This window comes from Malus domestica, chromosome 10 (genome assembly GCF_042453785.1).
Source record: "Malus domestica chromosome 10, GDT2T_hap1".
Lineage (NCBI taxonomy): Eukaryota > Viridiplantae > Streptophyta > Magnoliopsida > Rosales > Rosaceae > Malus > Malus domestica.
The window spans coordinates 40,043,417-40,176,186 of record NC_091670.1 but is presented as its reverse complement, the minus strand read 5'-3'; the positions used below and the strand labels follow the sequence as shown (position 1 = coordinate 40,176,186).

Here is a 132,770-nt window from a genome sequence, read left to right as displayed (position 1 = left end):
TATGTTGCACCAACACTGGGAAACCCCAAAGTGTTCGGACACGGTTTTGACACGATCAAGACACGGCAGGGATCTTTTTGTAAATATAAAAACATTTTGGGACAATTCAATTTAAGAAAAAATAATGAAAATGGTTTGAAAACTTTGAGTTTTAACGATAAAGACAAAATAAATGATAAAGTGAATAGTACCAGTATTGACTTTTTAATGTAAAAATGTGATTTTTCGTTACAGTGAACAGTACTGGGAGCTTTTCGTTAAAGTTCCCTTCAATTATGAAAAACTTCATTATAATCCTTAATAAAGATGACCTTTTTACTAAAATCATAAGTAAGATTAAAATCTAATTTTAGTCTCTTGACATTAATCACCTCCTTATTAATTATATTTAGAAGTTTTAATTATTTCTCTTTTTCTTCCAAATTCTGATCTATTAATTATGTTACATTATCATTTTCATTTTCATTTTATTCAATATATTTTATTTTAAATATTTAGATAAATTAATTTTTATTGTACAATATATCGAGAAATACTTTGTCTTCTTCATTTAGGTATATTAAATTCAATATAATACATTTCAATGCATACATTTTGATACACACATTTCGGTACAAATACGTTGGTACATTAATTTAATATAATACATTTCGGTATTAACATTTATGTACATATATTTGGTATATACATTTAGGTACATTAATTTAGTATGATACAATTTAGTCATAACATTTCGGTGCACACATTTTGATACATTTGGGTGCATTAATTTAATATAATACATTTCAGTGCATACAATTCAGTATATACATTTCGATACAAATATTTCGGCACATACTCGGTACTAACATTTTAGGTACATTAATTGAGTCTTTCAAATTTAAAGAATGTTAAATCAAATGAATAATTAATGGGAAACATTAAATAAAATACACATTAATTAATTTGAATTAAGGACATATCAATGAACTATAATTAATATGTAGTATAACACCAGATTTTTATTAAATTTCAATATTTTTCAAAGATTAAAGTTAAAAAATCCTTTAATCTAAAATATTTTGGGGCATATTTGTAAATATCAAAAACTTATAACACCTAACATTTCGGGCAGTTATGTAAATATAAAAACTTATGTAATATTTATTATAAATTTATTAGAATTTACATGTCATGTCCTAGTTGTGTTCGTGTTCTTATCTTTTGAGATTTTTCGTGTAACCGTGTCCTGTTTCTGACATATCCATGCCCCTATCTGTGCAACATAAAATAAAATAAAGGAAAACCTTTCCCTTCTTCGGATCATGTTTATGCATACAACTGTGAATTCTTAGACCTCTCTTAATAAAATCGTACAATAAAGCTTAAGCTGTTAAGGCTACAGTAATCACGACAGGGAAGTCGCCGGCGAATGGCTGCGGAGGAAGGGGATGCTGGGTTTTGTTTGTTTGTGTTTCTTATTTAAATTTAAATTTAAATTTTAATTGATGTTTACTAAGTTTAAACAAAACATCGCACGAAAATTGTCTTATTAATAAATCTCTAGTCATAATAAATAATTTTGTGTATTAGTTCAATTTAGTCTTGTAGTTGTATAACAATCTTCGTTTTGCTTCTCAACTCGACTAATGCCAGGAATGAAGCAGCGCTTATCAGTAAGATTACTAGTGAAGTCGCTTTGAGGCTCAACAACACATACTTGGACGTAATGCCTACCAAGTCGGAATAGATTCTCGAGTGCTAGATATCAGTAAATATTTAGGTGTAGGAGATTCAAATAATGTTCGCATGAATGGAATTTCGGGCATGGGTGGAATAGGAAAAACAACGATTGCTAAAGCCTCATCTTCATCATCCTCCACCTCCTTGTCCTCCTCGTTGTCTTTCTCCTTCTCGAAAGGTTCGCTCTATGATGTGTTCATAAGCTTCAGAGGCGAAGACACACGTAAAAGCTTCACAAGCCACCTCTATAAAGCATTAACAAATGCTGGAGTCAACGCCTTTATTGACGACGTAGAACTAAAAAGAGGCGAAGATATAACCAATGAACTAGTGAGGGCAATCCAAGGTTCTAAGATCTCTCTCATCGTCTTCTCAAGTCGGTACGCGGACTCCAGATCGTGTCTCGAAGAGCTGGTTCATATCATGACGTGTAGACACACGCTGGGGCAAATAGTTTTGCCGATATTCTATCATGTTGACCCTTCTCATGTCAGGAAACAGACTGGTAGTTTTGCACAATCGTTTCTGAAACATACACATAAAAAGAAGGTCGAAAGGTGGAGAGTTGCTCTTACTAAAGCTTCATATTTGTTTGGCTGGGATCACAGAAACACTTTAGACGGGTATCTACTAATTTCTTCTTTTATGAATTCAGGCATTAACGTAACTCTATCAATATCTAGTTTGACACCATATTTTTATCAAATTTCAATCTTTTTCAAGGATTAAAGTTTTAAAATAAAAAGAAAAAGAAAAACAAACCTTTAATCTAAGATATTTTGGGGCATATATGTAAATATAAAAACTTATAACACCTAACATTTCGGGCGGTTTCGTAAATATAAAAACTTATGTAATATTTATTTTAAATTTTTTAGACTTTAATTGTCATGTCCTAGCTGTGTTTGTGTTCGTACCTGTTGAGATTTTTTGTGTTGGTGTGACGCATTTCGTCGTATCCGTGTGAGTATCTTTGCAACATAAAATAAAATAAAGGAAAACCTTTCCCTTCTTCGGATCATGTTTATACATACAACTGTGAATTCTTAGTCCTCTCTTAATAAAATCATACAATAAAGCTTAAAACTTTTAAGGCTACACTAATCACAGCAGGGAAGCCACGCCGGCGAATGGAAGGGGATGCTGGGTTTTGTTTGTTTGTGTTTCTTATTTAAATTTTAACTTAAATTTTACTTGATGTTTGCTGAGTTTAAACAAAACATCTCAAAGAAAATTGTCTTAAATAAAAATCTCTAGTCAGGATGAATAATTTTGTGTATTAGTTCAATTTAGTCTTATAGTTGTATAACAATCTTCGTTTTGCTCTCAACTCGACTAATGCCAGGTGGGATGACGCAAAGTTGATCAGTATGATTACTAGTGAAGTCACTAAGAAGCTGAACAACACATACTTAGATGTAGCGCCCTACCAAGTTGGAATAGATTCTCGAATGCTAGATATCAGTGAATATTTAGGCGTCGGAGACTCAAATGATGTTCGTGTGATTGGAATTTCGGGCATGGGTGGAATAGGAAAAACAACGATTGCCAAAGCTGTTTATAACGAATTTTATGACAAGTTTGAGCATAAAAGTTTCCTTGAAAAAGTGAGGGAAAAGGAAGTAGAAAAATTGCAAACCCAACTTCTTTCAGATATCTTACAAACGACCAAGACAAAGGTAAGCAATGTTGCTGCAGGGACCGCCTTGGTAGGGGAAAGATTTCGACGCTTAAAAGTACTTGTCATATTTGATGATGTAGACGATGTGAAGCAGCTGCGCGAATTAGCTGGAAATCGCCACTCTTTTGGCCCGGGGAGCAGAATTATCATCACAACAAGAAACGAACATATGCTACAAGAATTTGCAGTTGATAAGATATATCCGGCGAAAGGAATGGAACAAGAAGAAGCTCTTGAGCTCCTAAGTTGGTATGCTTTCGGAAGTAAGTGTTGTCCTAGTGAATATTTAGAGCTCGCAAGAGACGTTGTCGATTACTGTGGAGGATTGCCATTGGCTCTTCAAGTTTTAGGATCTACCCTGTTCAAAAGAAGCATAGGAGAGTGGAAAAGTACATTGGATAAACTGGAAAAAATTCCTCCTGGAAAAGTTCATGAACAGCTGAAAATAAGCTACGACGGGCTAAATGATGATTACGCGAGGGAGATATTCTGCGATATATCTTGTTTCTTTATTGGGATGGAAAAGAATGATGTCATGCAGATCTTGGATGGTTGTGGCTTTTCTGCAATGGCAGGAATCGAGGTCCTCCATGGACGGTGCCTTGTAACTGTTAATAGAAAAAACAAGCTAATGATGCACGATTTGCTTCGGGACATGGGTAGAGAAATCGTGCGTGCAGAAAATCCCAAGTATCCTGAAAAACGGAGTAGGTTGTGGCGTCCTGAAGATGTAAAAGCTTTATTGATAGACAATTCTGTAAGTACTTTACCAATTGAACTTTATGTTAAATGCGTAAGGAATAGAAGAGAATCATATATGTGTACGTAAGCAATCGAACTTTTTTGCATGCAAAACCTTCTCATATTTCGAGCCTGTTTTTGGTTAGCAGGGAACTGAAGAAATTGAAGGACTGTCTTTGAATTTGCCGAGTCTTGATGAGGAGGGTAGTTTCAGCACTGAGGCATTTACAAATATGAAGAGACTCAGATTGCTCCAACTCAAGTACATTCAGCTCACAGGAGGATATCAATGTCTTTCCAAAAGATTAAAATGGTTGTGCTGGCGTGGATTCCCTCTAAAGTTCATACCAAAAGACTTGTGTCAACCAAATATAGTTGCTATTGACATGAGATATAGCTGCCTCAGACAAGTTCTTTGTGAAGAATCCGGGGTAAGTACCAAGTTCTGTGCAAAACATCATTCTCTCTTTATCTTCTTTTTGGTTTTTGATTTTGATTTTTAATTTGGTTTTGTCTAACAGTTGCTTGACAAGTTGAAGATTCTAAATCTCAGCCATTCCCATGACCTAAGACGATCACCGGACTTTTCAAAACTCCCAAATCTTGAGAAATTAATACTCAAAGGTTGTAAGAGATTGTCTAATGTTCACGAATCGATTGGAGATCTGAAGAGTCTATTTTTAGTAAATTTGGAAGGCTGCAAAATGCTTAAGAATCTCCCTAATACTTTTTATAAGTTGGAATCTGCTAAATTTCTTGTTCTTCCCATGAGATTTCGAGGGAATTGAATCAAAATTTTATATGGAATCTCTACAAATCAATTAAACTCCATAAAAATCCATGGATTTATAAATCCATTAAAATCTCTCACATTCTCAATTGAATACACCCCCCTAAGCCTGAATGGTTGCGAAGACCTGGTTGAAATCACTGATGATTTACCACCAAATTTAAGTCTCCTGAGTATGAATGACTGCACTTCACTAGAAAGAATGCCAAATTTATCAGGATGGCCGAGAGTTGTGGCTCTAGATGGTTCCTCCAATCTCATTGAGTTTCAGGGCTTGGACAGGGCGTTAAACGCTGGTATGATACTTGGCATGCGAGCGCACAACAGAATCACTGAATTCCTATTCAAGGATAGCACACTACAGGTTCTCTCTCTCTCTCTCTCTCTCTCTCTCTCTCTCTCTCTCTCTCTCAATGTCATATACCTCATACAAATCTTGTTGAACATGCTATAGGGATGGACTGGTACTGGATATATTTATCTTCGAGCAAATCATATTCCGACTTGGTTCAATAATGTCAACAAGAAGGGTGACCGAGTCTGTTTTCAAGTGCCTCATGAAATCGGTTATAATTTAAAAGCGTTGGCTGTGTGCTTCTCTTGTCGTCCTTATCAGTTGAACTCTCCTTTGACATATTCCGTTTCTGTTGTTAATCATACCAAGTGCACTTGCATTCATGCCCATGTATCCGATATCTGCCCGCCTGCTCGCTTGGAAGAATACCTTTGGATGGGACATTTCTCAAACGACGACTTCAAACTGGAAGGCGGCGACTCCGCCCATGTTATTGTACAAGCCCGAGACACTGAGACTGGGTTCATCAGGGTGGAGAAAACAGGGGTACGTTTAGTATCTGACAAACGTATTAACTTCAGCTTTTCGTCTATTGATTACGGTTCCATCCGTTATGATGTGGCCATCAACAAATTTTATGATGATGATCATGATCATGCCGATCATGACAATGAAGATGATCATGCTGTTCATGACGATGATGATGATCATGCCATTCATGATTATGATGATGATCATGCCGATCATGATGATGATGACGACAAGGACGACGCTGACGATCATTTATCATAGACCATTAGAGATTGAGGTTTGATACCAGTATTTGACTGAGTACAGAGACGGATCAGCTTTCACTTAGTGTGGTTATATTATTTCTTTAAAAATGCGTTCACTTAGTGTGGTTAATACCTTTTTATTTTCAACTGTTGCGGTGGTGGTTAATTTCTCTTATCAATGCATTTTTTTTTTTTAATTTTTGGAGAAGGAAAAGCAATTTAAAAAAAATACTTGAGATATGCATTCAATGAGCAATCATTTAGAGACCGGGAGTGGTCGTATAACGCTCCGTTTTCAATTCACTTTTTGTACTCGAGATATGACAACAATGAACGAGCATTTTGTTGGAGAACAATTTAGAAACAGAAATAACAGAACTTGATATACTTATACTCTATTACCCAATAATACTTGCAATACAGAATGATACACAATAAATACAAAAAATTAAAATGATACTAACTTGAATGAATCAAAGGTAGAGGCTAGTGCAAAAGTTATGTCCTTCGAACAGTATTTCCGTCTCACTCTTGTGTTTGTAGTTCTACAACGTCTGCTCGACCAGGATACAACTACCTAATTCTACAACCCGCACTGGATTATAGAATTCTAGTGAAATGCTTTGTGTGTTTCGTGTTTACTCACTTTGGAAAGTTTGTACGAAAGAAAAGGAAGGCTAAAAGATGATTTTTGATGGAACTAAGGACTCCAGTTATATGGGCTCTTTCATACCTCTTCAAATACATTTTGGATGTATCTGAAGCTGTACAACTCTTTCCAAGGAGTTGTGTCTATTAATCAAAACGTTTTTAATTAATTTTAATTAAAAACTTAATTCGAAATTACAACTCTTTCCAAGGAGTTGTGTCTATTAATCAAAACGTTTTTAATTAATTTTAATTAAAAACTTAATTCGAAATTAAAACTAATTGATCAGATTAATTTATATTAACATTATGGTACAATCATCAAGCCTAATCCACACAATTAGTAGCCCAAGCCTCAATCATCATTCCAAATGGTCCAACACCTAACTAATATTGTAGAAGACAAAACATATATAAAGGTCATTGGGAATCTTGTTTCCCTGATGTGGGACAAGAGTCTCAAAACTTCAACACATTTATTGTTTCACCCAAGATCCTGTACCACCTCAAATATCGCTTGTATCAACAAAAACAATGCCGAGTTTCAATTTTATACGGCAGCGCTCGAGAAAACATACCGAATTCATCCATCCAGAAAATGACGAAAAGAAATTGTATATGAACTCATGACTTACTATTGAAACAACAGCAATCTTAAGGTTCTACATATCAAGTCCCACAAGCTGCATTTTGTGATTTCTCTTTAGACAAATAAAACACGCTATGTTTTATTCAAAATTGGGAATCAATGCTCGTTATAAAGACCTCAACATGCCATCACACTTACTGCTTAGCAACCTGTTCATTTTGTTGGTGAAGATGATGTCTATATTGCATCTGTGGCAGTTATTCGGGCTCGAGCGCATTTCAGAGAAGCCCTCTTCATCTCTTGTAGTCGCTAACTGAAAGTGTCAGTGCATGCCTCTGCCCGTCATTCTCTGGGACTCGACACTCAACCGTTGCTTCTATTCGCTGTTTTCTTGCCACGAACCCTTCCTGAGCTCCTTGCGGCACGCCAAACTTTTGAAGAGCGGCCAATGACATTGGGACCTCAAAATTGTGCTTTACATTTGACTTTGTTCCAAAATCAAGAGGAGCACTCGTATCAATCAGCTTCCCCGCACCAGCTGCAGCTTCCAGAGCCGCTGCAGTAGCTGCCATACCGGCCCTTACTGCTCCCACCACTGCTGTTCCGTATCTGCCAAGGCTCCATCAGCCTCGGCAATTGCATCTGCCTCCCCTTTTTGTTCACCGGTCTTTGACACAGTAATTCCTTGACCTAGTCCATCTTCTTGAAAAAGGATCATAACCGGCCTCCCCCGCTTTCAAACCTATATTCTTAGGTTTTAATTCTTTATGCAACCCTGTTTTTTTTCTGTTCATCTCAGCAAGCCTAATAGCCTTGCTATCTTTCCCCTGTGATTGCCGGCGTGCTTCTAATTGCTGCAATCTTGTATGGATCCTCTCCACCTCTGCATCGTCTTGCTTACTTTTTGCAACTTCTAACTCCCCCTCCTCAACCGGTCCTTCTCAAGTGCAATGTTTAATGGCCTTGACGAAGCAGACTTTTTCTCCTGTATCATCTGCTTCACGGTTGCGGCTGAGTAGACAAATGAGTTCCTTTTTTTTTTATGGCCTCCTTTTCCAACACATTCTCTTTGCTTAGCAACTGGCCACCACTTCTCTCCGCCTCTCTAACCCACTGTTTAAACTCCTCCTCCAGTGGCACAGAGTTGGAAATCATAGCCATCTGCCACCTGGCAGCAGAGTTCTCATTGCCCTAAACAACATTCAGATACTTAAGTGTGGTTTTGTTCTCTAGTTTGTACTGTCGATCAGTATCTGAAGCATCAACATTCCGGACCATGCAGATGTTGGAATTTATTAGGTTTATTTAGGAAATTAATTAGAGATTTGATTTGATTTTGTAGTAGGGTATTTTTGGCATATACGCATTAGGGTTTCTTTGGTTTATTGCTCTATAAATAGAGCTTGTAATTTAGTTAGAGAATAAGTTATTCACAATGTAGTCTCTTAGGATTTTGTAGCCGTTCTGCCATTTTTGTTAGTTTAATAATATTCTTATTATTTTGTAATCTTGGTCGTTGTGCACTCTGATATTCAACTTGGTATCAGAGCGGGTTCGATCCTTATGGTTCAATCCGTTCTTGTTGGTATCAATTTGTTTTGTTGCTTTTTGTTTTTTGGTTTAGTTTGGGTCTCGTTTAGGCTTTCGCTTCCGCTTTGGTCTGTGTCCTTTGTTCTTGGTCACTCTGTTTTTGTTCGTTTTGTCTTTGGATTTCTGTTTATGTTCTTTGTCTTTGGATTTCGGTATTGACCGTCAAATTGTGTTAGTCTTGTCCGTAGATTTTTTACGTTTTCTGGTTTGGTTTTCAGTTTGTCCTTGGTAGTCTTCAAGAAAGGGAAAAAAAATTCTGTTTTTTGAAAAAAGGAATTTGGTGAATCCATCGCACTAGGATTTCTGCATTCTCCAGCCCCACCCTGCATCTGGATCCGTCCACAACCGTACCCTCGTGGAAAAAAAAAAAAAAAAAAAAAAAAAGAGGCTGGTGATGTTGGTTCGCACAAAAGAAAAAAAGGAAGGAGGTTGGTGATGTTGGGTCGCACGTTGGTTCGCACAGAAGGTAAAAAAAAAGAGGAAGGAATCGCACAGAAGGAAAAAAAGGAAGAAAGAAGGAAGAAAAAAAATATTTGGTTGGATTTTTTGTTTGTTTGTTAGGCATCGGCATCGACATTTGCACTGATACTGGCATTGGAATCTTGCACTGGCATAGAAATCTTGCACTGGCATTGAAATCTTGCACTTGCACCGATGGAATTTCGTATTGAAATTGGCATCGGAAATCGGCATCGGCATCGGAATTTGGAGGCTTGCATCCACATCTGCTTGTTGGCAAACTCATGTCGTGTACCGCCATGAGTTTGATGGGGGGTGTTGGAATTTATTAGGTTTATTTAGGAAATTAATTAGAGATTTGATTTGATTTTGTAGTAGGGTATTTTTGGCATATACGCATTAGGATTTCTTTGGTTTATTGCTCTATAAATAGAGCTTGTAATTTAGTTAGAGAATAAGTTATTCACAATGTAGTCTCTTAGGATTTTGTAGCCGTTCTGCCATTTTTGTTAGTTTAATAATATTCTTATTATTTTGTAATCTTGGTCGTTGTGCACTCTGATATTCAACTGCAGAGCCTGTAGATAGCCCAGATTTTGACCTCCCAATTCCAACCCTCACAAAGCAACCCACAATTAACTCATAAAAAAACGGCTCCATAAACCAATTTGCAATTTTCAACTTTTGAATGGTAATCTCCTTTATATCATCTAAAGTTAGTCCCTCTGACCTTTCATCGTCACTGTCAATCATTGTGCCATCCCCTGATGATCCTTCATCTTCACTACGAGACCTACTATCACTGTCACTCTGACTAGATCTACTCCGACCCACTGCAGTGAAGGATTTCCTGTTCAGGTGTGAGAAATTTCGATTGCTTGAACTTCCTCCACTAGAAGCATCTTTCAACTTGCGGTGAGCCTCAGGGTCATGTTGCTTCAAACGTTTTGCTCGTAACTCATTCAATGCATCATCCTTGGCAGCTGCCCTGTCAGCAGATCTAGCTGATGAACGAACCTGAGAGTATGGAAGGAGAAATTCCAAAAAGGGGCCCCTTCGCCAACTTTGCAGCTGAATCTTTTATGATTAACAAAGCACTATGTGGCACTGCTAGATTGAATGTCCCGGCCTGCAATAGAAAACCTGCGAAAGCAAGGAGAGGTCAGTTGCACGTATTGAAGATTGTACTGCCAACAACTGTGTCAATAATGCTGCTACTACTTTGTGTACTTGCAAGGAAAAAATATCATAGAAAGAAAAGCAAAGTACTAAATCCAGAGGATGCATCATTCCCTTTACCTGCGCCAAAAAGGATTCCTACCACGAACTTCTGCTTGCCAGGAATGGTTTCGATGAGAGCAACTTGCTAGGCAGGAGGCTTCAGTTATGTGTTACAAAGCAATACTTTTCAATAATAACGTGGCCATCAAGGTATTCAACATGGACACAGACACCGAAGCAGCTTCCAAGACTTTTGATACTGAATGTAAAACACTGCAAAATGTCCGCCACAGAAATCCCATCAAAATCAGCACAAGTTGTTCCAGTTTTGATTTCAAAGCTTTGATACTCGAATACATGCCTAACGGAAGCCTCGAGAAATGGTTGCACTCTCGCAACTGTTTTTTTGGACATGCTGCAAAGACTGAACATAATTGTGGATGTTGCATTAGCATTGGAGTATCTGCATCATGGTTATTCAATGCCGATCGTTCATTGTGACATAAAGCCAAGCAATGTTCTTCTTGATGAAGATATGGTTGCGCATGTATCTGATTTTGGCATTTCCAAACTCTTGGGCGAAGGGGCATCTACAGCACGAACGAAGACCCTCGCGACAATCGGGTATACAGCACCAGGTGATCATGTCTATTCTGTTAGCTACAATATATCTGTCTAAGAGCAGCTCACATTACTCTTTTAACCGATATTCCCTTCTATATTTCTGTGCAAAAATCACCATCCTTGGTGCCTTCAATCCTTCCAAAATCATCATACAAAATACTAAATTTATAAAACAATATCAGTTGGGTATTTTTCCTTTTTTATATTTAGTTTTTTTTTTATAATTCTTTTTTAAAATTAATAAAGAGCAATTAACCAAAGTTAACTGGGATCAAGTAAGAGGACACTTGGTAGACCAAAGCTAATGTAAGTGAGTAAAAATACACCTTCAAATTATTGGTCTCCCTTTGCATTGCCTCTAAGTAAATATCTGATATCTTGGTTAAAGAAATTTATATCCAATGGTGATGGAGTCATGGGTCAACGGGTCATCCATCAACAAGTCTTGCCGTGAGATCAAATGTAGAAGGAAACTTCCACAAATGTCGGTTTGTATATGTTAAAATCCATATTGTTAAAATCGAACTTTATTGTTAAAATCGTCATTCGCCAACCAATCGAACTTAATATTAATATTGTTCAAATCGCCACTCGCCAAACAACCTTCCGACGAGCTAGCTGTGTATTATATATCCATTTCAATTATCCTAAAGAAAATCAAAGAAATGGATAACTGGCGGAAATTAGTGACGCTGTCAATCATGGTGCTGGTATGTGGTTGCTTAGAGTCCTACCACTTCGCTGTCCTCGTCTTCCTCCTCTTCTCCATCGGCCTTGTCTTTCGCCAAATGAACATCTCGGTCCCCGATGAAGCCTCCTCGTCATCATCCTCCACCTCCTTGTCCTCCTCCTCGTCCTTCTCCTTCTCGAAGGGTTCACTCTACGAAGTGTTCATAAGCTTCAGAGGCGAAGACACACGTAAAAACTTCACGGGCCACCTCCATGAAGCATTAACGAAGGCTGGAATCAACACCTTTATTGACGATGAAGAACTAAGAAGAGGAGAAGATATAACTACCGAACTTGTGCGGGCAATCCAGGGTTCTAGGATCTCTATCATTGTCTTCTCAAAACGGTACGTGGACTCCAGCTGGTGCCTCGAGGAGCTGGTTAAGATCATGGAGTGTAAAACAATGCTGGGGCAATTAGTTTTGCCGATATTCTATGACGTTGATCCTTCGCATGTCAGGAAACAGACTGGTAGTTTTGCACAATCGTTTCTGAAACATTCAGATGAAAAGAAGGCAGGAAGGTGGAGAACTGCTCTTACTGAAGCTTTGAATTTGTCTGGCTGGGATCTCAAAAACACTATGGACGGGTACTTACTAATTCTCTCTTTCATTTTATTTTACATAATTTATTCACCATCCTGTACTATTATGTACTGTTTTTCAATATGAGGCCTCTTTAATTATGAATGTTTTAGAAGTTTAACAAAATTAAGGGCAATGAAAGATTTGATTCAGCAAAACTTCATGAGCGCAGCTTAAATTAGTTAACATATATTTTGCCTTGAAAATCCATAGTACTCGTGATCAATAATATGCTTTAGTTTTATTATTTAGTCTTGTAGTTGTATAACAATCTTAGTTTTCCTTCTCAACTTGACTAATGCCAGGAATGAAGCAAAGTTTATCGGTATGATTACTAATGAAGTCAGTACGAAGCTGAACAACACATACTTAAACGTAGCGCAATACCAAGTAGGAATAGAATCTCGAGTTAAAGATATCAGTAATTATTTAGGTGTCGGAGATTCGAATGATGTTCGCATGATTGGAATTTCAGGTATGGGTGGAATAGGTAAAACAACGATTGCTAAAGCCATTTATAACCTATTTTATGACAGGTTTGAAGGTAAGAGTTTCCTTGAAAACATGAGGGGAAAGAACCTAGTTAACTTGCAAAACCAACTTCTTTCTGATATCTTGCAAACTAAGACAAAAGTAAGCAGTATTGCCAAAGGGACCGCCTTGGTAGGGAAAAGATTTCGATGCTTAAGAGTACTTGTCATCTTAGATGATGTAGATGATGTGAAGCAACTAGACGAATTAGTTGTAAATCGCCACTCTTTTGGTCCGGGGAGCAGAATTATCATAACAACAAGAAATGAACATGTGTTAAATGAATTTGCAGTTGATGTGATATATCGGTCACAAGGAATGGAACGAGAAGAAGCTCTTGAGCTTTTTAGTTGGCATGCTTTCAGAAGTAGTTGTTGTCCTAGAAAATATCTCAACCTCGCAAGAGAAGTCGTCGATTACTGTGGAGGACTGCCATTGGCTCTTCAAGTTTTAGGCTCTACCCTGTTCAAAGGAAGCATAGGAGAATGGAAAAGTACATTGGACAAATTGAAAAAAATTCCTCTTGGTAAAATTCAGGAACAACTAAAAATAAGCTACGACGGACTAAATGATGATTACGAGAGGGAGATATTCTGCGATATATCTTGTTTCTTCATTGGAATGGACAAGAACGATGTCATGTATATCTTGGATGGTTGTGGCTTTTCCGCAACGGCAGGAATCAAGGTCCTCCTTGAACGATGCCTTGTAACTGTTAATAGAAAAAACAAGCTAATGATGCATGATTTGCTTCGGGACATGGGAAGAGAAATCGTGCGTGCAGAAAATCCTAAGTATCCTGGAAAACAGAGTAGACTCTGGTGTCCTGAGGTTGTAAAAGATTTATTGATAGACAAATCTGTAAGTACTTTACCGATCGAACTTTATGTCAAATATGTAAGTAATAGAAATATAGAAGAGAAGCATATATACGCAAGTAATAGAACTTTTTTGCATGCAAAACCCTCTCTTATTTAGCAGGGAACTGAAGAAATTGAAGGACTGGCTTTGAATTTGCCGAGTCTTGATGAAGAGGCTAGTTTCAGTAGTGAGGCATTTACAAATATGAAGAGACTCAGATTGCTCCAACTCAAGTACGTTCGGCTCACAGGAGGATATCAATATCTTTCCAAAAAATTAAAATGGTTGTGCTGGCGTGGATTCCCTCTAGAGTTCATATCAAAAGACTTGTGTCAACCAAATATAGTCGCTATCGACATGCGATATAGCAGCCTTAGACAAGTTCTTTGTGAGGAGTCCGGGGTAAGTACTATGTAACCTCAACCAAATTAATAATTTTTTTCCTTCTGGTATTTTGCAATACATCATGCTCTCTTTATATTCTTTTTGGATTTTGATTTTGATTTTCAATTTGGTTTTGTCTAACAGATGCTTGACAAGTTGAAGATTCTAAATCTCAGCCATTCCCATGACCTAACACGATCGCCGGACTTCTCAAAACTCCCAAATCTTGAGAAATTGATACTCAAAGGTTGTAAGAGATTGTGTAATGTTCACGAATCGATTGGAGATCTGAAGAGTCTTGCTTTGGTAAATTTGGAAGGCTGCGAAATGCTTAACGACCTCCCGAGAAGTTTCTATAAGTTAAAAACTATTGAAATTCTTGTTCTTAAAGGATGTTCAAGATTCCAAATCTTGTCTGAGGACTTGGGAGAAATGGCATCCTTGAGAACACTTCTTGCAGATGAGACGGCCATACTAAAAGTACCATCTTCCATCGTACGACTGGAGAAGCTCGAGTACTTATCTCTGTGTAACTTGAGGTGGTCTTTGAAGTTACCTCCTTTGTTAATGGGCATGCACGCATTAAGAGAATTAGATCTTAGTGGCTGCAATTTAAAGGAAATTCCTAGCGATATCAGGAATCTATCTTCTTTAGAAGAAGTAAATCTGGACCGCAATGGTTTCCATAGCCTTCCAAGCTTCAGTGGCCTCTCCAAGCTTCAAGCACTAAGCTTGGATTTTTGCATCAACCTGGTTGAAATCACTGATGATTTACCACCAAATTTGGGTTACCTATCGATGAATATCTGCATTGCACTAGAAAGAATGCCAAACTTACCGGGAAGGCCAGAAGTGGTGTCTCTAGATGGTTGCCCCAAGCTCATTGAGTTTCGAGGCTTGGATAGCATGTTAAACACGGGCATGATACTTGGCATGCGAGCGCACAACAGAATCACTAAATTCCTACTCAAGGATAGCACGCTACAGGCTCGTTCTCTTTCTCTCTCTCTCTCTCTCTCTCTCTCTCTCTCTCTCTCTCTCTCTCTCTCTCTCTCAGATTACTTATACAAATCCTGTTGAACATCTACAGGGATGGACTGGTTGTGGATATATTTCTCTTCTAGGAAAGCATATTCCGACTTGGTTCAATCATGTCAACAACAATGGTGACCGAGTCTGTTTTCAAGTGCCTCAGGAAATCGGTTGTAATTTAAAAGCGTTGGCTGTGTGCATCGGTTCTCGTCATTACGAGTTGAACCCTTTTTTGAGAAATTACTTTTTTGTTGTTAATCATACCAAGTGCACTTGCATTTTTGCCTCTATAATCGATTTCTACACACCTGTTCGCTTTAAAGATTACCTTTGGATGGGACATTTACCAAACGTCATCTTCAATTTGGAGGGAGGCGACTGCGTCCATGTTATTGTACAAATCCAAGTACAAGACAGTGAGACTGAGCTCATCAGGGTGACGAAAACAGGCGTACGTCTAGTAGCTGACAAACTTATTAGCTTCGAATCTTCGCTTTTATTTACGGGTTCTATCCCTTATGATGAGGCCATCTACAAATTTTATTTCAATTATGATGATGATGATTCTGCTTCTGATGATGATGATTCTGGTGATTATATATGACGATGATGATTCTGATTCTGATGATGATGGTTATGGTGATTATGATGATGATGATGATTATGACGACGACACAATTCATAGACCTTCCAAAAGATTGACGTTTAACTGAGTGACACAGGCGAACAAGAATGGAGTTCCAAAAGTTAGCACGATTACCTTTGGATGACACAGATATCAAACGCCGTCTTCAATTTGAAGGGCGGCGACTCCGTTACTGTTATTGTACTAGTCAAAGATAATCCAATTGCGCCAGATAAAAGCAAGAGAGTCGAGGGATTAAAGGGCTTGTAAAATCTGAAAAGACTCGGTCCGCCGCGATCCATAGTTTTTCCGAAAATGCATTGAAGGACATGGCGTTTTGGGATTACCATTTGCAAGTCCAAACATTGTCTTGTTCGTACACCTTGTCTTGCCTGAAAAACGACCTGAAATGGAGAAAATCCAGCACAAGTACGTAACCGTACAAGGCCTCAAGCTCCACGTCGCCGACATCGGAACAGGTCAGATTATCTTCCTCCCCACTTTCTCGTCCGCACACCATTTATTATTCTTAATATAATCGAACACAAACACAACCGATCGATCCCGTCTTTTTTTATTTTTTTGTTTATCATAGGCTCCAATGTGGTCGTGTTCCTGCACGGTTTCCCGGAAATTTGGTACTCGTGGCGGCTCCAGATGATTGCGGCAGCCAACGTCGGATTCCGGGCCATCGCTCCCGACTACCACGGATACGGACTATCCGACCCGCCTTCCCAATCCGAGAAGACCTCGTACCGTGACCTCGCCAGTGACATCCTTGGAATTCTTGATTCCCTTGCTATCCCGAAGGTACTTGTTAGAAAGAAACCTTGTCTCCGGATTCTTCTCCTTAATTATTAATTCCGATTAATTTGCTTAATTACACAAGTCTTTCTCCCTTTTGTTTTGGTAGAAGTTGAGAGAAACTTACATACAACGAGATGTCATTGTAATGCTTGTCGGCGAATAATTAGTTTGGGATGCGATTGCAATGGCATCTCCAAAATCGCAGCGAATAATTAGTGGAATAAAACTTTGTTGTTGTTGTAATCGGAGTAGGATTCGAAGTATCACTACTCATAAAGCTAGTTGGTAATTGTATTCAAGATTTAAGGCTCTAAAAATTGTATTCAAATTTGCATAGGTTTTCCTAATTGCAAAAGATTTTGGAGTTGGGGTGACGACATTATTTTCCCTTCTGCACGCGGAGAGGGTCTTAGGCGTTGTAACAATGGGAGCGCCAATCATGTCACCAGGCCCTCGTAGAATCGATAAATCTCTCCGAGAAGGTCTCTACATTTCAAGATGGCAGGTGTGCATTTACCTTGTTATATGTCATATACCTTTGCAAGCATGATTTGCTTGCGAGTTTTGCAACTAACTGTTACCTCTGTTGCAGGAACCTGGACGAGCAGAGGCTGATTTTGGGCGCCTTGATGTGAAAACAGTTGTTCGTAATGTTTACATCCTTTTCTCCAGAAGCGAAATACCAATAGCTGCAGAAGACCAGGAGATTATGAACCTCGTGGATCCATCTATGACTCTTCCCCCTTGGTTCTTGCAGCATATGGAGCTTTGTATGAGAAATCAGGTTTCGGAACTGCGCTGCAAGTTCCATACAGGTAGTGCAATTGATCAAGTGGTTTATGCTGTCGCATACTCTTTAACTGTTGATGAAAACTAACTAATGTGAAACGATCGCACCTAGCATTCTACCAAGTTGTAACCACATTTAAGGAGTGTTGAACTCTTTTTTACACATTGATAGGGCAATTAGAGACGAGTTCGCTGTATCAGATCCAGTAGTTAAAGCTCCAGCACTTCTTATAAGGGGAGGCAAGGATTATTCGAGCAAATTTCCTGGGATAGAGGTTTACATAAGCAGTGGAAAGGTCAAAGAGTTTGCCCCCAATTTGGAGATTGTATTTCTTCCCGAAGGAACGCATTTTGTTCAAGAACAGTCGCCTGACGAGGTCAATCAGCTGATCCTCACCTTCCTAGTAAAGCACATTTGAAACGCTAATGCTTTGCTTGAAGATTGCCAGAGATGAGTGAGATTTGTCTTGGGAAAAAGATGCATGTGTTGTGAGACTGCCAGTAATGTAGCGACGACGAATCTTATGCAGAAGGCAAACTTTGTAATTCTGTTGTGGCATGTAACGTTTCTCGTTCCATCCTTGGCAATAAGCTAACCTTGTGTCTAATACTGAAACAGCAGCCATCCTCAACATTCATCTCCCAGATATGAACATCTTCGTCCCAACGGCAAAACACTACGAGGCATAACATGCCTCGACTCTCACATACAAACTTGTCAAGGTGTACAGGCAGCTTAACCTCATCAAGTTCTATGAAAAATTTCTCAAAAAATTCACAACCATCACAAGCACTACTAGATTGTTGCCGTTGTACGCCAACAGATCCAACGCCATAACGCCACCAATACGCCTGCCCAGTACAACTTTCCTTTGTAAGTAAAACCTTGACAACGAAAGGTGTCATTTCGGTAGACATCGAATTCTGGCAGGGAGGTAGAGCAACCCATTGCCTGGTGTATGGATTGCAAATGATGTAGTAATCTCTCAATGCTTGTTCATCACAAGGCGGAAATCCCCAGTGGTATAAAACTAGTCATTGTACAAGGTTAATACATCCTTCGTCAATCATGTTTTGGATCAATATTGGGGGCTCCAATTCGTCCAACAACGAGGATAATTACATTAAATTCATCTAAACTATGAAAAAAATGATTCAAAATTGGGTGCAAAGCATTGAAGCACACAACTCTGACCAATTTGGTGAAATCAAGGTCCACATAAAGTCACTGAATTTAAGTTCTTGTACAATTTGAGAAGTCCTGCTTATAAACCAAAGCGTTTCGGAATTAATGTTAATGATGCAAAGTGGAGCCCGATCTTAATCCAACTGCGAAAGAGAAAATACAATAATAAAAATTAAATGGTCACCTACAGTTAGATTGAGAAAACAAACAGTGTGTGACCATAATCTTGTAGACAGCAGGACCTTGAGAACACTACATTTATTATTGTGACAACAAAAAGAAAAGGCTTAAATGTCAAAATGGTCTCTATGTTTTACCCTATCGGCCAATTTAGTTCATGTGTTTTTAATTTGGCCAATTTGGTCCCTGTGTTTACATTTATTAGTCAATTCAAGATAATCTGTTAAAATTGACATGTCCTAAATCACATAGTACTCAGGTGAATCGAACGAAACACTAATTTCTAAAGATAGGCATCGTATTTGCTTAGTGGGTGTACATAAAATTATGTTTTGTCCTCTCACGTGCTTGACACATGTCAATTTTATCGGTCCTTTAATGGAATGTTTGAATTGGCTAACAGATGTAAACACAGGACCATTGGCCAAATTGAAAACACATTATTAACTTGGCTAATAGAGTAAAACACAGTGACCATTTTGACATTGAAGCCAAAAGAAAAATACTGGGGAAAACAAAAAGAACAAATGTTAATTACAAGGAAAGCAAGACGTTTTCAGTAAGCTATTATTCTTCGTATACAAGTGTATGGTCTCTGACCTGCTTAAAAATGGTGGGAAAAGAAAAAAGAAAGATACAAAAGAATAGAGTAACCGAGGGAAGGAAAAAAAAACCTAAAAAACAATACAAAGCAAATAGACTTGCAGTCAGCCCAACACGGCGTGCACCTGAATCCCGACTCCATAAGAGCAGTTCCACCTTGGGCAATAGCCCAGTGGACTGGCTCTCAAACAGGGTCAAAAAGCCCGAGCAACTTGGTCCAGCGTGTGCTGACGATGGAGCCCGAGCGGGTCAGAGGGAGAGGCCCGGCAGGAGTTGCCAGCTCGAGAGCCCCGAAGGGCATGTGACGTAAGGTTGACGTCTAGGCAACATCAGCCACGTGGTGGACGGGAATGGACAGCTCTTCGCGGATGTCGATCTCGACGCCAGTGACGCCGATATCCCGAAGACGGAGGGCAAGCTTCTTGCCGACGCAAGAGGCGACCTTAGCGTCTTAGAAGGTTTGGGAGCCAGGGAAGCGGTTAAGATTGGATCTGTAGCGAGCGACGAACTCTTGCTCGGAGGAGGAGGCCATGGCTATGATTGAGGAGCTGCTGGGGCTCGTCACCTGTGCTGTGATTTTGGGACATGAGAGCACTACGCGGAGGACATGGTGGTTTCCGGACATTGCAATTTGCAGAGAATGATAGAAACAGGGAGAGATGGAACTGGGAACTATTCAATTCTATTCTGTTCAATTCTATTGAGTCACCGCTGGGTGGTGTTTGGGTTTCTGTTTTACTTTTCTTAAAATAATTATTTGTGTTATTTTATAAATAAAAAATTATAATTATTTTATTGTCTATTTCAGGGCTATTCAGTGTAGAGGTAGAGATGCAAAAGATAATTTATGTTCATTAAAGGCAGTTATTATTCACTGGGTAGATTAAATAGTAAATAACCCTGGGGACCTTAGCAACGGTGAAGTTGCTCTAAGCGTCGTGGAGTTGGGTAAACAATCATTTTATATCCCCATCATTGTAATAACTACAAGTTGTGGTTTAATGAAGTCTGAGAAAAAAGAAACGGCAACGAAGTCATGGAAGATAAGGTCATGATGAATTTTTTTTCCTCAAATATAACTACAGATTAAGGTTACTCCAGTTAAAGAAATTTTTTGACTCCATGAAAGTGTTAGATTCTTTTTAATTAAGGTTTTTTCATGCCCCCTTTTCATTTCAATTTTATCTAACAAACATTGTTTTGTTTCCTTCAAATTTTTAATGAGCAATTCAATGGTGATGGAGTCATGGGTCAACGGGTCATCCATCAACAAGTCTTCCCGTGAAACTTCCACAAATGTATCAACAAGGAAACTTCCACCATATACTATGGTGATGGAGTCATGGATCAACGGACCCGTATGCATAAAAAATACATTTTAGGGGATAAGAAAACGGATTCTCAAAGTTACAATGGCTTTGTCATTTGGATAATGGGTTACGCATAGCAACAGAATAGTGTTAAAAAATTATATGGTCATCTCAAGATTTGTGAATTTTATTGTTTGGTTAACTTAAAAGAACAATGAAATTTAAACACACAATTTATTATTTTAAAACTCTCACTCATAAAAATTTAGAAATAACTCATATTTACATGGAATTTAAACTTGAAAATTGAGGTTCCAAATTCCAAGTTTTTTTTCAACGTGAAAAATGATAAATTTCTATGTTTATGAATTCAAATAAGGGAATTGATGTATGTTAATTTATAGATTATAAATTTTGTCAAAATTTCAAGTTCATTTTCCTTATCCAAACATAATGTTATTGTTTCATTCCAAATTGCTCTCCTTGTTACCTTGTGGCTGTGACCCACCCTTTGATTTTTAATTTAAACAACTAGACCCATTTGGGCCCAGCAGCATGTTTGCAGCAGCCCACGGCCCAAGGGTTTCCTCATGTTCTTTTGCATATTTTCCTTTGTTTTCAAAACCCTAGCCTTCTAACCGTGCCCCCTTCCTCCTCTTTTTCGTTTGTACTTTTTGCAGCCGCTGCTACTTTGGAGCCACAGAGACCACCGAGAGAGAGAGAGAACATCCATTGGAGACAACATCAAGTTTCTTCTGGTCCTCTCCTTGGATATTAACTGCACCCTGAACCCCAATCAAGTTGGAAATGCCGGCCCTCTGCGGCAGAGAGGCGATCCGTTTGCATTCCAACGAAATGCTAGAGAGCATGTGATCGTAGGTTCAATTGGGGTTGCAGCGGTGCTGATTCTGAGATTTCCCTCCCCCACGTGGTCAATTAGAGTTGAAAAAATGGAGAGGTGTAGTGGTAGCTGAAGCTCGGGTCTGCGAATCAATTAGAGCAAAACTTGAGGAGTGGATGAAGCTTCAGCGAAGTGGGTTGCTGCAGGAAGCTATTCTCAAATTGGCAGGCGTGGGTCTGCAGCTGCTCATCCTCTCTGTTTTGTAGCTGGAGTGGGTTGGCTAGCAGCTGAGCTGGTAAAAAAAAAAAAATCAAAGAAATGGATAACTGGCGGAAATTAGTGACGCTGTCAATCATGGTGCTGGTATGTGGTTGCTTAGAGTCCTACCACTTTGCTGTCCTCGTCTTCCTCCTCTTCTCTATCGGCCTTGTCTTTCGCCAAATGAACATCTCGGTCCCCGATGAAGCCTCCTCTTCATCATCCTCCACCTCCTCCTCCTCCTCCTCCTCGTCCATCTCGGTCCCCGATGAAACCTCCTCTTCATCATCCTCCACCTCCTTGTCCTCCTCGTCGTCTGTCTCCTTCTCGAAAGGTTCGCTCTACGATGTGTTCATAAGCTTCAGAGGCGAAGACACACGTAAAGTCTTCACAGGCCACCTCTATGAAGCATTAACAAAGGCCGGAGTCAACGCCTTTATTGACGACGAAGAACTAAAAAGAGGAGAAAATATAACTACCGCCCTAGGGCGGGCAATCCAAGGTTCTAAGATCTCTCTCATCGTCTTCTCAAGACGGTACGCGGACTCCAGCTGGTGCCTCGAGGAGCTGGTTCATATCATGGAGTGTAGAACAACGCTGGGGCAAATAGTTATACCGATATTTTATAAAGTTGATCCTTCGCATGTCAGGAAACAGACCGGTAGTTTTGCGCAATCGTTTCTAAAACATACAGATAAAAAGAAGGTAGCGAGGTGGCGAGCTGCTCTTACTGAAGCTGCAAGTTTGGCTGGTTTTGTTGCAACTTGGGCTGGTTTTGTTCACGATAGCGGGTATCTACTAATTTCTTCTTTTATGCATTCAGGCTTTAACGGACCTCTATTTACTTGGTTTATAGATTGAATAAAACCTATGTTTTTTAGACTAAAATCATGAGTACCGTCAAAATTTAATTTTAGTCCATTGACATTAATCTCATTTATTAATAATATTTAAAGTTTTAATTATTATTTTCATTTCCTTCATCATAATATATTTCGTTTGTAAACATTAGATAAACTAATTTTTGTTATACAATATATCTCGATTCGGTATATTAAATTTAATATAATACATTTTGTTGTATACATTTTAATACACACATTTCACTACAAACATATCGATACATTAATTCAATATAATACATTTCGCTACTACCATTTCTATGCATACATTTCAATGCACATATTTAAGAACATTAATTTAATATAATACATTTTGGTGTATACAATTTGGTTCATGCATTTTGGTACATACATTTTAGGTACATTAATTGAGTTTTTTAAGTTTAAAGAATGTTGAATAAAATTAATAAATTTAAAAACTTTTTTTTGATAAAAAATAAATTAAAATGTGTATATTAATAAAATCAAATATTTAATGGGATACGTTGAATAAAATAAAAAATAATTAATTTTAATTAAGGACATATCAATTGACTATAATTAATATGTAGTTTAACACTAGGTTTTTATTAAATTTCAATTTTTTTTCAAGGATTAAAGTTAAAAAAACCCCTTAAATCTAAAATATTTTGGGGCATATTTGTAAATATTAGACTTTAATTGCCGTGTCCTAGTTGTGTTCGTGTTTTTATCTTTTGAGATTTTTTATGTTGCTGTGTGGCGTTTCGCCGTATCCGTGTCCGTATCTTTGCAACATAAAATAAAATAAAGGAAAACATTTCCCTTCTTCGGACCATGTTATGATACAACTGTGAATTCTTAGACCTCTCTTAATAAAATCGTACAATAAAGCTTAAACTGTTAAGGCTACACTAATCACAGCAGGGAAGTCGCCGGCGAATGGCTGCGGAGGGAAGGGGATGCTGCGTTTTGTTTGTTTGTGTTTCTTATTTAAATTATAATTTTAATTGATGTTTACTAAGTTTAAACAAAACATCTTAAAGAAAGTTGTCTTAATTAAACATCTCTAGTCATGATAAATAATTTTGTGTATTAGTTCATTTTAGCCTTGTAGTTGCATAACAATCTTCGTTTTGCTTCTCAACTCGACTATTGCCAGGTCTGAAGCACGGTTTATCAGTGAGATTGCTAGTGAAGTCATTCGGGTGCTGAACAAAACATACTTAGACGTAGCACCTTACCAAGTCGGAATAGATTCTCGAGTGCAAGATATCAGTAAATATGTAGTCGTCGGAGATTCAAATGATGTTCGCGTAATTGGAATTTCGGGCATGGGTGGAATAGGAAAAACAACGATTGCTAAAGCTGTTTATAACAAATTTTATGACAAGTTTGAACGTAAAAGTTTCCTTGAAAAAGTGAGGGAAAAGGCAGTAGAAAAATTGCAAAAACAACTACTTTCAGATATCTTGCAAACGACCAAGACAAAGGTAAACAGTGTTGCTGCAGGGACCGCCTTGGTAGGGGAAAGATTTCGACGCTTAAAGGTACTCGTCATATTTGATGATGTAGACGATGTGAAGCAGCTACGGGAATTAGCTGGAAATCGCCACTCTTTTGGCCCGGGGAGCAGAATTATCATCACAACAAGAAACGAACATATGCTACAAGAATTTGCAGTTGATAAGACATATCCAGCGAAAGGAATGGAACAAGAAGAAGCTCTTGAGCTCCTAAGTTGGCATGCTTTCGAAAGTAAGCGTTGTCCTAGTGAATATCTTGAGCTCGCAAGAAAAGTTGTTGATTACTGTGGAGGACTGCCATTGGCTCTTCAAGTTTTAGGTTCTACCCTGTTCAAAAGAAGCATAGGAGTGTGGAAAAGTACATTGGATAAACTGGACAAAATTCCTCCTGAAAAAATTCATGAACAACTGAAAATAAGCTACGACGGACTAAATGATGATTACGAGAGGGAGATATTCCGTGATATATCTTGTTTCTTTATTGGGATGGACAAGACTGATGTCATGCAAATCTTGGATGGTTGTGGCTTTTCTGCAACGGCAGGAATCGAGGTCCTCCATGAACGGTGCCTTGTAACTGTTAATAGAAAAAACAAGCTAATGATGCATGATTTGCTTCGGGACATGGGCAGAGAAATCGTGCGTGCAGAAAATCCTAAGTATCCTGAAAAACGGAGTAGGGTGTGGCGTCCTGAAGATGTAAAAGCTTTATTGATAGACAATTCTGTAAGTACTTTACCGATCGAACTTTATGTTAAATGCGTAAGGAATAGAAGAGAAGCATATATGTGTAAGCAATCGAACTTTTTTGCATTCAAAACCTTCTCATATTAGAGCCTGTTTCGGTTAGCAGGGAACTCAAGAAATTGAAGGACTATCTTTGAATTTGCCGAGTCTTGATGAAGAGACTAGTTTCAGCACCGAGGCATTTACAAATATGAAGAGACTCAGATTGCTCCAACTCAAGTACATTCAGCTCATAGGAGGATATCAATGCCTTTCCAAAAAATTAAAATGGTTGTGCTGGCGTGGATTCCCTCTAAAGTTCATACCAAAAGACTTGTGTCAACCAAATATAGTTGCTATTGACATGAGATATAGCAGCCTCAGACAAGTTCTTTGTGAGGAATCCGGAGTAAGTACCAAGTAACCTCAACCAAATTAATATTTTTTTTCCTTCTGGTACTGTGCAAAACATCATGCTCTCTTTATCTTCTTTTTGGATTTTGATTTTTAATTTGGTTTTGTCTAACAGTTGCTTTACAAGTTGAAGATTCTAAATCTCAGCCATTCCCATGACCTAACACGATCGCCGGACTTTTCAAAACTCCCAAATCTTGAGAAATTGATACTCAAAGGTTGTAAGAGATTGTCTAATGTTCACGAATCGATTGGAGATCTGAAGAGTCTTGCTTTGGTAAATTTGGAAGGCTGCGAACTGCTTAAGGAACTCCCCAGGACTTTTTATAAGTTGAAATCTGCTAAAATTCTTGTTCTTAAAGGTTGTTCAAGATTCAAAAACTTGTCTGAGGACTTGGGAAAAATGTCATCCTTGACAACCCTTGTTGCAGATGAGACGGCCATAACAGAAGTACCATCTTCCATCGGACTACTGGAGAAGCTTGAGTCCTTATCTCTGCGTAACATGAGGTCGTCTTTGAAGTTACCACCTTCGTTAATGGGCATGCACGCATTAAGAGAATTAGATCTTAGTGGCGGCAATTTAAAGGAAATTCCTAACGATATCAGCAGTCTATCTTCTTTGGTATCATTACTTCTGGACCGCAATGGTTTCCATAGCCTTCCAAGCTTCAGTAGCCTCTCCAGGCTTCAAAGACTAAGCTTGAATGGTTGCGAAGACCTGGTTGAAATCACTGATGATTTACCACCAAATTTGAGTCTCTTGAGTATGAATGACTGCACAGCACTAGAAAGAATGGCAAATTTATCAGGATGGCCGAGAGTTGTGGCTCTGGATGGTTCCTCCAATCTCATTGAGTTTCAGGGCTTGGACAGGGCGTTAAACACGGGTATGATACTTGGCATGCGAGCGCACAATAGAATCTCTGAATTCCTATTCAAGGATAGCACACTACAGGTTCTCTCTCTCTCTCTCTCTCTCTCTCTCTCAATGCCATGTACCTTATACAAATCTTGTTGAACATGCTATAGGGATGGACTGGTACTGGATATATTTATCTTCGAGCAAATCATATTCCGACTTGGTTCAATAATGTCAACAAGAAGGGTGACCGAGTCTGTTTTCAATTGCCTCATGAAATCGGTTATAATTTAAAAGCGTTGGCTGTGTGCTTCTCTTGTCGTCCTTATGAGTTGAACTCTCCTTTGACATATTCCATTTCTGTTATCAATCATACCAAGTGCACTTGCATTCATGCCGATGTATCCGATTTCTACCCGCCTGCTCGTTTGGAAGAATACCTTTGGATGGGACATTTCTCAAACAAAGACTTCAAATTGGAGGGCGGCGACTCCGTCCATGTTATTGTACAAGCCCGAGACACTGAGACTGGGTTCATCGGGGTGGAGAAAACAGGGGTACGTCTAGTATCTGACAAACGTATTAACTTCAGCTTTTCGTCTATTGATTACGGTTCCATCCCTTATGGTGAGGCCATCAACAAATTTTCTATCAATGATGATGATGATCATGCCGATCATGCCGATCATGAAGATGACGATGTTGATGATCATGCCGATCATGATGATGGTGACGACAAGGACGAAGCTGACGATTATTTATCATAGAGCATTAGAGATTGAGGTTTGATGCCAGTATTTGACCGAGTACAGAGACGGATCAGCTTTCACTTAGTGTGGTTATATTATTTCTTTAAAAATGCACTCACTTAGTGTGGTTAATACCTTTTTATTTTCAACTGTTGCGGTGGTGGTCAATACATTTTTAAGTTTTGGTCGAATAGAAATTGTATAAACTTATGACTTATTATCGAAACAACTGGAATCTTATTAAGGTTCTGCATATCAAGTCCCACAAGCCGCATTTTGTGATTTCTCTTTGAACAAATCAAACACGCCATGTTTTATTCAAAATTAGGAATCAATGCTCGTTATACAGACGTCCGATAACGCAAAATACCCCAACATGCCATCACACTTGCTGCTCGAAGCAAGTGTAATTGTAGCTTTAACTTCCAAGTAATCTAAAGCTTTTACCTTTGAAGACCAGCACCACCTGTTCAGTTTGTTGGTGGAGATGGTGTCTATATTGCCTCTGTGGCTGTTCTTCGGGCTCGAGCGCATTTCAGAGAAGCCCTCTTCTTCTCTTGTAGTCGCTAACTGTAAGTGTCAGTGCATGCTTCCACCCGTCATTCTCTGGGACTCTGACGCCAGCTGCAGCTTCCAGAGCCGGCGCAGTAGCTGCCATACCAGCCCGTACTGCTCCCACCACTGCTGTCAAGGCTCCATCAGCCTCTTCAATTGCCTCTGCCTCCCCTTTTTGTCCACCGGACTTTGACACATAGTATCATCTGCTTCACAGTTGCGGCTGAGTAGACAAATGAGTTCGGTTTCCCTGATGAACTCGTTCTTCCTGCAGCCTCCAATAGCAAATTTTCTAACTCTGCCATTATCTGCTGTCCCTTCCTGTATGTCTTAATCTCTTCAAATTACAGCAAAACTTGCTCAAAACCCAAAAGGGTATTTAGTTTTCACCCGTTTTAATACTTAAATTTCCGGTACTCGAACAAAAGGATAATATTAAATCAAATTAATACGTCACCTGAAAATATTCAAAAATCTGAGGGTTTCGCTGGTTAGATATATTCGGATAACCAACTCGCCGGACAAAAGCAAGAGAGTCGAGGCATTTAAAGGGCTTGTAAAATTTGAAAAGATCCCGCCTTTTTCAGGCGATCGTAAACTCGCTGAGTCAATTCGGTCTGCCGCGCGCGAGATCAGGGTATGTCAGTCTTGTGCGAGAAAAGCAGCCGCTTTTTTTAGTTTTTCAGATACTGCGTGAAAGCGACATGTCGTTTTGGATAAACAGTCAACGTCAACTGACTGGTATTTTCTCTTTCATTAATTTGTCTTGTCTTTTTCGTACACACTGTCTTGTCTGAAAAACCACCTGAAATGGAGCAAATCCGGCACAAGTACATAACCGTACAAGGCCTCAAGCTCCACGTCGCCGACATCGGAACAGGTCAGATTATCTTCCTCCCCACTTCCTCTCGCGCACACCATTTATTATTTTTAATAAAATCGAACACAAACGCAATCGATCGATCGCCGTCTTCTTTTTTTTTTGTTTTTCATAGGCTCCAATGTGGTCGTGTTCCTGCACGGTTTCCCGGAAATTTGGTACTCGTGGCGGCACCAGATGATTGCGGTAGCCGACGCCGGCTTCCGGGCCATCGCTCCCGACTACCGCGGATACGGACTATCCGACCCGCCTCCCCAATCCGAGAAGACCTCGTACCGTGACCTCGCCAGTGACATCCTTGGAATTCTTGATTTCCTTGCTATTCCCAAGGTACTTGTTTGAAAGAATCCTTGTCTCCGGATTCTTCTCCCTAATTATTAATTCCGATTAATTTGCTTAATTACACAAGTCTTTCTCCCTTTTGTTTTGGTAGAAGTTAAAACAAACTTACGGACAACAAGATGTCATTGTTATGCATGTCGGCAAATAATTAGTTTCGAATGCGATTGCAGTGGCATCTCCAAAATATTTCTTGTCATTAGTACTAATTTGTTCAAAAGAAAGTTAATTCATTGTTAATGGATTCTTTTTTTTCTTTTTAAATTTAGTAATTGAAGGGAGCATATGTGAAAGAATAGGATTAAAAACGAGATTATCTAAGGTAAAATAGGAGTGGCTGTAATTGAAGATAAGATGTGAGAAAATCGGTTAAGGTGAATTTGACACGTGAAACAAAGACCTATAGGAGCATGGATGCTCTGATTAGAAGATGTGCTTATGAGACAAGGGTGAGGAAGACCTAGGAAGATTTGAAAAGAGACTCTAAAAAAAGATATGGAGAGTACAACTAACGGAAGACTTGATGCAAAACCAAGGGGAGTGGCGTACTAGGATTCATACAGCCAACTCCACTTAGTGGAATAAAGCTTTGTTGTTGTAATTGGAGTAGGGATCCGTAGTATCACTACACATAAGAGCTAGTTGGTAACTGTATTCAAGATTTAAGGCTCTAAAAATTGTATTCAAATATGCATAGGTTTTCCTAATTGCAAAAGATTTTGGAGTTGGGGTGGCGACATTATTTTCCCTTCTGCACGCGGAGAGGGTCTTAGGCGTTGTAACGATGGGAGCGCCAATCATGCCACCAGGCCCTCGTAGAATCGATAAATCTCTCCCAGAAGGTCTCTACATTTCAAGATGGCAGGTGTGCATTTACCTTGTTATATGTTCTATACTTTTGCAAGCATGATTTGCTTGCGAGTTTTGCAACTAACTGTTACCTCTGTTGCAGGAACCTGGACGGGCAGAGGCTGATTTTGGGCGCCTTGATGCAAAAACAGTTGTTCGTAATGTTTACATCCTGTTCTCCAGAAGCGAAATACCAATAGCTGCAGAAGACCAGGAGATTATGGACCTCGTGGATCCATCTACGCCTCTTCCCCCTTGGTTCAGTGAGCAAGATCTTGCAGCATATGGAGCTTTGTATGAGAAATCAGGTTTCGGAACAGCGCTGCAAGTTCCATACAGGTAATGCAGTTGATCAAGTGGTTTATGCTGTCACATACTCTTTAACTGTTGATGAAAACTAACTAATGTGAAACGAACGATCGCACCTAGCATTCTACCAAGCTGTATCAGATCCAGTAGTTAAAGCTCCGGCACTTCTTATACGGGGAGGCAAGGATTATTCGAACAAATTTCCAGGGATAGAGGATTACATAAACAGTGGAAAGGTCAAAGAGTTTGCCCCTAATTCAGAGATTGTATTTCTTCCCCAAGGAACGCATTTTGTTCAAGAACAGTTGCCTGACGAGGTCAATCAGCTGATCCTCACCTTCCTCCGAAAGCACATTTCGAACACTGATGCTTTGCTTGAAGATGGCCAGAGATGAAATCTTATGCAGAAGGCAAACTTTGTAATTCTCTTGCGGCTTGTAATGTTTCTCGTTCCATCCTTATAAACCCAACTCGGAGAATTGAAGCACACAACTCTAGCCAATTTGGTTAAATTAAGGTCCACATAAAGTCACTGAATTTAAGTTCTTGTACAATTTGAGAAGTCCTACTTATAAACCCAAGCGTTTCGGAATTAATGTTAACGATGCAAAGTGGAGCCGATCTTAATTCAGCTGCGAAAGCGAAAATACAATAATAAAAATTAAATGGCCACCTACAATTAGATTGAGACCACAAATGGTGAGTGACCACAATTTTCGTAGACCGCAGGATTTAGATAACATTATACTTATTATTGGGACGACAAAAAGAAAAGGCTTAAATATCAAAATGTTTTGTGTTCTACCTGTTGGCTAATTTGTCCTTGTATTTTCAATTTGGCCAATTTGGTCTCTGGGTTTACATCTGTTACCAAATTCAAGACAATCTATTAAAAGACAATTAAAATTGACATGTCGTAAATCACATAATACTCAAGTGAATCAAATGAAACATGAATTTCTAAAGATAGGCACCGTATTATGTTTTTGTCCTCTCACGTGCTTGACATATGTCAATTTTACCGGTCATTTAATGGAATGTCTTGAATTGGCTAACAGATATAAAAACAGGGACCAATTTGGCCAAATTGAAAACACGGGAACTAAATTGGTTGACAGAGTAAACCACAATGACCATTTTGACATTTAAGCCAAAAGAAAAAATAATGGGCAAAACAAAAGGAATAAATGTTAATTACAAGGAAAGCAAGACATTTTCATTAAGCTATTATTCTTCGTATACAAGTATGGTCTCTGACCTACTTAAAAATGGTGGGACAAGAAAAAAGGAGACAAAAGAATAGCGTGACAGAGGGAAGGAAGACCAAAACCTAAAAAAAATACAAAGCAAACAGGCCTGCCTGCAGTCAGCTAAACATGGCGTGCACCTGAATCCAGGCTCGGTGAGCGTCGTGGAGATGGGTAAGCAACCATTTTTCTAAAAGGAAAGCCAAATCTGTACAGGATTCTCGTCCATCTCTCAAGCTCTCACCGTATCCTACATGATTCAATTACTTCGCTCACAGCTTTATGCGTCTCGGGCGATATCATGTTTAGCGTCAAATGGAATGCCTGAGGAAGAAATCATAGATATATATAATCACATAAGAGCAACTATAACTTTCCGTCAGTTAACAAACTACGTGCACCAATTTTTTGATGTTTCAATTCTAGCATAACTTGGCATCGACAAATTTCGTTCTGTTAAGCTCTAACATCATATATATCATGGTTTAGAACTTAATACACATACCACAAATCTGTCCAACACAGGTACTAGGATAGCCAGGTTGCGGTCTGGGAGACAGTCAGAAATTGCATCACGTATGCTCTTACTGAGGACAGCAAACAAATTCAGATGAGAATACGCACAACGATGTGCTTGATAAACAGGAAAGAGAGCAAACAAACCTACCTCTCAGTTGAAAGAAACGCTAGAAGCAGGGCAGAATAAGCTTCTACTATCATTTTCTCTGCTTCCTGTTCTCCTTGTAAGACAGCTGCCTCATCAGTCTGAAGGCGAAGTGGTAAAATCATTAGGAGGCAGGCACTTGTGTTTTCAAGAAATCACAACTTAAACAACAAAACTGAAATTTCCATAGTCAACAAGAACATGTCACTCACTGGTAAAACCATTTCTTCTCCACCTCCCTCGCCTGCACCTTGGTTGGCTAGAAAGATAGAGCAGATTAGCAGAATTAGATCCTTGCGACTCTCCTCTTTAAACCCTTCCGAACTAGGTAAGTGAACACTAGCTGCTGCAAGACGCGATCTGGATGAAAAGCAAGTTTCTTAAATTTACGAGCATGACAGTCCTAATGCGGCAGAATGATTTATAAAGAATTGGAAACTAAGACTAGTTAATCCACAGCACAAGCACTACGATTACAATATAGCAACTTTCACTGACTAAATTTTTTTTGTATCTACAAGTTGTTTAATGGGAGCATTCCCTTCCATAACCCTGCCATTATTTCCACACAGATGTAAACAAAAATATTGGACAAATTCTTGTACAGACCCCTCACCCTATCTATACAATTATTCAAAACTGGCCTAACAGTAATGTATTCATGCATATTATTCCAGATACTTTAAAAGGAGCATCTCTGATACACCAAATTAAGAAGCAATTTGGACTCTATAAGAATAGAATGTGGAAGACATTTTCACTCTCTCAACGATACCACTTCATTGGAGCTAAAAAATTGAGCTAAAAAATTGAATGTGGTAACTTGTTCTCTTGATTGAACTATAAATTGAGCTAAAAAATGGAGGTCGGTTGTTAAAATGAGAATGTATAAACAGATGGACAAAAAATGAGATGGAAAGTAACCTGTTTTGGCCATTTTTCTCCACTAAGTTCACAAGCAGGCCTAAAATAGCAACAAGAAAGTCCAGCTCTTGATCAGTGAGACGTTTATCATTCTGATGGTCAAGTTCAATGCTGGAAGTATTCTCACTTCTCTCGCTGAAGGGAGACGATAATGAGTTGAAAGATGGAAAGTGGTTGGCAATCAAGGAAGACAAGGTTTCCAGTCCTCCATAGGCAGCAATTTGCTGACACCCAACAGGATTATCATTTGCTAAGTTCATCAGAACCTGCCAAGAAAAATTTTTATGAGTCCGCACAGTTTAATGGCTTTTTCTGTGTTCCAACACACTGCATGGATGATGGGATTTTGATTCATTGAAAAGGCGGTCTTCCATTAATATGAGTAGCCAAAATCATCAAACAGCTGATGAGTATTAATAAACACAAAAGTTACACTGGAAAAATCACTGAACAAGTCATAGTTGAGAGTTGATAGTAGACCATGATAACAGTAAACAGTAACTAATGAATCTAAAAATAAACCCTGCATCTGATCAAGAGAACAAAAAAGACTACATTGTACACCAGTAACACCACCGCCCCATCCTCAACTGCATAGATTTTGACAGGAAGAGCCACAAAAGTTCAATGTGATGTGAAAAAGGTTTAATATAGTGGACTGCCGAATTACCTTGACAGCAGTAAGAAGGCAGTCAGCTACAATACTGGAACCTTCTCTGCTAACAGCACCTGAACAGGTTGTCTCTTGTGTCTGATGGTTTTCTCCATTACTTGATGCTTCTTGGCTCATAATAAGCTGCAATTGACAAATGTCATCAATTTCTCTGTATGCTGTCGCATTCTCCTGCGAAAGAGAGAACTTTTTCTTGCCAGATAACTTGTCCCACTTAGAAGGTTTATAATCATTTTCATCAAATGCAAAAGGATCTTGACTCTCCTGTGAAAGATCAGTTTTGGAGTCTTGGGAAATATAGGATCTCTGACTGAGATCAGCATCCATCCTGGAATCTTCGCTAAATGCGAAAGGATCTTGACTCTCTTCTGAAAGATCAATTTTGGAGTTGTCAAAGTTAGAGGATCGCCGTCTGAGACCAGCATTCTTCGTGGTAAGATTGCTAAATTTACTGATTCCACTGCTTACATGGCTTGATACACCATTGGAAGAACCATTTCTAGAAGAATTGAGTCTTGTCTTCAATGAATAAGCATCAGCCATGGAGGTGCTGGTAGTTTCCGAACTGGATATAGTATACACTGAGCAAGGCGTTGACATTACCTGATTGCTCTGACATATATCAGATCTCTTCTTAGAAACATGTTCAACCCCATTAGAGAGACTATAAGACTTTTCGTCATTAGAGGCAGATGAGGAACTTTCCTGTAGATAAAGCCCTAGAAAACAATACCATTAATTATCAGAAAGCCAAAAAGATTAAGAATCAAACGTAACTCCAAAAACTAATAGTTACCTGATAGAATATTGATGGCACTTATAACAAGTTCTGTAAAAGACATAGGAATTGCCATGGGATCCAACTTCCTTTTCATTTCTAGCAAATGGCTCTGTTTAGAAAACATGGATGTGGAGATTTATTACCCCTTTCAATAGTTAACAATAATCCAACATCATAATGCAGTATGATTTTTACAAACTAAAAAGGAGAAGATAAGCGTGAGAGAGATACAGAGACAGACAGACCAACGGACAGAGGAGGGAGGGACAGAGAGGGAGTAAATCACAGTAAAATTACCTGATTCTCTTTACTTAGGAATGTCGCATTTTCCATGATCTTCAAACATTTCAAAAGAAGAACCAGGCTCCGCACCATGTCGATTTCCTTTTCCCAAATAGAATGTGAGCTATCTTTTAGCCAACCCTGCATATTAGTTTCTTCTGCTTAAAAAGGCAATTTCCCCAATAACAATTGAGTACCATATAGACCCCAGGTTTCAAATGAAAAACCAACAAAGTATATAAGGAAATAGTTATATTGTGAGTCGTGACTATGGTTCGTTACCAACTTATCACAACTCAACATTCATGATGTGCATGTAATAAAGAAATAAAACAAGTGTGGTTATATCCACATACCTCTTTTTATGTTCCACACACCTCTCAATTTCCGGCCATCAGATGGAATGAATTGAAGAATATCAAAGGACAGAATTTAACAAGGTTGTGTGGGAGGTAAAAAGGGATGTGTGGATAGCACCACCATAAACAAATTGTTCAAAAGCAGACATAAATTCCATAAATTCATGATTGAGAAGTGATATTGTTAGCATGCAAAACCACTCATGTTACTCCAAGAAGAAAATCAGGAACTACAATGAACAATAAAGAAGATGATGCTATCAAATAGATAACTGCCCAATTATTACTATAATGTGTAGTCAGTGTTGCTCATAAACTAAAGAAGCATATAGGTGAAGAAACAGAAGAAACTTGTGAACCTAATACAAGTAAGGCTGCTCACTATCATTTTGGTTCTTTACCATGGCATGCATTATTTTTTCACAGAATGTAAGTTCTGATATGATGAAACAGACAATGAGATCAAACAAACATACAGGTTCACACCTCCATATTGGAATGGCAACCCATGGTCACCTCAAATACAGCATCAAGACCTCCAAGCTCTCGTAATTTTTCCTTAAAGTTGCACCCCAACTTCCTTACTGCGCCAGTGGTTTCTGAAAGTGCAGGCGAAGACAAACAAAACAATCAGGAATAAATAAAAGGACGAAAATGAAAAATAATAAGGATGTAAAACAAAACAAAACATGATAGTTACCTACTCATCCCAACCCAGGATTAAAGAAGAATTATTTGAAAATCTATTGCATAGTCATCAGAACATAGTAAATTATAATGCACAGTTGATGTTTTAACACAAATGAAATAGTTCAAGCAACCATGTGGTGTTCTACATTGTGCATAATCTCATGCCTAAATTAAACATTAAATACAATCTTATGAATGCTTGAGATCCTGACTAAATTAAACATAGCAATGTGCATCATAACCAAAAAACCATCAGCTTCAACACAGAAACAGACCTTCAAGAGAAATAGTAGATAAGCAAGCTTTCTCAATAGTCAGCAAAGCTATCCATTTTGGGCATAACTCCGGCTTTTCCATTCCTCCATCATCCGCACAACTCGGCTTCAAGTCCTTGCAACCTACAAGAATTTCTTGAACTTTGGAAAAGATAGCGGCAGAGCTGGAGTCCAATCTTTTTGTCGTACACTGAGAGATGTCAGCACCGATACGCAATGCTAGAAGCTTACGTCCAATTTTTGGTACTTTATCTTCAGTGGTGTTTGAGACAATTGGTTTGCAAAACCTAATCAAAAAATTAATACAGTTTGGTGATTCCAGAAGATGATCATCCTGACCCTGCAAAAGTGAAAGATGACAATCCCTTAGGTTTACTACTAAGAAAAAAATAAACTTAATTGTATGTGCTCTTGAAAAATCACAGACTCACAGCAGACATGAGTCGTGCACAAGAAAACTTCATGAAAGGTACTGATAATGATAAAAACTTCAAGTTAGAATCATCACTTTTCGAATACTAAATGACTTACATCACTTGTCAAAACATAGAAAATAGTTGCAGCAGCCAGATTGCTGGGTGAATCATCAAAGCTGAGACCCATTATAGCCTCTATTATTGTTTTTGCCATCCTGAAACGAAGGGACTACCGATCAATTTATAACCCATAAAACAACACACAACAATTTTGATAGAAACAAGGAGTAAGCAAAAACTTGATAAACAACAATATCGTAGGCAATCATTACACAGTGTCACAATATTGGGAATAAATGGCCCCCAACGAAGATGCAAATACACTTGATAATTTGAAATGAAAAATTAGCAGTCAAATCAAATTTTCTATTGCACTATCATGTAACCTCGGATACATTCAACACAGCTAGGCATCCACATACCAGTAAACAAAATTCGAATAAAAACCATGCATCTCTAACCACAGATCTCCAAAACCTCAATGTAAAGTTGTAAACTCGAAATGCAATCAAGGTTTACTTAAAATACACACCACCACACTCTCCAAATCCACATACCTATCAAGAACTACTTATAATTCCAAACCCTCACATACCCAAAATTCAAATATCCATGAGAAAAAAAGGACTTAAAACTAACATTTCCAATTCCCCACCAAGAAATTCTTGATATTTCACAAAACCCCATTTCAAAAATTGGATTTTTATATCCAAGAACCAATGAAGAAGTAGTTTAAAGTCGGCCTAACTTACCCCTGAGTCCTGAGAAGCCGCCTCTGCTGCGCCGTCCCACAAATAGACAGCAATGAGAGCAAGCTAGCCCTTCTGATCCGAACCGGCTGACCCTTCCGGAGCCCATCCAAAGCGAAATTGACCTCGTCCACGTGCTCCATCATCTCTCCAAACTCCTGGGCCTCCATCAAAGTCGAAGTCGCAAGAATTGACGGCGGCAGTGGCGGCCTGCAGGAGTTCTTTCCCACCACCTCCTTCCGAGTCTTGGCTTTCTTGGAACGCCCCGCGACGACGCCGTCCAGCGGAAAGCGCTTCAAGGAGTCGTCCTTGGTGACGTAGGGGTCCGAATCGAAATGGGCCCACCCGGAAGACGAGTCCTCCTGAGACGAGAAATTGAAAGGGTCGCTGCTTTCTTGCGGCTGCGACAGGGAAAATCCGAAGGGATCGCTGCCGACATCGTCGTCGTCGTGAACGGCGTCGTTTAGCTCTGTGTCGGAATAAGTACTGGGAATGCCCCCTCCCTTGCGACGGCCGTACGTTCTCACGATCATCTTGGTAAACGGCGGCGTTTTGGGTTTGGGTGGGTTCCTTCCTCTGCGTTATCGGTTCGGGATGGGCATGTCTGAACAAAAATGGACAAGGGTTTTGTTCTGGGGGATTCAAGATTTGAAATTGAAGGGCAAAATTGGAAAATTGCAGGCCTGGAAGACTGTACTTCAGCTGCTGAAGAAGAAGAAGGAGGTCTTGTGCCAAAATTGAGGAGAGAGAAACTGGGTCGAGGAGGAGAGAGAAAGAGATAGAGAGATTGGGGTTTTAGGTTTGGCTGTCGATTTGATTTGGTTTTGGTTTTCAACTGCTTGGGCTGCCCTTGTTTGCAAAATTCTGTGCCCTTTTCCTCTCCTTTGTCCAATCACATTTTTCTTGATTATATATAACTAAGGGTACTTTCGTCATTTAACATATTTTGGGATTTAAATCAAATCATAACAATGGGATAGAAGTGATGGCTAAGAGGAAATCTAGCTTTGGGTTTAGCCTGTGGACAGGGAACTAAACCAACCCAATCCCCTCCCAAACTAGCTCCAGCCCATTCAGGCAATTGGGCTTAAAGGGGGAGCCTGTGGGAGAGGGCAGGAGTCCAAGCCTGAGCGTATGAGGGGGATTAATGCAAGGTTGACATTAGCCACGTTATAAAAATTTTTACATCAAACACGTGCATAACATGCGCGTGTCGGGGCACGTCTCCTACGTGTTTTCAGATGTTGGGACCCGCATGTCAACGCCATGCAGTTACCTTTGAATCTAGACCGTTGATTTCCATATCAACGGTCCAGGTTTTTAGGCTTTAAAAATTAAAAAGAAAAAAATGGAAACAAAAAAACAAAAATGTTATGGTGGGCCACGTGTCACATTATGGATTGTTGGATTTCAATTTTTTTTGTAATCCAACAATCCAGATTAATTAAGTTAATAAACTTTTAAAAAAAAATTAAAGATCCAAAAAGTTTTTTAAAAAATTAAAAAATTATAATTTTTTTCTATAAATACCTTATCATTTTCTCCCACTTTACACCACATTTCAATATTTTCAACGATTCTAAACAATTAAGAGTATGCCACGCGATGTAATTGGTTAAATTTTTTATCATAATCTATCTACAAAAATTTTACTTTCGGATAATGACACATGTCGTGACGAGATTGGTTAAAAATCTTATTTGAAATTTAAAATAAATTTTATTATTTTATAAAATAAAAAATACTAATATTTTATTGCCTATTATCATGGCTATTCAATTTAAGGGTGGAGATGCAAAAGGCAATTACTGTTCATTAAAGGCAGTCACTATTCAGTGGAGGGGATTCAATTGCCATGGGGGGCCTTCCTACACTGGAAATGCTCTTATTGAAAATATAATTTAAGATTTTTTTTTTTTTTAGTACGAGCGATATTTTATACTAAAAAATAGTTTGGATTCGACATGTAGTGGATTAAAGATAAATGTTTTAATCACCATAACGATTTACTACTTACTTTGGCAGCATGGTTATGTTTTATTTGGATAAAAAAAATTCGTAACTACTATAATTACATGTGTCAAACCGTGTCACAAGAAAGTGCTTAATTATGCTTTGTCACTTTCTAATTGCTTAGTTTGCTACTTGTTTTTCAAAGGAGGATATGATTCAAAACTTCCCTAATTTGCCTCAATCCCCTGCTTCTTCCATAATTGGGATTGGGAGTGGGAAGCATTGGAAACTCTAATTTCTTGTTCGAAGCCTTTTTTTTTTTTTTTTTTTTTTGTCTTAGCGGAGTGAGGTAAATTAGGGAAGCATTGGAAACTCTAATTTCCTTGTAAAATTAAAAATTTATTGAGTTGCTACTTGTTATAGCGCTTTGCTTCTAATTATTCAAAATAATCAAGTGACTTCTTTTACATTATGCCTCATAGAAACCTTTTCAAGACTCGAGATCCTTTTCGGATCTCTATGCCTGGAGTCACTGGACTTGAAATCTGATCTATTCAATTTAAATTATGCGACTCTCTTTAACTCATTTCACTACCCCACCTCACATAAATTAAACTCTTAAACAGCTCAAATCTCTCCTTCGAATTTTCGAATCTATCGCCTCCGAACACAAGAGAGCCGAAAAAAATATTAATTCCCTTTTTCTGGACATAACAAAGTAGTCATGTCATGTCTTAGAAACGACATCTCCAGCTGAAAGTTGCAAAAGCTTTAAACTTTTTTTTTGTTAAATTACAAAAGCTAAAGCTTTTGAGGACATTACCAGAAGCTAATTAAGTTCCTTTCGGTTGCAGGGCATATATTTTCGGAGCCGAAGGCCTTACAGATATGCCTGGGCCTATGTACAAGGAAATCAGGCCCAGCCCATATTAACCAACTCCCAAATATTTTATTTGTTTTATTTTATTCTTTATTTTAGTTTTGGGGGGTGGGGTGGGGGAATTGCTTGTTGATGATTACTTTAAGGTTTGTGTAATGTTGCCTAACTAATTTAACATTTATCATTTTTTAAAAGAAATACAATATTCATTAATTTCAACGAATTCGTATAAGAGGATAGAGTATGTGAAGAAAAAAAAAAGGTAGAGTAAAAAACTAGGCTCGTTACTCACGAATATACTACATTATATGGTACAATCATATCAGGATTTCCTTAGAGATTCAGATCAGGTTGAAGAATTAAATGAGATAAATGACATATAAAGTGTTGATCATCAGACTACTTTTGTAGACTTATTGTTTCTCAATTGGTATTGTGGTAGTCATAACGTATTTTGAAAGCTCTTTGTACATAACATATGTATGAAATAAAGGTTTCAAGAAATGGAATGAATTGTAGTTCAACCAAATAATTAAACAAACATCAATAAAAAGTGAGGGAAACCATCTCCTCTGGTATGAGAAATTATTTAGTGTGTCGAAAACACAGTCCGGTATACCAAATGTAATAATATAGTTGGTTGGAAACTTAAAGAAAAACTTCATCTAATTGTATTATGACACTTTATATACTAGGTCGTGTTTCCGTCAGAGTAATAAAAATCTATCTTCAAGTCGGTGGGAGTAGGTTGAGATTAGGTGGGCCATAATACGTTCATGTTTGCTTTGATTGCAAAATATCAGTGTGTATACGTATTTTTTTCAACCAAAATTAGTAAATTTCAAGGCTCAAAGTATTCAATTAGATGCCCAACAAAACCAACATGGCCATGAAGGCAAAACGAGAATATACAAAATACGTACAAACAACTAATTTTTCAATATAACAATCAATTTTATTAATAAAACGATACTTAATTGGTATCATTGTTTCGTTGTCTGATTTGAGCAAAATCCTTAACATAAAAATCTTATGGAGATTTATCACATCAACTTCATATTTATGAAACGTTTCAAGTGTAGTAAATACGCACATATAGAAAAAGAAATTTTAACAGAACTCTCTCAAAATTGAAATTTTTTGTGGATTCTCAGTTACCTTACCATTTAACGTCAAATGAGTCAAGTGGTATATATAGAAATGAAAGTTGTAATAAGAAAGCAAACGGTATATTTCATGAAAGTTGGCAGACAGAACGAGGGCAAAGTGTAATATTTCATCCGACAAGACTAAATTTGAGAATCTAAAAACCACAGCCGTACATAATGTCAACCAACATCCATTTGCCACAAATTACGACCCAAAATCTAACCCGTCACCCATAACTTTCCATATTGCTTATTCGCCCCAGCTTTATGAACTCACGTTTCACCTGAGCCCCTGCTTTTAAACACCGTCATATTTACGTTAACTTTGTGTAACAATTTAACACTCTGTTTGGATGAAGAAATTTAAGATTATTATGAAATTTTAAAATAATGGAAATTGAATACGGAATTTTATTTTATAGAATTTGTGAATTTTCTTGTTTAGTAAACCTAAAAGAACAATGAAATTTAGATATAAAATTTGTTATTTTTAAACTATCGCTTATAGAAATTGACAAATAACACATATTTACATGAAATTTAAACTTAGGAATTGGAGGTCCCAAATTCCAAAAGTTTTTTTTTTCACGCAAATTCTAAATTTCTATGTTTATAAATCCAAACAAAGAAATTGGTGCATGTCAATTTATAAATTCTAACTTTTGTCAAAATTCTAAGTTTATTTCCCTTATCCAAACATAATGTAAGAGTATGAGAAAATTTATGACGTTTTACTTAAAATGACTATCGACGTTATTTTGATCTACGACTTGTTTTGTCTTTATTAAGGTACGGTTAAGGCACAGTTATCATAATTATTTTTTTTATTCTAGTTCCTATGCGTTACTAACTTACATTGATTAAAAATTGCGCCGCTATCACAACTATATTAGGAATTCAAAACTTAAACAACTTGAAATTAGATCGATCACAGAAAAAGTGAATCTATCTCGTTCATTCTCTTTTTTTGTTTATGACTTTCTTGATTCATGAATATTTTATTTCAAAATAAGCAAGCATGTTAATAATTATACTATAAAATTTCACTTGAATCCAATTTGAAATCTATTTTCGTTGATTAGAGTAGTTTAAACATCGCAGTATACAATCTCGAGAAATAACAAATTACAGCAGAATTGGAAATTTATAAAAATAGCATGAAAGAAGTATAAATTAGGAAAATGGCCCAAGAGGCGAGGTGTCGTTTTAGTATTATATTAATATTAAAGTTTTGTTTTATAAATATTATTATCTGGCTTGTGAATTGCAGTGCTAATTTGACTTTTTGCTATCTGGATCTAGGGTTTCTCCTCACGAAGGCTCCTTCGTCCTTCATCGTCACCACCAAACCCTAGCTTTTAGCACCACAATTCTGAACAAAAATCCAATTCCATTTCGTAAATCAATCAAGGATCTAAGATCTTCACTCGAAAATAAAACCCTAATGTTTATTCTTTTTACTTTTGTTTTTTTTACTATGAATTTCAGTGATTTAAGACCAAAATTGGGATTCTTTGGGAGATGGCGACGATTTTGAAAGAAATCAACGAAATCGATGTTTTTATTGAATGAAACTTTGATGAGAGATCAAAGGAGGGAATAACATTTCTGTGGGTTTTTTTTTCTCTTCTTGGATGGTGTTCGGGCAGTGAGAAAATTGGTGTTTGGCAAGTGAGAAAATGTATAAGTCGGTGTATAAAGGCGAAGATTTACTTGGGGAAGTAGAGATATATCCAACAGAGAACGAGAACAAGAATATTCAGGATGAGTTGAAGGAAATCAGAATAAGCTATTTTTCTCAACCAAGTGAAAGATGTCCACCAGTGGCAGTGCTTCATACCATAAGCTCCAATGGAGTTTGCTTCAAAATGATGGAGTCAAAGACGTCACCGTCGTCGTCTCAGGACACGCCGCTCTTTCTTTTGCACTCCTCCATGACTCAGGAGAACAAGGTATATCAGCACAACCATTGAATTAAACTCCCACCTCCAAGAAAATATCAACTCTGCAGAATTTGAAACAAAATATAAGATAAAAATTGAAAACCCAGATTCTAAAAAACCCTTTTTTAACTTTAAAATGTTATTACAGAGGACTCTGAACAATTTTACAGGGACCCGTTTTTGAATTTCACTGTAAAGTTTGAAACTTTGAATGAACCCAGTAAAATTGTTGCCCCAAATTACATGAGCTGTTTGAACTTTTTAGCTGTTTTGGGAACTATCTGTTTTGAACTGAAGCTGTGGACTTACCTCGTAGAACTGTAAGATGAACTTTATTTCTCAATTTACTGAGTTTTGTACAATGACAGAATGCTTTGATGCTAAGAATATACCATGTGGTTTTTTGTGATTGATCTTACTGTCCATGGATGCTGTTCCACGTAGAGATGATGATAGCGTGAATATTTCATTTATGAAAATTTGATGATTTTACTTTTGTTGTTGCTGCAATTGGATGTTAGGGTGTTTAATGAAGAACTCTAGAGTTCTGCAGTGCAAGTTTTCAGTTTTGTTATTTGTTGGAATGCAGCATAGAGTCCTTTATAAAATGGAAACCTGCAGTTGCCTACTTCTTATTATGGTTTGATCTTTATGTGTTAATGTTGATTGGAATGTAAGTTTGTCTTTTCCTATGTTATCTGGAAGGAATGGTAGTAACTTTGTGCAAACCTTCCCGTCATGCTTATCTTCAGACTGCAGTAATGCCGCTAGGAGGGGAGGAGCTTCATTTGGTTGCCATGCAATCCAGGAATGGTGATAAACAGTGTCCATGTTTTTGGGGATTCTATGTTGCATCAGGACTATACAATTCTTGCCTTGTCATGCTGAATCTTAGATGTCTGGGCATTGTATTTGATCTTGATGAAACACTCATTGTTGCAAATACAATGCGCTCCTTTGAAGATCGAATTGAGGCCTTGCAGAGGAAGATAAGCACTGAGGTGGACCCACAACGCATTTCTGGTATGCTTGCAGAGATCAAACGGTATCAAGATGACAAGTTTATATTGAAACAATATGCTGAAAATGATCAAGTTCTTGATAATGGGAGGGTCATCAAAACTCAAGCTGAGGTTGTTCCAGCCTTGTCTGACAATCATCAACCTATTATTCGGCCCCTTATACGATTACACGAGAAAAATATTATACTGACTCGCATTAATCCGCAGGTATGTAATTACCTTGTTTATTATCTTCGTCATTCATTTATTTATCCCCATTTGGTCATTTTGTTCAACATCTGCTTGATCAGGTTGTGTGGATGGTTTTGTTCCGTAATATCAGTCTTTTGTTTGTATTAAGTTTCTGTACTCATCATTATAAGGTCCTAAGTAACATAGAATTTCTGTCTTAGATTCGTGATACAAGTGTTCTCGTGAGGTTGAGACCTGCATGGGAGGATCTTCGGAGCTACCTGACTGCAAGGGGGCGCAAGCGGTTTGAGGTTTATGTTTGCACAATGGCTGAAAGGGATTATGCATTAGAAATGTGGAGGCTTCTTGATCCTGATTCAAATTTGATAAACCCAACTAAACTACTGGATCGCATTGTCTGTGTGAAGTCTGGTAACTGTTATTATACTTCATTTATAAATTTTGTTTTGCAATTGCACTGAAAGTCTCATACATTTTTCCGTTTAACTGATGTCTTCCATATATTATGATAGGTTCAAGAAAGTCGTTGTTCAGTGTCTTCCAAGAAAGCTTATGTCATCCTAAGATGGCATTGGTAATTGATGATCGCTTGAAAGTGTGGGATGACAGAGATCAACCTCGGGTGCATGTTGTTCCTGCATTTGCCCCGTATTATGCTCCTCAAGCTGAAGTAAAATATTTGCTCTGTTTTATATGGCTATTAACTTTCTAAAACTGTTCTATTGTCAAAAATGCCCGTTTTGTATAATTGTTTTATTCCTCTTTAACTTGAACTCATTGTAACTCTTAATATTACAGGCAAATAATGCTGTCCCTGTCCTGTGTGTTGCAAGAAATGTTGCCTGCAATGTTAGAGGTGGATTTTTTAGGTAAAGGAATTAAATTAATGACTCTAAACTGTTTTCATGTAAAGCCATGCTCTGTCTATGAGCAAAATAATGGTGTTCTGTTAGCATGACATCACCTTTGGATGTGATAACAGAGAATTTGATGACAGTCTTCTACAAAAGATTCCTGAAATTTTTTATGAAGATGATATTAAAGATGTCCCTTCGCCTGATGTGAGCAATTATCTAGTTTCAGAGGTCAGTTGGAACAGTGTTATGACTCTTTAAATTTTTTATAACATTCTTCCTGAAAATTCTCCCCACTTCACGATTGCCATAATAGTTTTTTGTTGTTCAGGATGACGGTTCTGCTATAAATGGAAACAGAGACCCACTTACTTTTGATGGCATGGCAGACATTGAAGTTGAAAGAAGACTGAAGGTATTTAAAGATTCAATATTGATACATGTACCATTTGGCTTGTAAGCCCGGCTGACAGAAGTATTTTTATTGACATGCAATTTTTACACTTTGGATTAACTTATTTTTGCATCCGCATATGTGATTTTGTGAAAGTTAATTTGCTTGTTGACCTATTGCTGGTACATAGGAAGCAACCTCAGCTGCTTTAACGGCTTCTTCAGTAGTCACTAATGTAGATCCAAGGCTTGCTTCTCTTCAGTACTCAATGGCTCCTTCCTCTAGCATAATTTCACTGCCATCAAGTCAGCCATCAGCGATGCATTTTCCTAGTATACAGTTCCCTCAGGCAGCTTCAGTAGTTAAACCGTTGGGTCATCTTGGCGCTGCAGAACCAAGCTTGCATAGTTCTCCTGCTAGAGAGGAGGGAGAGGTACCTGAATCAGAGTTAGACCCTGATACAAGACGGAGGCTACTGATTTTGCAGCATGGCCAAGATACAAGAGAACCACCACCAAGTGAGCCTCCATTTCCTGTCAGATCTCCAGTACAGGCCTCTGTTCCACGGGTGCAACCGCGTCCAGGCTGGTTTCCAGTGGAAGAAGAAATGAGCCCACGGCAACTGAGCCGGATGGTACCCAAAGAACTTCCGTTAGATCCAGATCCCATGCAGATTGAGAAGCATCGACCTCATCATTCATCTTTTTTCTCTAAGGTTGATAATTCTATTCCATCTGATAGGATTCTTCAAGAAAATCAAAGATTGCCAAAAGAGGTATTTACACTTTGTTGATTTGGCTTTAAATCCTAATTCTTTATGTTGAGTGGTGGATGTTGCATGTGATTGGATTTAGACAAGATCAGTCCTAAAAGATGATTGTTTTCCAGGCATTTCATAGAGATGATCGGCTGAGATTCAACCATGAATTGGCTGGCTATCATTCAATGTCAGGTGAGCTATGACATGCACAATTGAGTACTACGATGATTTTCGTGCTTTTATTTTTTATATTTTAGTACATATCTGATAGATGCTGTTTTCAATGCTTCACATTTTTAAAAATTACTTTAGCAGTCTACTATCATAATTTGCCTAGAGTTTCACATGATTGAAATTATACTGTGGTGATGATTATTTCCTTTTTGGAAGGTTATTAATTGAGTATTATTACCCAATTGGTTTATCTGATCTTCATTTTGAATTTTTATCTAAATGGAACATTAATGGTTCTTGTCTTTCTTAAAATGTGTAACTGTCAATAACAGTCTTCTAATTTATATGTAATTACTAATTATTTATGTTATATTATCATGAGAGTAAGAGGTCGCACTTGGTGCGATGGCAAGTGCCTTCGCCCATGAGCGGTAGGTCTCGGGTTCGAGACTTGGGAGCAGCCTCTCCATAAATGGGGGTAAGGCTAGCCGACATTCACCTCTCCCAGACCCTGCGTAAAGCGGGAGCCTTGTGCACTGGGTACGACCTTTTTTTTATATTATCATGAGAGTGGTGTTATAATGGGGATATGAATTTTGAAGGTGAGGAGATTCCCTTGAGTCGTTCCTCTTCCATGAATAGAGATGTGGACTTTGAATCTGGACAAGCTATATCAAATGCAGAAACTCCTGCTGGAGCCTTACAGGAAATCGCAATGAAGTGTGGAGCCAAGGTATTTTGAGCTGTTTGTGTTGCAATAGAAAATTTAGTCTTCATGTTTGCATATGTCAAACCCTCATGCTCCATCTCATTTCTTTTCCCCTTTTCCCCCCTTTTCTAAATGGAAATTTACAGGTGGAGTTTAGGCCAGCTTTGGTTGCTAGCGCAGAACTGCAGTTTTATGTTGAGGTACTTTCATTTCTTTGACTTACTACCTTATAATTGCACATTAGTTTTTGGGATATCAAGTTTTGAACTTATCTAACCATAGTTTAGTGTTTTCTTGGGGAGAGTTTTTTTTGTTTTTTTTTGTTTTTTTTTGTTTTAAAGGTTTGGGGAGAGTTAGTGATGCGTAAATGCAAGACTACTTAAATAATGTATCTTGTCTTATGAAAAGTTAAGCAATTCAGTAATAAGTCGTATGAGTACGTGACTTTTGATGTGCATTTCAATTTTTGATATCTTAGGGACTTTATGTCCATGAGTTGTAATTTTGGCTTCGAGTGAAGAGGGAGCTACGACAGGAAATCACATTCTGTTTGTATTTTATTTCGTTTTGAAATGATGGTTTGCTTCTAAAGACCACATCTTACTAAGTTTGGTGATCATATTAATTTTTTAAATCTGAAATCTGAAATAGTAAATATTTGCGCTCCCTATTTCATAGCTATACAGTACAATTGAATGGAGCAGATCTAATTGATGGTAATGGGTGTAATTAGTGTTGGTAATCATTTGTAAATGGGCCTGATTATCTGAATCAATGAATTTCATATGCCTTGTAGGTCAAACTGATACCATGTAGCTTTTCCCAGAAATTGTTTTTATTACTTTCTGACTTCACAATGTTGCCTATTCCTTTGTTACACATTAATTAGCTTATCCATTTTGCCTTTTATAGGCTTCGTTTGCAGGAGAGAAAATTGGTGAAGGAACTGGTAAAACAAGAAGGGAAGCTCATTTCCAGGCTGCTGAGGGTTCTCTTAAAAACTTAGCCAGTAAGATTTCTTATTGCTGTATTTATTGCCACTAGCTAGGGGGCGATATGTCTCAATGATTCTTGTCGTGCCTCTTTTAGTAGTTTTTATACCGGGAAATTTGTGCTTAACAACCTGAACTTGATACTAGAGCAGTGATAAAACAAATTGACAACTAATTGATTTTGACATGTGAAGCCCACCTCAAGGTTAATATTCTATTTGCTTATTTTATTTCCGAATGAATTAAATGAAGGCAAAGAGATCTAAGAAGTTCCGTCCTTGACTGTTCAGCCACAAACACTACAATCTCTTAACTTCCGATGGAAAAGGATATTGTGGAATACTAAGTCAATATATGACATATTTTTAAGATCTATCTTCTGCTTTGCTTTGATCACATGTTTCTGATATCAGCTAAATATTGTGAACTCTCGAGTCGCTGATATAATCATACTGGAGCTGATCTTAGATGATTATTCTGCTCAACAAAGTGCTTTTTTAGCAAAAGTCATGGATGAAGGATTGAGGGGTTATTTAAAACTTCTCAGCTTTCCATCAGGGGTTAAAGATGCCAGTCAATCAATTTTGAAAGTTTTTAAAGTGTACAACTAACTGTTAGAACAATATGAAACTACTCGCCGAGGAACTACCGAACCAAAACAAAGTCAACTTGCTTATGAAATTATTGCACAAAACAGGATCTGTACTAGGGAATATTGGGTTGGCTTGGTTCTGTTCATAGATGGGAAAGTATTCTTGACATATCTCTAGTTTCCCTTTTTTATTGTGTATATGAGAAACCTGGACAACGTTTTTGCAGATGTTTACCTTTCCCGCTTCAAGCATGATTCTGTGCCTGTTCAAGGAGAAATGATTAAGTTTCCTAATGTTAACAACAATGGTTTTGTGGGTAATGCGAATTCTTTTGGGATCCAGTCATTTCCCAAAGATGAGTCCCTGTCATCTTCTTCAGAGTCTTCTAGGCCACTAGATCCTAGGCTTGAAGGCCCTAAAAAATCTATGAGTTCAGTATCTGCCCTCAAAGAACTTGTAAGACTCAAAACATGATAGTTAGCTAGTCTCTCTCTTTTTTCTCCCTTATTTGCAGGTGCTGAATGATGTTATGATTATTGATTATTGACTTTCCATAATTTTTTACTATTTCAGTGTATGATGGAGGGTCTTGGTGGTGTAGTTTTTCAACCACGACCTCCACCCTCTGCTAATTCAGTCGAGAAAGATGAAGTGCATGTACAGGTTTGTATTTGCCATGATTACATGCTTCATTATTCTGAATGACTTTTGAATTTTGTCTTGGAAGTTTCTACATTTCATCGTATAGAGTTGTAGAACACCGCGCTTCACATAATTCCTGAGGAAACTCGGTTAAATTTTCATAAGGATTCGATGTAAACTAGGAGTGCCGGTTGTCGACAGGAAACTCAGTTAAATGCTGAAAGAAATACATTAAAGTAACTTAAGAACTTCAGATTCAGATCACAATATCTATTCTTCTTAATTTGAATCTGGAAGCAGACTCCCTTTGAGATTGGGTGCTTTTTTTATGTACTGGATATAGAATAATGCATCCTCCACTTGGTTAATCAATAAAGAAATTAAAAGGTGGTGTGAGGGAAAAGTTAGAACTGGGGGTTTGAAAGTTGTTTTCGGGGTTCAAGAAAAATAATTCATGAGCTCTGAGAATTTTTGTTTGGGCCCTCAACTTCCAAATGATGGCTGTAGTGAGTATGAATCATTTCTTGGTCATGCTTTCCAGAAGTGTTGGTACTGACACTGAATTTGGAGCTGTATGATTTTTTGTGGATAATCTTTCAGTATCCTTGATGCATGTTTCTTTTCTCTTTCTTTTCTTTATAATTCTGCGTCGTTATCATGTTGCAGGTTGAAATAGATGGAGAGGTTCTGGGGAAGGGGATTGGGTTGACGTGGGATGAGGCTAAGATGCAGGTAATTTTTCTACTCTTCCAATTCCGAGTACCCTTTGTGGGCTCTTAATTATTTTCGAAATGTAATATCTTAGCACCTAAACAACCTTTTTCCAGGCTGCTGAAAAGGCGCTCAGAAGTCTAAGACCAACTCTATTTGCTCAGAAACGTCAGGGTTCTCCAAGGTGTGTGAATTCATCAGCTGCAAGCGTTTAATTATTTTTGCCAGTTTTTTATTGAAGTTTGAACTATGGCTGGATCAACCATCCCCGAAAGCTAGCCAATAATTCAGTTGGCTCTATTTCGTCGCTCTTGGTGCACATGACATGAAAGCTCTTGCAGCTTTGATTAGTTGTACAGCTGTGGCCAACAAACTAGAACTCATGAGTATAACTTATGCGTATTCTTCCCTTCTAACTTGGTGTTTCTGGCAAAAAGGTCTTTCCAAGGGATGCCAAATAAACGTATGAAGCAGGAGTTTCCACAAGTTCTGCAACGGATGCCCTCTTCTTCTAGATATCCGAAAAATGCTCCGCCAGTTCCCTGAAAGTCATACCACCATTTCATCCCATTTTGGTATAGCTACTGAGGCAACATGTCTGCCGTACATATTATAGAGAAGGGCAAGAACCATGGAGAGCCCAAACCTCTTACAATGCAGACGAGATTGAGCTTGCAGCTTCGCTCCAGATTCTTCTGAAAGACCGGGGAGGTGCTTGTGAGGCGACTACAGTCCTAACATTCTTGGGGTTTCCAGTCATTGTTGTAACGATTTCCTCCCCCCAACCAAATGCTTATAAGCCTCCTCGCACATTTACAGAAGGCAATGCCGTGTAACTCCTTTTTTGTGTGGTTGATGCATTTCTTCCCAGACCTTTGAAAGAGCCTATTTAGGCCGGATTGACAGTGTATTGATGTTTATTTACCGGAAGAAAACGGGACACAGAGGCTTCGAGGGCAGCTTTTCGCTACGCTCAAAGTCGCGGATATGTAGTCACGGTACACTCTAACCATCGACAGTTATTTCAGTCCAATTGCCAGTTTTCTTTCAGTGTCCATCTCTGCGAAGATTAGGAGGTCTTAGAAAATGTCGATTTCCGGATTACTGATGTAAATCAAGCTAATGTAAAATAGTTCACCCACCGCCGACGGAATGGAAATTTTTGTACCGGTATTCCGTTTGTTGTTACTTTGATGAATCTGGTAGCAACCTCGCATAAGCGCAGAGTGCGGCACGAGCATAAAATATAAGCGTCAGGACATACCGTCATATGATGAGAGAGATATACATAAAGCGGTATACACATAAGACATGTTGAGTAGAGCGTGCAAATCGGTTTGTTGTTAGTTGGTGCTTTTGCTTTGAAATTGACGCAAGTGGTTACCAAACGTCCATCGTCGCAGAATCCAAATTTGATGTACATGTCTTGCCAATTAACAAATTTATTTTGTTTTTTTAATTGTATGCATATGTATCCTGGTGCAGGTTTGATTTCTACTAATTTCTCTTTCCTTGCAACTAACTATTTAACTTACTAAAGTTATCGCTCTATTCAAAAAATTGCATGGAAGAATTTGAATTTGGTGAATATAGTGGAGCACATCTGCTCAAGTTAATATAACTATCTACAACAGTGTAAGTTGATTATGTACATCAATTACCCAATTACAGTAAGTTAAAATGTAGAGTAAAAAAATGGTGACTCAAACTTTAGTCAAAATTTACTGCGAAAATCTCGCCATTGACAAGGTAAATACTTACTTTCAAAACAATTGTGCCTTGATAAAAGTTGTTTTCTCCTTGGTAAATTACCGTTTGACCTCTTGAACTACTACTTCCGTTGAAATTGACTCCTAAACAATTTTTAGTGAATTAACCAGTGAACTTTTTGAAATCAGTCAATTAACTTCTCAATGTCAGATTCGATAATCATCCATTTTGCCATCAAACACTGGCACAACTTTACCCCTCAAGAGTGAATCACATGCATGTGACAATATTTAATGGCAAAGTGGATAAAATTTCATTGAATCTAACGGTGATAGGTTAATTTGATAATTTCAAATAGTTTAGTGGGTTAATTTATCACAAAAATATATATTTTAAGGAGTCAATTTCAATTGGGTAATAGTCAGGGAACCTAACGGCAATTTACTCTTTCTCTCTTTCAGTCGCCCACCTTCTCCGTTAACTATATAAAAAGGCGAAAAAAGAGTAAAAAAATTAGAACTCTAAACCTCTTTCTCACCCGGCATTGCATTTCCACTGAAATCCTCTTCAGACAGAAAGACAGAGGGGGTGAAATCACCACCGCGAAAAATGGCATCCTTCGACGCGTTCAGCATGGACGGCGACGATCTCCACGCCCCCAACAGCCACTTTGACCAGGACGAAGTCGTCGTCGAGAGCTACGCTGACTACGGCTCCTACACCGACCACGGCGCCGCCGCCCCTGCCTCCCCGGATGTTTTCGGATTCGAAGATCCCAGCCCCAACTACTCCCACTCCACTCCTTTCGATTCCGTTCCCGTCGAGAACGGCAACGGCAATGGCTACGGCGTTGGCGAGAACGGAATCGACGATGGCGTCTTCACATCAGACGGTCCCGTGCTCCCGGAGCCTAGTGAGTTTGTCGAGGAAGGTTCCGCTCTTCGTGAGTGGCGCCGGTAAGATTCGGATCCGATTCGCTTTTTTTTTGGTAAATTTAGTTGCTTGCTTTGTGAGCTGCTGCTTCAGATCTGTGAAATTCTGCATCGTTAGGGAAATTGCATCCGTTTGATCTTAGATTTTGAGCTAATTGTAGGTGTTTGTATGGAAATACTGTTGGATCTGTGATTTATTGTAGTTATGATCACTAGAAGGTATGGAAATGCCAGTTCTTTAGTTGCGATTTTCGGAAAGTGATTGATCAAAGTAAAGCTTTGTGATTGTTAAGTTCATGCTGTGTTTAAACATATAGATCAGCTGTTGATAGTGTGTTTGTGTAGTTTGGAGCTGCTTGTAAACCAAATTGTAGTGCTTTTCGAGTCAAATTTAGTGTGTCGGAATGAGGGTTGCTATTGATTTTCTTGGATCTGATTGTCAGAAGGAAAATTTCCGTTCAGATAATCATAGAAGAATCAGTTATTTATTTCGTTGCTAGAGTTAGTGAGTTATGTGATTTAGTTTGATTTGAGGCTAATCAAACTTCATCTGAGTTTTAATCAACTCGTTGACGAAAAAGGTGGTTCAGTTTTTCCAACGAATCCAATGGGATGGTCGTTAGGAAAAAAGTCTTGGGTATAACAGTTGAACTACAACGAACCAATAATGAAATAACAGGTTATCGTTGTTGATGGGACTCAGTATCATTTATTAGCGAAATCTATGTCATTAATATCACGTAAATTCGACAACTTTTTAAATAGCATGATGATGTGGCAGCACTGTGTTACTTGAGACTTTCGCCAACGGTAAGTTGATTGTAGTCATTTGATCAAACTTCCGAAAAGAAAAAACACACAAAGATAATGATAAGTTGATAGTAGTTTTTTCCTTTAGTGATTTGTGCACGCATTGGTCGATCTGCACAGAAAACTACTAGTTAACTAGGGGTGCTAGAAAATTAATGACCTATCTTGACTTTTGTGGTATAGTCAAAATGCAATCCTGCTTGAGGAGAAGGAGAAGAGGGAGAAAGAACTGAGGAACCAAATTATTGAAGAGGCTGAGGAGTTCAAGCGTGCATTCTACGAGAAAAGGAAGCTTAACGTTGAGACCAACAAGGTCGAGAACAGAGAAAAGGAGAAGGTAAATATTGGAATGCCTTTATTAACTACTCTCTTCATGACACCAGCTTTGGCTTTTTGTTCCTAACGCTAACAAGTTGGTTTGTGCGCCGAGCAGTTATTCTTGGTTAATCAAGAGAATTTCCATAAAAATGCTGACAAGCAAAGTTGGAAAGCAATCGCGGAGCTCATTCCTCACGAGGTTCCCAACATTGAGAAGAGGAGAGGCAAGAAGGATCAGGAAAAGAAACCTGGGATCCAAGTCATTCAGGGCCCAAAGCCTGGAAAACCCACTGATCTTTCGCGGCTGCGGCAAGTGCTTGTGAAGCTGAAGCATAAAACTCCACCTCACATGATTCCACCCCCACCCGCACCAGCTAAAGACGCCAAAGATGCTAAAGACGCCAAAGATGGGAAGGCTCCTGCCAAAGATGCCAAAGATGCCAAAAATGCAGAGGATGCAGCACCAAAAGCTAATGGGTCTGCAGAAGCTGAGGTGCCTGCTTCAGAAGCCAAGGATGCCACCTCCAATGGTTCTTCAGATGCACCCGAACAAGCCGCTCCGGCACCTACTGAGGAACTCACTGCTTGATTTGATTCCTTCCGCATTTTATTGATCGATTTTATCATTTTTGAGATTCTAAATAACTATCGGCTACGTATCGCCGGATTCATTTGCTACTGCTTATCAGAATATTGTAATACTTGGGATTTGGAATTTTCATTGTTTACACACATTTTATGAATATTACTTTTTTGGACCAGAGCCAGCGTCTTTTTGGGTCAGAATTAGGAAAACAGAAAAGTCCCGGGTATAAAAGTTTGAATTTAAATTAGTAGATTCCATCAACCATGATACATGTGATTATCTTGTTAAAATATTTACGGATTTAGTCAAGTTGGGTACAAAATTGTGTTTTTGTTTCTGCATTTTAAGTTCGGAAACTCAGTTTTGTAGTTTACGAATATTGTATTGTGCAAAATTTTCCATAGCTTTTTGCAAATACGCTTCTCAAAACTTTCTCAGACAAAAAAATATGAAGCACCATTTCAAAAAATAAAAATGAAAAACCTGTAACCCAACTATTATGGCATCCAACATTCTTGCTTTGGTCAAAAGCATCTTATATATCTATCTTCTTCCTTCTTGTTTGATTCTGTAAGTATTTCCCGCTAACATTAACCGTCATCCTGGCTACACAAATTAAGTACTTTTCATTATCTCAAATAACCCCTACTCAACATGGCCTAATAAAAAGAAGAAGAAAAAAAACGTGTAAAAAGGTTAACGACAACAATGGTATGAACTGTTGAATGATTTGTTGTGGATATTTCACCGTCTTCCTTTGAATCGCAATTACATTTGTTCTTCAGCGAGGTGTTACTTGGGTTATGGTGTCGGGGACAGAACTCATCTGATAGGTAGTGGTTTCGGAACCTGATTTTTTACTCGAAGGCCCGCTTAGGCTCTCTGCGTTGTTGAAGAAACCCGGGGCTGTAAGTTGCTTCTCGTTGATTCTGATGTTTCTCGAGAGCATGTCAACAACCTGGCTCATCTTTGGCCTTCGGCTTGCTGCTGCTTGGGTGCAGAAAAATGCCACCTTCATGTACCTAAGGACTTCTTCCTCGGGAAACTCTCCCATTTCCGGGTCAGCTAGCTCCAATAGTCTCCCTTCTTCATGGAGCTGCCATGCCTAGTGAAGAAACGAAAGAGTTGTAAAAGAAAGCGGAATAAGACTGCGAGCATGATCATGGAAAAGAACGTAAATAGAAACTGAAACAGGTACAAAAAATTATAAGAACTCAGCTGCTATGAAGGCACAAAAAAATCGCAATATATAACTGCGCATATGATCATGGAAAAAATGGAATGAATCTGATGATGCCAAGAGTTTTGTCGAAAAATGGAAATAAACAACGCACCCATTCGAGCAGAAGCTTTTCTGTCCCACCCCAGTTTTCCTTGGCACTGCTTCTGCCGCTTACTATTTCAAGAATAAGAACGCCAAAACTGTAAACGTCGGCCTTGAGGGTTAACTGACCTCCCAATGCATATTCTGGTGCCAAATAACCACTGCAAAACCGAAACTAAATCATAAGCAGCTATATTCTCACACTTATCACATAAACTCTCTATAATGATTGAATTAAGCGAGGAAAATAGTTACAATGTAACATAATCTCCTAACCGAATTAATCATGGAAAATAGAAGGTCAAATAATGAATAGCAATAAACTAGAAATATGAAATAACGTACGTTGTTCCTGCAATCCTTGTGCTGATATGAGTGATGTTGTCAGGGAAGAGTTTAGCCAACCCAAAGTCTCCAATTTTCGGGTTAAAATCTCTGTCTAAAAGTATGTTACTAGCCTTGATATCTCTATGTACAATATGCGGCACCAGTTCTTCGTGAAGATACGTAAGACCCCTGGCAGTACCCAGGCAAATGGCCGATCTTTTTTCCCAATCCAGTTGGATGGTTCTACTCGTTGGACCTACAAGCAAAAGGAAAATAAATTAGACTTATAAATCCATCCTTCTGTACATGTACCTTCAGTTTTCTTTACATGCTAAAGAATTTGTCCAATTACCTAATAGTGCATGATCAAGGCTTTTATTTTCAACATATTCATAGACCAAAACTCGATCGGCTCCCTGAACACAGCACCCTATCAACTCAACAAGGTTTGGATGCCGGACATTTGAGATAGCGTTAATCTCGTTTAAGAATTCACGGACTCCCTGCCTCGACCGAGCAGCAAGTGTCTTGATAGCAACATGCTTTCCACTTTTCAGGACCCCCTAGCAAAACGTAGCTAAACAACTAAAGATAATATGAAATGCCATGGACGAAAACCATCTACGTATTCTGATTAATGCAAAATCACTATTATAGTTTGTCCCTTGAAAATTAAGATGGCTTTTTAGCTAAAATGGTCCCTGAGATTTGTATAACCCCTTACTTTGATCCCTAAGATTTGAAATCGATTGAATTGGTCCGTGAGTTTGTTCACAATCAATCATTTTGGCATTTTCATGAAAAATCTCCATAAAATAAGGATAAAATAACAAAAATACCCTCAATTTTTGTCAAATCATTTTGGCCTATTATTTATTATACTAATGGTAATTTTGTCATTTTGATCCTTATTTAACATAACTTTTCACTGAGAGAACAAAATGGTTGAATTGATGGTGGACAATCTCAGGGACCACTTCTATTGATTCCAAATCTCAAGGATCAAAGTGAGGTGTTAGGCAAATCTCAGGGACCATTTTGGTTAAAAAGCCAATTAAGACCAGCAAGGAAAGCTTGGAAACTGTCTTGAAAAGTCACAGAATTCAATCCAAATTGGTGGCTAGCATTCTTAATCACCACATGATCTAAGCAAAAACAAAATACAAGGAAGATACAAAATCCTTTTTTTTTTTTCTTCTCAAATCTTGAACTACAGGTGAGAGTTTTCACCATACGAAACAATGCATCTATGTGTTAGAAGAACATAAGGATAGAACTTGAAGCGTTCTTAAAACGCAAACCCAATTCCCAGTGTCAGCTATCAGGTTTTAAGTGCTTGATGTTTTGAGCCAACTCATTGATCATTGCAACAAATTGGAAACAAAACAACATAATTCAAACCACAGATATCATGAATTCTCAAAAAATGGTGCAAACTTCCCAATAGAACCAATTACAAGATATCTGCATAATCTGAGATTCTGAGTACCTTGTATACAGTTCCAAAACCTCCTATCCCTATCTTATTACTCGAATGGAAATTATCCGTCGCCAATCTTAATTCGTCGTAGGAGAAAGCCTTGGTATTCTCCAGCAAATTCTCTATGCAACACACAAAACAAACAATCAATCACATAACAATGATGGCCCAGCAGATTCACACGAACAAAAACCAAAGTATGGAGGTAAAAAAGTAACAAAACCAAAGAGCGTGGAACAATTTATTCATGTCCGTACCATCGTGATCACGGCCAAATCGACCAGAACCAGAACCCCTTTTCCTGAAAGCAGCTGAAGCACCGAAGCAGCTGCAACTCATATTAATTTGTCCACAATAATCAAATTCTGCCTTCTGGGTCCTCTCAAATTTTCAGAAAACAACTCCCTTTCGATCATAGAGCCCTCCCTAATCAGATTTGGACCGACCCATGTTGCCAAAATCCTAAATTTCACAACCAAAAATCTCAAAAACTTCCTCAAAACACCAAAAATAATGAAACTTCTTAAGCTTCCAAAAGTTGCAACCAAGAAAATCAACAAAAAAAAGAAAGAAAAAAAAACCCCACCTGGTGGATTTGCAGACTACTGATCAAGTTTCGATGTCCAGAATCCTTTTAGCATCTGTTTCTGGCAGCAGCCATGGAGAGCGAGAGAGAAAGATTCAATCTTTGTAATATAAAAAAGGAAAGGAAAGGAAATGGAAAAGGAGAAAGCTTTAGTGCCCGTCTCTCTTGGTTTTAAAAATCACGAGTCGTAGAGGCACTGGAGGTGCTCTGTTTTCTGTTTTTCTTAATTGGGCGGGCGGAGTTAATGCTGCTGCTCAAAACTTGAAAGCGACCATTTTACTTCCTTACCTCTTTTTTTTTTTGCTCAAATTTCTTTCCCTCTGTGTGTGTGTTTATTTGTCTACTCATAAATTGCGAAATTGGATCCACTCCGGATCTGGAACCTATAGATCAATTCATTTAACCTACACAAATTTAATCAAATAGTATCCATTAACTCATTTTCCTGGCCCGCCACACAAAATCAACGGCTCAATTTCTTTTACACACCAATCAGCGGACCCAGGTGATTTGATCCTTAGACTCCGAAGACTAAAGTTCGGAGCTAATCCAATTCCATAAATTGCATCATTAATCATGACCCTGTTGGCAATTGGATGACATCATTTTCCCTTTTTCTTTGCTCATAATGACATCATTATTCATTTTTTCTCTCTTTCATTGGAACACTGATTTTGATTATTCGGCGGTTACGTATTTTTTTAAATTTCAGATAAGTATAAAAGTAATATATTTTTGCCCCATTTTTTTCACTTGATTCAAGAAATTATGTTATGTAATGAGAGAAAATATTAAAGGGAACTTTAACGAAAAGCACTCGGTACTGTTCACTTTAACGAAAAACCACATTTTTACACTGAAAAGTCAATCCTGGTACTATTCACTTTACCTTTTATTTTGTCCTTATCATTAAAACTCAAAGTTTTCAAACCCTTTTCATTAGTTTTCCTAATATTAAATTGGTATATACAGTCGCAAGAGTTTTCTCTTCTCTTACGAGCAAACGATTTAAATCAACCTTTATTTATTTTCATTTTTTTCAAGAGTATTTTTTTATGACTTGGTAAATGATTTTCTTTCAAGTAATGTTGAATAAGTTCATTGTTCCTTTTTGCTACACAAGTTTTGAACAATTTTTTTTTGGTCCATGAAAATAATAATTCTTTCTTCGAGTCATGGTTTTGAATAATTAAACAGCTCATAAATATATAGCAAACAAAATAAGTAGATGAAAATAGACTAATTAAGGCACTTTACAGCACGCAGCAGCAGTGCCATTATTAATCCTTTTTCTCTCTTTCTAGCCTCAGTGCATTTTTATCCCATTCAAATAATGTGCGATATATGTTGATATTTGTTGATCAGGTTGCTGTGATATATGTTGATATTTGTTGATATGTGATAACATGATTTGGCTAACAATAACAAAACCACCAAATGTTCGAGAAAATGACTCAGTAAATAAATTGATTTTTGTTTTTGTGCTTTGCGCTTTATTTTTATCTAAAAAACTTGAACCTTAACATTGAGACGCTACAAAGTTTGAATCTTAGATCTGCCACTACATGTAACTAGTCTATAATTTTTCGTATGAACCCAAGGAATTCAAATGTAAATGCACGGCTTTTTTATTTTAGTATTTAATGGTGGTGTTAACCAAGATTTTATCACTATTAAGGCATGCAAAAGAAACTTCGTATATTGATTACAATATTTTTATCTACATATTTCACGATGACTTCTCATATTTTGTAGGTCAATCGTGCCCTATATTTAAGTTTAATCTCAGGTTCAGTGTCCTAGAGATAATCTTAAGCCCAAATGCAATGTGAATGCAAAGGGAAATTAAAGGGTGCTCGACTTCAAAGTCAAGGACTCAAGTGGTTCCATGCATTTGAAAAATATGTATGTCGTATTTTTCATGATGTATGTTTCCACTTAAAGGAGACAGATTTTATATATTAGTCTTCCAAATGGCATCAACTACGACAAAGTACGGATGTTGTCAAACAAGACCAAGTTATTTCCTCGATAAATATATATACATACACATGTCACATCGATCTTTAATGATACAGATTGTTTATTTTGTAAGTCTCAATTCATAAATCATTTTTACAAAAAATTAATCTAATCTGAAACTATTTATCTCTTTAATTGTCACAATCAAATTTTAATATTTTTTTTTTTTGAATGTAGTGTTCGTTAATGTCTTCAACTCTGATTTGACTAATATTTTGTTAAAATGCCCTATAAGGTGCAACTTGAAAAATACGTAATTCGTATCGATAAATTTCAATGTTGAATGAACTCCACAACTAATATCTATTTTTTGAATTCCTTCCCTTGAAGAATCTGTATTCATACATAAATATGAGCGTGTGTGTGATTTGTCAACGTATACGGCTGCATTTGATTTGTCTGCTGCCGCTTGTTAGGGTTCGATTTTTCAACGGTCAGCTTGGAGAATAATTTGATGCATCTGGTGATTTTTCCACCACAAAATATAGACATCAAAATGAGATGTTATATATGCCATACAATTTAGCGTGTTTTTTTCTGCTACATTTTCGTTTTTTAATGCATAATATTTGTTGCCGTTCACATTGTAACACATCGTACTACAATATAAAACATAGATACTGAGGATCTCATCGGTCCTTTTTTTTTTTAACTTTAACGAAAAGCTCCCGGTACTGTTTACTTTAACGAAAAACCACATTTTTACACTAAAAAGTTAATTCTGGTACTATTCATTTTATCCTTTATTTTGTCCTTATCATTAAACTCAAAGTTGTCAAGCTCTTTTCATTAGTTTTTTTTTTCCATAACTCTTATTTCTTTGGTCAATCGTCCCAAATTTAATTTGTTCTTTCAAGATCTCATCGGCTCCATTTTCATCGCCGCAGCTATTAGTCGTGACTCCATCGTCCCAAATTTACCTCCATGTCTTCGTGTCATTGTATTCTCGCCGGATTTTCTTTGTGAGGATCTTGAGGATTTGTGAATCGTGTCTGTTCATTATACATCATGCGGTCAGAAAAATATTTAAAATAATTTTATTTAAAATTAAACACAAATAATACTTGATAAAAATTAATCGCATAATGTACAATAAACGAACACGATTTATAAATTCTCAAAATTCTCACCAAAATGATCCGGAAGGATCCCGTTGGGTTTAGAGAAGCTGGCGATCTATGCATTTTTCCATTAAAATATCAAAACAACGACGTTTAGCGAGAATGTTGGTGGTGGTCTTAGTGAGTCCAAACCCATTTTCAAAGTGGAAGCTCATGCTTCCCATTACCTATATATGTCTGCATTATTTTCAAAAGTTGCTTTGACTTGATGGATTTTTTGCTTCAGCCGTCTGTGTTGTCAAATGACATAGCCGTGAGAAGTTTAACATGCTGTGACTGATAAAATTCATTGTGTTGAACGATGTTATTTCATGAAGGGTAAGATTTCGTGCTTAAAAAAATATGATTTGTTTGGAAGTACTTTTGATGTGATTAAAAATATTTTCGGTAAAATTGTTTTTTGAACCACTATCTAGTAAAAATGTCAGTATCATGCTTTCTGTACTAAACACTTCAAGTAGTTTTGAAATCCAAAAATATTTTTTTAAAGCATTTTTAAATTATTTTAAAAAATATCCAAACGAATTGACCAAAAAAATAAATATATATATTTCCAATCGAGTGTCGATTGAATTGAAACACATTAAAGCATATAAGAATAGTAGTGTTAGACAAAGAAGCACGTCAGCAGCACAACAATGTCTCCTCCTTTCCCAATCGGAGGCAAATTCTCTGCTCTCTCCTGCTCTTATGTTTTGTGTGGTCATGGTTAAGTCACGTCAATATTTTATATTATTTTTTATACAGATAATAAGATAAAAATAAATAATAATATAAAATATTGACGTGACTTAAACTTGACCACACAAACAAAAGATCACAGGAGGGCATGGAAAATGAGAGGCCGAGAATCTGCCTCCTTTCCAATCAGGCCAAGAAAGAAAGGACAAATACCATTTGCCGTTGACAACTCCCTCCCCATTTTTTAAGAAAATATTTTGTTCAAGTTATATACACGATTTTGCTAACTACGCATGGTGTGTAGGATGTGCCCTTCTAACCTTCGATATTTAATTTTCATTAACCAATAATTTTAAAATTCTGCTTAGTAGCAAGTACGTTACATGGCTTGACATTAACTCACCATTGGACCATCCACTAACATATTTTTCCCTTTGTTAGTTCGTGTATTTGGGATCATTTTCTTTTCTTACAAAATACGTCACTCATATGATCACATATTCAACAAGTAGGACTCTTGTATTGGAGAAAGTCGTAGGTTTGAACATTATATCGTGTGAGATGCCCTCTAAAGACTCGATTAGTGGGAGCAAGGAGCCTTGAATGTGATTATTTGTGTGTTGATTCGTTGTATGATCAGATAAGTGACGTAATTGATTATGCAAATTGAAGAATTTGACTACAGGAATTTTTGCTCAATCCCTAAAACCCCGTGTGCCAAGGGAATTCCCAAAACTTTAGGCCAACAAAAACAATGAAGACAAGATGTTGACAGTGACACCCATAAAAATAAAGGGGTGTGCTATCCACACACCCCTTTTTACTTTTCACACACCTTTTGTTAATTTCTGTCCGTTGATCTTCTTCAATTCATCCGATCCGACGGCTGAAAATAAAAAAGGTGTGAGAGAAGTAAAAAAGGGTGTGTGGATATCACACCCCAAAATAAATCCAACACCACCAACACCTGGAAATTGGGTTTTTGGGATCACATGCCTTTCTCAGCCACCCAAAAACCCTAAAAAAAAAAAAAAAAAAATCAATCAAAATCGCCTCAAACCTGCCCTCAAAATCCAAAAAAGAAAACAAAATCCAATTCCAATCCCCCAATTCAGTCCCCCTCTCTCTCCTCTCTCTCTCAACATATTCAAACATACACACTAACCCCACTACTCTCTCTATCTCTCTCTATCTCTCTCTCTCGCTTTCCACAGTGATTTCTGTCGCCTTCAATTACGACTTTCTGCCACTCACAATCTTCTGTCTCTCTCTCTCTCTCTGTGCTTTGTGATTCCTTGTATATATAATTTTTTAGGGTTTTGGGGTAATGAGTCAAGTGAAGGACTCTGACGACGAGACTGTAGCTCACTCCCTTGAGATCGATAAGCCCGAAACTGGGAGTGTTGAGAGCATCGGAGGAGGGGAAATCGAAGAGGAAGACCCGGTGGACAAGCCCGACGACCCCATGGACGAAGACGCCGCCAGCCCCGCCGCCGTCTTCTGTATCCGGCTCAAGCAGCCCAGGTCCAATTTGCAGCACAAGATGAGCGTCCCCGAGCTTTGTCGCAATTTTAGGTATATTTTAATGTTCCAGCTGCAATTAGTTCAATTTTGAGTTTTTTTTTCATTGAATTATGCATCTTTTTTTTTTTTGTGGGGGTGGTGGGCATTTGATTGAATTGTGTTTACAATTTTGTTCTGAAGCGGTATTACGAATCAAATGAATAGAATTGTGTGTTTGAGCTCTGTAGTTGTTTGTTCATTGAGAAAAATTCTGAATTTACTGAAATGAAATAAGAAATTGTTGTTATATAGTGTATACCGAGGTGGGAAAGAGAGAAAAGTTGTTGACTTTGAAATGTGGAGAAAGAAGTATTGACATTGGGGATTCTATGGCTGGTAATTACCGAAATTTTAGGTCTTTATTGATTTAGTTACGCCATTGCCCTATGAACTGTTGCCAGTTGATAACTTTCCACGATGTGAATAAAGGTGGACATAAGAATTTTGAGTACCGGATAGTGGCTACTTCATTCTGACAACACTGGACAACTTACCACATCTCTACACTGCGTAATTCGGTTGTTAGTTTTAATAACAATTACTCACCTTAGTGTGAGAGGCGTAGGGGTTATCAGCTTCATTATGGCCAAGGTAACTAGAAATCTGAAAATGAGAAGCATAATGGAAAGCTAGTTGGAAAATATATTACTTCCTTATTAACATGACACTGCTAAATTGCCCTGGACATCTTACATTTATGTTTTAAGTTACATACAGAAGATTTGGCTTTATGTGTACCCTTTTTGATTGTTTCCTAGTGCTGTTGCATGGTGTGGGAAGCTGAATGCCATCGCTTGTGCATCCGAAACTTGTGCAAGAATTCCAAGGTTGGTTTTCCTTGTTTATGCTCACTTTTTTCTTAGTCTCATGAAATGTGGGATTTATTCTGTTATGACAATATGCTTGATTATGGAACCTACCATTTATTTTTGTTTAGTTGGACCTCAGAAAGCACTATGAAAAGAAAAGGATGAATCTCTCAAGAATGTCTAAGAATTGTAGCTGGCTTTTAAAAATAGAACGTTTTTCCTTCTTTCATATAAGGTCCAATTGGAGAATCAAGGAATGACTTGAGTTTAAAAATCTAGGCAGCCTGGTTGGTGGGGGTTAACCTTGCTTAAGTTTGGCCTGTATTTTATTTTGTTTTCTCCCTTGTTATTAGTTACATTGGCATACAGTTATGACAATTCTTCTTATTATCGACTTTTCTGTAGTTCTAATGCAAATGCACCTTTTTGGATTCCCATACATATCGTGATCCCAGAGCGACCAACTGAGTGTGCAGTGTTCAATGTGAATGCAGGTACTTAGATGAGTTATTTGATTTTATAAGAACCTTTGATTCTTTAGATTCTTTGCCCAAGTTTTCTTCACTGCAGCTTATTCAGTGAATAGCTTGATAACTATGAAGGCTTGATAATCCTCTTTGGCCTTGCTTGATGCACAGTATGATTTTGCCATGAACATCTACATATGTCAAATTTCTTTTTCTTTCCAAGCAACTCTTGCATACAAAGTTGTTTTTTAGCATCCACAGTAAAATAGTTATTACCTGCTAGTTCATTTAAGTGTTCAGATCCTATCTCATTTGGATGACAATTCCCTAAATATTGGAAGAAATTTCCTGACAGTTGGCATATGTCTTTGCATGTCTTTTTCATTCGTTGCTGGGTTAGGAAGACCTTTGATATTTTGCTTTTGCTTTCCTAAATACTGGTTCTAATTCTGTTAACCATGATAGTCACATTGAATATATTTTGCAGATTCTCCTCGTGATTCTGTTCAGTTTATTGAATGGTCCCCTACTTCTTGCCCTCGTGCCTTACTAATTGCCAATTTCCATGGGAGAGTAACGATCTGGACTCAGCCTTCTCAAGTAAGTTACACTTGCTGGACTGAATTCTCTTATGTATATAACCTCTTCCCCTTGCAAGCTTTTGACGTGGCTTTTCCAGTAACAGCTAAATTGCAATAATCTTGGCCAATTTTCCCACATTTTTTTTACAAAACTATTATTAAATGTTTATATTTGATCTATCTGTTTAGGGGCCAGCTAATCTCGTACGTGATGCCAGCCGCTGGCAACGAGATCATGAATGGCAGCAGGATATTGCAGTTGTTACAAAGTGGCTGTCAGGAGTGTCCCCAGTAAGCAATTTTGTTTTCTGCTACTCATCTGGTTTTAGAAGATATTTTGCCCATCTGACTGTATTTTGTTCTTTGAAATGTAACATTTTAGCTTGCTTATTGTTTATATGAATATCTAATTTTACGTCTACTGGTGTGTCTACATTATTCTTTTTCAGATGGTGTTGATGGTTAATATTCTTTTAATCTTTTTGTTGATGAACCAGTATAGGTGGCTTTCCTCAAAATCAAGTACATCCTCCAATGCAAAGTCAACTTTTGAAGAAAAATTTCTTTCACAGCAGTCTCAGAATTCAGGTTTTTTTTCTTCTTTTCATTGCAACCTCTCTTATTTTCAAGTTTTCTTATATGCCCCTTTTTTCATTGTTCAATGTGTGTACGGTTGATATCTGATGCAATATTTTGTTATTTGTTGCAGCTAGGTGGCCCAGTTTTCTGTGCATCTGTTCTGTTTTCTCTTCAGGCTCTGTTCAGCTTCATTGGTCCCAGTATCCTCTTAATCAGACTAGTGCTGCACCGAAGTGGTTTCAAACAAGCAAGGGACTCTTGGGTGCTGGGCCTAGTGGGATCATGGCAGCTGATGCTATCATAACAGATAGTGGTGCCATGCATGTCGCAGGCGTTCCAATTGTAAACCCATCTACTGTTGTTGTTTGGGAGGTCACTCCTGGCATTGGAAATGGATTTCATGCAAGTCCAAAGATCAGCACAACTAATGGGGTCCCACCTTCAATAAATCCACCCAATTGGGCAGGTTTTTCTCCTTTGGCTGCATATCTGTTTAGCTGGCAGGATTATCTTATATCCGAAGCAAAGCAAGGGCGAAAGCAGACCGATCCAGATTTCAGTGATACTTTACCACTCCATTGCTCTCCAGTTTCTAATTTTTCAGCATATGTGAGTCCCGAGGCTGCATCTCAATCTGCAACCACTACTACATGGGGATCTGGAGTTACAGCAGTTGCCTTTGATCCAACTCGTGGTGGTTCTGTCATTGCTGTTGTCATAGTTGAGGGTACTAATTGTCTTCTTCCTTGAGAGCCTTTTGTTTCCCTATCTTTTACATTTGGAATTCAATTGCTTGCATTTATTTGTTGATCTTTTCTAATCCAGATGTACATTTTCCCAAAAAAATTCTCCTAAAGTTGGTTGTTAGAGTCTTAATTTCTCCTAAACTAAGTTTTCTTAGAAATACGTCTGAACTATAGTAGTTGCATTAATTGAATCATGACTCCTATATTTCATGTGTGCAGGACAATACATGTCTCCTTATGATCCAGATGAGGGTCCATCGATTACAGGATGGAGAGTGCAACGGTGGGAATCATCTCTTCAGCCCGTTGTCCTTCACCAAATATTTGGAAATCCTACTTCCAGTTTTGGTGGGCAGGCACCAATGCAAACTGTTTGGCAATCCAAAGTGGACACAAGCATACAACCAACTAATGATTTTAAAAGTCACCAAGCAGCAGCGATGGCCGCAACCATTGATGCAAGGAAGACTCCTGATTCTAACATAGAGAAAGTAAAAAGAGTCAGTTTTGATCCTTTTGACCTGCCAAGTGATGTTAGAACACTTGCTCGAATAGTCTATTCTGCTCATGGTGGTGAGATTGCTGTCGCTTTTCTCCGGGGTGGGGTTCACATCTTCTCTGGTCCGAACTTTTCACCTGTTGATAATTACCAGATTAACGTCGGATCTGCAATTGCTGCCCCAGCCTTCTCATCGACAAGCTGCTGCTCAGCTTCTGTTTGGCACGATAGTGCTAAGGACCGTACGGTTTTAAAAATAATACGTGTTCTTCCTCCTGCTGTTCCAAGCAGCCAAGTGAAGGCAAACCCGTCAACCTGGGAACGTGCCATTGCGGAAAGGTACTTCCACCCTGATAAAACTTGAATCCCTGAAACTAGTTCTTATGGATGTTTAAGGTACGATAGAGTGATGGTCATCATGGCAGGTTTTGGTGGAGTCTTTTGGTTGGGGTTGATTGGTGGGATGCTGTTGGCTGTACACAGAGTGCTGCTGAGGATGGCATTGGTAATAAACCTTCGATTCCTATTGGTGGTATTCTTGTGTCACTGATAAATTGCAAAGTACTTTGAGATGTAGGAAGCAAATTATAGGTCTCCAATCCATTTTATTTGCATTTCATTGAAAATTTCTTTACTAAATTATGTGCACAACCTTCTGACCGTGGTTTTTTGTTTGTTTGTTGCAGTTTCTCTGAATAGTGTCATTGCAGTACTGGATGCAGATTTTCATTCTCTTCCTTCTACTCAGCACAGGCAACAGTATGGTCCTGTAAGTTTTTGCTCTGACGCAGGTTGTTTCATGCGTATAGATATTTTCTTGTCCATGCTAACTTTTTCATGACAATTAGGACCATGTGTCATTTTAGTGAAATTAGTTGCTGCATTTTTTTATTTTATAATCTTGATGCACTAACATTTTATTACTCGTATGTCAGAGATATTTTGTCCATAATTATTCTGGTGGATGGCCCTAATTTTTTGATAAAAACTTTCAGATATGATGTAATATAATTTGTTTCGTGCAAGTAGTTATATGTGCTGAGTTTTAAATGAATTCAAGATCCCATAATCTTTTCTTATCTGAATGGCCTGGTATTGTTGACTCTCTTGCTGTTAAAGGCTATTGGCATTACATGTAAGAGGTGTTGACAATTCTACTTGCTTCTTATTTGCTCAAGCAAAGTATCACCTAGATGGCCTCCCTGTTTCCCATGCTGGAGATTGTAAAAGTATCTTGGCGTGTCTTATAAGGAAAAAGTTGTTTTGGGATATTTTAAGACAGATTGCATGGGAAACTGACTAGATGGGAAAATGGCTAGATTATAATTTGAAGTTGAGGCTTTGCGCATGACTTTTTGGCCTAAAGACTCGAGTTTTCAATCAACTTTTCATGCTGTTGCATGGCTACATCCTGCCTTTTTATTATCCTTTTCTATCCCTGTTTTTAGGTTCAGGACAGGGTTTAGTAGTTCAGTCACACATCCTTACCATTCCAGCCTCAGTTTCACGTCTTTGTTGACTACTTTTGTTGTTTGACTAAGAAAATTATTCTGTTTTGATGCAGAGTCTTGACAGGATAAAGTGCAGGCTACTGGAAGGTACAAATGCACAAGAAGTTAGGGCGATGGTTTTAGACATGCAAGCCAGGTTGTTGCTTGACATGCTGGGGAAAGGAATAGAATCAGCGTTAATAAATCCATCTGCTTTGGTACCAGAGCCATGGCAGGCATCTGGCGAAATGTTATCAGGCATTGATCCTGAAGCAATGGCTATTGAACCAGCACTAGTTCCACATATTCAGGTTTTCTGTTGACTGTTCTTAATCTTAAAACTTATTGTTTTCGTCTGTTGAAAGTTATACACTGAAAAATGGTCATGCCGTCGCTAAAAGTTTGACAAATAATTGGTGGTTGTGTTACATTTCAATTGGTGGTTTATTGAAATGTATATTTTATTGTCAACAATGTGGAATCCAGTCATGTAGGTGCATGATTATGGTTATGACCTGGTCCTCATTTCTATGAAATAAATAGTAGAAGTAATGCGTGAGCTAGTTTGGGCTTGTAAAGTCCATGTATGGTTATGAAGATGGTTGGTTGAACCTTCCTCCAGTCAGTTCACGTGTCCCAGGATTGTTGTATGATTTTCTTCAAATCTCGCTTACCTAATCTTTCCACATAATACAGGCTTACGTTGACGCAGTTCTTGATTTAGCTTCACATTTCATCACTCGCTTGCGGCGCTATGCAAGTTTTTGTCGCACACTGGCTAGCCATGCTGTTACTGCTGGAGCTGGCAGCAACCGCAATATGGTGGCTGGTCCTACCCAAAGTTCGGCTTCTCCTGCAACCAGTCAAGGTCAGTGTGCATTCTTCTTCTCATTATGGAAACTGAAGATATTATTTCTATAGTTCGATTCAGGTGCAAAAGAAGTCTGAAATTTTTTTCTGTGAAAATCGCGTAAATAATCTTTTACATCAGGATTGACCAGATATGGTTCTTTAAAAAAATCCCATACCATTTGGAAATTAGACTAGCTTCTGAGGCATCTTAGGGTTTAAGTATCATGATTTTTCTTACTCAGGAGGTGTTTGCCGTTATTTATGTTAGGAGAAACAGGCAGCATTTGAATTTTATACTTATTTATTTACTTCTTGTTTTGCGTTATCTGCAATGCAACATTTCTTTGACAATGTCGTGCTATGTTTTTCAGGGGGTCAAAGTGGAACCACAAATTCTACAGGAAACACCCAGATGCAAGCTTGGGTTCAAGGTGCCATTGCAAAGATTAGTAGCACCTCTGATGGAGTTTCCAATTCAACTCCAAACCCCATTAGCGGGCCATCTTCCTTCATGCCAATAAGTATCAACACAGGAACCTTTCCTGGTACACCTGCCGTTAGGCTAATTGGGGATTGCCATTTCCTTCATAGGTTATGCCAGCTTTTGCTTTTCTGTTTTTTCTTTCGGCGAACTCAGCTACCCCGTTTCTCGGGGGGAGCACAGAGAAATGCTGATTCAAATATGCAAAAGCCACAACCTGGTGCTCCTGGGAAGGTGGAGGAGGTCAGTTCTGTTTCTGCAAAATCATCTACAACCATGGTCAGGCCGGAGGAGGGTCAGATAGCTCGGCCCAGTCAGATACCTGGAGCAAAAGGAGTTGAAGAAGGACCTGCTGGAAGGTCAAGATTGGGTGCTGGAAATGCTGGTCAGGGTTACACTTTTGAGGAGGTAGAAACTGATGCTCTCTTCGTCCAAGACCTCTACAAAAAATTACATGTTGCCTTAGTTGTTTATATCTGGTTTATATTATTTGATTTGTGAACTGTGAATGGGATTTTCAATCTTTATGTCTCATTTTTGGAAATTTGACACACTATAAGGGTGTTCTGAATTAATTGGATAATTCCGTTCATCATAGAAAATTGATAAGCAAAAGCTAGAATGATGTAATGCACTCTGTTGCTGTCCTGCAGGTGAAAGTCCTTTTCCTCATCCTTATGGATCTTTGTCGGCGAACAGCAAGCCTGGCACATCCATTGCCAGTTTCTCAGGTGGGAAGTAGCAACATTCAGGTGCGGCTGCATTATATTGATGGTAATTATACAGTTCTTCCGGAGGTTGTTGAAGCATCCCTTGGCCCGCATATGCAGGTATAGTTGTATTCCTTACCACTCATGATCATGGAGTGGCATGGTTTCTGCTCTACTTATCAATAATGCTGCTAAACTCAATGCCTGCAACTTTATTCTGTAAAGGAGGATTAACTTTCTTGTTTTGCTTAAAGTTCTCTAAAATCTTTAAGAGTAACTTTACTTAATTTTTTAGTGTCAATCACAATCTGAAATCTCATAGTAACAATCTTGTTTCTGATGGGCTATACAGAATATGCCCCGGCCTAGAGGTGCAGATGCTGCTGGTCTGTTACTCCGAGAGTTAGAACTCCACCCTCCAGCCGAAGAGTGGCATAGGCGCAACATGTACGGTGGGCCTTGGTCTGATCCAGATGACATGGGCCCTCAAGATGATACCCCCAAGCTATGTAATTCTTCAGACCTACCTGATTCTGGATCTTTGGAAAGTTGTGATGTTTATTATGGAGCCCATGGCCTGTGGCCAAGGAAGCGCAGGATGTCTGAAAGAGATGCAGCTTTTGGCCTAAATACTTCTGTGGGTCTAGGGGCATATCTGGGCATAATGGGTTCACGGAGAGATGTTGTTACTGCCGTATGGAAGACTGGGCTTGAAGGGGTTTGGTACAAGGTTTGATATGAAAAGTCAATGCTGTTTGTCTCCCCATCTTAACTGGTAGTGATCCTATGAATCTTATTTTGTACTCGTGTGCATGCAGTGCATAAGATGTTTGCGGCAGACGTCAGCTTTTGCTTCCCCAGATGCTGCTACTGCAGCGAATCAAACTGGGCGGGAGACTTGGTGGATCAGCCGCTGGGTTTATTGCTGTCCTATGTGTGGCGGAACATGGGTTCGAGTTGTATAGGTGACTGAACTGACTGAATTATTTATTAGGTGAGTTCCTAATCCTTTTACAAATGAACGAGTTCCAAGGTGGACATGCATAAACCGTTGCTGATCGTTGACGACTGAGTCATATGGCGCAGATTGGACATATACAGTACAAGCGTTCGTTAAGGCAGTCAGTTACCTTGGTGAGTGGTTGTTGGTCAAAAGAAATCAGGGGCACCCTGCTCGTTATTTTCGGGTTCCTGTCTAATGATAAATTCTTACTTGCAACGGAAAACTCTCCTTCACATCTGCAACTGCTGCCGAGTTACGATTCTTTTAGGGTTTCCGTTTTGCAGGTTGTATATCATCTTCACTGACCACCTCCGTGGATCCATTTGACCTGGAGTGAGAACATAACATATGATACGCATATGTAAACGTTAATGGCTGCCGCCAGGGAACGTCGTTGAGATGGTAGCATCGGCAAATGTCTCTCGTGGATCCACTTGCTTTACCAGGTTGCTAGATTTGTAGTTTTAACACTGGAGTTGCACGAACTTTGCCGTTCTTCTGGGCGTGGGGTTGTGAAGGCAGGTGGTTGGTAGGGTTCCTGTTTTCTATGTTGTAAACATTTTTGAAGCAAATCAATACAAACATATTCACTCTTTTCTTTTTCCTAATCCTAATTGGTATAGTGGATAGGAGAAATATTTTTGCTGACCACAATGGCAATGCTCACTGCTCTATTCACTACCGAGATTAGTTTACATTTTGAGATTTGTATAGTGGATAGATACAAATTTCAAAATTTAAACTCATCTAATAGTGGCGAGCATTTCCACCGCTTGAGGGTGCTGAGCAAAAATGCACCCGTAATCATCTCTTTTGTGTCTCTGTTTGTTAAGTAATTTTCAGTGCAGTGATAGTTCTCTTTTTAGTTTTGGAACAATTTGAAGTTTAAATTCTGTACATGTTATGCTCGCCTATCAACTAGCTTCTATCTCTTATTCTAATGCCAGTTCTTTATCAATGTTGGGTTGAATTTCGGATTATGTTGTACGCATTTATCAACTAGCTTTTACATTAATAATAATTTTCTTCTAAACGCATAAATTAATAACATTATGTGACACTGAGATTATTTCTCTATCATACTATTAACACTTCTAATTAATTTAAATCGTTTTATGACACGGATTTGGATCCTCTCATGAGCAGGGGTCGGAGTCCTCCTGACCTAATAATACGGACCGTTTAGAGAGGTTCCCTATTTGTAGCCTTTAGATCAAAATTCAACTACCCGTGTTATTGGGTCAGGAGGATTCAGACCCGCAGGAGAGAGAATCCAAATCCTTATGACACCCACGTGAGAACGGCTACTTAAACACCACGTGTCTCGTTAAGGTGCATTTTACCGCCGTCAAATTTACTTACCAGAGTTTCCCAAGTGGTTAAAAGTTAAAACGATGAGGAGTTACTGTTAACACACCAATAAACGCAGTTGAAAAAGGAGTATTGTCAAAATTCGTCACACTGGCTCTAATTTCGGAAGCGCGAAAATTCGGTTGATTTCGACGGACGCCGGCGAATCGACGACGAGGAAGCAGTAATGAGCAGCGTTCAAGCTGGACCCCACGCCCTAGCCTTCCGGGTGATGAGGCTGTGCAAGCCCTCATTCCAGGTGGACCCCATTCCCCTCCTTCTCGACCCCGCCGATCTTGTCGTCGGCGAGGACATCTTCGACGACCCGATTGCCGCCGCCCAACTCCCTCGCCTCCTCGACTCCCCCGCCTCCTCGAACCCCTCCTCCTCCGCCTCCTCCGACTCCTCCGATCTCACCTACCGCACCCGATTCCTCCTCCACCACCCCTCCGACTCCATCGGCCTCTCCGGCCTCCTCGTCCTCCCCCAAGCCTTCGGGTCTCTCTCTCTCTCTCTCCCCCCCCCTCCCCTTACCCTCATTTTATTTCTTAATTTGTTAATAAAGTTGTGATTTTGCAGAGCAATTTATTTAGGGGAGACATTTTGTAGCTATATTAGCATCAATAACAGCTCCAATTTCGAAGTCAGGGAAATTATAATCAAGGTTTTAATCTCAAATTCTTGGACTTTATTTTCCATTATTCCGTAATTATTTCATGTTAAATCAATTCAGTTCAATTTTTAATCTTTTGTTAACTTTGAGAATTGCAGGCGGAAATGCAAACAGAAAGGCAGAGGCTTTTGCTGCTGGACACGTCGAAATCTCCGGTTGAATCCATACGTGCAGGCGGCCGTTATGATTTCATTGTTGAACATGATGTCAAGGAACTCGGCGCTCACACGTAAGCTCTCCTCCTCAGTCCTCGAAACTCATGTATTATGATTTTGTTGTTTGATTGTGGTAAGGTTTTGTAATCTCTATAGGTTGGTATGCACTGCATTGTACTATGACGGGGAAGGAGAGCGTAAATATCTACCGCAGTTCTTCAAGTTCATTGTGGCCAATCCGCTTTCTGTCAGGACTAAGGTATTGTCCTTGCACACGCCGTGGAATTTGCATGTGCACTTCTGAATTTCAATTCACATACATGTGAATAACTGCATTTCATAAATCCTAGTGAAACTAACAATTTGACTTTGTTTTTTCAGGTCCGTGTTGTAAAGGTACGTTGAGGTTCATTTAATTATTGATTTTAAGTTTGTGAGTTCTGCTTTTTCGATACATATACAAGTTACATTGGTTTTGTTGCATTGCTATGGTGTTTAAATATATATTGATGATTTTCAGTAGAAACATGACCGTGTATGTATACGCCACACTGGATCAAACTTAGACATAGTGTCTCGTATGTGTTATACCGATGCCAAAGCATGCGCCTCTTGTAACAGCATTCGGTTTCTATTGTTTACTTCTATTCTTTGCAGCCTAAGTAACTGCTGTGATCTTGTTGATAACCTATAACAAATTAGTCTCTCTATGATAAATGCATTCTATCACAGGAAATCACGCTTTTAGAAGCTTGCATTGAAAATCATACCAAGTCAAATCTTCTTATGGACCAAGTTGAGTTTGAGCCCGCTCAGCATTGGAGTGCAAAAATCCTAAAAGCTGATGAACATCATTCTGAAAAGAATTCTCAAACAAGGTACAATATGGTTTATTTGCTTCTGTCGAATTTTGTTCTTTTCTTCATATTCCTCTTTCCTTTCTTCTTTTCTTCATATTCTTCTGGTTTTGTTCATGGCAGAGAGATATTTAAGCCACCAATTCTTATCAAATCTGGCGGAGGAATTCATAACTATCTTTATCAGTTAATATCACATGGTTCTGCCCAAGGGAAAGTTGAGGGAAGCAATATTCTTGGTAAACTTCAGATAACATGGCGAACTAATCTGGGCGAACCTGGTCGCCTACAGACACAGCAAATTATGGGAACTGTGAGTGTTCATTTTTTAACACTAATATTAGAAGAAGAATACTGTCCACTACTTTTTGTTTCACTTTAGATCTGCAGGGTGTTTATTTTTCTGGCTTTTTGTCTGAAAATTCTGTCTATTTAGAAGTCCACACTATAGTTTAAGACACACATACACACACATGTACAAGCTTAGTACACGTCACATACACAGCTTGCAAGCCCAATTTTAAGTTTATGTGGTTATTAGCTCTTATCCGGTAACTTCCATAGAGAGTACAGTTATTTTTTAAAATTCTTTAAATTCAAACTCATGAAAACTTATACAGAAAGTGGGAAGTTCAAAATATGGTTTGATTTTACTATTTAACTTTTAAAATATTGTTAGTTTAATTTCAACTAGGCAGGGCATTTATGGGCTTTAGAATGCTTTACGAATTGTTAAGTTTTGGATATATCATGAGAGGTGTAAGTAGGACATGCTAGAGCTTAAGTGGTATTACACTTATGTTCTTGATATACACTTTTGCAGCCCATAACACGAAAGGATATTGAGTTGCATGTGGTGGAGGTGCCGTCTGCCATCAAGTTGGAAAGACCCTTTTCAGTAATTTTCGTTCTTTTTGGTCTCTTATATGTCTCTTGGTAATTAGATTACTGCAGCTTGATTGTCTATGTAAAGTCACCAATAGAGGTTTCTCATGGCTATTGGACTTCATACTTCACAGTTCACCCTCTATTTACCTCTTGTACTTGTTGTTCTTCAGTTAATAGAATTAGCCACTGACTAATGCAATGATTTGGACCTGAGCAAGTAAAAATTTTATGCAGCTACATTTGAAATTAGAAAATGAGACAGATAAGGAACTCGGCCCCTTTGAAGTTTGGTTATCACAAGATGATTCACCTGAGGAGAAGGTTGTTGTGATCAATGGTCTTCAAACAGTGGTAATGCTTTAAATCAGATTTCAAATATTGTTCTTGATGAGTATTCCCCAAGTTTATATGCTGTCCCAAAGTCTGTTTCAATATACGATTTTAGATGGTATCATAGGAATGTCCTATCCAAGCCTTTCTTATAGGGCTTCGTTGGTGCCTTTTTTTTATAATCAATTGCTTATGTTGACCTCGGTATTTTAACAGACCCTGTATACTCTCTGAACTTTTAGGTTGTCTCAGTTAGATTACATAAGTTTACGTGATGAAAGATAAATTAGGAACCATGAGTTGCATATTTGAACTCATACTTTTAAATTCCTAATATTTTGCATCTCACTTGTTATATAACTGATTTATGAATTTGAAATCCACACACAGGTTTTGCCGAGGGTTGAGGCTTTTGGTTCCACAAATATCAATCTGGTACGGAGAATAATTTCACCAGCACCTTATAGATTCAGTTTAAACATCTTTGGTAAATGATTATCACATTGGTGATGATGATTAAAAAAAAAAAAAAGGTCGTACCCAGTGCACAAGGCTCCCGCTTTACGCAGGGTCTGGGAGAGGTGAATGTCGGCTAGCCTTACCCCCATTTATGGAGAGGCTGCTCCCAAGTCTTGAACCCGAGACCTACCGCTCATGGGCGAAGGCACTTGCCGTCACACCAAGTGCGATGATTGATAGTGATAATTTCTTTATAGGGATGTCAGTAAATGTATTGTTGTTCTGAGAGTAGCTCTCTGAACCCCGCAACCTAAATGTAACCAGTCATCTTTCAACAATATAACATTGAGATTATTACCCTTAAAACAATTTACTTTTCATATTTCATCTGTTTGCGTCGTTTCTTAGAGTAGCTTTTTCCTAATGCAGAACCTCATTGCTACTAAACTTGGAGTTCAGAAGATCACGGGCATTACCGTGTTTAACATAAGAGAGAAAAAGTCATATGACCCTTTGCCAGATTTGGAGGTTAGGTTTTTTCTTTTTCTTTTTTTTTTTTCAGTTTTGAATGAACATATTTAACTATTGCGAATTGTAGTAAAATAGTCATTGCCATCTAAACTAGAACCCCTAATGCTTTTGCTATTATTCACTTCTGATCTAGCTTCTGGACTTGTTGCAGATTTTTGTGGATCTCGACTAATCATTGCCTAGGTTTTACCGGTTTTGCTTCCCGTCTTGTGCGAGGATTATCAAACATCGAGCGGATGCCATGATCCGTCTCCTCAATGAGCTTTAATCAAGCCAAACAGATCTGAATGGAAAGCATCAAGTTCTAGTCCGATTACTGGTGATGTTTACTTTCCTCCGGCCCTTGATGACTTGCTTCAGTAATCTCTTCCTTCCCTAAAGGGTTGTCCAAGTACTTGACGGTTTGATTACATTGGGGAACAATTGTATAGTTGTAAGATTAGATGACTTGCGATGAACCGTAAGTAGTCTAAACGGAGTAGCTAATAAACGGAGTAGCTAATGAAACTACTGATTTCTGATACAATTGCTTGGAAACTATTGTTACATAAGATGAAGGGTAATTTGCACTTTACTACTTTTTCTCTCCCTCCATTTCTTTCCTAACAGTTGTTTGGTCCTCAAATTTGGTTCTGAGAGTTGGATTGAAGTATCTTACACATTTTTTTCCCTGAAGTTGTACTGGCTTGGGCTGCAAAATCCCCTTCCAAACCACCCCCCCCCCCCCCGAAAGTTGTACTCCATTTTCGATTCCCCCCTTGAATTATTATTTTGATCAATTTTCTCCCTGAACTATTATAAATGTGAAATACGGTAAACATGGCCGTTGGGGAGATTCGGTAGTTTCATTTTCTTGGTAAAATGCCACGCGAAGCGAACTCCGGAGAAACAACTACACATGGTTCTTCATTCATAATACGTAGGTACTCATTAGAAAGGGAAAAGAAATTACAGGGAAATATGTACATGAATTGAAATTAAACCAAATAAATAAGAAACTTCCAAATGATTATTTCTCAGCAGTTAAACGTAAGTAAGTTTATCTCCTTGATTTAGGCTTGTTGGCCCCATGCTGCCCAATTGGCTTCACTTCCGACACGTGGCATGTTGGGAATCCTCGATTGGGCATCAACCTTGAAGGTGGCCCCACACATGACCCCCTCACTGTCAATCCGAGGCATTGCCTTCATCTTCTTGGTTGGATGCTCAAAGCTCATCAGCCCTTGCTCACTGTGGAACATGCACCCTGCAACCAAAGATCCACCCACCAAAACATTAGAGGCTAGTAAAAGTAATAATTGTGTACACATTGAATTATTCGTGCAAATTTCGAGTCGTGCAACGTGTCGTGTCAGCGGTAGCGTTTTACATACCAGTTGGAAATGGGGCAAAAGATTTAGCACAGCTTTGTTTTACGACCCCCAAGTTGTCAGAAATCACCACCGAACCATCTGCTGCAATGCCCCAAAACATGCTAACCCCTTCATTAGCACCCTGCATAAAAACAAACCACACCCAAAAATGCTAAGAACCCTAAAGAGATATTTCACAAGGACACCAGCCTCTGCTTTATAAAAGAGCGATCCCAAGCCAACAAAGCTTTTCGCTTCGCGAGGTCGGACCCTTACTCTTGTTTTGCAAAGAGCCTCTGCTTTCTAGCATTTGATTAATTTGGAACTTACCAATGCAGCAAAGACGGTTCCAGCCTTGGTGTCATAGAGCACAAATCCAAAGCTTCCATCAAGATCCTTGAGGACCTGATCAGCCGGGTACGGGCCGCGGTCGCGGAGGGTCCGATAGGCCTGCACCACGAACATGGCCTCATTGGTGCCCTTCGACAGCCCGTACTGCTTGATCAGGCTGCAGAGGTTGTTCAGGTCCCCCAGAAAAATGCAGTATATGTTGTCCAATGAACAGAACACCCTGCAATGAATTCATCAGTTAGTTAATTATAAATAATAGATGGTTTGAGATTTGAGAACGTCCAAATGTCAGTTACGTAGAAATTTTTTGTGCATGACGTCTGTTCTTATAATCGATAATATTGTATGAATATAGACGGACGGGTACTAATTTTTTCAGTTGAACCCTTGTGCACTCCTCTATTTCCGTCCTCCTAGTAAAAGCTGTATTGATTCATCTTGATATCGATATATTTTGTCACGGTGATATCATGACATGGACACATTAACGATGACATATCGACAGACGTTGGTTGCGTAACCGGACCATGGTAGTATATATTAATAATTGTAAAGAAAAGATGTTGGGGTTATACCTTTTTGGGGATGTGTAGGGGTTGGCTGGAGGAACGTAAGCAAGCGAAGCTGTGTTTCCAAAACAGACTGAAACTGCGTTGTTTGGATCATGGCAGGACATGAAATCTTTGGCAATTTCTTGAGGCTTCTTGGCGGGATTGGCGGAGGCAGCGGCGGGGCTGTGGAGCTCCTGCGGTGGCTGCACCACTTCCTTGTTGAATATTGCAAGCATTTTCAAATTTCCAACTAAAACAAATCTCAAACAAAGTTTTTGGATCAAAATTCTCGAACACAAAAGATGGTACTAAATAGTTTCACACAGGCAAAGGGAACTGATGGAGATTAATGAGTAATTGTTGGGGTATATATATAGCTAAATACTATTCTGAGAGAGAGAAAGAAGGAAACTGTGCGTGGCAACGTTATCCAAAACCCTCTCTCCTCTATTACTTTAGGGAGATTCGATCCAACTTAATCTATTTTTATTTGGATTGTACTTGGCTCGGTACACCGTACATCCACATCCGACTTTTTATCTTTATGAACAAATTATAATTTGATATTTGTACAAAACTAATTTTATACCGTATTCTTTTATCACGTCCGCATATGTATTAGTTTGGACACGTGACGAGAAAAAATCAGTTAACATAATTTGGACACGTAAACCAAAGATATACAGATGTGATTATGAGATGGAGTCTCTGTGCAAAGAGAGAGAAAGATCTAGAAGAGCTTTGAAAGAGACTATAAAAAAATATAAAGTACTTGAAACTAACTAAAGACTTGATGCAAAGCTGAGTGCAATGACGTTTTACGATTCATACACTTGACCCCACGTATTGAGATAAGACAGGTTATACGAAACAGTTTGTAAAATTTTTATTGGAAGAAATGAGACGAGCAATATCCTTTTTGTTTACTAAAGTTAGTAAGATAGTAATCTTTTGCCCAACCAAAAAGAAGGGCGTGAATCGAGGGTAACAACAATGTTATAATACACATTTTTTTGGTTCGAAGTAAATCATTCATGTCCATTAGATTATAAACCAGGTAAAAGTTTTTGCTAAATAAACGGTGCAAATTTTTTTTAAATCATTCATATCCATTAGATTATAATCTAAGAAATTAAATTTGTGTAATATAAGTTATACAACGGCATTTAAAATGTTAGTAATGCTCACCGTTAGTTTAGGATGTTATTACGAAATTTGTTCTTCCAGTCATCCGGATGATTAGAAAATTAAGATAAAACTGAGTAGGTGTTTTGGAAACGGTCAAAAACGTGTTGAGTTGTACGAACGCTCTTATCCAAAACTAAACAGTTATAAACAAAGTACAAGTGGAGGTTTAAACTGTGTGTTGTTAGTGACGGTGATCTGAGTCATCCACCGTCCAACATTTTATTTGATTACTCTTTTGACTGTTCCCCACGCTTCTGACGCACACACGTGGACCATAATCAACAGCCCAAAGACATATACTGCAATGGAGGAGACCAATGAAACGGAAAGTCATCATCTCCGGATTCCTTCCTTCTAACACACTAAATCAAAAAATTTGTGTCATTAAAAATTGTTTCAACAGTTGAAGTTATTATAACTTTTAAAGTGTGCCCCTATTTGTAGCCATTTGATCAAATTTCAATAGTATGGATTTACTGATTCAGTGGATTAAGATAAAGAGATCTGGAGAGGATTCCCTTCCAAATGAAACTTCATTAAAAGTAGCATTATCATTCAATTAGGTACACTTGACAAACGGGTCGTCTTTATTATATTCATGTTATTTTTGTGACATACTCATTGCCTTAACGAATCATATCATATCAAACCTATTATCTTACGAAATCTAAAAAAATGACTCGATAAGAGTTCATTAGTTAACAGGTCATGTAGTTACGTATCAGATTAACATGACATGCAAGAGATTGCAGTGCCTAATGTCCAGACGTATCGAACAGGTGGTGTTTGTATCATGTTCGGGTCATTTGCGTGATTTTATCGTGTCCTTAACAGATAACGAGCAAATTGTTAACGGGTCGACCCGATAAAAAGAATACTACATAAACAGAGTTGCTATGCAAATGAGAAGACCACTATTAATCTCTGAAGAGTATATTAAACGGTCTGTACACTTTCATACTAATACAAACCAACCTAAACGGCCAAAAAACCAAGCCAGCATCAAAACATCAAGAGAACGAAGGCCGGGAAAGGAAATCGTCGATCATACTAGCACGCCATCGGTTCCCTGAGCAACCATTACCGACATCTGAAGGTTCGCTTTGGAACGTACAGCTATTTTACATTGCAACAAAAACGATAAAAACCTAGGCCGGGGGGCTTTAGTACTCTTATGCACTGTAGTCCCTGTTATGGTATTTCTCTTCTGGATAGTAAACGGCATTCACTGTGTTACCTCCGAATTTTCTCCCACCGAGTACATTCCTTGCATTGGCGCAACCCCCAATATCGGTGTATTCCAAGAACACCTGAAAGTATCGTATAATTATAAAGAGAGAAGCTACGTATTCAGTGCCCGAGAGCAAAGAACAGCAATAAGAGCATGGTAAATGGACGCAGCACAAGAGTTTTACCTTCCCAACACCTGGAATCTGCTCTCCGCTTTGATCAGCACGAGGAATAACAACATTCACCAGAGTTCCTAATCATCCAACACACGAGAAATTTCTCAGTTCCAATCGAAACCATAGCAACAGTCAAGCAGTGGGAACCTGTTAAAGTTCCGGGCACTCAAATTTAAATACCCTAAAATCAACAATTCACTTGAAAAAACATCAAACATCTTCCACAGACACACCAAAGGTTTTAAATAAAAAATACTCAGGCAAACAGGTTAGGAATAAAATACCAAATTTGCTGCATTCATCCCTCATGTCTTCTAATATTTCGACATACTCTTCATCGTCACCCAGTTGATCAGCAGTAATCGCCTTTATCACAAGAAAATACAAGAACCAGCCAGTAGGAACAATCAAATATTAACCCATAATCCACAAATCCAAATTTTTTAAAAGTACAGTACCAAAACTAAATATACAAACAAAATGCATGAATTCTATATTTCATTTTCAACTGTGATACTACCTCAGTCAAGCATAGGACTTTAGTGGGTGTCTCACCACTCGCCATAGTTGCCATTCCAGCTCCTAGAAGATTCAAGTCAACAACCTGCATGGCCATTTTCTACAACGAAAGACATAAGTCAACAATGCATTTGAAAAACATATACAGGGAACCAATGATATGTATTCCTTACCTGCATGGCTATATGCTGTTGTGCCTGTACCAAGATGTTTTCTTGCTCTGTTTTAGACTGCCCGTTGCTGTAAAATCGTTGCAAAAAGTTTTCAAATTGTCTAACTTGGCTTGAATAAATAAAATATCAGGCTTGCCCTTTAGTTTGAAAGAATACCAACCTGGCAGTAGCACGCCGGACAGTTAAAGTTTTATCACCCATTTTTAAACCGTTGAGAGCACCACAGGCAACGTCTGTCACGGTTGGATCCTGAAGTTCTAGAACATTAGTTGACCAGATTTCTAGGAGTGACCTTTAAGAATCATAAAACAGTATACACGTATAAAAGAGAAAGGAGATGGCCTAAAAACAATCACTTGGAAGAAAATAAACAATTGAAAAAGTAACAATCAAAATCAAAGCCAGGCTTTGAGTATGTACCTGATAAACACAGAATCCATATCCTTTGGAGTTTCCTGTATCTTTATCCTTCACGAGGTCAAAACCACGGAGAGGTCTGCAGTGATCAATACGAAGTTAAGAATATGCAACTATGGTTTTATCAAAAATGAGGAATGTCAAGATTGCTGGAAATTTAAGCCCATACCCAAAGGATTGAAGCAACTCTCTAATCTGAGCTTCAGTGAAGTAGTAAGGTAACCCACCCACAAAGATACGGTCAGGTCCCTCAGCTCCACCAACGGCACTGCCAAACAAATGCAAAATTAGTACAACAGAAGACTTTTACAACTCAAATCCAAAAACTTCAAAAGTAATTATAGAGAGTATGAAACTAAAGTAGTCTTCAAATTGAAAAACCGAAATCGACCTACCCTTGTGTGAGACCAACGGCAGCCAAGTTAAGGTGAGGACTTGGTTGGCTAGGACCAAGTGTTGCAGCTAAAGTAGGATTGTAGTCTGTTGGCCTTCTTACCCTCACAGCAACCCCCTGATAATCAAAAGAAGCATGTCAACAAAGAAATATTTCCTCCATATCCCACAGAGCACACAGAAAGAATGATTAAAACATTATCCAAAGATTCTGACCTAAGCCCCATCATAACCAACAAATACAAATCTCAATATGTTAAATTTTTTTTTTTGGGCATATTTATGATAATTCTCTATAAAATTGATAGGGTTCCTTACCCAAGAGAGTTAACCAACTTAATGAATTTGATAATACTGAAATTTGAAAAGCTTTGATCCGATAGACATGATATATGATAACATTTCAGTTCTACACTAGTTATGCTTCTTATTTTACCCTCACATTCTTCGTTTACGGTACTTTACCATTGACACCTTCCCCTATGACGATTATAAACAGATCAAACAAAAAACAATACTGTAATGATAACTTGTAATTGACATGCCTCAAATATAATCCCGTCTAATGCCATTGCATTACTTGCTTCTTCAACCGTTCTCATCTCCACAAATGCAAACTTCTTCTCATGATTAATATAGACATTTACAACCGCATCACCTGCAAGTTCAGTTACTGGAAAACACATTGCTCTCAGATAAAACCCATGAGATCCTGAATCATGTAATACATTAAGGCGCATGTTGAACCTAGTTAAAGTGAGACTATGATTACACATACTTGAACCAACAGAATTTCCTCCAATGGCAGCCATGACTTGGCTAAAGAATGTGGCAATTGTCTGACAAAAAGATAACATTCCATCAAAGTCTTTTAAAGAATACAAGAAAGAGGCAAACAAGAATTTCAAAAATTGAAAACATTTAATCAAAATTTTGGCTCATTTGAAACCCATTGCAGTTGGCCCTGTAACAGAAAGCTAGCTTATAAGCTTCCTTATATGCAAAGTAAATCCCTAGATTCTAGAGTGATGACACAAATGGCATCAAACTTTAGCCTAGATTCCCTGTTCATCGCCACTCCAGTATAAAGTCAAAACACTTGCTATTACTTTGGAAAGAATCCAAAACAAAATCCATAACTATAACCTGCTCATTAGCCAAGAGAGGAAGCCCACCAACGTATACCCGACGTGCATGCCTTGTAGCCTGCAAGAGAGAAATATATATATATACTGTTCATCGGCCAATGAAAAAGACACCGTTCATGCATTTATGAGAAAAATAAATTGTGCAAATTTATATATATGAACATAAATACAATAAATTTACCTGCTGAGTCATGGCTTGAGCTGGCATCAATGGAAGAGCCATCTGTAACAAGCAAAAGCATATGAAGTTATTCACAAAGAACACAAAAGAAAAATCGAACTCAAGATCCCATAGAAGCTTATAGTGGTGAAACGTACATGCAATGCCCCAAAAGGTAATGAATTTTGTACCACTCCAGGCATCGTTTGTGGAATACCTGACAGTTGTCCTGCATTATTATTATTGAAGTGATACCAGAAGGATAAGTAGTATAGCTTTACATAAAAAATAAGTCACAACTACACTAGTAATGAAATCCATCTGAAAGCCCAGAAGTATCTTTTACATTGAAAAAGCTAATATTTCATACCTAAGATATACCATGAAATAATAAAGAAACAAATTCCATCATTGCGGATGGTAGGGAAATATCTGTAAGTACTGTATCAGTCGAAGGAGAAGAATGTCCAGCCAATCGTTCCATTGGTTCTCCCTTGAACATCAATTGATGTAGTCATGCCACATCAACATCGCCTTCTTACCCAAACCATAAAAGCAAACACATACAAACAACAACACAACAACAACCAAACAACACAACAATGGCTCTCAGTTTCCAGAGTAAAACAATAAGAAAGATAACTTCTAGCATGCTCATATAAATAACAGGAGGTCAGGAAGCTATTCTCGAATGGAAAGTGCTGCATATACTTTGACAGGAATTTGGTGATCAAGTAGTTAGATCCAAACCTGAAACGGAAGCATTAGGCAGCGCTGACCCAGCAGGTGGTGCCATGTCAAAACCACTTGTACGCTTGCTGTAGACAAAGATTTCAGCAAGATTACAATGGAGCAATGCGGCTTTCTTGACAAAATACTAACAGCATCCATATTATGTTTTAACCAGCTAAAGCTTTTGAAATAGGAAATAATGTTTGAACAACATTACTCAACACTAAATGCATAACCTAAAGGAGCACGAAAGATATATTTCACATCAACTAAAAAGACAATCGGATGTGTCATGATCAAGATAACAATATGAAAGTGAATGTTTATGTAAAAGTTTCCCGAACCTCTTTGAACGGGAATGAGAAGGAGATCTGTCCCTTGAGTGAGAACGAGAACGTGATCGTGATCTATGTCTATGCCTCCTTTCTCTATCTTGATCATAATCACGATGCCTACAAGATAAACATACAATGTAAGCAAACCTAAAGTCGAAAAACAATTTCACTTGCTAACTCCACAATGCAATTGAGATTATGCGAACAACTTGGATAAGTTTATTTCATTAAGAAGCACATGTTTAACCTGTCGAAATCTTGGTTTCTACCGCGGCGATAGCCATCGTACGAGTTCCTCCCTCTGTCAAATCTTCCACTTCTATCCTTATACTGCCGTGTATAACGGTCACCATCTTTTTCTCTATCTTGACCTCGGTCTCGCTCTCGATCTCTCCACGAGCTCTCACGTTCTGATCCACGAGAATTGTGCTGAGGCAATTAAAACATCACTCAGCCATTCGATAATCGGCACACAAACACACTCAACAGAAAATCGCGATCCGAAACTACGTATGCATCACTCTTTACAAATGCTTCGCATTCAAATAAAGTAATTCATTTCAAATTCATCGGTTCCTCTAGGGAAAAGAGATTCATACACAAATATACCAAATTACTGCCTAATTTCATGCCCTAAGTGATTTAACAAACAGAAACAATAACATCTTACTCTGGAAAACCATAAATTACAACTATTTACCCAAATCCATTCCGATTCGACAAATTAACATATCGAAAACGAACGAATTGACAAATGAAACGAGAAAGCATAGTTTCAGAAATTGGCTTAACAAATTAACAGAAGGGAATTTAGAAAAGAACCTTGCTGACGCCTTCGTAATCTGACATCGTAGCAGTCCGAATTTCAAACGAGAAGAACCCTAATTTTGGAAATTCGCTGAAACCAGAAGCTCGCGATTTGCAGGCTCTTTCGATCTGGCGATGCGAGTACCATTGGACGCGATCGCTATTGGGCCTGCTTGGACGGGGCCGACTGGGTGATTTTAAATTCAGGCCCACATGTCGAAAAAAAGTGTTTGTTCAGATAAGCCCGCTATATTGAACGGGCCTAACTCAGCTAGTGAACTCCCACCAGTTGCCACATCAACAAAAAAAGCCCATTCGATGAAGGCTTCGAATGTTTTCCTATTTGATTGTACTGAACTCGGTTGCACCTAAGATTTTTTGTTATAAATTCAATTTCTTGACCAAAAAATCATCGCTATTGCCCTTGTTCAACGAGTGCAGTTGCACAAAAACAATTTCTGTTTAGAGTAATTAGTACATTGCCATTGAGTTGCCCATGCCCCTACTTAACGGGTGGAATTGCTATGACAAGCATAAAAAATAATGCCATTTTAGTAATGGACTAGTTTCCACTTCGGTCACTTAGTAAACAACAAAAATAATTGGTACACATCTTTAATAAAAACTCGGGATTCTGACTCTTCGTCAATCCAACACTTCTCAATTTAATTGCTAAATCATGAACATAAAATGAGCTATCCATTCCAAAAAAGAACCAAACCAAACTGAAACAACCCTCAATTAGAATATGATCCTTTTGATGATTTAACCTCTAATTTTGGACTAAAAGTTGGATTGATTGACACCAAGTATGATTTAACAAAACAAGCGCACATGCATGTTGTGCGAGTTTATTCTAGAGCTTTGTGCATGATGGGATTTCTTCGCTAGCAAACAAAAATAAAAAGTGCATAAAAATACTAGTGAGCACTAAAAATGTAGTAATTGTGAGTGATGTTAATTTGGATCTGCTGTTAAAATGATTGAAAACAATTTTAAAGAAAATATTTTTGAGTTTCAAAAGAATTTAAAATGAAGCATCCGCTATGTGTTTCTCATATGAAGTAGTAAAGTTTATTTTTTCATAATTCAAATATTATTTTACTAAAGATTGATTTTAAAAATATTTTCATTAAAAACACTTTCAGCTATTTAAAAAATATTTTTAAACCAGCTCTTAATCTCTTATTCGATTAACGAGAGGGTTAGATCAAACATTCAAGCCAATAGTCCGCTCCTATATCGATTTTTTTTTTGTTTTGGATGTGCCTCAGTCATCAAAGTATATTCACGACCACGTGTGCGATGTGTGAGCCATAGAAATTCATGTCCCCATGTTCATAAAAACAAAACATAAATAATCTTGCCGCGTATCTGGAAAGATCCTTGGAAAAAATGAGGATCCTCTCCGGACCTCTTTATAAGGATTCTGAGAATTCTTAAATCATGTTCATTTATTGTACATCGTGCTACAAAAAATTATTTTAAATATTTTTATTTAAAATTAAATATGAATAGTATCAAATAAAAACTGACGTACGATGAACAAACATAATTTAAAAATTCTCATAATCTTCACGAATGTTTTTTTTCGGTGGTTGAGGGAAAATAAATGAACACAATTTAGAAAACTGATTGTATGATGAACGAACATAAATACGATCGAACGAACACAGCCCGACACCACAATTTAAAAAATGCAGAAATAAAAACCTAATCCTCATCCCGCATAGCCCGACACCACAGCAGCCATCACCTTGTCAGCAACCACATAAGTAGTCATCAAAAGAAAACCAACTTCGCCTTGAATTTGACAAAGGTATCGCAACGCAAAACAAATCAACATGCAACAAGGAAAAAGCCCCAACCAAAAGTCGCAACCAAAACCGCTAGATTGGAAAAGAGCCAATAGATCTGAACACTCTTTAATTGACGTAGTTATGGGCTTATTTGAAATTGTTTTTAAAATGATTAAAAATGTTTTAAAAAATGTATTTTTAAGTTCCAAAAAGTACATTATTCGTGTTTCTTACTGCACGTTCGGCTATTTTAAAAACACTTTTAAACGAGTTACGTTTGTCCAACATAAATAGTCAAGGAATGGGCAGGGGGATATTTTGATTAAGAAAAAGTTTTATTTGCAAAATTTTTTTGTCAACTTGTAAATTACGTATTTTGGTGCTTAGTGCTAACGTATATGAATGCCGGCCTTGAATTGACCATGAATTTGAAGGGTTGTGTGATTTTCTTTGGCGCATAATAACCGCGTAATTGTATTGACTTAGACTGATTTTAAAATAGTTTATTAAAATTCTTAGAAATTCGAATATATTCAATTAGAATTTTAAAAATGTTTATAACATTCTAAGTGTATTCAATTAAAATTAGAATTTAGAGAATTTTGAAAAGTTGAGGAATTAGAGGAAATTTGAGAGATTTTGCAGTGTATTTTAAGCATCCATAAATCTCACATCTTCCCATAACATTTCGAGAGAATTGAATCAAAATTTTATATAGAATCTCTACAAATCAATTAAACTCCGTAAAAATCCATGGATTTATAAATCCATTAAAATCTCTCAAATTCCTAATTAAATACACCCCCTTAAATTTTGATAACATTTTAAGAGCTTCACATAGTATTTAAACCATTACTGTAATAATATCAATATTCACGTCTAATTTTTACTCTCGCCAAATTATAACGTACAATCAAAAGTATATTTTCTTATTGATGTCTCTCTCGTCACGATGTATTTCATATTAATTGCACCTACACTAAGATATTCAGCTGAAAAATATTTAGAACGTGGACCATGCAAAGATTCTATATATGTGGTTAAGGTATGTAGAATTTGTAGCCATAAACTTTGGGGTGGCTTGCCACATCAATAGAGAATATGCTTGCTTAGATATTTTTTTCTTTAAAAGCAGACTAGTCGGTGATTTTGTCACCTTAGTTCACATTTATAGGGATTGAAAAGACTCGTATAGGTATTTCAACTTCTCTCTAATCACTCAACGATGCGAGAAATTGAACCTCGAACATGATGTATGGAATACAAGCCTTGAATTCAAATTCAACCACTGAGTCGCCTCGTGATGGTTTGCTTGCTTAGTTCTTCAGTTACATTAACAATGTTACGATTCTCCGATATTGTATCACACCGATCAATAATACTACACTCCAACATGATGATAAAATCTTAAAATGTGAAAAAATATTATTAAACGATATTTAATTGTTTACCCGGTACTGTTCAATTTTAACGAAAATGATATTTTTACTCTAAAAAATCGCTCCTGGTACTATTAACTTACAACAACTTTTTGTCATTTTAATTAAAACTCAAAGTTTTCAAACATTTTTCATTAGTTTTCCTTTGTTTTTAGGGTTTTTCTATTAGCACCCCACATAAAATATTACTTATATACTCTAATACAAAAAGACTATTTAGGCCCCATAGATTATGAATACACCTCCAAATCATTTTTACTGTATATTATTTTCTTCAAACTCTTGAAGCCACTCTCACCCGCTATTGAACTCAACGACACCATTCAATGTAATGTCATTTATCACATATCAGTTTGTGTTTATAATATTTCATTCGATTGACTAAAATCTCTAAAGAGAAAATTGAACGGGTTTGTTTTTTATATGGTGGAGTTTGTTGTTACCTATTGGGCATATACAGAAAATAAATATTGAAAACCTCATGAAGCAACTTAGGGCAACTTGTCATAATCCTCACATTATTGCTTCTTACTCGAGCCAAGAGAAGTAATAGTCTTCAACGTGATGGCTTGATGATGATGGACACTTAGAATCTTTTGAATTCACTTGCTAAGATTGCAAGGGCTCTATTCTATCTTTTGCAAAACTTGGTTTGCACTCGATGCTTTTGATCCAATTTCTTCAAATATGAAATTTAAAATCCCTAATTAGTAGAAAACTAATCACTCAATTGATATAAATTCAGATGTTGATAAAGAGTTTGAGTGTTAGGTGTATAGTGAGAGTGTGGGTGTGAGGATAGTATTGGAAAAAATGTGAGGGGCATTAAGATAAATTTCATTTCAAAAAGTAAAAGTAGAATTGATTACGTATATGTAATGTAGTCAACAAAATATGAGATATGAATAAAACAACCCTTGTTTTCATAATACTACATTTGTCAAATAGTTTTCACACGTTTACTTAGTCAAGAACAGCCAAATATTATTTCTAATATAATATCTTCTTCTAGACACTTCTTTTTTTCTTTATTTTGTTAATTTTTTGTGATCTGTAATTCAGTGGCTGCCAACAGATCATCTTCGGAGCCTTTTGGTAAGAATCCGTAAATCGTATCCGTTCATTGTACATCGTACGGTTAATTTTTGTCAAATATTGTTTATGTTTATTTTAAATAAAAATATTTAAAATAATCTCTGATCGTACGATATACGATAAACGAACACGATTTATGGATTCTGAGATCCTCACAAGGTGATCCGGCGAGGATCCGGACTCCAGTGGCTGATCGCAACAAGACAGAAAAATCCGTGACAAATAAGGGTACGGAGATGAGTAGGCATATTCTCAGCGAGAGCCCGAATCCGTGTCTACTACGTAACAGCCGCCTTTAAATAGTCTTCCAAGTTCCAACCTCACAAATTCACAAACAATTAAATCTCTTTTAATTCTCAAATTTAAGGCTTATTTTCCTCAACAATTTCTGAACCTTCAAACCCCCAAAACCTCAAGCTCTCAATCTTCTCACATTTGATCGGTTGATTGGTTTTCGGTTTTTGATCTTCAGTTTTCGACTTTGTTCGTGCATGGCACCGCGTCTGCATTTGCAAGAAGTGTCCGATCTTTGCCTCGGGAAGCCTCCGCTAAAGTCCGTGTCGATCTCCGCCACGGTCGGAGAGGCATTGTCGGCCCTGAAGCGGTTCGGCGAGAGCAGCCTCAGCGTTTGGAGCTGTGACCACTCGAAAAAGAGCGACGTCGATATCATCTGCAATTCTGACTCCGCAGAGGACTGCCGATGCGTAGGAAAGGTTTGCATGGTGGACGTTATATGCTTCTTGGGGAAAGAAGAGAACTTGTCGTCTCCGGCGACGGCGCTCGAGGCACCGCTGGAGGTTTTGATTCCAAAAGGGTCTGGCCTTGTTAGGCATTTGGAACCACACGATAGGTTTGTTTCTTGATCCTGTGCTATTTTTATTGCTTTGTGTTCGTAAGGCTTTTGATTTTTTTTTTTGCAAGAAAAAGGCATTGAAAATTGTTCTTTTAGGATTTTATGTATTATATTTGGTTTAATTTGGATTGTTTTTGTAATTTTCAGCTTGGTGGAGGCCATTGATCTAATTCTAGAAGGTGCACAAAACCTAGTGATTCCGATTCAAAGCCGCCGGACCACAGCGGCAAGAAAAAAGCTCCTCCCCAACCGCTCCTTCAACACCCTACACAACAACCGTGAATACTGCTGGCTCACACAAGAAGACATCATCCGCTACCTCCTCAACTACATAGGAGTCTTCAGCCCCACCTCAAACACCCCCATCAACTCCCTCCAAGTCATCGACACCGAAAACTTACTAGCCGTCCATTACGACGATCCTGCCTCTGCTGTATTGCCCCTCATTTCTCAATCCCTCGTCCAGCAAACTTCCGTTGCCATTCTTGACGTGGACGGCAAGGTGATCGGAGAGATCTCCCCGTACACCCTCAACGCCTGCCACGAGTCCGTGGCCGCTGCCATTGCCACGCTTTCCGCGGGTGACCTGATGGCGTACATTGACTGCGGTGGCCCGCCAGATGAGCTGGTTCAGTTGGTGAAAGAGAGATTGGAGGAGAAGAAGTACGGGGCGTTTTTGGAGCTAATGGAAGAAGAGTCAATGTCATCGTCTTCTTCTTTCTGTTCAACGTCTTCAGATGAAGAGTTTGGGTTGGGAAGGAGATCCGGAGGAGGGTATTCGGCACGGTTAGTAAGGAGGTCGGAGGCGATTGTGTGCTATCCCTGGAGCTCCTTGGTGGCGGTGATGGTTCAGGCGCTTTCGCATCGCGTGAGTTACGTGTGGGTTGTAGAAGAGGATGCAACTTTGTTCGGCACTGTTACCTTTGCAAGCATGTTCAAAGTCTTCCGGGAAAGTTTGAGGTCTTTGGCATAACCCTAGATCAAGTTTTTCATTTTGCACATTTTTTTGTGGTATTTGCACTTCTTATTCATAAAATTCGAATCTAATACTATAATAATAATTAAGTGGCGGAAAAAAATCTCTATAAAACTTAAATTAGTACGCTTGGGATTAAAATATAAGGTATATTTGGATGATAAAATGCTAAGAATGTCCACAAGAATCCATAGAAAATAACAATAGTACGTGCAAGACTCTGGACCTAGAGTTCTTGTGTCCAAACAAATTTCAAGACATGCAAGACTGCGGGCCTGGAGTTCTTGTGTCCAAACAATTTTCAAGAACAACACGCGGACCAACTCTAAAGAATGATATTCCTCTTCACAATATTCGAACATCTCACTTACTAGTGAAGAGTTGGAATATCGCGAAGAGTTGGAATATCGCGAAGAGTTGGAATATCGCTACAACATATTGAGAACGATACACGGAAATTAAAGAATGATAGACAACGAAATGTATAATTTTGTGAACATCTCGCTTACTAGTGAAGAGTTGGAATATCGCTACAACATATTGAGAACGATACACGGAAATTAAAGAATGATAGACAACGAAATGTATAATTTTTCAGGTCGACAGACCAAGAGCCCACTCCAACAACACCGATATTATCCTCACTTAACCACCTGCACAATCCTCAGGTGTAGGGTTTTATCACAAAAAATCTCGATGTTAGTTAGAGAGGGGTATTTCTATTTAAATTGCTTTCCTTCTTCCCTCCTGGCCGATGTGGGACAATGGATGTTCCAACAGGGAACTATCTTATTCCACTATAGTAATCCAAATCAAGATAAGTAAAGGAAAATGGAATGGAAACGAACTTCATCGCATCAATATCAGATTCGAACATAGTTAATATATCCGGCTAATTGAATGCAAGATAGTTGGTTCTTGTTTGAATGAATGGCTGAGGAAGGAAAACACATTTGATAGGAGTTAATAAAATGGTGATGTTTTTAGCGGATGGGGTAGCAGTGCACCAAACGTTTCATAGTTCTTGTATTGCTTAGTCCATACCAAGTCAATCTAGCTTAATTCTCTAAAATAAGTCCAGTACAAGATAATCCATCATTAAAAAAAAGGGAGAATTAAAAGGGTAAGGGATTAAGATAAATCACCCAATGAATTTGTCATAATAATTTAACATCAAACTTATCATTCACAAGTGTGAATCTAAGACCTTGCATAGTGAGCCTGAAAACTCAATGTGATGCAATTAATCACACTCCTAAAGTTGTGGTAATAATTCTTCCAATGTTGTTACAGATGCCTTGATGTTTGCAATTGATAAAGAAAATAAGGATGACGATGTTTTTCTTCATGTGACACAGATGTTGATCTGACCACCTGATTAATCATTGTAAATTTACCATGCTCCTTCAAACTATTTTACGTAGAAAAAGTAACATCCTCACGATCACCCTATTACATACGTAATTTACCCTTTGGCCGCCAATTATGATTCATCTCTATTTTACATAGAAAAAGTAACATCCTCACGATCAACCTATTACATACGTAATTTACCCTTCGGCCGCCAATTATGATTCATCTCCAATGTGATAAACTTTCTTCCATCTGCTCTTGTCCATCACTTTTTTTCTTCTTATTATCTATATACAAATATATCAAAGAAGCAACGTCTGCATCATTTCGCGCACGGAGAGCCTACAGGGACACAATTTGGAAAACGAAATGGAGAAACCAATGCAACAACGTATTGTTTCAGGTTTAGTTAAGAGTAAAGTCGCCTACTACCAAGCTCCGACACACACGATGATAAGGCTTCTCTCACGTGGACATTGTTCGAATCCATCTCGAGTGCATCTTCATACAGCCTCTTTGCCTGCTGTAGTAACTTCACCTTCTCTTTACCATTGCTAGGCCGTAGGCGGGATCTTTGCTGCAGTGCCACACCCCATCGAAGTAGAGCTGCAATTACAGGTTTTCGAAATCCAAATAGAATCAAATATCTTATAACTATCTACCGAAAAATTATGAGGATGAGGATGGGGAGACCAGAAACATACCATCTGGTGCATAAACATTTCCCTTTGACATCATGGCATTGAACTTATCAATTGCAGCCAAGAACAGTTCGTCAGCATCAAAAGCTGCTTCCTGAAATCCACAGAAGAAGGGGTTTAAAGCCTAATTCAACTGACGATAATCTGGCTTACTCAACTGAGCAATTTTAAATAGTTCCTCAACCCTCATTGATGAACAAGTCTTTTTCAAGATAAATGAAAAAAAAAATTGTTGACAAGTTCTTACCGGCCCAATATCTGAAATCAACTGTGCACGGAAGGTGAGAGCAAGACCCCAATTATATAGGGTTCTCATATCATTCCCGTCAATTGATAACGCCATTCTATACCTTCTGCCTGCTTCCACAAGAAGTTCCTCACACTCTTCACACACATTAATGAGGAGTGATGCAATGTCATCTTTACTGGTGACTTTATCCTGAATTCTAATCCATTTCTCAACAGATAAGGGGTCACTTCTCGAAAGGTGCATTCTCAACTCGCGACTAATCCTTAATTTTAATTCTCCATGAAGAAGGCAAGTGTTGCCCAACTGGCCCACTGCCAGCAAACTCACGGGCTTCATAGATATGGCTTTGGACAGTAACTTGGCTGACCTGTACAATACTATTTCTGCACGCTCTTCATTGTGTCCGACCCTTACAAATTCCTTGGCTTGTTTTAGAAGATCATTAGCTTCCGTAACATACCTATCAAACAATATATCATCCGAAACCAACGAAGATGAAAGGGAAGGTAGTTCACTCTCATGTCCAGACAGGTGATCAGCCAAATGAGAATCGTCATTGCGATTTACATGCTCTTCTCTACTATGAGACTCATAAGTTGCATTCACATTTTTTCCCCTGATATTAGAAGGTCTGTAAACCCCATTAGATTGCTTCAGCATTTGTTCTTGTACAAAGGAAGCTTTATTGTCCATCTGTTTCGTTCTGACACCGAAATCTACAGAATCAAGTAGACTTTCAGGGGATTCCCACGTTTCAGTGTGATTATTATGATCCATCTTCAAAGACACGTGACCGTTGCTCGCGAATTGCAATCCATTATTCTGGTAATTAAACTCTTTTCCAGCTGTAGATCTGTTAGGACCCCCATCCACCTCCTCTGAACTCAAAGTATTATTTTCTAAAGCAACTTTGATTCTTCCATTTCCAGCCTCATCCATACCAGACTCGTTAAACACTTCTTGAGAATGAACAGAACCGAGAACCACTCCTTTAACATAAGGCACTGGATCATTCCCTCGAGCTTGATCGTCCATCACTTTCTCCGTAGTCTCTCGCTTAACATTGTTTTTCACTCTACCAGACTTCGAATCAGCCAATTTGTCTTTGAACAAACCTCCGATGTACTGGAACAACTCGTATCCAATCCCAACGGGCTCTTTCTTTCTTTTACTCGCCTTTTTGCTCTCGGCTAACTCAGCACTGAACTTGCCCAAATTTTTAACAGACTCATCAGTAACATTCCTAGCATTCGACACCAACACACTAATACTTTCAATGACCTTTACATATCTTTCCAAATCATTAACTGTAATTTCTCTGGAATCAATAGCTTTCTGTATATCATACTTCAAATTACCAACTTCAACATGGAAATCGTCGAAAATTTCCACCAATTTCCTCAATTTATCAGAATTAGCAATTAAATTTTCTTCCTTTCCCCTTCTCTTATCTCCAATTAAGCTCACTTCACCAACACCTTCACTACGAACAAATCCAAATGAAAACCCAACCGCGAAAACTAAAATCGAAGCTGGAAACACAACAACAGAAGAAACCCTAACCCTAGAAATGGCGAAAGCACACACAAGGCCTAACAGAAACACGAAAGCATGCTTTTGATCGTCGATTCCGATAGAATTCAGAAATTGACGAAACTGATCGGACTCACCAGAGGGACCCGGGTCGCCGGCGAGTCTGAAGTCGTCCCACCCGCCGTAAGAGTCAGAAGCACACTGAGCTCTGACGGATGAGAATCGGACGGTTCCGGGATTGCAAGACCATTTTCTGCGAGAAATGTGAAGAAAGTTCTGGTTTTCCCGAGAAGGCGACGGAAAATGGAAGATGAAAGCCAACGGCGAGGATTGGGGATTCGAAGAGTTGACGGTGAAGTGGGAAATTAGGGTTTTCATTGGGAATTGCGAGGAGGGGGAGGGACTGTACGGCCGCGCTGCTATCTTTCACGGCAACAACGGCTGAGCTTCTTCAGCTCTCGCAGTCCTGAGACGAGTGGGTGCACGGTAAATTGATGCACTTGAAATTATATGGGCATTTTGTGAATATACAGATGGTGGTGGGTACTTTTGTCATTTCGGTACTCTTAGTTTTAGTTTCTCACGACTTTGTTCATTTCATTGGCATTTGGCTTTTGGCTCTCCGACTAGTAATTATGTCGCTTTTCTTTTTAGGGAATAACGAAACCAGACACAATGATCTATTATTTTTCGCTTTATGTTTTTGATACAATATTTTATAATATTCGTACTAAAATTAACGTTTAAGTGTGAGATGACAGATAATCCATAAAGAGTCTTATTTTAACTGTCTTTTTATCATTTCTTATTAGACCAAATTTTAGTTAGTATGGTGTCTTAAACTTGAATGGATGTGGTTTTTTTTTTTCAAAAGATAAATGCTAAGGAGACTCTCTATGGACTCTCTACCACCTCGAGAAATGTTAAGGAGACTCAAAAATGAGACTCTCCGACTCTTTGCCACTTCGTATTTTTTGCACAACATTTTATAATGTTGATGTGGATGTAAATTTCTTCCTCCTTGATCTTGAACAAAATTGCACCTACAAAATAATTAACATCTTAGGTTAAGGCCAAGAGCCTTACGCGCCCACGATGAATGGGAGGGCTTTGGCCGAAGAATCTCCGATGCCAAAGTTAGAATTTAGAGATAAAAGTGTTTGAGAATTCTATAGAATTTTAGCAAGAGTTGGAAGTGTGTTTTGGAAAAAATATGAGCCTTTTTATAGGAGAATGGGAATAATTGACTAGTTAATTTAGCAAATAGAATTATTGCCAAATTAACTAGCTAATTAATATGATAAAATAAGTAAATATGATGAGATCAACAAGGGTGGCCGGCCCTTTGGGATTTTTGGGTATATTATGTGGTTAATTGGGTGACTTAATTGACATTTAATGGATTAATTAGGTAATTAATCCATTAATTAGCCAATTAACATATTTTTGGAATGAATCTTTTGAAGGTTATGTAATGATAGCTAATTGATTAGCTAAAAGAGGGAAAAAAAGATGTAAGAAATATATGGAATGAAGTAGGTTTTGAACTGTTACCTATTTTGGACATTTCTGACTTGGTTGTGGATGATTGCCCGTTACTCGCGTGTAGAAATCTTGATACACCTTAAGGGTATTTTTGTCTTCTTCATCCGAAAATCCACGTGTCGCATTGTGATTATTTTTGGCTCCACAGTTGGCACGTAAATTAACATTAAATTCTAAAATAGTAGAGAGTTTATAAAAATTTTCATTTTAAGAGAGTCTTCTTAGAATTTTTCTTTTCGAAAATGTGAATGATTTTTAACAAAAACGACGTTCCAAATCTAAAAGCAATGATTGTCTTTCCATGGATTTCATAAGCCGAAGTTAACGGGGAATGATTTCCCAACAACCAAATTAAAACTTGAATTGGCAGCAATGATGCTAATTATGTTATCATCTATTAAGATCCAAATTGATCCATCTTCGTTTTGTTGGAACTTGGAACATAGATCATTGCAACAAGTTTTCTTATATCTAGTATTAAAGATTTTACAGCTGCCGAGTAATTGAAAAGAATTTAAGTCTCGTCTATTATTTGTTGTGTGAAAATGTTAAATTGAAATGACTGAACAATATGAATTAATAATTCACAATAAAATGAGTTATCTAATTCATCCTTATACACATGTTACAAATTATATCTTATTTATCGTTTCCAATCCAATTTTATCTCTAATGTCCAATCCTATTCAATACACCAAACAAACCCTCGATAAAAAGAGAAATGGAGCTTATACATAACGAATCAATACACAATACTTGCAAAAGGAATACTAATTTGACTAACGTAAAGATATTGGACGAGAACAAAAAATTGGATTCTCTCCATTTCAAATTCTCTTCTCTCATCTCTTTTCTCACTTTTCTCTTTGTCTTTTCTCTTTATAAAGAAGTCAGCATAAAATGTTGACATGACTTAATCGTGATTATTCAAATAAGAGGAGACTAAAAGAAATAATAAAACTTTAAAGGGAACTTGAACGAAAAACTATATTTTTACACTCAAAATTTAATCCTGGTACTATTTACTTTACCATTTATTTTGTCTTTTTCGTTAAAACTCAAAGTTTTCAAGTTATTTTCATTAGTTTTTCTAACTTTAAATGAAAGAGAATCTTACTCTGAAAAGAGAGAGGCACAAAAAATCATAAGAAATCTGATGTAATGACAAACTCAACCGTTAGCACACAAATGGGTAATACGAAGGCTATGATATAGAAGATGATCACCAAACCTAAACTTGCTTTATTCATGTATGTATATATCCGTTGCCAAACTTTTTGTTTTGGTGTCTAATTGCGCTCAATCTCAATCTTCTCCCAAACCACAAATTTGGAACATGACGTGGAAAACACACATGCACCTATCATAATATGGCAAGTCTTATCATTACAAATAATTAATAGTAATAGTAAATACATTAAATAAAGTTGAAAGATGATGCATGTAGTCTGATATTATTGTAAATCAAAACTTTTCCTCCCCTCAATTATGGTTTCGAATTCCCATCTCTCCTCTTAATAATAACAAAAAATTTCACGAAAAAAAAATTATAAAAGAGACTAGGTTAGGTGGATTATATTTGTAATCGATATTGATCACCCGTATTTGTTAATGAGATTGCATTAAGCACCCCCTAAAGCTTGAGTTGACAGAGCAAAGACTCAATCACAATGAATGAGTAGAGAAATACGACTAAAGTCTAACCTTAAATATTGTTAGGTTTAAAACTCATATATAGTTTGAAAAATACATAAGCGTAACTACATTGACTAGACTCCATTTATCCACTTTAATTGAACCATTTACATGTAGGCTAGATTAATTTAATGTATAAAGTCTCAAATCCTCTGAAGTTTGGATATTTATGAACGGAAAAATTGTTAGTATATATTTTACATAACGAGATAGTTTTAATGCGACTATCACATTATAATTGTATCACGTGACGTTACAATTCTATAATAACATATTTCTTTATTATTAACAACCATATATATTTGCTATTTAGTACTATGGTATAGTGATATTTCCTTTTATTTGTAAGTAAGAGGTCTTAGATTCGATTATCGCTAAAGGTGAAGTTGAACCACATTATTACTAGCTCATTACGAGGCTTAGCCCACTCCCCACCCCCAGTGTATATAATATCGTTTGTTAAAAAAAAAACCCAAATATTATTTAATAAAGGCTAGGAACATGAAAACTTTGAGTTTTAACGATAAACACAAAATAAATGGTAAAATGAATAGTATCATAATTGACTTTTTAGTGTAAAAATGTGATTTTTCGTTAAAGTGAACAGTACCGGGAGCTTTTCGTTAAAGTTCCTGCTAGGAACATAACGTTTCAACTTGTAGTATAATATTTGTTATACTAAACCGTGTTCTCAGCATATTGAAATTTTTTTCATATGTGAGACCCTTGTATTACAAATTGTTAGCATGTGTTTCGATTTTGTTTCTCTAAACAATATCTCTCGAATCACACAGTAACAACACATGACAATGTTACAATTATATTGAAAATTTCACATAATTTTACCAACCCCAAGAAGTTAAAAAAGAAAAAAAGAAAGGAAAAGGATAAAAATAAGAAAGGGTAATTTTGAAAATAGATGGAAGTGGGAGGGGCAAAAGTAGAGGAGATGGCGGGTGTAACGATCATCGCATGGGTGCGTGGAGGGAAAGCTGACGAGTAGAAAGGGAAGGGGAAAAGTGGCAGACAAAGCCCAAAGGGAGTGGACATAACACCCGTGAAAATTTCGACGCTATTCCTTTTTTTAAAATTATTTTATTTCTTTTCATAAAAATTAAATTATATATAATTATTGTACGTAAATGTTATTGGCACTCCAAAAATCTTATTCTAGAAAGTTTGAAGTTTAGAATGAGATTTTTAGAGTCCTAATAACAATTCTTTTTTTTATTACGATTGCTTTTAAATAAATATTTTGAGTTGGGCGGACACGTGTCGAGGCGCGGTCTCGTCTTCGTTTTCAAGAACACCATAGAAGTAACACGAAGGCTGAGGCGACTGCAAAAGAAAAGGGAGGGAGAGGGAGGGGGAGAGAGAAGGCGAGGGTTTTTGGGAAAAAAATTAGGGTTCTTCTTGGAGGGGCTGATTGAGCATTTCTCTATCTCTTTGGGTTTGTAATTATTTCAATTTAAAAAAAAAGAATTCGAAAATTTTTGGAGATGTACATAGCTTCTATGCGAAAGTCGTTCAAGGACTCTCTGAAAGTTCTTGAAGCTGATATTCAGCATGCAAATACTCTGTAAGTAATCGTCTCTCTGTTTTTTTTAATGGGTTTTTCTAGTTTTGATGTTTTCTTCTGAAAAATTGCTTTTATTTAATTATAATTATTATTATTTTTTTTTTTGGGTAATATTGTTCTTGAATTCGAATGTTAAAGGTTTAAACTTTAACTCCGTTTTTATTCGTATTTCATGTTGGAAATGTAAGATTTTTTACCTTTCAGTTTGTTTATTTTGATTTATTTACTTTTTGGTCGTCAATTTATTTATGTTTTAGTTACTAAACTGCTTAAAGATCAAATTTTTGCCCTGTTTAGTTAATTTTTTTTTTCTGGAAACAATGGCAGAATCACAAAGCTTTAATTTTTTCTGTTTTTAATAAAAAAATCAGTTTCTTCTCTTTCATTTGTAATTTCTGGGTCTCTTTCATAAAAATAAATAAATAGTTGACAATTAGTTTGCACTGACAACATGATTCTGGGAAAGCAATTGTTTAAGTAGATATTTATTTGTGCATTATCCTTATCCTGATGAATTGTGAGTGAGCATTAGCAGCCGAACCAAAATTGTCAGCGATTGAATAAGTTCACGTGGCCAATGGGTTCCACCTGGTTGCTGGTTGCTACTGCTGCTGCTTTTAATTATTTGTGCATTATTATTGGAATGTAATGTTTAGTGTCATTGTTTTGAATGCTATATATATATGCTTGTTACTGTACGATCGTTTTAATGTGTGCAGTTTTTCGTGTTTTATGTTGTTTTGAGAACTTGGATGGTTACACTGGCAAATAGATAAAGGTCATACCCAGTGCACAAGGCTCCTGCTTTACGCAGGGTCTGGGAGAGGTGAATGTCGGCTAGCCTTACCCCCATTTATGGAGAGGCTGCTCCCAAGTACACTGGCAAATAGATGATTTGTGAAAAACGTGCTTAATCATCATTCTTAATAGAATGCTGCAATGATAAGCTTGATTCAAAAGATGGTTTTATCGATAGAGACTAGTTGGATTGGTATCATTTAGGCCTAATTGGATTATTAGTCCCATGGTGATAGGATAGTTGGAAGATAGTTCTTGTGCTAAAAAAACTAGGATTTAAGTCCTAGTGGTGAAGTCTGTTAGGATTTATGTCCAAAACTGAAAATTCCGTCAAATTTTTGTTAATGATTAGCACGTGAGTTATTTTCCAACTAGCCTATCACCACGGAGACTATTAATCCAATTAAGCCTATCTTTTATGACTTGATAAATTCTGTGATCTTGGTAGTTTAATCTGATAATTAGTTTTCTGTTTCTATTTGAATTCCTTATGTGGAAATATGAGGTGCAGGGCCTCAGATTTTCCGAGGGAGTATGATGGTGCTTGTGTTCAGATGAGAATGTCATACAGTCCAGCCGCTCATCTCTTCCTTTTTCTGGTGCAATGGACTGACTGCAACCTTGCAGGAGCCCTTGGGCTGTTAAGAATTCTAATTTACAAGGTTAAAGCTTGTAGCTTATGATTAGCTTCTGTTTCTTTGAGTTGGATTCCAATCAGGGATGTGGGCAACCGTCTCATTTTTGCTTATGCTACAGGTTTATGTGGATGGCTCAACCACCATGTCTACCAAGGAAAGGAAAGCAAGCATCAGAGAGTTCTATGGTAAACTTTTGATTTCACAACTTTTACTTGATGGTTCTTTTTGAGCCAGTAAAGGGTTTATATTCCTACTGATGCCTCATTTTGTCGGCAGCTGTTATTTATCCCTCTTTATTGCAACTTCAAGGAGGTGTCACCGATAGTGAAGATAAAAGGCAGAAGGCAGTGTGCCTGGAAAGGTATTGCAAAAGAGATGATGAGGAAAGTCGACAGTGTTCAGATATCGACATTGAAAGAGAAGAGGAATGCGGTATATGCATGGAGACAAATAGTAAAATTGTATTGCCCAACTGCAACCATGTTTTGTGCCTGAAATGTTACCGTGATTGGTACTCTCTCTCTCTGTGACCTTATTTAAACATTAAAGTTCTCCTGCTCCTCTATATTTCTGGGAATTTTTTTGGGAATGTTTTCAATCTTGCTCATAAATTATGTTGCTTTGAGTATCAAAAGTTGATAAGACTCTGAGCCCTACATTTAGATTAAAAAGGGGTGTGAATGTGCTAAGACTAATGAAACTAAGTGTTCCCAATCTTAAAACGTATGTGATGCAATACATGGGTAACTTTGCCCAAATTTAAAATGCACTTTGAGCTACGGCATCATGAGCATAGTGGTATTAAGTTATGGTAATTGGAAATTTAACGTAGGAATGATTGTAATGTCGACTTGCGGCTTCTTGGTTCAGTAGATAGGTTGCAGAAGCATCTCCCCAACTATTGTCCTGTGGGTGTGGGATAAGAACTTTTCTAGACCTCTCACTGTTGCTCCATACTTCGTTGTGTGTTAAGACTCACTTACACCCAACATGGTTGTTTTGTTGGCAATTGAATCGAGAAAGAATGAGAAACCTTGTACCACGGGTTTGCCATTAAAAGTTGAGCCGGTTGTCGTCGCCTAAATCCTAAACTCTATATGGTGTATTTTCTATGGTTCTAGCTTGTACTCTTAATTTGATTTGTTCGCTGACCAGATAAGTTTTTCTTTTTTCTGGTTCATTTCTCTGTATACATGAACATGAGTGAGACTAACGCTCAGTTGACATATTTGCAGGCGTTCAAGATCTCAGTCGTGCCCTTTCTGTCGTGACAATCTTAAAAGAGTGAACTCAGGCGATCTCTGGGTCTACACCGACAGCAGGGACATAATTGACATGGAAACAGTGATGACGGAGAATCTCAGGAGGCTTTTCACGTATATAGATAAGTTGCCTCTTATTACACCGGATAACCCTTTTGACTCGTATGATTCCCACCTAAGGTGATCAATGCGGTCCAAAACCAGTCCCCCGTGGCAATTTAATGGACTGGTTTCCTTTCTTTTGATTACATAAGGACCGAAAATTCATTCGGCGGGTGTAAGATCTTCCCACTTCTGTTCGGAAGACCCAGCCTGAGTTATTGTAGGCTGGCTGGTGAAGTTGAGGAGTTTATAAATTGTGTGGGGTAAATTTGTACATGCTTGTACAGCTTTGAAGTTGGCTTAGTTTTTTACATACAAGTCCTCTCCTTGTTTCGAATTGAGTGGTATGGACGGAGGAACGGATGGAGGAACTGTTCGGAAGCGGGCAGAGATGGAAGAACACAATGTGGTGAGAATTTCGAGTTGATGAGAATACTGAGTTCATGTTTCTTCGTACCAAGTTGCGACCGATACACCCAACACTTCGAAGATGGATGGGCGTCAACTGTGTTTATTGTTCCTGAAATAATGGACAACTGAACTGGTAAGTAGACTGTTGTTTTACTGGGCGCGCATGGGCCTATTGTTCTCATCATTTTGTTTGTTAGCATATATTCATTAGTGCATGCTTTGAAACAACTAAATGCAGTTTAAGCCGTGTTTGTCGCTCTTTTGGAAAAGCGTCTATTTTCAAGGGGCATTTCGATTTCAAATAAGAATCTTGTGCTTCGATAAGCGTTTATGAATTGAAGGGTTTATAGGACACATGGGTGGGACCCTTCTGCCAACCTGGCTAGTATGAGTGATTGACCATGTGTGAGGTTATATGAGGCCATTTCTAATCGAAGGGTTTAGAGGGTATAGAGGGTATAGAGGCTAGAGGGTTGAAAATAGTTCAAAAATCGTCTTCAACCGATGATCATGGTGAAGGGCTTGTGGGTTTCATGGACAAAAAAAGGGCTAAAGGGCCAACGGGCCGGCTAGCCCAAATTCTTTTTTTATTTTTATTTATTTTTGTTCTTTTCCATTTGCCCAGCCCACTTTAGGGTTTAGGGCTTAGGCTTTTCTTTAGTCTCAGCTCATTTTTTGTTTTTTATGCCTAGACCACTTTTGTTTTTTGGACTTATTTTTTTAATTTCTAATTTTTTTCCTACATTATTTCTCAATATTTTTCACTATTTCATACTATCTTATTTTATTATATTTCAATTCTTCACATTTCATACTATAGCCTTTTGGCCTTCGATTGGAGACGATTTTTTGTGACAGGGTTAAAACAAGTCCTATGATCCTTTGCCCTTCGGTTGGAGATGGTAAGAAATATGGTCTTGCACTGTTCATTAAAATATTAATTTTTTGAAGGGCCAGAGGGTTAAAACGGACCCTCTGGCCAGCTTTCAGTTGAAGATGGCCTGAGAGGCATTCGAAATGGACGCTTGTGGGACCCTTATGCCAGCTTGGCTAGTATGAGTGATTGACCATGTATGATGCTATTTGGGGGGGGGGGGGGAGAAGGATTTATAGGGCACATTGACAAGGATTTAGATCCTCTTTGGATCTCACGGATCATAGTAATCTGGACTATTCAATTTGAATTCTACAATTTCCATTAGTTCATCTCATTGGTTCAGTTCACACATAATCTCTCTCTCTCTCTCTCTCTCTCTCTCTCTCTCCAATACCCATAACTCTCTTTATTGTACAATCTAATGTGAGCTTCGGAGTGTAAGATCCGAAGAGAATCTGAATCCAATGTATACCGCCAAAAAAATTTGGACGAGGCCACCTTGCAAACTGTAAGCAGCCAATACAATATCGCAGTAGGTGTCTGCGTAGACTTTCACTAGCGGGCACATCAACAGCTGCGTAATTGAAGTAATAAATCAAACGACATGCTAATAACTGTTAACATAATGCCATGCCGATCAATAATTCAACGTTAAATAGTTAGACATGCGACATGATCAACTTCTTAGTTATACAACAACTTCAATACAAGAAGTACTAGTTAGGTACTGAAGTGCTTTTATAAAAATTGGGTACAAAAAAAAAGTTGAGCTCAAAAAGATGTCTGGTAATCATTTAAAAATAAGCTTATTTTCACAGTTTTTAATGAAAAAACTGAAAATTTAAAACAGCAAAATCAGTTTTTTTTTTTTTTCAAAGAAAAACAATACCAAACCAACTATTAACATAAGTGGCTTTTGGTGTCCTTGTCATGGACAAAGGTAAAAACATATAACTAAAAGCCTCAAAAGGTGAGAGGGACACAATCACTTTTCGGTTGGCAAACAAGTCCACATACCAAAGAATATCTGGGATCCCATAATTTTAGCCACTCCCATTTCACGGCTTTGCCAAATTTGAACAAAGTCCAGCAATTTACCCAATTAATTCTAATAATTTTAAATAAATTGAAAACAGCTCACATTCAAAGAGAATCAGAGAGAGAGAGAGAGAGAGAGAGGAGGAGGAGGAGAGAGATGGGAAGAGGGGGTGAGAGAGAGGCAGCAGAAGAGGAGGGAGCGATGGCTACAGACTTCTTCTGGTCCTACACGGATGAGCCTCACGCTTCCAGGCGCCGTCAGATCCTCTCTCAGTACCCTCAGATTAAGGAGCTCTTTGGTCCCGACCCCTGGGCTTTCCTCAAGGTATATCCCTCCACACTTTGTCTTTCCAGAAATTCAGTCCGCCATTTTTGTTGGGTTTTCTGTGTTTTGCCTGTTTCTGCTTGTTTTTTTCATTGGTTTTTAGATCTGTGACAATGCGGGTGATTCCAAGAACTTGGTTTGAATGTGATTTTGATTCGTTTCTGCAATTGGGTATCGAAAGCTTTCCTCTTTTCGGAATTTTGTTGCGAAATTTGGATGCTAAGCATCTTTGTGTTGTCCAAAACCTTCATATGAGAGTTGAGTTTTGACTTTTGAGTCCCCAGATCCATTTTTCACCTGTTATTGTTTATTTCAAGTATGTAGAACTGCACTGCTTTCTCAGATGTTAGTTTTCGGAGCGAAATATCGTGATTTAAGATGTTTTGAACAATTGGGCATATGCTATTGGGGATTTATATTGTTGTGAATGTGCTTCCTCACTTGATATATCATTCATACTTTTTCGTGTGAATCGAATCTTAGAATGAAAGAACAACCTTAATCAAAGACATTACAATTCGATCTTTGAGAACATAGTTTAACCTATTAGTTTGTGGAGCTCTGCAATTAGTGATGATGACTCGTGTAATGTGTTGCTATTGCTAATGTACTAGTTCTAGTTTGGTCTTTCGAATTCAGTTTCTAGAACCTAATTCAACTTGTCAATTTGCGGATTTTGTCTTGAGTATTGTTAGTTGTCTCGTTTGAGATGAACCGAAACTTACATGTTTTGATCAGCTGTATTATATTTTCGAGTGATGACCTTGTATTGAATCATGGTGCTGCAGATTACGGTGGTTGTGTTACTTCAGCTCGGGACTGCTACAGCCCTCCACAATGCAGGCTGGCTGAAGATACTAGCGATAGCCTACTTTTTTGGCTCGTTTCTCAACCACAACCTCTTCTTGGCCATCCATGAGCTCAGTCACAATCTCGCCTTCTCGACCCCAGTCTACAACCGTTGGCTCGGTATTTTTGCTAACCTCCCGATTGGTGTTCCCATGTCCGTCACCTTTCAAAAATATCACCTTGAGCACCACCGCTTCCAGGGAGTAGACGGCATTGATATGGACATCCCAAGCAAGGTTGAGGCTCATGTGGTGACAAATGTGGTCGCGAAATCCATTTGGGTTCTCCTTCAACTCTTCTTCTATGCCCTTCGTCCTGTGTTTCTCAAACCGAAACCCCCTGGTTACTGGGAGTTCCTCAACCTCTTCATTCAGGTAGCCCTCGATGTTGCAATGGTCTACTTTTGCGGCTGGAAATCTTTTGCTTACTTGATCCTCTCTACATTTGTCGGCGGTGGGATGCACCCAATGGCGGGTCACTTCATTTCGGAGCACTATGTCTTCAACCCTGATCAAGAGACGTATTCTTACTATGGCCCTCTCAATCTCCTAGCTTGGCACGTAGGCTACCACAACGAGCACCATGATTTCCCCAGAATTCCCGGGAGCAAGCTTCATAAGGTGAAGGACATTGCACCGGAATACTACGAGGGTTTGGAGTCGTATAAATCTTGGAGCCAAGTGATCTACATGTACATAGCGGATCGAACAGTTGGACCGTTCAGTCGAATGAAGAGAAAGGCAACAAAATCTGAATAGGTTCTCTCTTCTGCAACAATTTGTTCCATTTTTTTGTATCCTTTCCTGGTTCATTAATTAGACTGATGAAAAGGAAGTTATTTATTCATTAATTAGCAATTGGAAAAGACATTTTGTTTAAGCTATGAACCCTAGTTATATATACGTAAACTGAGTTCAGTGTTTTCTTTAGTATTTATTCAAAAGATGGAAAGAGATTTGAGGTATGCTACAGTCTCGTGTGGGCCATTTACGCTAGCAAAAATCTAGATATTATTGAACCAAAAGAAGTAAACCGAAGTAGGAAAACAACACGATTACTACTTTAAATATGATTATAAGAATATAATGTGGAACCAATGACGAAACTAACAAGAGATATCAATGTAATCCCTTGAACAGCGAGTTCTGGAGTCCACTAAAATTTGAGAGAAATCCCAAAAGGTTTGATATATTAATGATTGACAATAGGAGCCAACCAATGGTTTAAATAACCTGATTACAACACACCGGTTAACAAAGGCCTTAGGAAATTAAATAAAAGCAAAACAACATTTAATCGGACGACAAACAAAATGTCTGTTTTTATTGCAGAAATTTGAAATGCATTTTTAAAAGTCTAAACGGCAAGACCAAAATCCATCATATGCTACGACAAAGTTGTGAGTTTGAACCGTTGCATTAGTGTCCTTCTGTAAAGATATCATTGGCCCAAATCGAAGCTCGAACGCCAACTATACAAATTCCCGCTGCATTCTTTAGATTCCGTCGGTCCATCTCCTCTTTGGTCCACCCGACCATTTGTTCTACATCACTTGCTTGATTGAGAGAGATTAGAAGCAAGTGATGCATCAAATGCCTCATAAAATAAAAGAAACCGGAGCAATGAGAATGCAAGTTTAGGAGTGAATACTTACATTCCAATTACCGTTCTTGGCAGTGATAATGTAATTCCGGCGGGTGACTATTAGGGTTTATGAGCGGGAGTCTTTCCGGGGGACACTCTTCATCGCCGTCGTAGCTGGATCTTCGGTTTGGCCCTGCAGACCTTAGAGCTGTGGCTAGTACGATTGACAACCCCTGCAGATTATCTATTTAGTCTCGATGACAACTGATAATGTTAGCGAGCAACACTCAAAGAATCAAACTATAGTAAGAAAAGACCCCTTGCCTATACTGAAATAACGTTCAGTGCAATAACAGTTGGGTCCAGAGTTTCTCTTCGAAATGGGATGTAAGCGGTTTCGACTATAGAACACAGTTCTAAAGGGCTCACTTGTGAAAAACATTTGGAAGTTTTTTTTTTAATACATCGATATTTTTACATTAATAAGAGGAGAAGTTCAGCTAAGCTACATAATAAACAACCTAATTTGGTATCAAATTCATCATAAAAAAACACATGGAAGTTACCTGTGCCAAAACGATGAACAAACCTATCCACTGAAATATGTCCAAGTTTGACTCGACAAAATCTTTGAAATCATTGAACTTTCCCGTCGGGTCATATGGTAAATCCTGAAAATTGAAGAACAAATTAAGCTAGGGCAAAAACAAGACGATATTCTAAATTGCTATAATATGTAATAAAGGGGATCCAAAATTGGAGGTAAAGGAACAAGGATTGTCTGCCCTCCCATTTTCGGTGCCCTCCCGTGCCCTCCTGTTTGTGTGATCACGGTTAAGCCCCGTCAACATTTTATATTACTATTTATTTTTGTCTTATTATCTCTATAAAAAAACAATATAAAATGTTAACGTGGCTTAACCGTGACCATACAAAACAGAATGGCAAGGGAAGACACCGGAAGTGGAAGGACAGACAATCCTTGTCCGACGTAAAGAGGCGACTACAGTGCTTTAGCTTATTAGCTTAACGCACCTCGAATAATGTAAGTGTGGTTCCCAAGATGTTTACCTTCTCCCATTCTGAATTTAAAAGTATATCTGCAGCCACTGCAAGCTCCAATAGAATCACCAAAAAGATGATCAACATGTACTAGAACTTGTTCAAGGTCAACATAAATAGCGTTTTTGGGGACAACCGAATTTAAACATGGCTCCATTAGTATCTCCCGTATCACATGACACATAAATACTAACAGGACGATTTACATCCTGTCACACGTTAGAATCTATCGAACATAAGATAAAATCAAGTTTGCAAGAATCTTTGTACTAAAAGAGAGTAGGATACAAAAGAGAGGCAACAACCATGTGCATACTTTGCAGCAACATGACCTATGCATGTTACTATGCATAAGGTAAATCCAGCGCCAAGAGAAGTGCACGTAAACCTGCCATCAACAATGCGTCGATATCATGGTCGCCAACAAAAAGGATTACTACCATTAATAGTACACGAAAATATGTCAGCAATGTGTGAAAAACTGATGAAATTTGCTTTTTTGAAAATATTTATGCATAACCCTTCGTAAGGTGGATTTGGCACGGTTGTAGCTGAAGCGACCCATATCGACACCATATTAACAATTGGCAGGGTTCTTACCATGGAAGAACAACATTATGATGATCAAAGGTTGAACCGTCAATGTCCCTCAGCCAAACCCTAACCATCCAGAGACCATACAAAATCATTGCAATTCCAACCATTCCCAAAAGTAAGTTCACTGCTTTCAGCACTGACTGCAGGCAGATTCTTACAACTGTTGCCGCCATCTTAGTAGCTAGTGACTACCAAAGCTTCTTCAACTTGGACAAAGCAAGATTAATCCCACCAATCAAATCTCGGCTTCTGAAAATGTTTTCCGACAAACAAAAACGCTTCAAAGTAAAAAAACTTGCAAGCATACAACGTTTAATTTCGATGTTTTTGGTTTCCGAATTTATGTTAATGATTAAGAGGTAGGGGTACAACTTTAATTATGTTGAAGAAACTTGGTGAGAAGTGCCGAGTAGGAAATTTCTAAGAAAGTGAGTAATGTGTCTTTTTATTATGATTTTTTGTGTGTAGATTTTGTCATGTGATATTGATATGTTGGTCTGTTCCAATCCTACGTTGCACGTTATAATGTCTATCCTGAGGTGATAGGAATCAGTCGGTATCGGTAAAATATTGATATGCAAATTGATTGAAATATCGATAAATATATTCATATTGATTTCAGTTGCCTTCGATATAAAATGATAGAAATTTGTTTTTTAAGCGTGAAACTTTAAAATGAAACTTTAGAGAATATCATATGGCAGTTTGTCAATATTTAATAGATATGTCAAAAATATCGACAAAATTTGTCAGTTTTAGCCTAAACTTAAAGAGTTTCTATGATAGGGGGTGATGTTTAGACTTCAACCCCCTATTTCCATAACTTTTTTCTGATTTTTTCAAAATTTCCATGGGAATACTGACTATCGAAGAAATTTCAGTGTGGTAGGAACTAGAGTAATTCTAATGAACGGAATAAGTTATATTTTAGACTTCGGAAATACAATTAATAAGTTGCTGTGGTGTAGTGGTTATCACGTTAGTCTTACACACTAAAGGTCTCCAGTTCGATCCTGGGCAGCAACAAATTTCCCCCCTTTTTTCATTTTTTAATTCCTTTTTTTTAAGATGATTGGTCAAGACGAATGAGGATCCTCTCAGGATCGTCCTTGTAAGGATTTCGGTAATCCTTCAATCACATCCGTTCATCGTACATTGTGCAGCTAGTTTTTGTCAAGTACTGTTTATATTTAATTTTAAATAAAAAGATTTACAATGATTTTTGATCGTACGATATACGATGAACGGATGTGATTGGAAGATCCCGAGATCCTCACAAAGAGAGTCCAGAGAGGATCCTCATTCGGTCAAGACAATGTAAGTCTCTTGCACACAAGTCCAAACCTCCCTCTGTACATTAGAGTAGTTTTGAGTATCGCCCTATTAAATTAAACAACCAAATTACGGATAGATGAATTTAATGTTTAGGTGCACAGGTCGAGAACATTGCATGCATTCGGCAACTACACTTGGCTACAAATCATGTCATTAATACAAGGATATTGGAAGACGTCATGCTGAGAAGAATCGAGCCTCGGACTTCCCACAAAATGGTTCGTAAATCACGTTAACCGTACATTCAACCGAATTATGTACATTGCGATATCAAAAAAAATATTTACCGGCGAAATTCTAAACACAACGTTAGAACCTTCCCAATAAATAACACATGATTTGGAAATGACTGGAAAGCAAAATTGAATGATCATAATCTGTCTGTTAATACAAGCAGGGAAATGACTTCTTTTCTCTTCCAATTTTTCAAATTTACTCATCCGTTTTGCCGTGTTTCGATACACGGCATATTTCATCTCCTAGTAGTGTTTAGATATATTCAGCCAAAATTACCAGAATACTGCATTCATCTTGCGATTGTTCGCCGCAACATGCCAACCATCCGATTGCAACAGAATAGATCTCTGCCTCGTTTTCTGATAACGTTAATACTTCCGAAAGGTATGACTGTGCAAGCAAGGTTTGCCAGGATATGATCGTGTTGAGCTGTGAAGAGCTGATAGCGGACCTATTGTCTTTGACGGCTAAGATATTCTTTCATGTGCGTGTGGTTTTCTGCCTTGACCACTAAACGCATCTTTTTCGAATCTGGCTCCTCCCATAGCAAAGCATTATAGCCTCGCGCGAAGTCAGAAGTACCCTCAAGGAGATCCTGGCAGTTTTAACAGAGAAATCTTAGAAAAATCATAAAACACACAAAAATAAATAAATACAGACATCAATTTTGGTAAGCGGATTGTCACCCTGGTTGGAAATTCATCGTAATAATAAGCTAGAGTCATCTCAACCCTATTCAGATCTGTTTCCCACAGCCTAATCTGTCAGATGCGGGTGAATTTGAAAACGTCAGAATACCAACATGCATGGAAGTCCCTTGCAACATAACATAATAATAACTATCCAATTCAAAGAGCTCGTTATGTTTATATAAGAACATAGCTGAGCTTGATATTGGACATTTTTTCTTGATTGGGGTCAGGCAAATTGAACTCTCGAATATCTTGCTGAATTCAAACATGAAGATAGAGAAGGATCAAACCTGATCTGTGACATTCTCAGGTACAGATGGTACTCTCTCTGCAACACGTGGATGTGCATTTTGCTGAAGAAAAGAAATTATCTGCAAAAAAAAAAAAAAAATCAAAAAATTTAGACTTCCAGCATTCCGGAAACAGTTTCAGCAGCCCTTTTCTCCCATGTGACTTGGGAGGATGTGCATGTGTGTGCGTACAGAAAGAAAGGTGCTAGCAATTGAAGCCTTTTCCATAAGCACACGGGGAATATACGCTCATTAAACCAAGAACATTGAAAGCTTGAAATACCCCTAAACAGCAAAGAAACCTTAGCAACTAAAATGAAGGTCATCTAAAATCTTTCCCATAAGGAAGAATAAGAGCTCAAACGGAGAAAAAGCCACAAAAGACAATTTCAGAAGAACATCTTAATTCTTAAGCTTGTGAAGCAGAACATCCCGAGAAGGCTCCATCTTTCTACTCATTTGTCGTACAAGAATTGAGGCAGTTATCACCTGGGCAGTTATCTCAACTAAGTACACCATCGTTTTTCCACGACTCTCAGACAACTTGAGGAGAAGGAAAAAGCATAGCCAAAAGTACATAGACTTATACTGAAAACTAAAAGTAGAGTAACGAAAAGCCAATATTTGCCTGATCTGCAGTAATGCCATTTTCAAAAGCACTATACAAACTTTCTTTTGTTATTGCTCCAACAATAAGGTTTGGAAGTTGATATTCTACCCTGCACAGAGTAGAAGAAGAAATTCTAGTAAGAATATAAATAAAAACTTAACTCAGAAGTCAGCAATTAACAAGAACAAGAAGAACTCAGATACCAACACAACCAAAACAACGACACCGCCCATTGCAGCCAAATGCTACCTCTCCCCCTTAATAACGGAAAGGTCCAGCCTGACCCTAGGATGAGAAAATTCAGAGGCAGGAGATCCAAAACTGAATTTATAAGTCTTTGTTCTTTGCAAAAAATGCAACCATGGAAGTGTTTTATAGATGCATATTATTAAAACCTTATATATACACACAAAAGCTTCTCTTGATTTTCTTCTACCATCTTTCTTATATGTATCAGAAAATAAAATATACATCTCTTTGTGCTTTCAGTAATGTCTAGGCCATAATTAAACGGATAGAAAATAATATCTGAACAGCATGCAATGATTCTTTCACATGTCTCATGAGTAAAAGAAAACAGAAACTGCAAACTGTACAAGACAGTTGATCGACAAATTGGTCAGCATACCTTGAGAAAAGACGTAAAATTTCACAATGTAAGTTAGATGTTGAGTAGGCATAGAGTCTGAAGTTTGTTTCTACAACAACAAATCCCTGAACAAAAAAGTGAGTAAAAAATTCATAAGTAGCACATATGGAATGCACATCGGTTTTCTTGGTGATTAGGAATCAGTTGCAGAATAACCACTTAGAGACAAAGCTAGAATGAGTACAAATAACCTACCTGTTTCCTCGATGATGAGTCTGTCAAGCTAACTGAAAGATTAGTAGCTAATTTAGTAGGTATAAACCAACTGTCTTTCCTTCCCTGGATAAGTACACAAAAAGACAGCAATGTAAAACTTGAGGTTAGGACATGGTTAAACTATCATCTGGGAAATTATTAGCAAAATGTTATACCAAAAATAAATAACATAAGTATAACCTGCTGAAGTTTGATCAGCCCCAAATCTGCAAGATGCTTGACTATATTCTTCTGCCTCTCATTCAATGTATTTATGTTATATGCCTAACACACAAAAAAGAGAATAGAATCAAGATGTCAGAGATAAATTCCAGGTAGAAACTTCCCGTGTGGAAGAAAACACTTTTCTACAAAGAAATAATGAATTGAAAACTATGAAAAGTTCTTCTTTACTGCAGCACTATTTATATTCCAGTCGGAAAAAACTAGTAGCCAGAAAAAAAACTAGTGGAAATTCAATAAAGCATATGTTACTGCAAGAGAATAGTCATGTATAAAGAGCATATAACTAATACCTCGCCTGTAACATGAAAACTAAGTTCTAGCAGGAATGAAATCAAATCTGCAGAATCTAACCCACGCTCCTGCACCAAAGAAAAAAGGTGAGGAGAGACCAGATATAAGATGAAACTCAAGAACACAGCTAGTGTGAAGAAAAACTTAAGTTGCACCTTCATTTCATCTCAATAAATTAGTGTAGGATAACTGTCAACATCACAGACAACATAGTCACAATGTACGTTCAACTTCTAACTCAAGTGTGCAATGAAACAAATTAGGTAAAATTTTCCTTATTTCATCATAGGAACACAAACAGAATAAGAGATTTGGTTTTCAATATGAATCTATGCCCTGGAAAGATAAACCTGCAGACCAATTCTGCAACATTTGATCACAAATCAGTTCTAAATTTAGCTTTTCTAGTACTTGATAAACTACTTGGAACCTTGATAGAAGGTCAGCGTACAGAGTTATAACAAGCAAAAAATATCAGGTTAATGGTCTGGAAAGGAACCAACAACCAACAATTTCATGAATCCATACCTCCGAGTTAGAGATATACTCTCTAATGATGTACCATAGTTGCGCATTTGTATCTATCAACTGTGGTGTTCACATGGTAGAAATATAACCCAGTAAGAATTAAGAAAAATCAAACATAATGTGTGCAAGCAGTTGAAGCAGTTTGTTGCATACCAAGAACTGGAAACCACTTTCAGTTAATCTCGGAGCTTCTCTATCCCTGTACAAACAGATAATGGAAAACCCTGACATCAGATATGAGATACAATGTTAAACTTTTCATATGTGCAAAAGAAAGACAGGCTTGTGTAGCAGGAAAAAGTAATAACAAAAGTAAGGACCTTTGACACAAAAGACCTCGCTGGAAAGTTTTCATCATAGACGAACTGATGTTCGATGGCCTTTCAATTTGAGATGAGTTGATAAGTTGCAGCAAGAAACACTGGCATTACATGACAGCAAGTCATAAAGAAGGGCAAACCTAAATTATAAACTTCACAATACGAAATAAATGATAATATATGCAACTATATCATAGTCACCGCAGTACACAAAAGGCAGACAAAAGATCTGAAAACACAATCATAAATTCAAAAAGGTAATAGATGCAAGGATGAATCCTGCACCTCCCATTGTTCTAGGGCAAAAGCTTCAAGATCCTCCAAGCTAGGGAGCCTCACTGTGATATTTGAAGGCATTGGTTCTCTTGGCAAAACTACACTGCAGTATCCAAAAATATGGAGTTATAATCCTAAAACTAACTCTCTGTTTCGATCACAGTTTGGAGAATAAGAAATTGTAGCTAAAGTGAACTAATGAACGGAGACCCTGAAACTTCTGCATGACTGAACCCTATACATAATGCAAAACCCACTATCTTGTAATTACTTTGATACCCAAACCTCATATACATACAAATAGTAGCAAGTACAGGACACAATACTCACCCATGTACCAAAAGCTTCTTGAGATTAGTCTGAAATATAGGATTTACGGTGTAAGTTGCTTCCCTCTTCCTGTCATAAAGTCAAAAATGAAAACAATATAAAAAAAAATGATATCACCCAGCATCAAATTCAAAACGTTGTTCTGGAAAACCATAAAAGAAAGCTCGGATCACCTGTCCACAGTTTCTGTAAATATTCTCAATTGAATCAGGCGATCAATTGCAACTCTATGCTTTGAGACCCCATCAGGAAGCACCCACTCCTCCATTGACTTGGCAGTCACCGGAACTTCAATGGATAGCATTTGCAAGACGTATTTCTTGGCTAGCGGTGGCAGTGACCTGTAGATTGCAGCTCTATGATTAGCACTAAGCTAAAAAACAACCCAAATAAACAAGTAGACAAGACTAATACGTGACATTGCGAAAGCAACCCGAAACCTGAAAATTCAACCTGTATGATTATCACTAAATATTACAGGCTCGGCTCGTTCATATGCACTAATCACATAACACAAAACGCAAAATAACCCAAAAACAAATCAGTAATCAAAGCTAATGTGCCACAATGCGAAAGAAGATCGAGACCCGAAAATTGCAGCTACAGGCTGCTTCCATATGCACTCAATCAACAAACAAAAACAAGAAATTAACCAGAAAATCGACGAGCAAATAAAGCTAAAACTCGACATTGCGAAAGCGAAGAAAGATTGAAGTAAGAAGAGCGGAAAAGGTGGAGACCTGAGAATTGCTTCGCAGACGAAAGCATTTTCGTAGAGCTTGTCGAGCTTCATGGCGGGCAGGGTGGCCACCATGTCCATGAAATTCTTCGCTATGATCCTCACCTGAGGCATCTTTGTTCTTCAAATAAATAAAATTCAAATAAATCGGAGTTTGAAGATTGAAATTAAATTCAAGGGTACAAATCGGAGATTGTGTTTCTTGCACTCTTCTGTGTGTTTCAGTGTGAGTGTGATTGAAGGCCGACGAAGCGACGTCGTGTTTGTGATATTCTCCGACGATTGAAGAGCGCCGGAGACCGTCTTGGATCACTTTCTGGTACGTTTCTAGTTTTTCCGACATGTTTGTGAGTCTGGTAGCTTTTTTTCTGAGAGATGCTGAACTCATTTTTCTTATTTTTTTCACCAAAATTTAGTGAAAATATTAATAAAACAAAATGGCAAAGCTTTCGTAATACCAAAAATTATTATTTAAAAAAGTATTTATTAAAGAATATGTTAAAATATTTTAAAACTAAAAAAATAACAAAAAATAGTCAATTACCACACTCGTATGCGTGTGGCAAGAGACTAGTTTAATTTTAAAGTGCAGTGACAAGTCAAATGAGAGCTCGCTTTAACCATTACAATTAGGCTCAACCAGAAGAGAACGCTACTTTATGTGCAAACCCAATGCTTCATTTTTTTTCAATGTGACACCGCTAAACACACCGCGTTATTTATATGCCTTAACGCCTCGTTGGTTGCTAATAGGATTGAATTAGAGTGAATAACTTGCTACATCTAATTGGAAGCAAGAAATAGAGGTCCAGGTTGGAAGTAGAACGTTATAGAAGGGAGAAATTTCTTTGTTGACTAATTTATTTTCTCAAACATTTCTCCGAGCATTGAACTTGCAAATGTATCGATAACAATTAAATCGTCTCCAACTCCAGTACAACAGAATGAGAATCCAGTCTACAAATAACATTTCCATCGTGTTTTTACTGTCAAAAAATCTGGAAGCCCGAATGTTAGTCGATGCGTAAGGACGAGGAAAAAGAATAATAAATCCTGCAACTAACTAAAGTTATCCATTTTGTAGTATAGTTAGGTTTTTCTCTCCAGGAGGATCCTCTCCGGATCCTCTTTGTGATGATCCTAGGGATCATCCTCAAATCGTGATCGTTCATTGTATATCGTGCGGTCAGGTTCGATAGATACTATTTATATTTAATTTTAAATAAAAGTATTTAAAATAATTTATGACCGCACGATATACAATGAACAAATACGATTTGAGGATCCTCATTCTTTTTCTCTCACTATGCAGAAGTGCCAAGTATGTCTTCGGCTGTTGCCGTGGATTCAGCAGGTGGTGCGGTGGGCTTTTCAACAGGGGGAGGCTTAGCCGGCCTGTTTGGACGAACTTTATCAGCTATGTCTGGAGTTTTATCAAACTGCAAGATCGAGGAACGTTATAACTTTCTAAATATTCATCCTAGATAAAATGTAACCAGAACTTCACCGGGTTGAGAACGGACTAACCTTGAAACCGCAACCAGATACGCAAGCATGAAAACACTCCTGCACATAGAATTGGATCAGCAATAACTCATCTGAAAAAATGTGCATCGGATCAGAACCATGCTTTAGGACGAGGATGATATGCAACCATATGAATCTTTCGACATACAGAGACTGTTCGATGAAGGGTGTAAATATAAACATAAGTTAAGTTTACACTTTCCTACTTTTCACCTTAAATACAATTATAATACTCGGTCAGTCGGAATCATTAAAAATGTCAGTTATAACACAATAAGTTTAAAATTTACAAGTTACTTTGCCTCTGCATAATGCATACCAAATACCAAAAAATTAAAAATTAAAAGAAATTGAGAGTCCAGAGGCTACTATAGTGAATGACACTGACACTACCACCCGCAACCTTTGGACTTGATTTGATGCAGGAGGACATATAGATTTAATAAACATGACCATGTGCTTATATTTTCACAAAATGTTACTCGCTGCTCAACGTACGCCTTAGCATGCTAAGAAGAAGCTGTAGAGGGGATACATACCTCTGAGTACCTGTCAACTCCGGGAGAACGGTCAATGCAAGCACTCCATTGTTGGTCCTTTAAGACAGGATCCTTATAGCATATCTCATTGCACTCCTCCAAGCCTGTATTATATCTACTCGCTATATCACTTGAATTACTTAAGTACGAAACCATACTTGTATCTAGTAGCGTACTAACTCTTTAAACCAATAGTCTACTTCCATATCAAGTTTCAGATACAGATATCATAAGAGCGAAGTTAATGCACAAACCAAAAGTTAATGCAGATGGGAAACTTCCCACAGCATAAACAAAGTCTACTCTATGGGCAGCCAACGGGTTCTTAGAAACACCATTTTAGTAATGTGTCCGAAAACATCAAGGTGACAAAAGGGAAATTCAAAATGGAGAAAGAACAAAACCGAACATAGATTCTCATCGAATTATGTATGTTCATACGAAAACTGAATTGAAGAACAAATTAATACTCACATTCTTCCCAAGTTTCTCCATCCGCATCGCACCCTTTTTTGCAAAATACTCTCCCTACAAGAAAACCATACAATGATCGAGGGTAATAAATCAAGGTTTTAAACAATCAATATTTGATCACTATTCAAACTGGAATTCCGGTGCTTGCGTGTACCTAAAGCAATCATTAATCAAACGATTCAAACCCCAATTTACCGGGAAATTTCCGTAATAACAAACGAAACATTCGTCAAAATTGATCGTACAAAATACAGGAATCAAAATTAGGGGTCGAAAAATTCTGCAATCCACTCAACGACGTGAATTACCCAACACGATATTTAACATAAACAGCGCGATAATTTTGATATCAGTATCATTTCGAGCGTGAAAACAAGCGAAATGTCCAAAATTAGAGCAAAAATAAAATAAAATTAGTAAACGAAAACGAAAATCAAAAGAAATTAAGGAAATCAAAGGAAGCAAAATGTCAGAGAGAGTGAGGAGGACAATGGGTTTACATGGAATCTGCATAAGCGCTGCGTACTTGTGCGTGCATTGGTTGCCGCACGGAGACCCCCATCGATGCGGTATCATCTTCTTCTTCTTCTTCTTCTTTCCCTCGGTCTCTGATCAGAACCTTGCTCAGTGGAAATGGAGCGGTGGGAAAATGGGGAAAGGTATTCGAGGGTGATTTTGTAATTTGAAAGGTATTCGAGGGTGATTTTGTTGTTTGACTTAGACTGAAAGGGCGTGAACCGCTGAACCGGCTCAAAAAGTGGCTAGGAGACAGGTTCGGTGTTTAAATGGATAAGAACTTACATACAATTAAGATGGTACATGAGATCCCAAGACTTCCTTTTATCACGACTAATTGCACGATTAAACCAAAAAGAGATATCCGATTGGAGAGTTAATGTGGATTCTTAAAGCAGATGAGAATCTGGTGTGGTAGCAGCTTACCAACTTTTGTAGTAATGCCACGTGACTAAACTAAAACGCATAAAAGATGTGTAATAGACTAATCCAAACATAATAAATCTTTTGTTAATAGTTGGTTGTTAAACCTAAAATCCTCGATTAATGAAATAAGTTATTAAAAAGATAGTTATTGGTACTTCTATAAAATCATCACGCGCTTTTTAAGGTATAATTTTTTCCTTATATTTTTGTGTGGGAGAAATGTATGAAGACTTTTTTTATATAACTCATTTGTTCGAGAATTTTGCTATTGAAAGTTGCGAATCAAAAGACAGGGAATGGAGAGCTACGAGTACAATTGTTTGAGCAACCAATGTATATCGTCATGAACCATAATCGAATCAAGGCATCCAACGTAGATGACATTCGTTGTTTCAAATGATGTCTTTTTAGCACGTCAATAACATTTATTTTTAACTTATTCAGCACCGTATCATTTCTTTCTAGGATTTCTTCCAATACATAATGAAATCTTAGTTGTATTTGGTTTGTGCGTGTCAATATGTACATTCTTTATATGTGAAAATGTTCATATATTAGTCAATATCGCAAATACCATTGCACACAAAAAGCTCAAACAATCACAATCCAAATGGAACTTGTGTAAGAACCAAAAATGCCACAATTAGATCGAAAGCCACATTTTACTACTAATCTTAAAAGACGATTTCATTCTATTTTAACACAAAGTTAACTAACAATGCCTCACGAATACTAAGAATTTGTCTAAAAATACTTTTAAAATGGTTCAAAACATTTATGGTGTAAATACTTTTAAAATAAATTTTAGTAAAAATGTAAGTAAATCTTGGAAAAACGCTTAAAATGCTTTCTATAAAAAGCATTTCACTAGTTCTTGCAAAGAAAACACTTCAAGTGCTTGTGGAACCCAAAAGTATATTTTTAAAGCGTTTTCAATCATTTTAAAAGTACTTCCAAACAAACCTTAACTTATTTATATTTCAGTGAAATGTCACGTATTACAAAATATCATGAAGTCAAAACGCAATTATCATGAAGTGAGAAAAAGAGAGAAAGAATAGTGTATATTTATGTGGATGAAAATGAAGATAAAGATATAATACTTATTTATGAATCGGTTAATTAACAACTTTTATCTCATTTGTCTAATTAAACTAATTTGACATTAACTATAAAGAAAAACTAATGAAAATAGCTTGAAAACTTTGAGTTTTAATCAAAATGACAAATGTGTTGTAAGTGAATAGTACTATGAGTGACTTTTTAAAGTAAAAATATCATTTTCGTTAAGAGTGAACAGTACTGTGAGTGTTTAGTTAAAACTCCATAACTATAAAGTATAATACTTTGTATATGCCGTCAACAAACATTATTAATACAGAAATAGTAAGAAAACTCTTTAAAAGTGAGGCTGAACTCTCTGCCACTTGGGGTAGTTAAAAATTAATTTTTGTGTAAATACTATAAAATATTATGTAAAAAAGCATAAAGTGATAGAGTTTGTAAAGAGATTTATTTTTTAAAAAGCCTACTTTGCATTTCTCTTATTAATATTTAACTTAAACGATAATGACCGAAATGATAAAACTACGTCTAACTAAATTGACCAAATTAATTTTGTTTTCAAGAGAATCTCTACGGTAGAAGAGAAAATTGACCGAATTAATTAAAAACTTTTGAGAAAAATAAATAACCGTGTCTTGTCATTATTTATCCTCATTAAAAAAAAAATCAGAAGGATACAGGTACCCAACGCATGCTACGACAAAGCCCACTTGTTGGGAAGGAATCAAAGATTCTGGAATCTCTCCCGGGTTCTTGAACCTTACAGGGAATCGATAACATCACCAAGCACCCGATAAATTTGTAGTTGTAACGGGAACACAAATAGTATATTACGTGTTTTAATATGAATGGTGTAAAATTTTATTTTTTAAGTTGTTAACTTTTTAGCATATATATTCCACAATTTGTTCAGTAACACATAATATATCATCCCGTGTATCGATCATGCTGAAAAATCTCTCCCAGCACACGGACAGTCCAAAGGAGAAATTTTTACTTTGTGAAAGGAAGACGGATAGTACATCGCCCATCACCGTCTAACTAAAAACCAAGAGCTCCCGTTGGTCCATTAAACTGCATAAATAGAGCGAAGAGAAAGAAAAAGAACAGAGAGAGAGAGAGAGAGAGAGAGTGTGTTTTGCAGTCAGAATCAGTGGAGTGAGAGATAAAAATGGAGGATTCTGCCGCTGCTGACATTAATCGCTTCTTTCGTAGTATTTTTCCATTTCCAGTTTCCCTCCCAGGTCTGATGACAAAATTAACCTCTTTTTTCATGCAGATTAATTCGATTTTTTTCCCATTTTTCATTTGTTTATTTCGTTGGGTTGTATTTATGTATTTTTTACCGATTCTAATGATGTAAAAATCTTATTAAGTTATTGGTTTTCTGTTAATACTGGAAAAGGTCGAATTAGATTAAATTTTCTTCCTTTTCTCTGCATTTTCTCGCCAACCAAACACTATTTTTTTGTAGATACTTTGTTTTAATGTTTATTATTTTGTTGAATTGATATTATTTATTGATCTAAACTAATTTTTTTAATTTATGATTTATATGGTTTTTGCAACCTTGTGGCATCGAATAAGATGATATATCATTTATTTGGATATTTATTAATGATTAGTTGTAAAAACATTTTCATCAAAATGGTTTCAACCATTTCAAAAGCACATCTAAATGAGCTTTTATATTTATGTTATGTTTGTGTCATACTGTTTATCGTATAAATGAGAAAAATTATCATGTTCGTGATGTAAAATTAGTTGAACAGTGTCAAGTATGTATTCGGACTCGTTTTTAATTGTTTTTAAAATGATTGAAAGAGTTTTTAGATAAAATGTTTTTGGGTTCCAACCATTTTAAAAGCACTTAGAAACGAGCTCGTTTTTGAGTCACGTGACACAAAATATTTCATCTTTTGTTATGCATTGAACTTTTAGTGCCGTAATAGAGTGAGAAGTTAAATGCCATGCTAATGGAGTTCGATCGATCTTTCTACTTTACAGCAATATCGGAAAAGTTGCAGCCTGCTTCCTTTCCAACATTATTGGATCGCCAGCAAGCGCATTGTGACACCTCAAGGGGTCATTTCCGGAGCAGGTAAGACGATATTCTAAACTATACTAATTTACGGGGAAGGGAATTCAACTCGTGTGGAAGGAGGCGAGCACGCAATATCACACCAAATTATAATTTAGTTTTCGTTTATGAAATGTGTGAATGAACAGTTGAGATAAAGGATGGGAAGATTGCCTCCATTGTTAAAGAAGAGGAAAAGCATGGGAAAATCAAGCTGGAGAATGTGATGGTTTATGGAGAGGCTGTTGTCATGCCTGGCTTGATTGATGTGTAAGTTATGACATTTAATTTCGTCTTCTCGATCTATTTCTTCATCGGGTTTTTGATTGGAGCTTAAACGCGTTGATTGCATTGATTCAGGCACGCACATCTCGATGATCCTGGAAGAGCTGAATGGGAAGGATTTCCATCAGGAATAAAAGCCGCTGCTGCTGGTATGCCTTTATAACTCTGCTCCGTTCTTGTGTTTTCGTGGATTGTTTGAAATCGATAATGGATTACTTTTCTTGCAGGCGGGATAACAACATTGGTTGACATGCCTCTAAATAGTGAGCCATCAACCGTCTCTAGAGAGACCTTGGAACTCAAGATTAAGGCAGCGAAGAGCAGAATTTACGTTGATGTTGGTAAGAACTTGAAGCTATACGTTGGGGATACAATTATACTAAATTTTTTTTAGAACTGGTATAAATTTACATACATTGTGAACAGGTTTTTGGGGAGGTCTTGTTCCTGAAAATGCTTTCAACGCATCTGCTCTCGAGGATCTCTTAGATGCCGGTGTTCTTGGTCTAAAGGTAATGTTCAAGTAGTGAAATCTGTGCGTAGAGAGATATCTGTTCCATTATATTTCTTGTGTTACAAGTAAGGGTCTTAGCAATTAATTCAGACTCTTGTGTCTTTAGGTGTTAAGAAATTTCTGAGTTTGATAATTGGTTTGTGTCGATCGAATGTGGACCAGTTTTTCTGTTTTCTTGCATTAGGAAACAGTGTTCTATCCGGAAATTGTCTCTTCTGATGAATTTTTCAACGTCTGTTTTTGTAGTCTTTCATGTGTCCATCCGGGATTAACGACTTTCCTATGACAAATGCCAGTCACATTAAGGTTTGTTCCATGAGACTCATCCCTTCCACTATCACATAAAACATCTAATTTGCCTTGCAGTTTAATTAAAATCAAATAATTGTCGTGTTATTTGTTTATTGTATCGCTGCATCTGTTGGCTTCATGAGATGAAACGTTGTTTGCGCAGTTCTGATGTCTTTTAAAAAATCTGCGTTCTTTTCAATTACTTGTTCCTTAGGAGGGACTATCTGTACTAGCAAAATACAGAAGGCCTTTACTTGTACATGCAGAGAAAGCACAAGAGCTCAAAAGCGACTTGGGAGTTGAAGGTGGTAGTAACGATCCTCGTTCTTATTTGACATATCTCAAGACCAGGCCACCGTCTTGGTAAGATATCGGTCGCTCCAATGGCTTGAATTTCAAATTCCAAATCCTTTTTGATATTGCAGTTTCCCTCACTAAAATTGTTTTTTTTTTTGCCTCTGTTTCGGAATCAGGGAAGAGGCAGCAATTAGGGATCTCTTGACCTTGACAAAGGACACGAGAATTGGTGGCCTGGCAGAAGGAGCTCATCTTCACATCGTTCACTTGTCAGACGCACGCTCTTCGTTAGATCTTATTAAGGTATAGTCTTTTACAAGTGTGGTTATCTAGTTTCTTAATTCTGTCCAGGTTAAGCAATGCAACCGCCTTTTTCTGCATTATCACAGGAAGCGAAAAGTGGTGGTGATGGTCTAACTATTGAGACGTGCCCCCACTACTTAGCTTTCTCAGCAGAAGAGATTCGCGATGGAGATACACGTTTCAAGTGTTCTCCACCCATCCGCAATGCAGCCAACAAGGAAAAACTGTGGGAGGCTTTGTTGGTATGTAATCATGCTCTGTTTCCCTGCCCCCTTACAAAGCGATTTTTCCAAACTACTCTAATTTAAGCAAGCAAGGTTGCTATCTACTGTCAAATTGGTTTGATTTGGTTTTCAATGTTTTGTTTCAGGACGGACATGTTGACATGCTAAGCTCTGATCACTCACCAACTGTGCCAGAACTTAAGCTTCTCAACGACGGAGACTTTTTGAGGGCTTGGGGTGGCATATCATCATTGAAGGTTGGCATATTTTTGCCTTAAATGTAAAAAGTTGCATTGTTTCAGAACTAACTGACATTGTTTTCGGGGGGGACATCTGGAGTTTGTTCTTCCTGTGACATGGTCATATGGCAAGAAATATGGAGTGACATTACAACAGTTAGCTTTATGGTGGAGCGAAAGGCCGGCCAGGCTTGCTGGACAAAAATTGAAGGTGAAATTGTCACCAGTTTTTCCTGCTCAAATCTGAAGTTTGGTTTTACAGCATAGGAAAAATTGCTTTGTTTTAGCCAACTTTCATGCAGACGCGTGTATTTTCATATATGCATCAAGAAAACTAGAATTTCAAAGCCGATTTATGTCTCGTCACCAATTGAATTCCAATTTTCAGGGGGCAATTGCAGTCGGGAACCATGCTGATATCGCAGTATGGGATCCGGATGTGGAGTTTGACCTCGATGATGAATTTCCCACCCATGTTAAACATCCGGTACATACAATATTCCTTGATCACATTTTTAAGAACCTCTATCCATTCAACCTAATTCGGAGTTCATCGCGTTGAGCAAGTGTTTTACTCTCACGTGTTACCTTTTCCATGTATAGGGCATTTCAGCATACTTGGGGACCAAGTTATCTGGAAGAGTTGCAGCCACATTTGTAAGAGGAAACCTTGTCTTCAAAGAGGGGAAACATGCTCCTGCACTCTGCGGCATTCCAATTCTGGCGAACTGAGAGCGGAAAAAGAACTGTCGATTGACGAGCAAAATCGCACACATACTCTCGTGCATATATGCTTGTATGATCAAATCTCATTCACGTATGGCTCTGCCACTGTTAAGCACTGTTCATGGCATTCATCTCTAGGGTTGAAGTGTACATAGCCAGGCCAGTTGCTTCCCAGATCTGTAATATTACAATTTGCAAGACATGCCAATGTAACTAATGTAACTACTGAGGATTTGCACAATAGTTTATGCGAGTTCGATTTTATATACGGCTCAAAATTTTCGGCTCATTGTCTGAGTAATTTCAAGTATTCTTCATTCAAACGGAGACATGATTCCAAGTGATGCAAATACAAATCAATTAGCCGCATGTCGTGGATAATAGATTTTAGTTTTCAACGAATTACACACTTTTCAAACGCGACGTCAATCAATAATTTTATTTTCATAGATTAAAGTAGTTTAAAAAACAACTCTCTGAAAACGAAACAAAATCTCAAATGATCTTTTTTGCAGGTCTTTGTAAAATCCAGCTGGCAATATTAACTGTATCCCAAACACCTAAGAAATTACTTGGTGCCTAAGTAACAATTTCCCTGTATAAAAAAAAGGGCATATCAAAAACCCTAACTTCGTGCCTAAGTAACAACTTCCCGATCACCAAGTCAATGGCTCCTCCAAGTCTTCTTCTTGGTCCTCCGGAGCTCAAAAATTCCCCTAAATCCGATTCCAGCTATCCAGTTGACGCCGATTACTACGGCGAAGCCACCACCGTCAGACCCCCGATGGGCTTCACCGAGAACGGCGCACCCACCTTCGTCTCCTCAGGCAACCCCTGCCTCGATCTCTTCTTCCACGTCGTGCCCGACACCCCGGCATCCTACCTCAATCAACAGCTCCCGTTGGCTTGGTCCCACGACGCCCTAACCACCCTCAAACTAATCTGCAACCTCCGAGGCGTGCGCGGCACCGGAAAGTCTGACAAGCAGAACTTCTACACGGCTGCGATTTGGCTCCACAACCACCACCCCAAAACCCTAGCCGGCAATCTCTTCTCTTTCGCGGAGTTTGGGTACTTTAAGGACCTGCCGGAGATTCTTTACCGGCTTCTAGAAGGTCCGAACGTGAGGGCGATCCAGAAGAGCCAGTGGTTGGAGAGGAAGAGCAGCGTGGTGGGTGTACTGAGCAGGGGGAGGTTTAAGCGCACAAAGACCGAGAAGCCCAAGGAGCCTCGGGTACCGAAAGTGAAAAAATTGACCGGAGCGGAGAGGGCACGATTGGAAAAGGAGAATGTGAGGGCTTCGAGGAAGGAGAAGTTTCTGGCCATGGCGAAGAAGGCGGTTGAGAGGTACCAGCGCGACCCGGATTACCAATTCTTGCACGAAAGGGTTTCGGATCTCTTCGCGGAGTGCTTGAAATCCGACATTGAGCACTTGAATTCGGATAAACAGCCCAAGAAGATCAGCCTTGCCGCGAAGTGGTGCCCTTCAATTGACTCCTCGTTCGATCGGGCAACTCTTATCTGCGAATGCATCGCAAAGAAGGTTTTCTCGCGAGAATCTTGCATTGAGTATCAGGAATTGGAGGAGGAGCATTACGCGTACAGGGTTCGTGATAGGCTGAGAAAGGAGGTGTTGGTGCCCTTGAGGAAGGCGTTGGAGTTGCCGGAGGTTTATATGTCCGCCACTCAATGGGGGTTGATTCCCTACAATCGGGTGGCTTCCGTGGCCATGAAGCTTTACAAGGACAAGTTCTTGAAGCATGATCGCGAGCGGTTCGGAAAGTATTTGGCCGATGTGAAAGCTGGTAAGTCCACCATTGCGGCGGGTGCTCTGCTTCCGCACGAGATCATAGCCTCTCTGAATATTGATAGTTATATGGTGTATAGATACATGGATAGCGATGATGAGGATCGGGTTCAAGACGATGGGGGGTGTCAAGTGGCTGAGCTTCAGTGGAAGAGAATGGTGGATGACTTGTTGAAGCAGGGGAAGTTGAGGAATTCCTTGGCGGTTTGTGATGTCTCCGGAAGCATGAACGGAGACCCGATGGACGTGTCTGTAGCTTTGGGGCTTCTGTTGTCGGAATTGAGTGCAGATCCATGGAAAGGAAAGGTTATCACTTTCAGCGCGTCGCCTAAGCTGCATTTGATCGAAGGGGATGATCTCCGGGCCAAGTGTGCCTTCATGAGAGACATGGATTGGGGGGACAACACCAATTTCCAAAAGGTGTTTGATTTGCTTCTCGAGGTGGCTGTGAAGGGGAACTTGAAGCCGGAGGACATGATAAAAAGGGTGTTTGTGTTCAGCGACATGGAGTTCGATGAATCCTCGGCTACAGGGAACGATTGGGAGACCGATTACGAGGCAATTAAAAGGAAGTTTGAAGAGAGAGGTTATGGGAACGCGGTGCCACAGATAGTGTTTTGGAATCTGAGGCACTCGGAGGCTACGCCTGCGCCTTCGAACCAACCTGGGGTGGCATTCTTGAGCGGATTCTCCAAGAACTTGATCAAGATGTTCATGGATAATGATGGGGAAATCCGCCCGGATCGCATCATGGAAGCAGCCATCTCCGGTGAAGAGTATCAGAGATTGGTTCTGGTGGACTGATTGCTTGTAATACTAGAGATAAAATAAAAAATAAAAAAAAAACAAGTGAAATGAAACTGAAGTTATACCCTTTTTGATCCATTGCTGTTGTGAAATCATATGTTTATGGATTTTCTAACAACATCAGCCTAACAAACGATTTCGAATTCCTGTCTCAAGAAAGTGAATTCTGTTTGCCGGTGGCCAACCGCGATCGGAAATCTTGTGTATCATGTTCTTCCCTTCAAATGAACAATGTGTTTTGTTTCGGAATACAACCGGCATTGTTTTCGTGGCATTTGCAGTTTGTAAACGGGCACTATTACCCGCGGGTACAATTTAACCCTTCTTTTTGTTTGCAAAGGGGGGGTACCTATTTCACCATCTTTTGCTTTTGCGTGCTCTTTCCTCAACAACGCTAATGTGGCGAGGGAAGGAGGATTCTTTCCTCTCCTATTCTCTCTTCCCTTCTTTTCTTTTCTATTTGAACAGTTATGATTTAGCCACACCAACATCTTATATTGATTTTTTTATAGAAATAATAAGATGAAAAATAATATGTAAGAGAAGGAGAGAGAATGAGATGAAAATATAAGAGGAAAAAATCGTACTCCAGGTTCGACTTTTAATTTTTTATCGGCAGAGTCTTCATTAAACAAATCCTTCCTGCAACATGCTTTTTCTCAGAATAACAATAAATGAATTGTTTTGGTGTTCTGAGTAGTAGTTAATTATTATATGTTCGTAACTTGGATTGCAATAAACAAACATGAGCTAAATCCATATATACATTCTCATAATTTTCAGTCGATTTTACAAATCCGTACATAAATCACCTTTCAATCTAATTTATTTTCACCTTCACCTCACTATGGAGTTTTGAAAATTAAGGTGAGATTTTCTGTTGAGATTATTGACTGTAGAACCCCATTTGACAATGTTTTAGGCCTCACTACTATAATTTTTCACTTATTTCTTTAGTTTGCAACTCAAATATTCTACTAATATACATTTATTGTTCAATAAACTGTAAAACTGCTTCCAAATTACTTATAAAATTTAACTTAATGCTCAGGAAAAATATTTTGTGAAAATAAAAAATTTGCATTTTTGTCAGAAAACGTGGATGTTAGGCGGGCTCGACACACGTGAAACGAGACGAACCATGACACACAAAATAACACAAGCCCTGTTCACAAGAAAAAAGGATAGGCTTCTGGCACGCAAAACTAGGCAAGCTTTGAGCACGTAAATTGAGGTGAGATACATCGCACAAATTGAGGCCAACCTTGCGCACGAAAAACAAGACTGGTTCTAGGCATGCCAAAACAATGTGGATTCCGTGGACACAAAAAGGGGCGGGTTTCTAACACGCAAAATGATGCAGACACCTCTGTGAACACGGAAAATTCCTGAAACGAAAGAGACAAGAACAACGTGCACAAACAAATATTTGTATTTGATGATTTTGGGTTACAATCTCTCTCTATTTTGATCCTCTGATTCGATCTCCGTAAGGTGTGTATTTGTGGATGTGTGATTGATCCAAAGGGCCGTTGGGCTTGATCTAAGGATGAACGTTCTTCAAGGGCCGTGGACTTGATCTTGAAGGTGGATTTGAGCGGATCTTCAAAGGGGCTTTTGGGCTTAATCTTTGAAGAACAGTGATGAACGGATCTCCAAGGGCTTTTGGGCTTGATCTTGAAGAACAGTGATGAACAGATCTTCAAGTGCTTTTGGGCTTAATCTTGAAGAACGGTTGGATGTGTGGATTTGTCGACGTTTGTTGATCCAAAGGGCCGTTGGGGCTTGATCTTGGATGAACGGATGATGAACGATGGTGCTTTCTTCAAGGGCCGTCGGGGCTTGATCTTGAATTGGTGGATGGTTGATCCAAGGGGCCGTTGGGGCTTGATCTTGGAAGAACGATGAACGAAGAATGAGGAACACTTTCTTCAAGGGCCGTCGGGGCTTGATCTTGAATTGGCGGATGATTGTTGATCCAAAGGGCCGTTGGGGCTTGATCTTAGGATGAACGATGAACGAAGAACGCTTTCTTGATTCTTCGGGGACCTGGATGCTTGAGAGCTTCGGAGTTTCAGAGCTTCGGAGCTTCAAGAGTTTTGCCTAATGATTTTGGTCCCCCCCCAAATGAATGAAATGGGCTTGTATTTATAGAATTTTCCAATGCCTAATTTTGAATATAATATTCCAGATGAAATAAGTCGTTTCTGCCAGGTGTTGACACGTGTCCTATTTGATGACTTTTCTAACTCATTTCAATTTTCGTTGAGCCACACGCTACGTGTAAAATTTATGTAATACATGAGCGTTGACACTTTGATTTATCGGTCAACATTTATTTACCAAAATTTCGATGTCTACAAATGCCCCCACTTCAAGGCACGTCGTATACATGTGCTTGTCACGTGTAGGAGATGCGTTTTGAAGTCCCTTATTGTAGATGTCGATCCAATGGCCATCGAGGCTTGATCTTGAATTGGGCTGGAGATTTCTTCAAGGGCCGTTGAGGCTGTCTTGAGATTTCTTCAAGGGCCGTCGAGGCTTGATCTTGAAGGTTGAAATTGGACCACAAGGAGTTTCATGTGGTAGATGATCCTTGGCTTTGGTAGTGGATGAATCGGCACGTATTTTGTTGCACTTGTTGACTTTCCACAGCTTTGATCTTGAACTGGATTGGAGGACTTTCTGGATTCCTCCAATTGTTGACTTTCCACAGCTTATTCTTGAACTGGGTTGGAGGATTTTCTGGTTTCCTCCAATTGTTGACTTTCCACAACTTATTCTTGAACTGGATTTGATTCAATGGTGGTAGACACTTGATCTTGAATCGGACTTGTGATTTTCTCAAGGGCCATCGAGGCTTAATCTTGAATTGGCTGGAAGCTTCTTCAAGGGCCGTTAAGGCTTGATTCTTGAAGGTTGACTCGAACACATGGCAAGCAGGCACGAGGTGAAGGTGACGACTTGTTGCTTTGTTCAATCTTTCTAATTCACACCTGAGCAGTTTGGTCAACGGTATGATCTTCAAGATTGATGGGCTCTTCTTCCAGTTGGTGACTTGATCTTTAAGGATTTGATTCAAGGGTG

At 38.1% G+C, this 132,770-nt stretch overlaps 24 protein-coding genes, 2 long non-coding RNA genes, 1 other non-coding gene and 3 pseudogenes across 47 annotated transcripts in view; 19 read left to right on the top strand and 11 right to left on the bottom strand.

Annotated features, from left to right (window-relative positions):
* Positions 1-1,782, top strand: part of LOC114827777 (toll/interleukin-1 receptor-like protein) — a 2,723-nt gene extending 941 nt beyond the window's left edge. The window contains exon 2 of the mRNA XM_070806558.1: positions 1,636-1,782. Coding sequence (XP_070662659.1) covers positions 1,636-1,729 — 94 coding nt within the window. The 3' untranslated portion in view covers positions 1,730-1,782. The remainder of the gene's footprint in view (positions 1-1,635) is intronic.
* On the top strand, positions 1,670-2,461 carry LOC139188769 (toll/interleukin-1 receptor-like protein). The gene has a single exon (XM_070806560.1). The coding sequence runs from the start codon at positions 1,789-1,791 to the stop codon at positions 2,449-2,451; it is 663 nt and encodes a 220-aa protein (XP_070662661.1). The 5' UTR covers positions 1,670-1,788; the 3' UTR covers positions 2,452-2,461.
* Positions 2,462-2,999: 538 nt separating this feature from the next.
* On the top strand, positions 3,000-4,932 carry LOC139188724 (disease resistance protein RUN1-like). The gene is made up of 3 exons (XM_070806410.1): positions 3,000-4,160; positions 4,294-4,575; positions 4,666-4,932. The coding sequence occupies exons 1-3, from the start codon at positions 3,093-3,095 to the stop codon at positions 4,930-4,932; spliced, it is 1,617 nt and encodes a 538-aa protein (XP_070662511.1). The 5' UTR covers positions 3,000-3,092.
* A 111-nt stretch (positions 4,933-5,043) lies between these two features.
* Positions 5,044-6,160, top strand: LOC139188768 (uncharacterized). Its single transcript, XM_070806559.1, has 2 exons — positions 5,044-5,298; positions 5,389-6,160. Exons 1-2 carry the CDS (start codon positions 5,110-5,112, stop codon positions 6,019-6,021), a joined length of 822 nt encoding a protein of 273 aa, XP_070662660.1. The 5' UTR covers positions 5,044-5,109; the 3' UTR covers positions 6,022-6,160.
* Positions 6,161-7,470: 1,310 nt separating this feature from the next.
* Positions 7,471-10,578, bottom strand: LOC139188723 (protein RTF1 homolog; annotated as a pseudogene).
* A 1,212-nt stretch (positions 10,579-11,790) lies between these two features.
* Positions 11,791-14,247, top strand: LOC139188767 (disease resistance protein RUN1-like; annotated as a pseudogene).
* A 122-nt stretch (positions 14,248-14,369) lies between these two features.
* LOC139188722 (disease resistance-like protein DSC1) lies at positions 14,370-15,861 on the top strand. Its single transcript, XM_070806409.1, has 2 exons — positions 14,370-15,212; positions 15,316-15,861. Exons 1-2 carry the CDS (start codon positions 14,370-14,372, stop codon positions 15,859-15,861), a joined length of 1,389 nt encoding a protein of 462 aa, XP_070662510.1.
* A 300-nt stretch (positions 15,862-16,161) lies between these two features.
* LOC139188835 (epoxide hydrolase 3-like) lies at positions 16,162-18,086 on the top strand (annotated as a pseudogene).
* A 1,178-nt stretch (positions 18,087-19,264) lies between these two features.
* LOC139188771 (uncharacterized) lies at positions 19,265-20,241 on the bottom strand. Its single transcript, XR_011572050.1, has 2 exons — positions 19,546-20,241; positions 19,265-19,444 (listed from the first exon to the last, which is right to left on the bottom strand). It is a non-coding gene; the product is annotated as an uncharacterized lncRNA (long non-coding RNA).
* Positions 20,242-21,424: 1,183 nt separating this feature from the next.
* Positions 21,425-22,257, bottom strand: LOC139188770 (uncharacterized). The gene is made up of 2 exons (XR_011572049.1): positions 22,153-22,257; positions 21,425-22,086 (listed from the first exon to the last, which is right to left on the bottom strand). It is a non-coding gene; the product is annotated as an uncharacterized lncRNA (long non-coding RNA).
* Positions 21,917-27,246, top strand: LOC103446442 (disease resistance protein RPV1-like). The gene is made up of 5 exons (XM_070806556.1): positions 21,917-22,647; positions 23,879-24,968; positions 25,096-25,377; positions 25,498-26,340; positions 26,415-27,246. The coding sequence occupies exons 1-5, from the start codon at positions 21,917-21,919 to the stop codon at positions 27,009-27,011; spliced, it is 3,543 nt and encodes a 1,180-aa protein (XP_070662657.1). The 3' UTR covers positions 27,012-27,246.
* Positions 27,247-28,232: 986 nt separating this feature from the next.
* On the top strand, positions 28,233-30,479 carry LOC103446441 (epoxide hydrolase 3-like). The gene is given in 5 exon segments (XM_070806557.1): positions 28,233-28,428; positions 28,544-28,758; positions 29,465-29,632; positions 29,720-29,975; positions 30,058-30,479. Coding segments are annotated over 5 exon segments (972 nt in total). The 5' UTR covers positions 28,233-28,358; the 3' UTR covers positions 30,321-30,479.
* Positions 30,480-31,119: 640 nt separating this feature from the next.
* Positions 31,120-37,928, bottom strand: LOC103446440 (wings apart-like protein 1). Its single transcript, XM_008385557.4, has 12 exons — positions 37,049-37,928; positions 36,352-36,451; positions 35,821-36,160; positions 35,342-35,454; positions 34,512-34,637; positions 34,230-34,323; positions 33,431-34,152; positions 32,761-33,026; positions 32,049-32,196; positions 31,840-31,937; positions 31,678-31,759; positions 31,120-31,496 (listed from the first exon to the last, which is right to left on the bottom strand). The coding sequence occupies exons 1-12, from the start codon at positions 37,576-37,578 to the stop codon at positions 31,413-31,415; spliced, it is 2,703 nt and encodes a 900-aa protein (XP_008383779.1). The 5' UTR covers positions 37,579-37,928; the 3' UTR covers positions 31,120-31,412.
* A 4,342-nt stretch (positions 37,929-42,270) lies between these two features.
* LOC103446439 (RNA polymerase II C-terminal domain phosphatase-like 1) lies at positions 42,271-51,045 on the top strand. Its single transcript, XM_008385555.4, has 17 exons — positions 42,271-42,978; positions 43,722-44,198; positions 44,384-44,594; positions 44,696-44,853; positions 44,982-45,052; positions 45,166-45,268; positions 45,369-45,452; positions 45,622-46,206; positions 46,320-46,383; positions 46,968-47,098; positions 47,221-47,274; positions 47,987-48,083; positions 48,886-49,115; positions 49,233-49,322; positions 49,968-50,033; positions 50,129-50,196; positions 50,450-51,045. Exons 1-17 carry the CDS (start codon positions 42,706-42,708, stop codon positions 50,556-50,558), a joined length of 2,871 nt encoding a protein of 956 aa, XP_008383777.3. The 5' UTR covers positions 42,271-42,705; the 3' UTR covers positions 50,559-51,045.
* Positions 51,046-52,162: 1,117 nt separating this feature from the next.
* Positions 52,163-54,543, top strand: LOC103446438 (clathrin light chain 1-like). Its single transcript, XM_008385554.4, has 3 exons — positions 52,163-52,678; positions 53,648-53,801; positions 53,898-54,543. The coding sequence occupies exons 1-3, from the start codon at positions 52,332-52,334 to the stop codon at positions 54,369-54,371; spliced, it is 975 nt and encodes a 324-aa protein (XP_008383776.1). The 5' UTR covers positions 52,163-52,331; the 3' UTR covers positions 54,372-54,543.
* A 432-nt stretch (positions 54,544-54,975) lies between these two features.
* Positions 54,976-58,318, bottom strand: LOC103446437 (cold-responsive protein kinase 1-like). Its single transcript, XM_008385553.4, has 7 exons — positions 58,086-58,318; positions 57,757-57,961; positions 57,509-57,621; positions 56,372-56,582; positions 56,038-56,275; positions 55,703-55,853; positions 54,976-55,473 (listed from the first exon to the last, which is right to left on the bottom strand). Exons 2-7 carry the CDS (start codon positions 57,836-57,838, stop codon positions 55,150-55,152), a joined length of 1,119 nt encoding a protein of 372 aa, XP_008383775.2. The 5' UTR covers positions 57,839-57,961; positions 58,086-58,318; the 3' UTR covers positions 54,976-55,149.
* A 4,560-nt stretch (positions 58,319-62,878) lies between these two features.
* Positions 62,879-72,283, top strand: LOC103446436 (mediator of RNA polymerase II transcription subunit 16). Of its 7 annotated transcripts, none has more exons than XR_003777048.2 (18): positions 62,886-63,484; positions 64,231-64,299; positions 64,687-64,775; positions 65,236-65,348; positions 65,519-65,620; positions 65,827-65,917; positions 66,039-66,635; positions 66,874-67,492; positions 67,579-67,658; positions 67,840-67,922; positions 68,718-68,954; positions 69,340-69,511; positions 69,867-70,384; positions 70,630-70,806; positions 71,039-71,416; positions 71,505-71,680; positions 71,773-71,820; positions 71,974-72,283. XR_003777048.2 is itself a non-coding variant. In XM_070806007.1 (18 exons), the coding sequence occupies exons 7-18, from the start codon at positions 65,541-65,543 to the stop codon at positions 71,649-71,651; spliced, it is 3,174 nt and encodes a 1,057-aa protein (XP_070662108.1). In that variant the 5' UTR covers positions 63,244-63,484; positions 63,725-63,808; positions 63,902-64,063; positions 64,231-64,299; positions 64,687-64,775; positions 65,236-65,348; positions 65,519-65,540; the 3' UTR covers positions 71,652-72,283. The 7 variants fall into 7 exon arrangements, 3 of the variants coding, with proteins under 3 accessions (XP_028966219.1, XP_070662107.1, XP_070662108.1); XR_003777049.2 differs by having other exon boundaries at positions 71,958-72,283; XM_070806007.1 differs by adding exons at positions 63,725-63,808; positions 63,902-64,063 and having other exon boundaries at positions 63,244-63,484; positions 65,832-65,917; positions 71,505-72,283.
* Positions 72,284-73,108: 825 nt separating this feature from the next.
* LOC103446435 (uncharacterized) lies at positions 73,109-77,506 on the top strand. Of its 2 annotated transcripts, XM_008385550.4 has the most exons (12): positions 73,111-73,537; positions 73,619-73,703; positions 73,811-73,941; positions 74,024-74,126; positions 74,249-74,263; positions 74,600-74,745; positions 74,848-75,037; positions 75,548-75,622; positions 75,847-75,963; positions 76,333-76,377; positions 76,831-76,929; positions 77,084-77,506. In XM_008385550.4, exons 1-12 carry the CDS (start codon positions 73,227-73,229, stop codon positions 77,102-77,104), a joined length of 1,338 nt encoding a protein of 445 aa, XP_008383772.1. In that variant the 5' UTR covers positions 73,111-73,226; the 3' UTR covers positions 77,105-77,506. The 2 variants fall into 2 exon arrangements, with proteins under 2 accessions (XP_028966221.1, XP_008383772.1); XM_029110388.2 differs by lacking the exon at positions 75,548-75,622 and having other exon boundaries at positions 73,109-73,537.
* Positions 77,507-77,811: 305 nt separating this feature from the next.
* On the bottom strand, positions 77,812-79,634 carry LOC103446434 (stem-specific protein TSJT1-like). The gene is made up of 4 exons (XM_008385549.4): positions 79,211-79,634; positions 78,615-78,855; positions 78,306-78,426; positions 77,812-78,178 (listed from the first exon to the last, which is right to left on the bottom strand). Exons 1-4 carry the CDS (start codon positions 79,420-79,422, stop codon positions 77,985-77,987), a joined length of 768 nt encoding a protein of 255 aa, XP_008383771.2. The 5' UTR covers positions 79,423-79,634; the 3' UTR covers positions 77,812-77,984.
* A 1,631-nt stretch (positions 79,635-81,265) lies between these two features.
* Positions 81,266-86,816, bottom strand: LOC103446433 (splicing factor U2af large subunit B-like). Of its 5 annotated transcripts, none has more exons than XM_008385548.4 (18): positions 86,480-86,816; positions 85,905-86,086; positions 85,667-85,774; positions 85,341-85,408; positions 84,749-84,807; positions 84,612-84,653; positions 84,429-84,488; positions 84,061-84,121; positions 83,828-83,955; positions 83,285-83,400; positions 83,059-83,157; positions 82,893-82,968; positions 82,633-82,721; positions 82,473-82,539; positions 82,301-82,399; positions 82,065-82,146; positions 81,790-81,857; positions 81,266-81,684 (listed from the first exon to the last, which is right to left on the bottom strand). In XM_008385548.4, exons 1-18 carry the CDS (start codon positions 86,504-86,506, stop codon positions 81,547-81,549), a joined length of 1,569 nt encoding a protein of 522 aa, XP_008383770.1. In that variant the 5' UTR covers positions 86,507-86,816; the 3' UTR covers positions 81,266-81,546. The 5 variants fall into 5 exon arrangements, with proteins under 5 accessions (XP_008383770.1, XP_008383769.1, XP_017190792.1 ...); XM_008385547.4 differs by having other exon boundaries at positions 84,749-84,819; positions 86,480-86,632; XM_017335303.3 differs by having other exon boundaries at positions 83,828-83,940; positions 84,749-84,819; positions 86,480-86,624.
* A 4,235-nt stretch (positions 86,817-91,051) lies between these two features.
* On the top strand, positions 91,052-92,813 carry LOC103446432 (CBS domain-containing protein CBSX5-like). Its single transcript, XM_008385546.4, has 2 exons — positions 91,052-91,647; positions 91,798-92,813. Exons 1-2 carry the CDS (start codon positions 91,289-91,291, stop codon positions 92,621-92,623), a joined length of 1,185 nt encoding a protein of 394 aa, XP_008383768.1. The 5' UTR covers positions 91,052-91,288; the 3' UTR covers positions 92,624-92,813.
* A 1,174-nt stretch (positions 92,814-93,987) lies between these two features.
* LOC103446431 (uncharacterized) lies at positions 93,988-96,997 on the bottom strand. Its single transcript, XM_008385545.4, has 3 exons — positions 94,928-96,997; positions 94,684-94,774; positions 93,988-94,585 (listed from the first exon to the last, which is right to left on the bottom strand). Exons 1-3 carry the CDS (start codon positions 96,839-96,841, stop codon positions 94,389-94,391), a joined length of 2,202 nt encoding a protein of 733 aa, XP_008383767.1. The 5' UTR covers positions 96,842-96,997; the 3' UTR covers positions 93,988-94,388.
* Positions 96,998-100,960: 3,963 nt separating this feature from the next.
* LOC103446429 (E3 ubiquitin-protein ligase AIRP2-like) lies at positions 100,961-104,828 on the top strand. 2 transcript variants are annotated; one of them, XR_001791117.3, is made up of 6 exons: positions 100,981-101,282; positions 102,592-102,742; positions 102,837-102,903; positions 102,995-103,229; positions 103,954-104,626; positions 104,732-104,828. XR_001791117.3 is itself a non-coding variant. In XM_008385543.4 (5 exons), the coding sequence occupies exons 1-5, from the start codon at positions 101,203-101,205 to the stop codon at positions 104,162-104,164; spliced, it is 744 nt and encodes a 247-aa protein (XP_008383765.1). In that variant the 5' UTR covers positions 100,961-101,202; the 3' UTR covers positions 104,165-104,726. The 2 variants fall into 2 exon arrangements, 1 of the variants encoding a protein (XP_008383765.1); XM_008385543.4 differs by lacking the exon at positions 104,732-104,828 and having other exon boundaries at positions 100,961-101,282; positions 103,954-104,726.
* A 1,678-nt stretch (positions 104,829-106,506) lies between these two features.
* On the top strand, positions 106,507-108,546 carry LOC103446428 (sphingolipid delta(4)-desaturase DES1-like). Its single transcript, XM_008385542.4, has 2 exons — positions 106,507-106,733; positions 107,522-108,546. Exons 1-2 carry the CDS (start codon positions 106,566-106,568, stop codon positions 108,338-108,340), a joined length of 987 nt encoding a protein of 328 aa, XP_008383764.1. The 5' UTR covers positions 106,507-106,565; the 3' UTR covers positions 108,341-108,546.
* Positions 108,547-108,743: 197 nt separating this feature from the next.
* Positions 108,744-111,287, bottom strand: LOC103446427 (tetraspanin-19-like). Of its 8 annotated transcripts, none has more exons than XM_008385537.4 (6): positions 110,829-111,277; positions 110,517-110,616; positions 110,202-110,318; positions 109,733-109,837; positions 109,237-109,399; positions 108,744-109,137 (listed from the first exon to the last, which is right to left on the bottom strand). In XM_008385537.4, exons 1-5 carry the CDS (start codon positions 110,996-110,998, stop codon positions 109,244-109,246), a joined length of 648 nt encoding a protein of 215 aa, XP_008383759.1. In that variant the 5' UTR covers positions 110,999-111,277; the 3' UTR covers positions 108,744-109,137; positions 109,237-109,243. The 8 variants fall into 8 exon arrangements, with proteins under 8 accessions (XP_008383759.1, XP_008383758.1, XP_070662650.1 ...); XM_008385536.4 differs by having other exon boundaries at positions 108,744-109,133; XM_070806549.1 differs by having other exon boundaries at positions 108,744-109,125.
* A 491-nt stretch (positions 111,288-111,778) lies between these two features.
* TRNAV-UAC (transfer RNA valine (anticodon UAC)) lies at positions 111,779-111,851 on the top strand. Its single transcript has one exon. It is a non-coding gene; the product is annotated as a tRNA-Val (tRNA).
* A 647-nt stretch (positions 111,852-112,498) lies between these two features.
* LOC103446426 (general transcription and DNA repair factor IIH subunit TFB2) lies at positions 112,499-117,971 on the bottom strand. Of its 2 annotated transcripts, XM_008385532.4 has the most exons (15): positions 117,565-117,971; positions 116,998-117,165; positions 116,825-116,893; positions 116,504-116,597; positions 116,219-116,319; positions 116,052-116,097; positions 115,899-115,958; positions 115,370-115,438; positions 115,035-115,118; positions 114,834-114,917; positions 114,618-114,703; positions 114,008-114,098; positions 113,380-113,460; positions 113,084-113,158; positions 112,499-112,992 (listed from the first exon to the last, which is right to left on the bottom strand). In XM_008385532.4, the coding sequence occupies exons 1-15, from the start codon at positions 117,675-117,677 to the stop codon at positions 112,849-112,851; spliced, it is 1,365 nt and encodes a 454-aa protein (XP_008383754.1). In that variant the 5' UTR covers positions 117,678-117,971; the 3' UTR covers positions 112,499-112,848. The 2 variants fall into 2 exon arrangements, with proteins under 2 accessions (XP_008383754.1, XP_028966217.1); XM_029110384.2 differs by lacking the exon at positions 113,084-113,158.
* Positions 117,972-118,450: 479 nt separating this feature from the next.
* On the bottom strand, positions 118,451-120,781 carry LOC103446425 (uncharacterized). The gene is made up of 5 exons (XM_008385531.4): positions 120,604-120,781; positions 120,104-120,157; positions 119,630-119,733; positions 119,091-119,129; positions 118,451-119,002 (listed from the first exon to the last, which is right to left on the bottom strand). The coding sequence occupies exons 1-5, from the start codon at positions 120,677-120,679 to the stop codon at positions 118,868-118,870; spliced, it is 408 nt and encodes a 135-aa protein (XP_008383753.1). The 5' UTR covers positions 120,680-120,781; the 3' UTR covers positions 118,451-118,867.
* Positions 120,782-123,234: 2,453 nt separating this feature from the next.
* On the top strand, positions 123,235-127,344 carry LOC103446543 (allantoinase). The gene is made up of 14 exons (XM_070806547.1): positions 123,235-123,354; positions 124,118-124,211; positions 124,340-124,460; positions 124,551-124,624; positions 124,703-124,816; positions 124,902-124,987; positions 125,236-125,295; positions 125,495-125,643; positions 125,754-125,880; positions 125,967-126,122; positions 126,251-126,361; positions 126,444-126,554; positions 126,732-126,830; positions 126,947-127,344. The coding sequence occupies exons 3-14, from the start codon at positions 124,417-124,419 to the stop codon at positions 127,073-127,075; spliced, it is 1,260 nt and encodes a 419-aa protein (XP_070662648.1). The 5' UTR covers positions 123,235-123,354; positions 124,118-124,211; positions 124,340-124,416; the 3' UTR covers positions 127,076-127,344.
* Positions 127,345-127,633: 289 nt separating this feature from the next.
* LOC103446423 (uncharacterized) lies at positions 127,634-129,761 on the top strand. The gene has a single exon (XM_008385530.4). It carries the CDS (start codon positions 127,737-127,739, stop codon positions 129,678-129,680), a length of 1,944 nt encoding a protein of 647 aa, XP_008383752.1. The 5' UTR covers positions 127,634-127,736; the 3' UTR covers positions 129,681-129,761.
* The last annotated feature ends 3,009 nt before the right edge of the window (positions 129,762-132,770 follow it).

Excerpts from the sequence above, each read along its gene's own strand:
- LOC103446543 (XM_070806547.1), top strand. The coding sequence starts at position 124,417 with ATGGTTTATGGAGAGGCTGTTGTCATGCCTGGCTTGATTGATGT. Across the intron at positions 125,881-125,966 it reads CTTCGTTAGATCTTATTAAG|GAAGCGAAAAGTGGTGGTGA; the intron begins GTATAGTCTTTT and ends GCATTATCACAG. Across the intron at positions 126,362-126,443 it reads GTGGCATATCATCATTGAAG|TTTGTTCTTCCTGTGACATG; the intron begins GTTGGCATATTT and ends GGACATCTGGAG.
- LOC103446442 (XM_070806556.1), top strand. The coding sequence starts at position 21,917 with ATGGATAACTGGCGGAAATTAGTGACGCTGTCAATCATGGTGCTGGTA. Across the intron at positions 24,969-25,095 it reads CTTTATTGATAGACAATTCT|GGAACTCAAGAAATTGAAGG; the intron begins GTAAGTACTTTA and ends TTCGGTTAGCAG. Across the intron at positions 26,341-26,414 it reads TCAAGGATAGCACACTACAG|GGATGGACTGGTACTGGATA; the intron begins GTTCTCTCTCTC and ends AACATGCTATAG.
- LOC103446438 (XM_008385554.4), top strand. The coding sequence starts at position 52,332 with ATGGCATCCTTCGACGCGTTCAGCATGGACGGCGACGATCTCCACGCC. Across the intron at positions 52,679-53,647 it reads GCTCTTCGTGAGTGGCGCCG|TCAAAATGCAATCCTGCTTG; the intron begins GTAAGATTCGGA and ends TTTGTGGTATAG. Across the intron at positions 53,802-53,897 it reads AGAACAGAGAAAAGGAGAAG|TTATTCTTGGTTAATCAAGA; the intron begins GTAAATATTGGA and ends TGCGCCGAGCAG.
- LOC139188724 (XM_070806410.1), top strand. The coding sequence starts at position 3,093 with ATGATTACTAGTGAAGTCACTAAGAAGCTGAACAACACATACTTAGAT. Across the intron at positions 4,161-4,293 it reads CTTTATTGATAGACAATTCT|GGAACTGAAGAAATTGAAGG; the intron begins GTAAGTACTTTA and ends TTTGGTTAGCAG. Across the intron at positions 4,576-4,665 it reads TTCTTTGTGAAGAATCCGGG|TTGCTTGACAAGTTGAAGAT; the intron begins GTAAGTACCAAG and ends TTTGTCTAACAG.
- LOC103446436 (XM_029110386.2), top strand. The coding sequence starts at position 63,237 with ATGAGTCAAGTGAAGGACTCTGACGACGAGACTGTAGCTCACTCCCTT. Across the intron at positions 64,300-64,686 it reads ACTTGTGCAAGAATTCCAAG|TTCTAATGCAAATGCACCTT; the intron begins GTTGGTTTTCCT and ends ACTTTTCTGTAG. Across the intron at positions 65,621-65,826 it reads GGCTGTCAGGAGTGTCCCCA|TATAGGTGGCTTTCCTCAAA; the intron begins GTAAGCAATTTT and ends TTGATGAACCAG.
- LOC103446425 (XM_008385531.4), bottom strand. The coding sequence starts at position 120,679 with ATGATACCGCATCGATGGGGGTCTCCGTGCGGCAACCAATGCACGCAC. Across the intron at positions 119,130-119,629 it reads GAGTTGACAGGTACTCAGAG|GAGTGTTTTCATGCTTGCGT; the intron begins GTATGTATCCCC and ends TTCTATGTGCAG. Across the intron at positions 119,003-119,090 it reads TATCTGGTTGCGGTTTCAAG|TTTGATAAAACTCCAGACAT; the intron begins GTTAGTCCGTTC and ends TCGATCTTGCAG.
- LOC103446435 (XM_008385550.4), top strand. The coding sequence starts at position 73,227 with ATGAGCAGCGTTCAAGCTGGACCCCACGCCCTAGCCTTCCGGGTGATG. Across the intron at positions 73,538-73,618 it reads GTCCTCCCCCAAGCCTTCGG|AGCAATTTATTTAGGGGAGA; the intron begins GTCTCTCTCTCT and ends GTGATTTTGCAG. Across the intron at positions 76,930-77,083 it reads ACCCTTTGCCAGATTTGGAG|ATTTTTGTGGATCTCGACTA; the intron begins GTTAGGTTTTTT and ends GACTTGTTGCAG.
- LOC103446432 (XM_008385546.4), top strand. The coding sequence starts at position 91,289 with ATGGCACCGCGTCTGCATTTGCAAGAAGTGTCCGATCTTTGCCTCGGG. Across the intron at positions 91,648-91,797 it reads CATTTGGAACCACACGATAG|CTTGGTGGAGGCCATTGATC; the intron begins GTTTGTTTCTTG and ends TGTAATTTTCAG.
- LOC103446423 (XM_008385530.4), top strand. The coding sequence starts at position 127,737 with ATGGCTCCTCCAAGTCTTCTTCTTGGTCCTCCGGAGCTCAAAAATTCC.
- LOC103446426 (XM_008385532.4), bottom strand. The coding sequence starts at position 117,677 with ATGCCTCAGGTGAGGATCATAGCGAAGAATTTCATGGACATGGTGGCC. Across the intron at positions 117,166-117,564 it reads GTCTGCGAAGCAATTCTCAG|GTCACTGCCACCGCTAGCCA; the intron begins GTCTCCACCTTT and ends TGCAATCTACAG. Across the intron at positions 116,320-116,503 it reads TTGCCCTAGAACAATGGGAG|TGTTTCTTGCTGCAACTTAT; the intron begins GTGCAGGATTCA and ends ATGTAATGCCAG.
- LOC103446429 (XM_008385543.4), top strand. The coding sequence starts at position 101,203 with ATGTACATAGCTTCTATGCGAAAGTCGTTCAAGGACTCTCTGAAAGTT. Across the intron at positions 102,904-102,994 it reads AAGCATCAGAGAGTTCTATG|CTGTTATTTATCCCTCTTTA; the intron begins GTAAACTTTTGA and ends TTTTGTCGGCAG. Across the intron at positions 103,230-103,953 it reads CTGAAATGTTACCGTGATTG|GCGTTCAAGATCTCAGTCGT; the intron begins GTACTCTCTCTC and ends ACATATTTGCAG.
- LOC103446431 (XM_008385545.4), bottom strand. The coding sequence starts at position 96,841 with ATGAAAACCCTAATTTCCCACTTCACCGTCAACTCTTCGAATCCCCAA. Across the intron at positions 94,775-94,927 it reads TGATTTCAGATATTGGGCCG|GAAGCAGCTTTTGATGCTGA; the intron begins GTAAGAACTTGT and ends TGTGGATTTCAG. Across the intron at positions 94,586-94,683 it reads AAATGTTTATGCACCAGATG|CTCTACTTCGATGGGGTGTG; the intron begins GTATGTTTCTGG and ends CTGTAATTGCAG.
- LOC139188769 (XM_070806560.1), top strand. The coding sequence starts at position 1,789 with ATGAATGGAATTTCGGGCATGGGTGGAATAGGAAAAACAACGATTGCT.
- LOC103446434 (XM_008385549.4), bottom strand. The coding sequence starts at position 79,422 with ATGCTTGCAATATTCAACAAGGAAGTGGTGCAGCCACCGCAGGAGCTC. Across the intron at positions 78,427-78,614 it reads GAACCGTCTTTGCTGCATTG|GGTGCTAATGAAGGGGTTAG; the intron begins GTAAGTTCCAAA and ends GTTTTTATGCAG. Across the intron at positions 78,179-78,305 it reads TTTTGCCCCATTTCCAACTG|GGTGCATGTTCCACAGTGAG; the intron begins GTATGTAAAACG and ends CTTTGGTTGCAG.
- LOC103446437 (XM_008385553.4), bottom strand. The coding sequence starts at position 57,838 with ATGAGTTGCAGCTGCTTCGGTGCTTCAGCTGCTTTCAGGAAAAGGGGT. Across the intron at positions 55,854-56,037 it reads ACAAGGATTGCAGGAACAAC|TGGTTATTTGGCACCAGAAT; the intron begins GTACGTTATTTC and ends TCGGTTTTGCAG. Across the intron at positions 55,474-55,702 it reads AAAAGCTTCTGCTCGAATGG|GCATGGCAGCTCCATGAAGA; the intron begins GTGCGTTGTTTA and ends TTTCTTCACTAG.
- LOC139188768 (XM_070806559.1), top strand. The coding sequence starts at position 5,110 with ATGAATGACTGCACTTCACTAGAAAGAATGCCAAATTTATCAGGATGG. Across the intron at positions 5,299-5,388 it reads TCAAGGATAGCACACTACAG|GGATGGACTGGTACTGGATA; the intron begins GTTCTCTCTCTC and ends AACATGCTATAG.
- LOC103446428 (XM_008385542.4), top strand. The coding sequence starts at position 106,566 with ATGGGAAGAGGGGGTGAGAGAGAGGCAGCAGAAGAGGAGGGAGCGATG. Across the intron at positions 106,734-107,521 it reads ACCCCTGGGCTTTCCTCAAG|ATTACGGTGGTTGTGTTACT; the intron begins GTATATCCCTCC and ends ATGGTGCTGCAG.
- LOC103446427 (XM_070806548.1), bottom strand. The coding sequence starts at position 110,998 with ATGGCGGCAACAGTTGTAAGAATCTGCCTGCAGTCAGTGCTGAAAGCA. Across the intron at positions 110,617-110,828 it reads CATAATGTTGTTCTTCCATG|GTTTACGTGCACTTCTCTTG; the intron begins GTAAGAACCCTG and ends TGTTGATGGCAG. Across the intron at positions 109,838-110,201 it reads CCACACTTACATTATTCGAG|GATTTACCATATGACCCGAC; the intron begins GTGCGTTAAGCT and ends TTCAATTTTCAG.
- LOC139188722 (XM_070806409.1), top strand. The coding sequence starts at position 14,370 with ATGCTTGACAAGTTGAAGATTCTAAATCTCAGCCATTCCCATGACCTA. Across the intron at positions 15,213-15,315 it reads TCAAGGATAGCACGCTACAG|GGATGGACTGGTTGTGGATA; the intron begins GCTCGTTCTCTT and ends GAACATCTACAG.
- LOC103446433 (XM_008385547.4), bottom strand. The coding sequence starts at position 86,506 with ATGTCAGATTACGAAGGCGTCAGCAAG. Across the intron at positions 82,147-82,300 it reads AAGTCCTATGCTTGACTGAG|GCGATTACTGCTGATCAACT; the intron begins GTAGTATCACAG and ends CTTGTGATAAAG. Across the intron at positions 81,685-81,789 it reads AGATTCCAGGTGTTGGGAAG|GTGTTCTTGGAATACACCGA; the intron begins GTAAAACTCTTG and ends CGATACTTTCAG.
- LOC103446440 (XM_008385557.4), bottom strand. The coding sequence starts at position 37,578 with ATGATCGTGAGAACGTACGGCCGTCGCAAGGGAGGGGGCATTCCCAGT. Across the intron at positions 35,455-35,820 it reads ATCTACTATTTCTCTTGAAG|AAACCACTGGCGCAGTAAGG; the intron begins GTCTGTTTCTGT and ends CTGCACTTTCAG. Across the intron at positions 34,324-34,511 it reads TCCTAAGTAAAGAGAATCAG|AGCCATTTGCTAGAAATGAA; the intron begins GTAATTTTACTG and ends TTTTCTAAACAG.
- LOC103446439 (XM_008385555.4), top strand. The coding sequence starts at position 42,706 with ATGTATAAGTCGGTGTATAAAGGCGAAGATTTACTTGGGGAAGTAGAG. Across the intron at positions 44,595-44,695 it reads CATTGTCTGTGTGAAGTCTG|GTTCAAGAAAGTCGTTGTTC; the intron begins GTAACTGTTATT and ends ATATTATGATAG. Across the intron at positions 45,453-45,621 it reads AAGTTGAAAGAAGACTGAAG|GAAGCAACCTCAGCTGCTTT; the intron begins GTATTTAAAGAT and ends GCTGGTACATAG.